The sequence below is a fragment of the Lepidochelys kempii genome, chromosome 13, assembly GCF_965140285.1.
Source record: "Lepidochelys kempii isolate rLepKem1 chromosome 13, rLepKem1.hap1, whole genome shotgun sequence".
In the NCBI taxonomy this organism is placed as follows: Eukaryota; Metazoa; Chordata; order Testudines; family Cheloniidae; genus Lepidochelys; species Lepidochelys kempii.
This window is the reverse complement of record NC_136392.1, coordinates 4754492-4867976: the sequence shown is the minus strand read 5'-3', so window position 1 is coordinate 4867976 and position 113485 is coordinate 4754492. Positions and strand designations below refer to the sequence as shown.

General features: G+C 48.7%; 1 protein-coding gene across 3 annotated transcripts; it reads left to right on the top strand.

Annotated features, from left to right (window-relative positions):
• The first annotated feature begins 26804 nt into the window (after positions 1-26804).
• On the top strand, positions 26805-92045 carry ZNF512B (zinc finger protein 512B). Of its 3 annotated transcripts, XM_073308967.1 has the most exons (17): positions 26805-27003; positions 38150-38275; positions 48242-48321; positions 49971-50099; positions 53896-54068; positions 54258-54511; positions 55288-55359; positions 57578-57712; positions 62628-62752; positions 66014-66106; positions 67062-67160; positions 68415-68585; positions 69638-69829; positions 78311-78412; positions 79727-79789; positions 84790-84888; positions 86029-92045. In XM_073308967.1, exons 2-17 carry the CDS (start codon positions 38152-38154, stop codon positions 86320-86322), a joined length of 2205 nt encoding a protein of 734 aa, XP_073165068.1. In that variant the 5' UTR covers positions 26805-27003; positions 38150-38151; the 3' UTR covers positions 86323-92045. The 3 variants fall into 3 exon arrangements, with proteins under 3 accessions (XP_073165068.1, XP_073165069.1, XP_073165070.1); XM_073308968.1 differs by lacking the exon at positions 67062-67160; XM_073308969.2 differs by lacking the exons at positions 78311-78412; positions 79727-79789; positions 84790-84888; positions 86029-92045 and adding an exon at positions 74676-75059.
• Positions 92046-113485: the final 21440 nt, after the last annotated feature.

Sequence of the window (113485 nt, the reverse complement as noted above, 5' to 3'; positions counted from 1 at the left end):
AAGGGGTTCGGCAGAGCTCCCAGCCCCAGCACCCAGTGACTGGATGGTACGCTGGGCTTGCTCACCTCCCGGTGACGTGCAGCGCCCTGGGAACACCAGCCTGGCTAGCCAGCCATGAAGAAATGCTTCTAATGAGCTCTCCGGCAATCCTTGTACAGCAGCTTCGTCTTCCACAATAACTATCCATTTCAAGCGTCCACAGTGGTTTCCCTTCTCCCCTAAATCTCCCTAGGATTCCATATCAGCAATAGGGCAGCTTAAGAGAGGACAGCAGAGCCCCCTGGGAGGCTAGCCACCTTCATTAATCGGCCTTGTCGCGCATGCCACCAAGAAGGGGGATTAGATCTGCACAGGGGGCTCTCCCAGGCACCCAGATCCTGTTACGCTCGCCAACAGCTTTGCTACATGCTTTTCTGGCGTGGGCCAGTTTGGTTCTTCCAACGTGGTGTTTTAATGAGGACACCGGTTTTGCAAGAGTCACTGAGTCCTGCAGGACTTTTGAAGGAAAGCTGTGTCCTTTGGTGTGATTGGCCAGCAAAAGGCTTTTACCCAAGTCTAACCGCATTTTCCTCTTCGTCATCAGTGTCTGGTCTATCAGGAGGAAGAGGCAGAAGTCAAGGAGTCAACGGCACTGGCAGCAAAGGGCCAAAACCCCAGTGCTTCTGCAGTAAGTTGTGCCTATTGTGGCACCTCCCAGCCTGCTATGGTATTTCAAACTCGACAAGGGAACTAACTGCCCATCCCTGCGCCCATGGAAGTCACTGGGGAGTTCTGCCATTGACTTCCAAGGGAGATGGGGCATATCCTAAAAGAATAAAAGTTACGGGGAGACCTCTTGGGCTTTCCTATTTGAATGCCATTTCCCACTCTGTAAGTGAATGGAGGAGGCCTCCTGCTGCAGTTTGAGTCCAACATCACAGGGACAAGAGAGGTTCACACTGAGAGAGCCAGATGTAGGGAGTGCATCTCTCATGTGACCTTTGTCCTGCCGCATGGCCCTACTCTTGCTGTCTCCTAAGCAATGCTGCACGTGATGTAATGGCAATCATGGTCTTGGCTGAATGTACTTAAGAGAATGTGATGAGAAGCAAGGTGTCTGCGAGTTTTCTCTCTTGCTTTGTGGTACCCAATCCTTTTCCTGGGCTTTGAATGTTGTGTGTAGGGTTTGTTAATTTGGTTTTGGTTTCAGCAGGGTGTTGGATTAAGAGATGGACAATAGCTGGAATGCTTCTTTTTATACCTGACACAGAGATCAGGAATAAAAACTGGTTCTTACATTGAACAGCTTTGGTTTGGTTAATTGCTTTGCCAGATGGTGCTTCGATCTCAGAGGCCAAATTCTGCTCTCAGTTCCTCCAGGGTGACTCCAGTGATTTCTGTGTTACTCTGCTGTCACCAAGAGGCGTTTATCATCCTTCAGCTTGGAGTCGAAGGTCTGATGCTGCTCTGGAGGCAACTCAAGGCTCAGATCAAACACTGCTCTGCCAATGCGGGGAAATTTGGATGCTGGTCCAAACCAAAACACCACATCCAGGCTCCCCTCTTTCTCAAACGTTGGTTGGGTCCTGATCCCACCCCAGGGGCTCAGTTAATTTCTATTTGTGTTTGATCACCTGCAGCGGGTTGATTGGAAGAAAACCGCCAGCCTCCATTTGTAGAGAGTGGCTTTTCTGCTTAGTTGCTGGCAAAAACAATCTGCAATCTGAATTTCCTTCTCTGCTTACTTTTGACCTTTTCAGAAATGCAGCTGATATTGGCTCCTGCCACCTCTCTAGCACTCCCCAAGGCAACAAGGCTGACTGGGTTGTATTTATTTATTTATTTATTGGTATTCAGCTTCACTCTGTGCAGCCTGAAGATCTCAGCAGGACTTCTCACAGCTGCGGAAACTGAGTTTATTAACAAGCTGCTGGGCAGACACCACCTGAACAGCCCACATGTTGCTCTGAAGTGCGTCAGGACCTAGCAGTCAGCAGCCAGCAACATGCCCTTAGTCATCCCAAGAGACGTCAGTATTTCCTCACCGTGATCCTCATTTTACAGAGATGAAATTGAGGTGCCTTGGTTCATGCAGGGAGTCAGTTCCCTGTTGCCTCTCTTTCTTCCCACACTGTAATTTATAAAAACCCAATGAAGCTTTTAAACTGAAGATCAAAGCTAAATAAAAACCAAAGCACTGAAATTCTGTGGACAAATGCCCCGGCTCCATTCCCTGTCCACTGGCTTTTTCTCATTCTAAATTTAGCCTTCAGCCCCCCAGAAAGCCTCTGGCGGAGGGGGCAGTTCTTTCCTCAAAGCACAGACTCAGAGAGAGTGGGTTTCTAAGCTGCTCCAAAACAGACCGTGGCCAAGCCAGCATCTGAAAGAGAGAAGCATAAAATTGCAGCTTCAGTGTGTGGATAAAGAGCTAACAAAACAAGCTAGAGCTCTGTGAAGTTAGAAAAACACCTCTGTGCTGGGTGCAATAAGCTGCAATGGAAGGTGCGGAGAGGAAGAGTGTGAAAACTTTTCAGCTAAAGAAGTGCAGGGTGGGTGGTGGCAGCCCAGGGAGAGTTCAGAATGCAATTCCTTCTTGAGAACAGAATGGTTTTCCAGACAGAGAGCGTGAGTGATGGAGTTCATGGGGGAGATAAGTGCATAAAAGATTTCAAGTACGTAAAAGGGTGTTACAAGGAGGAGGGAGAAGAATTGTTCTTCTTAACCTCTGAGGACAGGACAAGAAGCAATGGGCTTAAATTGCAGCAAGGGAGGTTTAGGTTGGACATTAGGAAAAACTTCCTAACTGTCAGAGTGGTTAAGCACTGGAATAAATTGCCTAGAGAGATTGTGGAATCTCCATCATTGGAGATTTTTAAGAGCAGGGTAGACAAACACCTGTAAGGGATGGTCTAGATCAGGGGCAGGCAAACTTTTTGGCCTGAGGGCCACATCAGGTTTCAGAAATTGTATGGAGGGCCGGTTAGGGAGGCTGTGCCTCCCCAAACAGCCAGGCGTGGCCTGGCCCCTGCCCCCTATCTCCTCCCCCCACTTCTCGCCCCCTGACGCCCCCCCCCCAGACTATTGCCCCATCCAACCCCCCCTGTTCCCTGACGGCCCCACCGGGACCCCTACCCCATCCACACACCCTGTCCCCTGACTGCCCCCAATCAACCCCCCTGTTCCCCGCCCTCTGACTGCTGACCCCTATCCACACTTCCACCCCCTGACCACCACCCCAAACTCCCCTGTCCTCTATTCAACGCTCCCTGCCCCCTTACCGCGCTGCCTGGAGCACTGGCGGCTGGCGGCACAGACAGGCCAGGCTGTGCAGCTGCACTGCCCAGGAGCTCGCTGCCCACAGCATTGCGTACGGTGAGCTGCGGCTGCGGGGGAGGGGGAACAGCAGGGGAGGGGCGGGGGGCTAGCCTCCTGGGCCAGGAGCTCAGGGCCGGGCAGGAGGGTCCCGCAAGCCATAGTTTGCCCACCTCTGGTCTAGATAATACTTGGTCCTGCCATGAGTGCAGGGGACTGGACGAGATGACCTCTCGAGGTCCCGTCCAGTCCTATGATTCTGTGATAACTGCCGTTCTTGGGCATGCAAGTAGATTTGCTGGACGATGGCCCGCATTCTGGAAGAGAGGCCGTCGAGGTCAATGTCGGGTGCTGTGTCTGTGCATCTGTGCATGTTTGCATGCACGCGCCTGGGCAGCAATCAGCAAAAGCAAAGCAAGCAGCTTCCTGGGCTCCTAATCTTTGGGAAAACCTGACTCCATGTGAAAGCTCCGCAACACACAGGTAGTCTTATTTCTGTGCCTGGTTGCCACGGTGATGGGCAACTTTATATCAATACCTAAAATAGATGGATTGATCAGATCTCCCTCTCCAGCAGCGGAAGCAGATAAAAGGAAGCAACTTGCCAGCAGAGCACAAACACATACATACACAGAGCAAAGGAGTGGAAGCAGGAAACAATTCATGGGCTGAGTTTTCAATCCTGCTGGTATTTAAGGAACTTTGAACATTGTAAGGCTGACTGTATACACATGGGCACACAGGTATGTATCCTCACAGTCCAGGCACCCTGAACTCCACGCAGATCCATGTTTTCCCCATGGTATTTAGCAGAAAAGTTCCCTGGGAAAACAATCACATTCCCCAACTGCAAAGTGAATTAAATATACACGTTGAATAAAGAAACAGGCCTGCTCTGTCAGGGGTCCGAGTGATTTCTGATCCCTTCCACAGCATCTCACTCATTCATTTTGAACTCTCTTGCACCCCATGTGTGCGCATGTACACCCATACCCAGCCAGCCTACTGTCATCTAGCCCCGCACCCCCCTCTGGGTATTGCAGACAGACACTGGGAGCCTGGATTTGTCTTAGACACAGTAAACTCAGACACTTCTACACAAGCACCATTTTCTAAGTCACATCACTTGAGCAATGTGACCATTATCCTTGTTTGTTTGATGGCTAACGCTACGCTTAGTGCTGTATGAGACAAAAATAAAAAGGATGTCTGCCCAAAGAGGCTACGCCAGGAAATCCAGAGCGTAAGTGACTTCAGGTTCTTTTCTTTTTGTGACCGTTACTGTTATTATGAACATGCAACTGGTGGGCGTGGCAGAAGAAATGAGTTATTAACAGGGACCTGAATAAGAAGAGGGTGGCGTTTTTGTGAACCAGGCCTGGGAGGTCATTCTCTACCTTGGGGACAACATGGAGAGGGGAATGGAAGAGGGAAGTCCAGGCTGGCATCGTTGGAAGAGCGTGGTGGGAAGGCAAATTGAAAAAAACCATACAACAGGAGGATAGCATGAGTGGATAGAATCATAAGACTATAAGGGACCTCGAGAGGTCATCTCATCCGGTCCCCTGCACTCATGGCAGGACTAAGTATCTTCACAGCTGGAGCTGTGAACATCAGTCGTGGCTCAGTATTTCCAGCAGCCTGAGGGACGTAGATCTAGGGGTTTGGGCTCATTACAGAGGTCGCTGGCCTATCAGAACACCGCTCCATTCCTGAAATGGAGTAGGGCTGCTCGGCGGGCTGGGGGCTGGGATCTTGCACTGAGAGAACAACCAAACATTCCGGCAGAGGGAATGGCCAGGGTAGCCTCATGGGGCCTTCCCACACCCACCTGGGGAGTCCCCCGGTTCTGCAGACAGAAACAGCAGTTGCGACCAGGTAGTTGTAGTGCTCGGGTCAGCCTGCACTGTTTCTGTGATCTCTTGTAACTCTGGCTCAGACTCTTACCTACCCTCCTCCCCAGGGTAACTCCGCTGTGTTTTAATGCCCTGGGTCTCCCCGTGACCGCTGCCCTGGGTTTTTGGACAGTGACATTACCGCTGTGTCTGGCCCGTCTCTCGCTGTCGGTGAGCATTGCATCATTAGCGGGAGATGCTGCGCCTTGATTTGAGAGCCCCGCCGACAGAAAGAGGAGTGACTGCATCGTTGCTGGGTTTGGCTTCAGGCCGCGCTACCAGCTAATCTCAGTCGGTTACCCTCCAAACACAACCTGGACAGGTGGCTGCTTGTTTCAAAATGATGCTTTCCCCGTGCGGCCTCTGTGCCTGTGTTGTTTCAGTTTGTGACCCTGGGACAAAGAGCCCGTGGTCAGCACCAGCCAGCCGGAAACTGGTAGGGAGCAGCAGGGAGACCAGCATGCCCTCCGCTTCACGGCACATTGAAAGCTAAGGGCCCAGCCCCACTAGGGGTCATTTGGAGACCAGCGTGTCTGTTCTATCCCGTAGGTGGCAGCAGTGCGCTTCTATTCCAGCCGTCAGCCTCCGCACCCGCTGCCCGGTGCCGCGTATTGCCCCGTGGCAAAGTAGGGTGACTAGATAGCAAGTGTGAAAACCAGGGATTGGGGGGTAATAGGGTCCTATGTAAGACAAAGCCCCTAATGTCGGGACTCACCCTATGGCAAAGGGCTAGGGGCTTTCACTTCCCCAATCAGTGAACACGGGGGGGTGTGAGGGAGTTCGTTTTATCTGCTCTTCTCTTGCCTGTAATTTCTTCCCATCCCACACCTGGCTGGGTGCTTGGTGAGCGCTGTCTGCGTGTGCAGGGGGCGGGCCAGGAGTGCGACACTGGAAGCCACGCTGGGGCGGGTAGACGCTCACCACGCCCTTAACATGTTCAGCCCTGCTGCACCTGGCGGAAAGGTCCCAGCACTGAGGATCCAGGAGGAGCGCGCGGGAGCTAGTGTCTGGGACAGGGCAACTCTTCCCTGGGGCCAGGGGAAGCCAGGCTGCCTCCAAACAAACATTGAATCCACTCTGCTGTCCAGGCAGATCGCAGCTGGATCAGCCTGGCTGGGGATGTGGGGACAGCTGGCTGGGTTGTTGTGGGTCCATGCTGGCGTATAGTGGCCTGGGTCACCCCGGGTCACTGATCCAGCCAAAAACCAGAGAGATGCAAGGTGGACCTAACATGACCCAGTCACTGCTGAGGGGCAGGCATGTGGCCTTGCAGGACACAGCACTTCCTGACAGGCAGAGAGCCTGACACCAGCCATTTCCCTGCCCTTTCTGGCCTTGATCTTCTAGCGCTGGTGCCCTCAGGGCTGGGGTCCCCCCAGTGGAAATAAATCCCAGGGGTTTATGCTGGGTCAGCTTCCAAGCTGGCAAACGGTGGCCCTGAGGGAGTGCGGGCGTAGCAGGCCCTGTAGGCTCTGCCTCCCGCCATGGCCAGCCTGCAAAGGGGCTGATACCCTTCCCCAGCTGGCCAGCTCAGGCCATTGCCCCGGGACCCGCTCTGCTGTCCGGAATTAAAACACGCTGCCCCCAGGCCCTTTGAAGGCCGTGGCCAGGTTATAAAGCTGTGTCCCAACAAGCCAGCCGATTACCGGTCCCAAGCAATGAAATGCCATTGCAGGTAAAGCACGGGCCGAGCCTCTACCTGAGCCCTCGTCGGGCTCTCTCTGCTCCTAAGGAAGAGTCTCAATACCGGCCCGCCCCAAAGGAGTAGCTGGCAGGTCCCCAGTGAGGAAATCCTGCCTCAGTGCTGGGGGCAGGCACCCCCATTAGCAGCCAGGCTCCTTCCTTTTCTGGAGAAGGTGATTGTGGTTGGAACAGCTCTGGCGCCATCTAGAGTCCCCTGGTTTCTATGGCCCCTTGCCGGCTGCTTTCAGGCGTGGATACGGTGAATGGCTCCTCTGGTCCCTCTGGCGGACCATTTTCTAGCAACTGCCGGAGGTCGGGGGCCCATCATGACCCTATAGCACTACCAGCCACCTTTGAAACTGCTGACCACGAGGTGTGGGTCAGTTGACAGCAGATGCTGGCAGGGTGCCACCCAGTGGCTTCATTCTTGGCTCTCTGGGGACCGCAATGGGTGATGCTGGGCGATTGCCTGGCCACCGCATGAGGTCGGCGCGTGGAGCCCTGCAGGGTTCTGATCTGTCCCACTCCCCATGCCCCCCAGGCACCGTGTGTGCGTGGCCATGCAGGGAGACTGCCAGGTATTCTGCCAGGCCCAACGGTATGTCTTCTCTTCGGGCACAGTCTGTGCCACCTTGCTTCTGCCCCAGTGCCTGACTGAGAAGTGGAGATGAGCCTCTGGAGGATTTGCTAGGGGCTGTGTCTGTCTGTCCTCTCTACTGAGGGTATTTGACCATCCTTGTTAAAGAAGGTCTCCAGTTAGGGCGCCTCTGTGTCCACACTTGTGGCTGGATTCCCAGGTGGAATCCGCACCCAGACATCTTTTTCTCTGTCTGTCTGGCCCAGAGCTTGTGACCTTCCCTCTCAGACGTGGATTGAAGCAGTTACTCATGGCTGTCACCTCAACATTGAAGCGCTGCTCTGCCCTGTGCCTGATGCTACTAGAGATCTTGCATCAGGACTGCTCAACCCACACCCTAGATCCTCCCAGAAAACCTCTCCCCCTCTCTTATCTCCTGAGGGGGTAACAAGTCAGCAGAGCCCTCCTAATCCTCTCCCAGTAGGGATCAATGCCTGATAACACAGTGGGCTGTTTCAGGCAAACACTGCCCACCTTGATGCCTGTTTCAAAGCTTCAGAGATACCACCATAGGGTCCTAAGGAGCAATTAGAAATATAACCCCTCACCAGCTATGGCAACTACTGTAACAGCATCATGAACTCACATTTGTAGAGACACATTTTGCCCTGTTGAATGGCAAGTATATCAGCACAGCCCCAGGCATAGACATGTATTCCCAAGGTCATGAATCCCCTTTGTGCAAATACTATGTGAATGGAGAGCATGTGCGCACTCACACACCCTCCTTCCTCCCACCCCCAACTCCTCAAACCCTTCTATATTCTTTTATTTTATATTTTTGGCATGATGCCTCTGCCATTGCTCAGCTTTCCCAGAGCAATAATAATGACTTATATTTATCTAGCGCTTATCTGCCAATAGCATTACAGGCCCTGCACCAAAACCAACACACAAGCCAATGAAAGGCAGATTAATAGGGCTCGAATTCATGCAAGATTAAAAACAGACAACAATTAAAATAAACATAAAGCACCAAAAATCAAATCAAATCAATGCCGTGCGAAGAAAGACTTTGGCAACAGAAAGGCTTTTTTGAAAACAGAACATTTAAAGCTTAGCCTAAAACAAACAGAACTGGAAATGGTAGATATTGGGGGCTGTTTGACTTTGCATTATATCTGATTGACTTTTTCTGCTTTCGGCTATTTTTTGTAATAAGCTGAAAAATGCACCATTGCATCAAATATAACGGCTATCATTTTCTTTTCCCTAAACAATAACAGTCTCGGTGACAACGCTCAGTTATAAATTGTAAAGCTATCATGCTGGGTTTTTGAGCAAGTAAAGCAGTGCAATTACATGTGCAAAATAAATGCCTAATTTGCACACATAGTTACCAAGATTGCCTGGGCAAATTGGGTATCTGCATGCCTTACTTGCCTGCAGATCTGGTTGATTATGTTTCAAATTCAGCAAACACTCACTCGCCAGCAAAACACTTAAGTACCTGCTTAACTTTAGGCACGTGCTTTGGTTCCAGTCACTTCAGTGGAGTTTAAGCATGCTGAACGATTTGCTGAATAGGGATGGACATAAGTGTGTACTTAAGGGCTTTGTTGGATCAAGGTCTGTTGGTACCTGGAAGACATTCCCCAGCAGATTAGACACCAGATCAAATTTAAGGTTTGAATACCTAGACTTAAATTAAACAGGTCTCCACAGGAAATGACAATTCCATACTTTACCTAAACAAAACCACTTTCTTTTCATCTGTATTATCCTTCTTGTAAAGGAATTTGTACACATGCAAAAGCAGTGGGGAATGCAAGGCAGCAGGAAATAATATAACAAACTGACAGGTAAGAAACAATAAAGTCAATATTACAGTATCACATGACAGAACAGGAGAGCCCTCCAATCCCCGCAATGCATAGCATGCATCTGTACCAGACAGGTAATTCTCTTTGGTGGTAAACATTTATATATAAGGAGAATCTCCTCTGGGGAAAAAGCCAATCCCTACTCGCAATCATTTTAAGGTATTTCTTATCAGATGGTGCACACACTGGAAAACCCAAAAGGCAGAAGCACGCATGAAGCATGTGCAAATCCACCGTCACCAACAAAAATACTAAATGCAGATCCTAAATGCAGATATTGATTTTCTTTAGAGTTCTTGAATACAAGGACAGCTGCAGTTGTGTATCTAAATAACCAGAGCGTGGGGCAGGCTTTAATGCTTTTCACCCATAAGCAGATCTCAAAGCCCTTTACAAAGTGAGTGAGCAACATTCTCACCATCTCACAGATGGGGGAACTGACAGGCCAGAGCTAGAGTTTGTGTGGAAAAGCTCCAGCTGCACTTTAATGATCCGATCCAAGTTACACCGTGAAGCACTCATTCCCCTGAAAGACAAAATGTATTCACAGAAGGGCAGCGGAAGGGCTGGCTTCCCCCACATCACTTGCCAACCGATCTGAAACACAGGAGTATCCTCTACACTGATGACTGAAAATGAACATGTGCAGGGTCAACCAAATTCACCAGCCATCGTAGCAGAGCGTAGTCAAGTGGAGAGTCGAACACATTTTGCTACCATACAGCCAAACCTCAGTGGCGCCAGCCATAACAATGACAGAACCATATTAAAACATGAGCTTGGAGACAGTCCCCTGAGAACCCTGGGCTCAGGTCTTCAGAATTGCTCATGCCCCTTTCATGCACACCACATCTGAGACATGTGAGCAACTGTGGGGGTTGTGCTCCAATAACCACCCATGAGCTGTCAGCAAGGTCGGAATGTGGAATTTACTGCTTGAGCTAAAGGAATAATTCTGTTACCCAGTAGCAGTAGTAGGCTGTCATCCTCCAGTACTGTAGCCACTGGAGAGAGAAGTAGCACACATTTTGCTAATGCAATACACACTCACTCTTAAGCATGTGCATGCAGAAACTTTGGCTTTGATGTGCCTGGCATCCAGTGCTCCTGGGCACGTCGGGTGCACACAGAAGTGCCTATTCATGCTTTCATGCACATTATTTTTATTTTATTTATCTATTTGCATCATGGTAGCACTGAGTGGCCTCAGTCCGGGAGTGGGTCTCACTGTGTGAGGTCTCCACATACAGATACCTAGAGGGCTTGCAGTCACTTTCTGATGGCCAACACAGCCATTTCTGTAATGCAGCCACAGCCTGACAGTGAATCCACTGAATGATTCCGATGAAGTGAGCTGTAGTTCACGAAAGCTTATGCTCAAATAAATTTGTTAGTCTCTAAGGTGCCACAAGTCCTCCTGTTCTTTTTAGTGAGTCTCAGTCTCTCTTTTCTCTTCTTTCAGGGCTGTGACTCTGGTGGTTCCATCCTAGTCCTGAGTAGGCTTTTCTCCACATCACAGAACTGCAACCCGATTCTGCATACCCGGGGCCCTTCCCCTAGATCCAGACTGGAGCATTACAACACTGGAGTGAGGGCATTGCTGCTGGAACTGCGGCAGGGCACCTCGCATGGCTGCAGCTCACGCTGTGCTGGGATCCTGTCAGTTGCATCTGTTCATCAGCAACAACCTTCCAAAGGATCAAGCTGCACCATCCTCCACTTCAGCAATGGGAGCAGTCACGCCGGTTCAGTGCTGATAGGATGGCTCCATTCTCCTTTACTCACGGCACAATGGAAAGAGGCTTGATAGACATCCATAATGGAGACTAGCCTCCCCAGGGGATTTTACTGGCCTATCTGTCTTAGGGACATGAAACTCCTTGGAATGGATTTCACCGGAAGCCTTACAAGTTATAATGTCCTTGCTGGTATTTCCAGGCCTAATCAATCTCGATTCCTTGCTAATGAACTCAGAATGGTGCCGGGATGGATCAGATGCCATTCAGGACGAGATTGATAATATCATTAAGACTTCCTCAAAGGTCCTTTCTTTTTTACCTTGTTAATGAAGCTGGTGCAGGGGAGTCCACCACGCAGAATGCATAATGAGGCTTGGCCTGCTGAAGAGGGACCCTGCTGTTAATGGGACACAGAGTGGTTTCAGACTCATCAACCTGTCTGCGTGGCAGGGATAACGGGCAAGCCTTGCCCGGGTGGCTGAACGGAATAGTTTTTTCACAGGGGTGGAGTGGAGCAGGATCTGAAAGGGGAAGTGGCTGAATCTTTTGCTCTGTACACAATACAGCAACATGAAGCAGCCACACGACACAGAACTGCATTTACTAAACAGATACAAACCTGGAAGGCCAGGTTAGGTACGCACTGTTCTCTGGCTGCTTTCTGGAGGCCTCTAAAACCACAGAACCTGGTGAACTCCACTGGATGGCTCACAAACTATTTAAAACAATACTACCCTATTCCTAGTCGCTACAGAGGCACCCATAGGCATCTTACTGTTCTGCTTACAGACCTTAGGCCAGGAGGAATCTTGCTTATCAATGGGGATTTCTCTCAGCCAGGATTAAATTATGCCTCACCCTGTGTGGTGGTGTAAGGATGGAAGTGGGTAAAGAAAGTTTGGCTCTTTGCTTTGCAGCGTTCTGGTTGGACCCTACAGAATCTTGGCTCTTGCACTCCTGATGCACAAAACCACAGGGAATGAGGCCCTGATCCTGCGACGGGATGCAGGCAGCCAGAGCCCTGTGGCAAAGCAGGACCCCCTGAATCATGATGACAGCCAGCGAAGAATGCAGTGTTGACTGCCCCTCACATGGCAGAGAGAGGACTGTCTGTAATAAACAAAAAGAGGATTCTTTATTGAGGTCACTGACCATGGGCAGGGCCCTCTAGTTCCTTCTAGCTAGATTCCCCAAAGAGAAGGGTGGGAGCAGGGACAAAGTGTTCACCCCCCCTCCAACTCCCATGCACACCTTCACCAGCCAGTGTGGAAGGGTGGGCAATGGACTGCTAGCCCCTCAAGTCTTCCTTGGCTGCCATGCCTCTGGGAGCAGCAGCCAGCATACAGAGTAGCCTGATCCCCAACATGAACAAGTCCTAAACCCAGAGGTCTGAATCCTCTGTTGTACTGAGCCAATGCACAGTGCAATTTAGTGGGTGAGAAATGGTGGTTTTGCTTCCTGTGCAGGCTACAAAACAGCCCACGCAAATCAGAGCTGCCTCAGGGCTGCTCCAGCTAAAGCCAGCAGGAACAATCCCTAGGATTGTTTTGCTGGTCCAGGATCACTGGAGCTACACAATGGCTCCACCTCCTCCCATCCCGATGCACTTCCTTCCCACCCTCCCAACATGTGCCTACGGGAGTGCGGAGAGGACGTGACATGAAATATTCCAAATTAGGATTCTCCCCCCCACCAGTAGAATCTCAGCCACCTATTTAAGAATCTCTTTGCACTGCTCAAGTAGCCAAGGAACCAGCCCACAGTCTTGTTTTCGGAAGGGGTGTGGGCAAAATGGAGGAGCTCATAGAAATTAGGGACCAAGTGTTTGGGAGGTTTTAAGCTATCTTGATAGTTTGGGAATAAAAATTCCAGTAGATGTGGATGGTGAATTAATGGGCACTAAGTAAGGGGGAAAGTTTCCTTAATTGGAATGCATCGAAGCAGGGATAATTGTTTCATCGAGGTTGGGAGTTTTTTTTTAAAGGAGTTCCTTCAATTTTAGACTCTCATTTTCAGCTCCTAATTGACCATGCTGAGAGATTTCTCCTTTGAACCATTCTAATGAGACTCCCAGAAAGTTAGCAGGTTTGAAGAATGAAGTCGCATGAATAGGAATGAGAGGGGGTCAGGACCGGGAGAGCTCAGCATTCTAGCTAGAGATTTCCATCCAGGTAAACTATAATCAATACACACAGATCAAAACAGGCATCTTTGGGGAGATCTTGATTTTACTGGGACTGCTCTCAGGGCAACATAGGACTTACAGTGAGTCCGGGGGAAACTGAGGGGAATCTGGCATTTCATCTTTACCACCTGCCCTGAGAAATTTCACAGTCACTTAAAAAATGTAAAATAGGATCTGGAAGTCCAGTGGGAAGTATTTGAAATAAGTAATTCAACTGGGTGGCCATTTATGGGGAGCGTGGTCTCAGCCCCGCCTGTGACATGCCTAATTTGCCTTCCCAGATGGGGAAAATGGGTCATGTAGCTCTATCAGACATCTGGGATAACTGCTCGAGAAAGCTGTCAGAAGCAGAAGGCTCCTGCAGGACACCCCTGAGACCCTGGGGGAGCAAAGACTTCAGCAGGTAGGACTGGCAGTAGCTTGAAAGACTCCAGGCAGGAGGTCATGGGAGGGGCTTGGTGAAGAGTGGGATGGGATGAATATATAAACTTTGAGGACTTTATTATGAATGGTCTGTGATAATAAACCAGGGTATTATTGGCCAAGGGAAAAGCCTGTGTGGAGTTCTTAAGGAGGCCTGGGGAGAGGGAAACTGAGGCAGGGATGCCTCAGGCTACAAGGGAGTACTCTGGCAGCAGGGATCCTGTTACATCAGTCTAGGAAAGACTTTTGTTTGGGGCAAATTCACCCTGTGCAGAGGGCCAACAGAAGGCCTCTTCATCAGTTAAGTTCCAGTTAAGCCCTCATGATAGCATGTATTTTGCCTGTTAAAAGACTTAATCCTAGTTCTCCAGGAAAGAATCAAAGACATCCAGCCTCGTGAGGCTTTACTTATTTGGGGGGGAGGGGGGAGCAGAAATTTAATTCACATAATTCCTCTCATTCTGGAGACAGGAATACTCCTGAATCAGTAATCAGTGAGCCCTGGATCTGGCCCACAGGGCAGGAACAAACAGGGGCCTCTGATGATGAGAGAGAGAAAGCAACTCCATTTTACCTAGACTAATTCTAAACCTGGCTAAGAAGTCAGAGGTTCCATGTGCCCTTATGATGCCTGGCCGAGATAAGGGGACTGTGGTGAATGTGTCATCACAGTGCTGTGCTATTTCAAGAGCTATCTGTGATTTACAGTAAAACCTGAAATTTTCCTGGTGTAACTAGGTCAATGGCTCTCAAGTAAGGGTAAAGAAAAGGTAAAAGAGGGGAACCCTGTCTAGCACTTCCAACTAGCACAAGCCACTTGACTAGCACCCATTGATATTTATATTGCTTTTCGGTTTGTGATATATAATCCACTGAATAAATTGTGGGCCCAGGCTTGTATCCTTAACTGCCATAAAGAGGTATGACCACTTCATCCTGCTTCCAGAAGAGGAGCTCTTTGTGGGAGGAGCTGGTTAATCTGGATACACTAGCCCCAAGAGAGGGTAAATATTGTTCTTTAAGATGCTGGATGTAAGTGGTCTATTCTTGGAGTTCAGAGGGAATCTGAGGCCAGGGGCCGGCAGGGCCATCTTAGGCCATAAGGGGCCACACTGGGACAATAGCTGCCTACACCCACATTCTCAGAATTGTGCCCAGCTGTATGTGCAAACATACACATGAATCTGCAGGCCAATGTTTATATTCAGTTACTGATTTGCATACAACTGTAGCAAAGTTTTGCCTGAATAAATAGACACTGAGTTTAAGTCCCACTGAAAATGTGGCCCCTTTACGATTAATCTAAATGTTTTTTTGTGGAGTTCTGTGAAAAAGCAAATCCGTTGGTTGAGATGCAGCACCGTTGCCAGTGGTCCGAGAGGCTGTCGTATGCCGGAGGCATGCACTGCGGTGGTGCGATGGGTGTGTATGTGAATGTGTGTATGTACCCTGATTCATGGTGTATATACCCAGTAAATAACACCCAGAGCTGTTTCAGAAATGCAGAGAGCGGCTTCTCCCATTCAGTCCCAGTCTCTGGGGCTTACAGCCTCCCGTGAGCTCCTGCTGGCATTTTACTCTGTGAAAAAATTAGCTTTGCCTACCGGCCTGGGTGCTCCTGCTCCCTGCCCCCGTGACTAACCAGAGCTCCAGAGGAGCAGCTGCTCCCAGTGTTCGGTTGCTGGCAGGAACTCTTGGTGCATGCCACAGGACCTCCCAACTGTCACCAAAGATAATGGAGCGCTCGCCATGCAATTCCACTACGGACCTGCACCCTGCTGTTACTGCGTGGATTCATGCCAGGGCAGGGCCAAGGCAGGCAGCAGACAGAGTGACGGAACTGCCTCCAACCTGTGAACCCTCCCTTCTCTAACCTGCCTGTAAGTTGTCATTCTAGCTACATAACAGCACACATCTTCTCAGCTGAACCACCATACCTGGAAGTGATCTTTTCAGCCAAGAGTGCCAGCAGCCAGACACCGGAGGGTGAAGTCTCAGTGGGAATCCCTGGGTGTTCTACACAGTTTCCGGGGAAGGGGGGTGGGGGTGCAGCATGGGGCCACTTGCTGAAGTCAAGGGGAGATTTATTATTGGGAGGCAATGTGACCTAGTGCCTAGAGCACTGAGACTTAGAAAACCTGGGTTCTTTCTATGCCTGGGTCTGCCACTGGTCTGCTGGATGATCTTGGGCAAGTCACTTCCCTGCCCTGTGCCTCAGTTTCCCATCTGTAAAATGTGGGGGGAGATAAATAATTTTGTTCAAATGTTTCTATGACGTATTTACCTATTGTACTTGAGACAACATTTCTCGAGGAAATATTTTCAAAATATTTCATTTTATTTCAGTAGAGAAAAATAAACTCTGCTCACTTTCACTTTTTTTTAAAAACTTTCTTCCCCTGGAAAAGGGGGAAGGGAAGTCTAGAAGTGAGGTAAAGGGGGATGTTTGTTTTGTTTCCCTCACCCAAGCCAAACAATTGTTCAGGGCCAGGGAGGGGAATCCAAATTTTTCTTTTTGAAAGATTGTCCAAAATTAAAAATAACTTCAAAGTGATTTTTTGGGTGTGTGAAAATGTTCATTTTGGTCAAAAAGACATTTTCCATTGGAAGACAAAAGTTTTTTGGAGCGCTTTTGACCAGCGGTGGTAAAAACTTTCCCACCACTAAGAGAGAGAACTGCTTCCCCAGGGTAAGGGTGGAACCCTCTTGCTTGGGACCTTCATAATTCAACTGGATGAAGCACCAGGAAACATACGGGACAAACCTGGAGTATCAGGCTGCTGGACAAGGTGTGGCAGAGCAGATCAGTGCATTTCCATCTCCAAGCTCTGTGGCATGCACAGACAGAAGAGAGTTTCTGGATGCCTTTGACACAGGGCTAAGTGTATTATGCGTTTAATGAGCACCGGGCAAAGATCACTGCATCATAAATCTTGATTAAACAACCGCACTTCCACCCACCCCCCTTGGAACAGTCAGCACTTGATTTACCGAGGCTGCCGGGAAGCTGTTGAAGGAAGCTCAACAGCACGAGCTTGGCAAACATAATTTATCCTAACAGCTTTGGCTTGATTCATTTGTAGGAGAGAGACGGGGCCGTTCGTTTCCAAACAATTATCCAAGCAAAGGGCAGGACCAGCTAACCTTCCCACCAGCCCTCCATAAGTCAGCCCTCCCCGACCTGCATATCCACGCACGCTGATGCTCGGGTAGGCCAAAGACTCCTGGCCTGCAAGGTGGGCAGAACCCACTAGGTCACGAGCCCGGAGACACAGACAGACATTATGTGGCTGACCGAGAGGCCGAGTTTTGTGAGCAGAATCACAATCCTGGCTCCCCATGGTCTATGAGGATGGAGCCCCTTGCAGACATGAATTTTCTCAGGGAAGAGGTGTTTGTTGTTTTTTGGGAGGGGCAGGGAGAAGCTGAGGAAAAACGAGTAGCATCTTCAGCATCCCCTGTTGGGATGATGTTTCGTACGTGAGTGTGTAAAAGTAAAGCTTAGAGCATCTGCCCCATTTGATAGAGGTGCCTGTGTGCTAACTATAGGGAATTCCAGATCTCTGCATTCTGGCTCTGCTTCCACTGCCCACTCTCTTTATGCCTTTTGCTGCCAACTGTAGACTTCAGGTGATATTTTAAACAAGTTGTGGCGTGCACTTACCTGGCTTGTGTGGGTAACTGAGTATGCAGTCCCAGCAATTGTGCATGTCAGGTGGGTAACTGTGAGCAGAAACTCAGGAACTGCATATGCAAATCAGATAGCTGTGCATACTATCCCAGCAATGATGTGAGTAAAACTGGTGGGCAATTGCATACTATCTTATTTGGAATTCTGTCCCTTTATCGTCTTTCATGCTCCCCATAAGCATAGAGCAGCCTCTCATTTCATATTCATCAAGCTCCATCACTTCCTAGCTTTGTAAAAATGCCTCTAACCACATCTGTCCCACAAAGCATTCCAACTGTAATGCCATGTCCCCCCTTGGGTTCTGCATTGCACCTTATCATACCAGCTTTTAGACTGTAGTTTCTTCAGGGCAAGGGTCTCTATGGATGGTCTATCTCACCTATCATACAGTGCACTGATAATGCCACATAAAGAATAAATAACACGGTGTTTTGATTTCTGGGGCCTCATTTCTCTCTTCAGGGAGGAACATTCTCCATTAACCTTCCCCTCTTTTCACTTCTCTGTTTGCATCACAGCCATTTTGCCTCCTCGCTCTATCTAAAATTAAATCTGCTCGGGTTTGGGGTTGGGTTTTTTGGTTTTTTTTTTTTTTTGCTTATATTTGCTGAGTGCATGCAAGCACAGGAAAACATCAGCATAATTCATACCACACACAATCGTCTTGGCCTCGGTTTGCAATCAAAGGCACATGCTGAGATATAAGTGCCTTTCATAAGGAGGTCTGAAGATAGCCCAGGTGCTGTTTCACAAACCATTAGTGATTCTCTCTTTGTTCTGATATCGCACTGCCTCAGCCTAAACCATGAGCAACCTCAAAGGTTTCTGAGCTGCAGCTACGACATTGCCAAGCTGCACTATGTTGATTTTTTTTTTCTTAAGGGTGATAGCAAAAAGTGACTGTGGTTGCTCCATTTGATCACTTGCTACCAGTCTCTCTAATCCCTGTGAACTGGGCCGTTGTGGTGAACAAAAACTATCGTGAGGTCTGTTGCGTGCAGGAAACACAAACTCCCTATAGCAAGAAAGTCTGATGTGAGGGACGTGGCTATATGCTTTATGATTGTGACTGCGCTGCATGGGAGTCAATGCGTGGCCAATGAAATACCCCAACGTCCTGGCCTGGGGCAGGCAGCTACCATTAGCACTGGCCTTCTGGCCTGGATGACGGAGAGAGACTTGGAAGCAGCCTGACCCTGCAGCATCACACAAAATCCGTTACGCTGTTAGCGGCGCCATTCCTTGAATGACCCATTTGTGGCTGTACAGCCAGACGTTCACTGCTCTGTTACTATTCCCACAGCAGCCACCAAGTACTGACATTCCAGTGACGTGCTTTAACCTGCAGGCAGGACCTGCCCCGGTTCCCATGAGCCCAACGGGAGTTTTGTCATTGACTAAAACTGGAAGTAGGATCAGGGCCATCCTGGTACATGGGCAGCACTGGAGGAGTTGTTGCCTTGTTACGTAGCACTGAAGCAGCTAAAGGTCCCTTTGCACGGAGGAGAACAGATGGCCACCTGCCCTTATCAATGGTGTGTACGTCTGTGTGCGCTCTTCACGGCCACTTCATTGCCTGTCCAGTCCCTGCGCTCCTAGGAGTTATTGTTACTTTGTAAAGTGCCTTGAGAGTGCTGGGGTATGAAAGATGCTCTATAAATCTAAATTCTATTCGATTCCAACAGATTTAATGGGTCTGAAAGAAGCTGTTACAGCCTATTGGGTATTAACGTGTGTTTTAAAATTATTCACTGTGTAACAACCTACTTACAGGATAGTTTGGGGGAGGTGGGGGGGGGGAAGGGGGAGAGGAACCGTTCCAGTTTAATGAAGAAATAATACACGTTCCAAAACTGGCTTAACACCTACTTGTGCGTGTGAGTAGATTCTGAATTTTCAAAGATTCATCTATGTATGTTATGAAATAATTGTTCTGGGCTATTGGGGCATGTTTCAGACTCCAATATGGAAGATATTTCATTTGTTTTTAACTCTCACCCAAGTGTCTTGCCAAGTCAGTCTTGAACTAACTAGAGAAATCTGGAGTTACGGTAAAGACTTGGGGTGTTACTTTGTCCTTAATTCACCCTGTTGTGGAGGGTTGTGTCTTTCAACTGATATTGAGGGCCCAATGTTGTGAGTCATTAGAAGTGGAGGGTGCTTAGCAGCTGGCAGGAGGGGGCCCTAAGAATGGAATTTAATTTAGGGTGATATAGCTCTTACTCTTTGCACAACAAAACGATATGAATAAACCACAGTGGCACAGCTGAGTCCCAGATAACCATGTTTAGTAAGTGCACACAAACATCGGAGGCCTCGCTACATCTGTGCTGCTGCTCTGACTGATTTCTAGTGGCTTCTTGAACACAGTGAGTATCGCAAGAGGGCTCATAAACTTTTTAAAGAGCTACTACCCTAATCCAGTTGGGGAGAGGGTGGAGTGAGAGAGCTGGACAGGAGAAAACAAAGAACAGTGAAGTTCGGAGGAAGTTAGGAAGTTAGGCCATTAAATATGGAATTCATCCGATCCATGTATTGTCTACAATCTGCTATTGGGCTTGTTTTGTTGTGCGCACTTTGAGTTTAAGTAATACTAAATATTTTTTGCTATGAAAAAATAAAAATATAAATTATTTTCAAGATGCGTAAAGCACCAGCACAGAGTTCGCGACACATTTTCCAAAAGCTCCAGCAGGAATTGAGCGCACCTGTGCAAAACCACCACATTCGTGATGCTGATCTAAAACTGTGCATGCAAATTGGGTGCTTCTGGCTTTCTGCAAATTCAGCTACTTCCCTGTTGGCATGTCCAGTTCTCCAGTTTGCTTGGGCAGACACGGGCACTTATGAATTCTGCTTTCAGAGTTTGTGACCCTTTGTCCAGACCCTCACCTGCTGCACACCGGTTTCGCTCCATTTAAGTCAACACAGCGGCACCAGCTTTCTCCAACTGAGGAGCTAGAGTCTGAACCCCGAAGTTATTTGTTACTTAAACAAGCGAAATCAATCGCTCTTTACAAAATAAATAAAATAGGGCCAGATCCTCAGCTGGTGTAAATCAGCATAGCTTCTTTATTGACTCACTGGAGCTGCAAAAACAGGGTTTCAATGGTGAGTACGCCCTCTAGTGGTGCGCACTATGTTCTGTGTTTTTTTCAGACGCTGCTAGAAATCCCTTGAGGATTTGGCCCGTATTTTTATAAATAGCTTGAATCAACTGCTGGCCAAAGATGCCAGCTTGACAATCCTGGAGACTGGAGTCCTCTCTGTATCCAGAGAATAGCCGGGCAGTAGCGGGGCAAGCTTCCAGAGACTGCCCTGCCAGTGCGTCTCACTCCAGACCCAGCTTGGAGAGGGGAGTTCAGTCTCAGTGCTCCATTCAGTCCTTGGCCTCTCTGCAACTGCCAACAAGGGAGCAAATTAGTGCCAATGGCAGCGGTGTTCTTGTGAAGTGGATCTGAGACCCCCTGAGCCATCCGCACAGGCCACCAGATGGTCAATGGACAGGCCACCAGATGGGGACAGTTTGTGGTCAATGCCATGGCAGGCTGCACTGTGCCAAATCTTGCGGGTGGTTTTGTGATATGAAGCAGAAAAGGCTGGTCTGAGATCACCAAACTTCTTGACACTTGAGAGCTAGAAAGGAATCTCAACTCGTCTCCAGCGCTGGCAGAAGAGTAGGACTTGAATCAGGGAGGTACTGAGCATTTTATGGGGGGTAATGAGCACTCTCCACTCCCACTGAGTGCTCAACACCTTGCAAGACTGAGTCTGTAGGGCACTGTCCTTCTGAGCCATGGAGATCCCTCCACTGGGACAGGAGTGAGAAAAGCATTCAGAGACATGGGTGTGAAGAGGCATTTGTCCCATATGATGCCTTTTCAGGTCACATAGTTTTAGCTCTCAGCAAAATCCTCCCTTGCCAATAGTTAATAAATGATGAGCCGAATGCCCGTGGAACAGCAGGGTTACTAGCTGTCAACAAAGGCTATCTTTAATATCACTTTAATTTTCCTTTGCCTCTTGAGATGATAGTGGCTGTTTGTTTTGCCCCTCTCTGACTAATGCCCTTTTCCCTCTTCAAGATCCTCAGCATCACTTCTCCCTCCCGCCTGGAAATGCAGGAGAGCCACTGCAAGAGGAAGGGAAGGAGCCACAGATGTATTTTAGGATAGAAGAGGATGTGTAAAAATGAAAAGACTTAAACAGAGCATGGTAAGACGGTCTCTGTGCAAATATTTATCTGATCCTGGCCACGTAATTGCTTTCCTCTTTCCTCGTTGCAGGGTCTGCAAATCAATTTAATTTACATCCTTTGACTGCTTCATCCTCCACTGCCTTGCACCTTCTGTAGTCATCTCCTTCTGCCTGAAAAAATGGGTGCAAATTGCCACCATTCTAAATTGGCTGCGTTTCACACCCAATTTTCATGCAGTGTAAATGGTGATAAAGGTGCAAAGCACTGGAGAATCAGACCCTCTATGTTATGGGCCAGATTTCCCCACTCCAGTTTTATGCAAAAGTAAATCAGGCATGAACCTAGAGTAAGAGGGACTGACTTTTTCTTCTTCTTTTTCTGTAGAATAATATAAATAATAAGAAGAGGCCGAACTCTGATCTTAATCACACAGTGTAAATCCAGAGTAGCTGTTGATTTCAGTGGCGTCACCTCAAACTTACACTCATGGAATGGATCAGAATCTGGGTTGCAGCTCTCACAGCTGATCTCTAACAATGAAGCTGCAAAGCGCCTTCTCCTCCCCCTGGCTGTGCAGGGTGATTTGCCTCGATGAAATCCCCCACGCTGTGTGGCTCTGTTTTTATGTGCATAGGTTATATGCCAATACTCTTTTTTACAAATCCAAGGAGAGGGGGAAGCTAAGCAGTTCCTCGTGGCTCATTCCCCCTTGCAGACCTCTCGCGCTCCTCCAGCACCACCTAATTGCTCTATACAGGACCTCCGAGGTTTCCTTCCTTATGGCTCCTGCCGCCCCTCCTGGAAGGCTATTGCACCTGGTTACAATTCTCTGCCTGCACACAGCTTCCCGACATCTGTTCTAAATTTGCTGGGGGGATTTCCAAGTTAATTTCTTGCCCTGCTTCCCCTTGTCCCAGCATGGTCTGAAAATAGTATAATATAAAGTCCATCAGGGTTACTATTTAAGAGTTAGGTGCCTCAGTCAAACCTGCTGTTCGCTGCTATCATGCTGTTCTAGGTGGTTGGGCTACCTTGTGCTTATCGCTCAGACGTAGAAAATGCGGAGAGCAAACTTCACAGCACTGAGCAAGGGCTCCCCTACATCATGTCTGTAAGGCAATGACAAGGAAGGAGAGCCCATTCCAGGTGGGAGGGTACATTCTGTTTCCCTTAGACCTCCAGGCTCCTGCTCTGCAGGCCAGTCGGCGGGTGCGTATTTCTCAGGACGGGTGCGCATGGTAGGCCTAGCCAGCAGTGGAGGAACGGGTGGCATAGGAGCGTTTAAGGAGGCAATCTGCACTCGGTTTGCGACCTTGTCCTGAGGAGGAGTCTTTGAACGTGCTCAAGATGATCCACAGTCCCACTGGGAGCATGAAACTGTCTGACAGTAACAGCTTTCCCGGCTTCCCTGACTGAGGCAGCTTCATGCCTCTCTTCACATCCGGCTGCTTGGCTGGGAAGTAAGCTGCCCAAGATATGCCTCATATTATAGCAAGAAGGTGAGCTGGTCCTTCACTTATCGCCCTCTGCTCTAATTATTAGGTATTATTATTATTATACACTTATATGCTCTGCACAGATGTTAATTAAGCTCTTTCATTGGGATGGAGACAAGAAGGGAACCCACTAGCAAATTCCTGACATGGGATTCCTTAGGTGGGACTCTCCTCTGCACTTTCTCCCTGAAAATGGTGGAAGCCCGCCTACTGTGGCCTTGCCCAAAATGAGAAAGAAAAATTAACAAATTAAAAGTTGTTTTGGTGCCCTTTAAGGGACTATTCACTATGCTGACATCTGTGTTTTACTGTGTTCTTGATGGCCGGCTCCAAGCCAGTTTCAATGCATTATGAGTGGGGCCCTACCAAATTCACGGCCACGAAAAACGCGTCATGGACTGTGAAATCTGGTCTTCCCCTGTGAAATTTGGTCTTTTGTGTGGTTTAACCCTATGCTATACAGATTTCAAAGGGGAGACCAGTGTTTCTCAAACTGGGGGTCCTGCCCCAAAAGGGAGTTGCAGGGAAGTCCCAAGGTTATTTTAGGGGGCGATCGCGGTATTACCACCTTTACTTCTGCGCTGCCTTCAGAGCTGGAGTGCGGCAGCTGCTGGCCAGGCACAGAGCTCGGAAGGCAGAGCCCTGCCAGCAGCAGCACAGAAGTAAGGGTGGCAATGCCACAACCCCCCCCCAAACACCTTGCAACCCCCCCACAGCTCCTTTTTGGGTCAGGACCCCTACCCCACAACACCGTGACAGTTCAGATTTAAATAGCTGAAATCATTACATTTAATGATGTTTAAACTCCTATGACCGTGAAATTGAACAAAATGGACTGTGAATTTGGTAGGGCCCTAATTATGCGAGGTTCTGTTACCTTGCTCAGAAAGTTGCAAGGGCTCGGCTCGTACATCTAATTTCCCCACTAACTGGGTTAGTAAAGCAGCTCTTGTTTTAGCATTCATGTCATTAACACCCCACTGGCCCATTTCATCTCTGCCATAACTCCACTGGCATCCGTGAAGTAGATGCTGGGGATGACTCTGGCTCTAAGTTTTAACACACAGCTGCAGAGTATCTTCTGAGATCTCAGAAGGCTCTTCCTACTCGCGGTTGTTAATTTCCACTGCCACCATCAAAAGGCAGTGTTGGGGGGGGAGTTAGATATTCATCTGCACGCCACATTGTGCCAACTTCCCCCAGCAAACGAAAATCCCTCCCTGTTCTCCCCCCCCCCCGCCCCCGCTGTAAGCTGAGCCTGAGCGATCTTGTCAGGGCCATGAACCATGCAGGAACTTTTCTGAGGCTTTTTTACTTCCAAGGCTTTTTGCAGCAGAAATTGCAAAATTTGGATCCCCTTCCCCATGTGTGCTGTTTGCAGCAAGAGGTGGTGGAAGAGTCTTTATAGAGCCCATGGCTGGGGTAGGTTAGTGTTAGGACATAGGACTCAGACACCTGGGTTCTGTTACTGGCTTTGCTAACCTGGGGTTGGGGCAGTCCTTATGAGCATGCGCACACATATGACTTTACTCACGTGAGTAGTTCCTGTAAGTATTTTCAGGATTGGGCCCTATTTTAATCACACGGCGCTGTGCCTCAGTTTCCCCATCTGTAAAACGGGGGTAATAATACTTCTCTCCCTCAGATGGGTGGCATGTGGCTTAATCCACAAATGTACCTAAATCATGTTGAGAGCCAGGCATGAAGGTTCAGGTATAAATGCAAGGTGTGTGTGGTACTACATGGACTGTGACAAAAGGTACTTAAAGGATGGGGTCTGGGACACTGAATGCCTGGGGAAAATCTACCAACCCTTCTGCCAGTCTGTGAGAGTGCTCTTGTCTTAAATGCCAGCCACGAAAGCCAATGGCATTTGTCCTAAGGAGGAACGAGACTGGAGATTCCCAACATGACAGCTCTCAGTTTCTGGGTACCGCTGTAATTTCTATTATCTTTACAGTAACAATCTTCGGCACTTATACAGCACCTGGTATTATCCTCAGTGTACAGATGGGGAAATCAAGGTACACTATACTGATGGGGAAATCAAGGTAACACATGCTCAAGGTCTGAGGTTTCTTAACTCCCCCTTCCCTGCACCCTAATCACTTGACATCCCGATATGCACAGAGGGTCATGGGCCTCACCTTCCGACCTACCTTCTGACTCCCTTCTAATTAACCCCATCTGAGGGTGACTCTCTCTTTTCAGTACTTGACACTTGGTGAGAAGGAGGACTTTTTTTTCGTCCCCGGAAAATAATCTCAGTTTTGGATGCCAACAGCTGAGCTTGATTTAGCCCTTGCGTGCATTTGCACTAGCAATAATAATCATTGATACCAGCACAGTGCTGGCTTGGTTCCACCTTCTTCTGTTCAGAGTTTCACTGCACTCTTTTCCCACCCCCGCCTCGGGTCAGCTCATGAAGATCTGCTTGCAAGTAATCTGCTCCTGGAGGGCATGATCCTGCAAAACCCTCCCTGCTGTCCTACTCCAACTGAAGTCAATGAGGCCCTTGGACTTTGAACTCTGGAAGAGTGGGCTTGATTCTCCACTGCTGAGCACCTGGCCTATTGACAGCTGGGCAAGGCGGCTGTGAAGCGTTACCCTTCTGATGTGGTGGTATCAGTGGGCACTCCCTTTCCATAGGGTTGTATGAGGCCACAAGCTACCTGATAGAGAACAATCCAGACCATTGTCTTATACGCTTGCAAAGCACTCTGCACACACAGGCCCTCCTCCTGCAAATTCTTATCCATGTGCTTAACTTCCCTCCTTGGGTGCCAGAGAAATACTTGGGACATTATGGCCAGGGGTTGTTTCTCTTTTATTCCTGATATAGAAATTGCCCTTTCATATCTTGCTTATTTAATCCAGATTCCTGGGAGCATATCCCCTGATTGCTAGGCCTACGTAACGGGTGTGTATGTACCAGGGAGTCGACTTCTGCTGAGGTGGGACCATAGGTGCTGGAACTGGGGGTGCTGTTGCACCCCCTGGCTTGAAGTGGTTTTCATTAAATACAGGGTTTACAGTTTGGTTCAGTGGCTCTCAGCACCCCTGCTATAAAAATTATTTCCGCCCCCCTGGGAGGGACATCCTTAGAATTAACCAGGGTCGGGCACAGCCCCTCTGGGTCTAGCCTCACTGAGGGAAAAACTATGGGGAGCCAGGGTCTGTTTGCAGGTTTCAGAGTAACAGCCCTGTTAGTCTGTATTCGCAAAAAGAAAAGAAGGACTTGTGGCACCTTAGAGACTAACCAATTTATTTGAGCATGAGCTTTCCTGAGCTACAGCTCACTTCATCCGATGCATCAAAAGCTTATGCTCAAATAAATTGGTCTGTTTGCACACACACAAGACACACCCCCATTGTAAATTAAACCCCGAGTCTGGGAGGACCAGCGTCCCCTTTGCTCCGGGTGAGGGCTGGACTATCCCCTTGATCCAAGGGGGCCTGGGCAGAGCCACCCTCTGCCAGCCAGCACCAGTCCCCTGCGCCCTCGGGCGCCCAGGCAGCGGGTGCCTTGCACCTCTGCCCCCACGTTTGCAAGAAGAGGGCCCCGAGCGCTGGCCACTTCCCACCTTTGGCCGTTTCCAAGCGCGCTGCTCCGGGGCGCACCTGCCTCCTGCGCCCTGGGCGCGTCGCAGGGTGCCCGCGCTCGCCTCTCCAAGCCCCCCGGTCTCCACCCAGGCGCCCGGGGTGGAGCGGCGGGGGGGGGGGGGGACGAGCCCACTGTCTCCGAGCGGAGGCTCCTTGCAGTATTAAAATAATAACGCGAGAGTTGCAAGTTGCTTCCCTCTTCCCCGACCGTAAAACTGTCAAAGGTAGCCGGGAAGGGGGGCGCGGGGGATCGCGCATGAGCCAGCGCCGCCTCGCCCGCTCCAAGCACGCGTGTGTGTGTGCGTGCGGGGCCCTGGAGAGCTCGCCACAAACACCGAGGTAAGGAGGCCCCCCCCGGCCCCCCTCCTCCGCCCTCCCCCGGCCCTTTTCCACCCTTGGCCCTGCTTTTACTCCGCCCGGTCGCCCCCTCCCCGGGCCCGATCGCCCCCTCCCGAGGATTTTGCTGCTTCCTTTCGCGGCGCGCCTGGGATGCCTCCCCCCCCACTTCTCTCTCCCTCTCCCTCTCTCCTCCTTCTACATAAAAAAGTCGCCATTTTGCTTCACTGCCTTTTCCTCCTCCCCTTAATTATTTTTCCCATGCACAAGAAATAAAAATAGTTTTTCGCCCCCTCCCTTTTGCCAAAAACAAACAAAAAAAAACAACAACCCCACCCCACCCCACCTCCCTTTTTTAATGGAGGGTAGACAATACGCCCAGGGGGCGGAGGAGGCGATCTGGAGGGGCTGGGGGGGGGACTGGGAGTTGCAAGGGGGTATTTATTTCTTTATTTATTTGCAGCGTTGGCACTTTAAGGAAGGGGTTTTGGAAGTTGCTCCTCTGCGTCTGTCTGCAGCCTCCCCCAACGGGGCTGCGCTCTCCTTGCCCCAGGCGGTGACAGGTGACATTCACATGGGGCTGCCCACACCTTTGCCTGGGGGAGGGGCCTGCGGCCAGCTAAGCTTCGAAGAATGGGGGGAGTACAGGCAGGTGAGCTCAGCTCACACCTGGGCAGGTCACGTGGCAGCCAGGTGGGCAATGGGAGGGACAGGGCAAGGACACTAAGGGCAGGTGGGCACAGCCGGGGAAAGGCAGGCAAAGGTCATGTGAGCCATGTGGCCGCTAGATGGCAGAGCCCAGGGGGATGACAGCCAGGTGGGCACTGGGAGGAGTAGGTCATGCAAAGGGCAAAGCATGCAGGCAGGTAATGACATGAACAGACAGGGACATGACAGCTAGCTGGGCTCCCATAAGGATGGAGCAGATCAGAGACCGTACATCCAGGTGGGCACTCCCATGGGCCAGACCAGGGATGTTATATTCACGTGGACATTGACATGGGCTGGGCAAGGCAGGGGCGGAGCACTCCCAGCAGGGACATGGCAGCTGGTTGGATGTTTTCATAGGACGGGCTAGGTCAGAGACATTACAGCTAAATTGTCTCTTCTATAAAGCCAGCCCAAAGACGTTCTCTCCAGGTTGTCGTGGGCAGGCTAGGTCAGATCTGGGATGTTACAGCTGCGTGAGCACTCACAGAGGCTGGGGCATAGACTTCTATGCCAGGTGGGCAGTTGGCTAGGGAGGCCAGACAGGGCTGTGAATCCCATAAATCAGTTTAGGTTAATTCTGTTTAATGTCTTTTAGGTTTCATGCTTTGCCATCAGCTTTGGTGCCAGGGGGCAGGAAGCAAATATGTTTGAAACAGAAACTTTAAACCTTCAGAAGCTTTTTGTGTGCGTGCTTGTGCACACATACTCATTGTGATGAACGATGGGCACATTTATACCCATTTTAACCTGGTTTTAGGTCTGTCCTTTCAAACTGCAGTACCGAATGGTACAAATGTAAAAACTACCAGCCCTTAATTCCAGTGCAGCTTTTGTGTGGCTGTGTTTTTCCTCCACTGCTCGAGAAAGAAGGGAATTAGTCTGTTAAGTGCCGTGTGCCTATAGAAAGCGTAGGGATGTCTGTGTAATACACAGAACGTTTCTGTAAGAAAGTTACCAAATAGCGGATCAGCACGTGATTTGGAGAGAGACTAACAGAAATTGCTGTGGAACTAGGGAACTGCTCAGTTCATTCATCAGAGTGTTGCCCTGGTTCCCGTCTAAAGTCAGAAGAAACGATAATCAATACTGAGTGAAAGTGAATTGTCAGAAACTCACAAGAACAACAAACATCAGTTTCGCCCATTGGTTTCAGCTAGCTATTGTTTCTGACTCTCTCCTCGTGCCTTTAGCTTCTATGTTCTCCAGGGCAGGGATCTGTGACCTTTTCAGCACTGTCCTACCCCTGAGCAACGCCATGAACATTTGCAGCAGTTTATAAATTATTAATAATAAGTAAAGCAAGTGGATATCAGCCTGCTGCACATCAGGCATCTTCTTTGTACCATGGTTAGCACTTTACCTGAGAAGGTTACGCTGGTATGTCAGGGGAGAGGATTTATTAAAGACCTACAGGCCATTAGCATGTGGACTTACTGGGGACTGTTAGATCGTGGCAGTTAGTAGTTAGTGGGGATCAAGCCAGGAAATGCTGGGTTAGATAGTAAGGGCCAAATTCAGGTAGCAGTGGACGTAGCTTGACCCAGCGTATTTAGTGATGAGCAGAAACTGATGGGTTTTTAGGCACGACGCTCTTTTCCCTCTTATAGTTAGTGTCAAATAAATTCAAATAGCCATAGATTTCCAGGGAGCAACATGCCAACTTCCTAATTGCTACCTTAAAATGCCAATATCTATGTGTCAACACTGGTCCCCCTGGACGCAGTGACCTCTACGTCCCCCTACACCAGATCATTTCACAAGACAGAGAAAAAATTGCCTGAAAAAGTTAAGTAACTGTGGGAACAGATTTACCTGTGTAAAACACGACAGACTTTAATAGGGCTTGTGCCAGCTTATGCCAGGGCTGAATATGTCCTGCATTAGAGTGAGAGATGCTCTCCAAGCCCCACTTCATGCTGTTGAGAGGGGCTATGGAAGCAATTCATGCTAGCCAGATACTTTTGCATGAAAGCAAGTTTGAAAAATATATGTAGATTTTGTCACCTTGTACGATTAGATTTTTCAGAGCCCTCTTGTCAATAGTATCTCCCTCATTTGCTTTCTCCTCACTCCCATCCTTGGTCTCTGCATTATCTGAACTCCCCATCCTGCTGAGCTTTTTGAATCTTTGCTCCCCTCTTGTTCCACCTCATCTGGCCATTTATGTTGGTGAGCGATGGTTCGGTTTTGGAGTAAAGTGCGTTGCTTTCTCCAGGGTAGAATATGCTGCTTTAAAAGCCTTGCTGGCAACTCCTGGCCCAAGCTGCTCAGGAGAGAGCTGGAAACTTGAACTCGGATTCCCTGTGTAGCAGTCCCCTGTGATATCTCTAAATCACAAAGCTGGTCCATCTCTTCTACGCTGCAGGGAGTCCGCGGGATCCATTTCTTTGCTCCAACGTCATAAACATAACTCCTAGCGCTGCTATATTTAAGATGTCGATTTTCTCCCCTTCCCCCCTCCCCCATTGTGAATCACAACAGGGTTTCAGCCAAAAGTTAAGGAAAGGATGGAAAGAGGTTGGAAGTAATTGATCACCTGGTTCCAGCATGTGTCATAAAAGAGCGAGAAGTTTGGTTAAAATATGATGGGTTGATTTCTGCTCTGTTACCCTGGTGCGACTCCACTAAATCCATCAAGTTGTACCAGATTTGGCCCCCACGAATATACAATAAATTGATTGTTATTATTGTAGGCTAAATTAAAAGGAGGAGGAAAGGTTTCAGAAAGCCATTAGGTGAAACATAAAATATGCTGGAGAGTTTCTAAGATCCCCCCCAACCCCTAAGCAAGAAAAGTTTGTTTTAAGAGAGCGTGTACATTAAATGGAGGGAACAAAGTTTCCCTGGTTTGGTGTACGGGTTAATTTTTTGTTTAAAACCTGTGATTTAATTATTGGAAGTGAAGTTTTTCGTGGCATCAATACCCAAACTTCCCCAGGCTCTCATAGTTTCCTTGATATTATTATAATTTTCAAAGGTGCCAAGGACCCACAATTCCTATTGAAGTCAATGGGAGTTTTCAGGTGCTCTTCATCTAAGACCCCCCCAATTGCCTGGGGGTTGCCCTTGTGTGTTCGTAGCTGCTTCATGTGTCTGGGGGTGAAGCGCCCACTCTGGCATTCACACCTCACATCTGCAGCCTGACAGGAGACCAGGTGGTTGCAACCTTGGTCCATCGGAGGCTGATGCCTAGAGAATCTTTCATGGGTCCTCCATTCCTTGGGTGAGTTTCACTATATGTGCATGATGGGGCAAAGGGTAGAACCAAGGGAGTTCCTGAGTCCTGGACATAGGCTCAGCCCAAATTTTCTTTACCCCTCTCTTGCGTCTGTGTCCTTACATAGCATGCGTCATTCGAGGCAACAAAGTTCACACAGTGAGAGAACAGAGAAAAGAACCCAGGAGTCCTGACTCCCAGTCTCCCAATCTAACCACCAGATCACGCTGTCTGCTTTGTAATGGTTTCAAAGGAAATGTTGCTGTCTATCAAGTAAATAATAGACTCTTCATTAAAAATTGTCTAAGTATGTACTCGATTTATGCGACAAACACAGGTATTGCATGTCTCATTAAAATACTATAAATATGCAATACTGTGGTATACCTGAGCTATCCTAGTCTGGTAAGGAATGTGCAGTTTTATGGTTTATTGTGTTAGCAGGCTGAGCATAGCCATGTCAGGTTGTCTTCTGCTGGATCTTTGTCGGTACAGTTATTAATAGTAGTATTTAGTCTTGCACCTCTGCCCCCACGTTCGCAAGAAGAGGACTCTGAGCGCTGGCCACTTAGTCGTGATCCGGGACCCCATTGTGTTAGGGGTTGTTCAAATAGAACATACTATTCTGTGTATGTGTAGCCAAATCAATTCAATCACAAAGCAGTTATATATAGACGATGTTCTGGGTTTGATCTGAACCTGCACTGGGTGAATATCTCCACATTCTCTCTTCGTATTTCAAATTTTCTTCCTTTTGGTGTTTGCGTTTCTGCGCATGAATTTACTGGAAGGAATTTTCAAGGGAATAGCAGATATTAGAAAATATTTGTGGAATGGGAACTTTTAAATTATTAACATGAGCATTTGCTCTAGAAATGGGATTCTAGCTGTTATGTTCATCGGGTCAAGGAACGGGAACAATACCATATAACCTATGGGCCCAATCAAAGCTAATCAACATGGCCTGAAAGTAGAATATTGAATGCATTGCGTGCAGGAAGTCACAGGCATACTTTGTGGATCAAATATTTAGTAAATCTCTGTGAATAATTATCTCTAATAACCAATACATTTCAGAATAGCAAGCTGCTCACAGACAAGGATGCTCTTTGGTTAAGGCACTGGACTTGGGATCTCTGGTAAATTCCCAGCTCTGCCACAGTCATTCCCCGTTCCTCAGTTTCTCCTCTGTAACATGAAGATAACAAGGCTTCCTTTCTCCCACCGTTTCAGTCCCGTCTGCTTGGACTGTAAGATCTTTGCTCCAAGGACTGCCTCAGGCTGTGTGTGCAGTGCCTAGCACCATAAGGCCCTGATGTGGGTTGGGGCCTCCGGACACTGCTGGGCTACAAATAATAACAATTAAGAAATACATCTCAAACAGACAAAGAGGCTAAGTGAGCTGAACAAATGATTCCTTCTGTTCAGCTCCAAATGCCAGAGACTTCAGAGTCAAGGCTGTAATTCCTCCTTTTATCTGGAGACTGATTAACCCTGGTGTCTGTGCTCCCGATCAAGCTTTCATCACCAAACACCACACGCTGGAGAGTCTCGGCATGTTACCACATCTCCCAGAACAAACCACATGTGCTGCCCTGACCCACACCGGGAATCCCATGAAAGTCACATCGCAGCCTCTTAAAATTCTGTATGACCCTGCACGACGTCTCTGTGCCTGGGAGTTCTTGCCTCGACTTCAACGGCAATTCCATACGTGGAGAGCTTGCAGGAGCAGGTTGCTTTGCAGTATCTTTTTGCTCCCAGCATCTTTGGAGGCAGAACTCCTGAAATGTCTCCTGCTTTCCAAAATGACACTGCAGTAGAATGTCATGCTGTATCTGGTACATTGGGCAGCGCTGCGGGAATGTTTTCTGGTATAATGCGCATGGCACAATATGATGATAATAATCCCTAGTTCTTCCATAGTGCTTTTTACTGGTAGATCTCAAAGTCCTGGATAAAGAAGGCCATTATCATTGTCATCTTTGGAGAAACAGACACACAATGAGGAAAAGTGACTTGCCCAGAGTCACCCAGCAGGCCAATAGCAGAGTTGGGAATAGACCTCGTGAATCCCAGTCTCATGCTCTTGCCATGGGGCCATGCAGCAGCAAGGTCAGGTGCCTATGCGCCAGCTGAATTCCAAATGATTCTGTTCCCTAGACTTTTGCCGTTACTTGGGATGGGACTTGGGTTGAGTCCCTACCACATGATGAGCAGTCCAATGAAAATTCTTTTTGCGTAACTGTGGGGGAGTTGTGGCACCTCAGATGGGCCAGTTGCTGAGCTGGGTGTCTATTGGTGTCTGTTTAGGGACAGTGCTGTGTAGATTCTTGTTAATTGAGTTAAGGCAAACAGATACAAAAAAAGGAATTTTGTAGGAAGTTCTAAGTGAAACATCTGATCTGTGGTTTTTAAAGTTAAATGGTTTGGGGTTTAACTGGAGAACAAACCAGAACTGATTTTGCAGTTCCTTAGCTGTGCCACTGGCCAGAATGGATGAGCATAATTAGTTGCACCTTCAACACATGCATGGTCATAGATTCATGGATCTTAAGGCCACGGGAGACCATTATGGTCATCTAGTCTGACCTCCTGCAGGCTTCAGGCCAGGCTGTTGCATCCGGGGCTCCAGGAACGACACGCTGGGGTGAAAGAGCTGTCCACGGCTTTTCAGCTCAGCGAAGCTGCAGGGTTGTCTGGGCCGAGGAGGGGAAGCGGTATCTTTTGGGGAGTCTAGTGCTGATAAAGACGTGGGATTCGGTCCTAACTCAAGGCCACGTCCTGCTCGGAGAGGAATCCTGCAGAGGATGGGAAACTGAGCATCGCTGCTACATGGGAACGCTTTGTCAGAGGGAATTATGGGGCACTTGAGTCTACCCAGCAGCCTCCCTCCCTCCCTCCCCCTCCTGCAGGTGTGTGGAGCTCCGAGGCTGTGTGGGGACATGGCTAGGTGGGCTCAGGGAGATGGCTGCTGTCCTCGGCATCTGGCCCCCTTCATAGCCAGGGGGTTTCCCCACATCAGGTAACGCTGAGCCTGTGACCTTCTCCTCCCTGCTCTGAACCTCTCCCTCCCACCAGAAGGGGGCCACTCAGAAAGGGACCCTGGGAGCCAGGCTCTGATGGGAGCCCTGCTGCTACAGAATAAGGGGGAATGTGGCACCTCCCCACAAATGCCCCACTCCTCACAGGTGCCCCAGCTTCTACAGGCTGGTTGGGGGCCAGAGCAGGCAGAAGCTAGGCATGGAGGGGTGTTGAGTATTTAGAGATGGAGGTGGAAGACTGATGTCAGGGGGCAAGACACATGGGTGCTGCGGTGTTTGGGGATCACTGAGCATTCCTTCCTCTCCTGAACATGCGCCCCATCTTTGGCTTGGCCTGTTTGGACTGTAAGCTCTGGGGGGCAGGGAGCATGTGTTCTGTAAAGGACCATGTGCATTTACAGGGCTATACAGATGTTTAATTTAACAGCAACTCAGACTTTCAGAGTATGAATAATAACTGCAAAGAGCATGTCTGAATTTTTAGGTGCTTGTAGTTAAAGGTCTCTCGGCAAGAGTGTGGCCTAGTGGATAGAACACTGGACTGAGACTCAGGAGCGATGTGCGTTCTAGTCCTGCATCTGGCCTGCTGGGTGACCTTAGGCAAATCACGTCACCCCTCTGTGCCTCAGTTTCCCCATCTGTAAAATGGGGCTAATGATGCCTCCTTTGTAAAGATCTTTGAAATCTACTGAAGATAAGAGCTAGGTGTTGTTTACAAAACTGCAGCATGCACAGTGGGTCTGATTCTGGTATCACTCCAGTGACTTCAGTGGACTCCTGATGTAGATGTGTGTAACCAAGGGCAGAGTTGGGCCCAGTAAGTACAAAGGGGCCGCTTGCCCAAATAAACCCAAGAGCAAAACAAACACCTAAGCATAAGTAAATACAAACAAGCAACCCTACAATAAACACCACAAACCAGGAAACATTTGAAGCGTGATGTCCATCCAGAGAACAAAATATTTGCCCACTAGCTGACGGCCCAGAATCACAGTGTCCATTCATTGTGCCTTGCCTCAGTGTCTGTTAATTGTTTGGCAGCATGGCTCTTATGGGCTAGCTGAGAGTGTCTGTATCTAGGTGTGTGTGTGGTGGGATAACGTTATATCTGCCTTAAAAATGGCAAAGCCGTTGTGATCCGTGCGTGTCAGCTCTGTGGGACATCAAAAGAACCCAACACGCACCCCCCGAGGGAGAAAAGTAAAAAGCTGCTGATGTTTATATTCCATTAACTTTTATGTGCACTGAAGGATCTGTGCTCATGTGAAGACCCCTGTTAGAGGCGCAGTAGCTTTTGGTAGAGGTTCCTGGACCTGGGCTATTTCTTCTCCTACTTTCAAACACACACACACACTCAAACACACACACCCCTTCATCAGAGCACTCAACAAACATTCGCTAATCAATCCTCCCCCTGCCCCTGGATAGTGGGTAAATATTATCATCCTTGTCTTGTGACTTGGGAAATTGAAAGGTTAAATTACTTTCCCGTGGCCACACAGTAAGGGTGAGTCGGCCACAGGGCCAGGCAGGTTGGTCTGTGTCCATAGGAATGTTTTGCCCCTATGTATAAATGTTCATCCTGCAGCCAAGAAAAATAACTAGCGGGGACTCTTCAGAGCCCCTCCTGCCGTTTCTGTGCTGTTCCCATTGAAGTCAATGGTGAAAACTTCCCTGTAGGGCTTAAACTGGGACACGAGGCATCCCTCGCACACTGAGTGTGCTCCCTCTGCAGTATTGTGAGCCAGGGAGCGACTGGCCCAGGACAGGGAATTGAACCAGGATCTGAGGACAATATTGGAAGATACTGCTCAAATCAGATATTTTAAACCTGGGGTTTCTGGAGTCTATCTGTATTACCCATAGCCAGCCTTTTAAAAACTCTTTGTAGCTATGAATTGTCCTGCACTGTGTATTCAAAAAGGTGACATGGGGAGGTTTATTGTACTCGGCAAATTTGGCCTTATTTTGGAGTGGAGGCCTGCAAATCTGCATCAGGGCTTCTTGAGGTGCTGGACTGCGTCTGCTTCTGCTGTTCCCTCTTGTTCATTCGCTGCACGTATTGTTAATCTTTTACCCGCAATAAAAAGTGAAAATCTGCAAGACGTTCATGCAGACTACAGAGTTGTCCTAGTAGTCAGAGAAGTGGATTGGGAACTGGATGCTAATCCCAGATCTGACTCTGATTCACTGTGGGATCAGGGCCAAGTCAATCACTTTGTGCCTCAGTTTCTCCCATTTGCAAAATGGATATAGTGACCTCCCTGGTTAATGAGTGTAGGCTCACAACTGTGCAATGTCGGTCGAGTGTGTAGCGATCCTCAAGTGACAGGACTAGGGAAATGCAAAGTGCACAATGTATATAGGTGATTTGGGTAATAGGAAGGGAGAAGGAGACAACCATACACACTGAAGTGCTCTATTGACCCTGCAAGGCATTGTGTCTGGATGCCTGTTCCTCCAGGGGTGTGAGTTACAGCAGTGGTTCTCAGCCAGGGGTACATGTACCCCAGGGGGACGCAGAGGTCTCCTAGGAGGTATATCAATTAATCTAGATATTTGCCTAGTTTTAAAACAGGCTACATAAAAAACACTAGTGAAGTCAGTACAAACTAAAATTTCATACAGACAGTGACTTGTTTATACTGCTTTATATATGATACACTGAAATGTAAGTACAATGTTTGTATTCCAGTCGATTTATTTATAATTATATGGTAAAAAAGAAAAAGTCAGCAATTGTTCACTACTAGTGTGGCTGTGACACTTTTGTATTTTTATGTCTGGTTTTGTAAGCAAGTAGTTTTAAAATGAGGTGAAACTTGGGGGTACGCAAGACAGATCAGACTCCTGGAAAGGGGACCGGAATCTGGAAAGGTTGAGAGCCCCTGAGTTACTGCACTTGGCCATGTCCGGGTGTTATGGAATTGCCGTTTCAACCCTGCACAGCCCATTTATTTGAACTGAGGACCAACCATGCAACCTTTATTCACCTGAGTAAAAGAGGTAGGGTCAAGCCCTCGGGTCCGAGAGATTAATCAGGCCTTCTCTCTTAGATCCCAATTGGAAATTGACTTGTGCCTCAGAGGAACAAACTGCCAATGTAAACAGATGAACCAAATTCATCCCTCATTCAGCCCCATTGATTTCAGCTGAATGACATCAGGGATGGGTTTGGCATAGTCTGTTTAATCATCCTTTACAAGAGAGGCCGGGCTAATGGGAAAGAGCTATGCTTCAATTGACTCCCATCTACTTTGTCTCCACAATGCAGCTAATTATAGAGACATTGCTTGCCTCTCCAGTCCAGCCTTTAGAGACACCTGCCCCATGCTGCCCTAAAATCACCAGTTACTCAACACTAGCAGATTCATTACATACCTTAAGAGGCTTCCAAGCTATAAAAGCAATAAGGACCTCTGCAGCTAATGACTTCTGGAGGACCCCGTCATCTCTGCTGCGTGGGTGGCCTAGTACACCATGCGTTCCTGCCACTTGTTTTAACCCCTCCCTCCCTCCATTTCATTTTATTGTGATGATTTTACAGTGTGTTTGAAAATGCTCCCACTCGGGCTGGAATTGTAAGAGCCAGCAATTCCAAGGACTCATCCTGCTGCCATTGAAGTTGATAGAGTTTCGCTGTCGGCTTCTATGGAAGCGAGATCGGGCTTCTCGTGATCATTTTTGATGTTCATTATTTACAGAGAAGCCAACCTGAATTATTAATCCGGGGGATCTAAATAACATTCACAATTCTCAGTTTAGACGGGTTTGCCATTCATAACAAAAATTGGAAATTTATCGTGGGATCTGTTCATTAAAATTCACCTTTTTTTCCTTTTGTTATCTTCTAATGAAAGCAGAGAAATAAAGAAGAAAAGCCGTTTGTTCGTTGTTTCTTTGTATGAATCCAGCCCGTCACTTCTAATAAAGTCTTTGCTCTTGTATGCTTAGAGGAAACAGGTTTATAATGAAAGCAGCTCCTCAACCATGTCTATAGTATCCCTCAACCATAAAACAAATATTTGCAAATGCACCCCGCTTCTTTTTTTAAATGAGAACATTTAGTCCTGTTTAATATTTTTTCCACTGTAGATGCCATTCTTGCTTGCAGTGTATGCTTTCTCTGTGGCAGAGGATTTTTGTATTTTTAACATGTGTCTTCTGCTCGTTCTAGAGATGGCGGATTCGTATTCCTTCAGAGGTGGAAGGAGAGCTGCAGGGTCCAGCAAAACCAGTGCAAGCAAAGAAGGCAGCAGGACAGAGATGAGGGTAAATCCGACCCCTGAGCCCCCCAAGCTGGGTAAGGAATTGGGTTTTCTTTTCTCAAAACTAAGGGGGTGGCGGAGACGGGGCATGCAGTAGGTCTTGGAACTGCCACTTTCCAAACCAACGGGAAGGGGACTTGCCTCTCAGCATTGCAAAACCTGCATGTGAGGCAAAGATCCAGACTGAGGGACACACATTTTATATGCAGACCTGGGAAAATGCTGGAGGATTCGGTTAGGTAGCGTGATGCTTTCTGCTGCCTCAGTTTCATTTCTATTGCTGATGTAAATGTTTTTCCACAGTAAAAGCGAGGGGTCCCTAGATCTGTATAGAACGTAGGGAAATTGGGGACGGAAGTGAATGACGTTGCTTGAAATGAGGGACAGCTGAGAGGTAGAAAAGGAGACCTCCTGCTTGTTGTCTAACTAGTCTATTGTGCCTGAGGTCTCATTTGTCACACGCACACAGCCCAGAATGCTGGGTTTGGGAATATGTGAGGCCAGTGGGATTTGTTTGCTAAAGGTTGTCATTCCAGTGAAAGCTGGTTTTTTTCTATCCAGGGATCTATAAACCTGCCATAAGTTTGAGTTACTGTCCTGCAGCTTGCCGTCTTGGGGCAAATGCCCTGGCTGTGCAAGAGCCAGTCAGGAAGCTCAGCCTCCCCATTAAGTGACCTTTCATCAGCACTGCGTGACTCACATGGCCTCTGCCATCCATCACCATAAGGGAAGTCTCTGTCATCCCCACAGTGCAGCTCATTCAGACAGCCAGGACGGTGCCCCTAGGCTGTCTGGATACAGCACTCTCGTTTATGTGAATTCTTGGTCCTGATGGCGTGTAATTCTTTTTATGATTATTTATTTATTTGTAATGAGATTTGTCACATGGATAGTTTGTGCCAGTCCACGGAAGAGCCTGAAACTCTCCTCCCGCAGCTGGCAGAATGGAGTGGTGCATTCACTGATGTCCCCGTCTCTTTCCAGGAAAGGCTATTAAAAAGTTCAGCCAACTAGGTGATCTACTGGGCTGAAGTTTGTTGGTGCTTTCACTCCTTGTTTAGAATGCAGGCACTCGAAGATAGCTTTTTTCCAAGCGGAAGTCGTTGTTGGCTAATCCAACTTTGGCCCGTGGGCCACAATTGCAATGCACAGAACGGGGACTTTGCCTATGCTGATGGCTGGTGGAGGCGACATGAATCATGTGGCTGTGATGAACAGTTACTCACTGAGGAAGTTCCCTCTGGGGCACCTGGCATTGGCCACTGTCGGAAGACAGGATGCTAGATAGACCTTTGGTCTGACCCAGGATGGCCATTTTTATATTGTAAAACTAGCTGCTTACATGGAGCTGGGTCTTTCCAGTGATTTTAGGTGCCCAATTTGAGACACTTTAAAGGGCCCTAGGATGGGTACTCAGCACATTATGAAAATCAGGCCCCTTTAAGATGTCTCAAGTTGGGCGCCCAAAATCAATGGTCACTTGGTAAAATCTCGGCCTAAGTGTTACTTTTCCTTGTAGGCAATTGCCATAGTTGCTACAGGGACGTTATTCAATCGCCGGTGGGACGGGAGGTGACTCCCCTGACTGTACACATGCAGGGGAGTGTTCGCGAGACACGCTCTGGATTAAACAGTGGTCCAGGCGCTGAAAAAGTTTGAGAACTCTTCTCAAACTGAGATGAAAGTCACCCTTGGGGTAAAGAATGAGACATTCCATTCCACAGGTCAGCATCCATCCCACCCCAAAACTAGGTGTCAGAGACGCTCCGACGGGCAGCCCAGTTGTCTGAGCACTCACAAGTGCAAGTAGCTGCAGTGAGGGAGAAAATAATTAATTGTGGACATATAATTGCTATCTGAGTGGTGTTACTCAGAGCTAAGTAGAGTGAACTAAATCTGTCTGAAGGCCTTTTTTTGGTTTTTGCTGTATCAGCTCTTGTCAATGTCTTTAAAATAAAATAAAAACACCCTCCATTTTTGATTCCTCCACTTCCTGGTTTAAATGTATGTGATGGAGTGAAAACTTGTAATTATTCCTGCTGTGGGAGAGTTCTGTGGGGTGTTAGCTCCTAACAAGGTTAACTTCACAGGTGTGAAATTAAGCTTTGTGCAGATCCAGGGAGAAGCTGCCTCCGCAGTAGCAGCTTTGCCGGCCCTCTCTGGCTTGCTGTCTTTCCAAAGCCCTGTGCCCAGCTTGTCTGTTCTGTGATCCATTTCAAGGAGAGCATGGTTTTCATGCTGTGGATTTGATCTTGACCATGAGGGGCTTTGGATACCTAGAGAATCTGCACAGAATGCCATGTGCCTTAAAGGTACAGGGTTTGACCCTGCCTTTCAACTTCTTTTAGAAGATATACACGGCATTTCTCTTCACAGCTGCGGGAATGGAAGAGCAAGGCACTTGCCACAACCCAGATCAGGCAGGCTTGTTATAGCAGCCTCCCTTGTACAGGACTATAAACAACCTGGGTTTAACACCCGCAGCGTTGTGCTGCACACTGTGTGCCAATAGAGTACCTCATCCCAGCACACTAACCACAGCTGGCTTCCCTGCAGCTGTGCTGTGGAGCTGGCAGGTGGTGCAGATGGGTAGCTGTGAGCCCAGATGTTGGCGAAATAAGCGATATATTTTCTATTCCTCTGGAATAGGCCTCCGGTTGCTCCCTCTTCTTGACGAAGAAGCAGTTTGCATCTCTGCCCGTGCTGGAAATGGATGAACAAGGATTTAAATAAATAAAATCGTTTTTAATGTCTTTAAAAGTTTTTTAAAAAATAGAGAAGATGAAGTGTCACCAGCCATTCCAAACATGCCAGGCCCCCAACTGGCGTGCTTCTTTTCTTGGGAAACTTCATAGAAAAATGGGGGGGCATGCTGTTCTAACTGCTTTGGAATATTTTGAACTGGCAGAGTGTTTTGGAAAAGTAACAGATATTTTTCAAAAAGCACTATCCCTCCTGACAGGGGAGAACAGTGAAGTTGCAGGGTTGCCAGCTCTTGCTGTTTTACAGTGAGTCTTGCAATATTGGGTGTTAGTCTTAAAGTCCCAGCTCCTGGAGTCATGTGATTATGTGAGAATCTCAGCTTTCACTTACAATAAAGTTTCTAGCCCTCATGGTTGCATAGAAAAGCTTGAAAATATTACCTGTGTGCACCTTACAGTCTCAGAATCCAGGAGGCAAAGAAAAACATGTAACCAACAAACAGAATTTCTAGTAAGTGGAAAACTCTTAACAGAACTTTGGTAAGGGTTTTGAAAGGGGACCTGCAAACCTTACTCCAGAACTAAGAGGATTTCAAAGCAACCATGCAAAATTCTATTAACCCACTTAATCAGGGCTAGTAATTGTTTTTGATGGGCAAGTGCATAACATTCATTTTTTTTTCATCATTCTCAATCATCCTGGCAGGGGAAGGGCAGGCAGAGTTTCCATCTGCATGGGTGTGTTTTCATGACAGTTTTGCGAGGCTGTTTGTAAAGTTTGGGCCTGAATGGGATGAACAGCAGCAAATACATGGTTGTGAAGTAACCTGGTTTAATGGACTCCGGTCCCTACTGTCACAGCAGCTGGCTCCTGATTGCTCTGACCACTAGACTGCATCATTCTGTTATATTGTAGCTATGGGAGCTGTGCTGGAGCAATGAGGTTACCTTATGGGAGGGGCGGGGGGTCAGATCTGTGGCTTTATAAGGCAGAGAGCTCAGCTTTCGGCAGTTATTTTATATTCTGTTATAACTGTGCCAGAGACTAAAAGCCACATATTATACACACACATCGTTAGGGATCAGCGGAACGATGGGTACATGGCTATCAATGCCAAGCAGAACAGCTGGTATGACTTTAAGGAACTAGAACTAAAATACTAAACAGTCTTATTTTCTAGATGCCTCTTTGCCCCGGGGTATTTGGGGCATACAGCATAAAACTTGAGAGTTAGCTTATTCTGGGGAAAAGTTTTGTAAACTTTTGTAAACAGGTAGCTTTTCATTTAACTTGTAACAGTTGTTCAAAAAAAGGGGAAAAAAACCCACAACCCACTGATCTAGCTTCTAAATTAGAGCCAGATTTTGAGTCGGAATCTTTGAATTCTCTGGCAGCGTAGCATGTGAGTTTGCAGAGTTTATTCTTGGGTTGTTTTCTGTAGATTTAAATTGTTCTCCACAAGCTGTTTTTGTTTACCCTTCAGATGGAGCATTTACTAGCAGGGGTTTTTTTCCCCTCCTTTAATTAAACCCTCTGCATCTAAGCCTGAATCCTCATTTTACTGCTTCTGCTGGCCTATTCTGGATATTGCAGAGGGACATCTTTTAGAATAGAAGCCCATAGAATCTCAGGGTTGGAAGGGACCTCAGGAGGTCATCTAGTCCGACCCCCTGCTCAAAGCAGGACCAATCCCCAATTTTTGGCCCAGATCCCTAAATGGCTCCCTCAAGGATTGAACTCACTACCCTGGGTTTAGCAGGCCAGTGCTCAAACCACTGAGCTATCCCTCCCCCTTTTCAACCTGCCTTTGGGTTAAATTCACTCTGTGCACCACTTAAGTTGCAATTAAGCCCTCAAGGAAGTGCTTAAATGGGACAGGCTTTGTCCTGGCCCTCTGGAGCGGGGATGGTTTCACTTCTGGGGCACGTACACTTTTTTGCACACTCCCACTAGCTGATGCAAATGATAAGATTGACATGCTCAAAACCCATTTGCGTTTGGCTTGGAGTTGGTATGCGTCAGTGTTCTTAGGTTAGCAGCAGCGTGCCAAAAATTGTGCATGCAAGTGGTTGTTCCGGCAGAGTTGCGCACGCACACAAAAAAGCCCGGTTTTGACAATTTGGTCCCAAAGTCTTTCGAAGTTTTTATATCATGATTGCAGATATTTGTACCTTTACAGTACAGCTGCAAATAAGGTCTAATTTAGTTATGGAAAGCGTTAAGAATTTGTTTCCACTCTTCATGTTTTTTCTGCTATACACTGGGGCCTGCATTTTCAAAAGTGGCTTCTAATTTTGGATGTTTCCATTGTGGTTGCCAAATTTTTAACAACCTGGTGGCTGGCTTTTCAGAAGTGCTGAGCACCCTCATCTCAGAATGAAATCCGTATATAAGCATGTGCCAAGCAATATGGATCATATCTAGTATCATATTTTTAGCACAACTCTCACAGTATTTTTCTTAGAGCCCCAGCTCCTGGAGTCATGTTATTAAATGAGAATTGCATTTAAAAATCAAAAGTAGGATTTAGACTTCATGGTTATGGACAAACATGACTCTTTAAGGCTCAGACACCAGAAAGCAAATAACCCCCACTCCCAGCCCCCAAATGTATTATTTTTAAAGTCAGTCTCATGACTTTGGGGGCCCTGACTTATGATTTTTGAATGCTTGCCTTAAACTATACCCTGAGTAGATGGAGGAAGCAGCAACAGAGGGAGAATGCTAGCAGTCAAAGAAATGGGCACATGGAAAATGTAATAAAAATCACTAAAATGTCCTTTAATATAACAGAAAAACAGGCATTTGCTATTTTTTGTCACTCTTAGTTGCTTCTGCCATCTTGCACTAGACCAGTGGTTCCCAAACTGGGGTTCGCGAACCCCTGGGGGTTTGCAGAATGTTACAGGGGGGTCGCCAGAAAAATTTCACTCATGGCAACCCGAGGACCCCGGGCATTGGAGGCAGCAGGTAGGACCCGGATGCATGGCAGACAGGCCGAGCCCCAGGGAGAGCGGGGCCGGGCAGTCGGGGCTGGCAGCCCGAGCCCCAGGGAGAGCGGGGCCGGGCAGTCGGGGCTGGCAGCCCGAGCCCCAGGGAGAGCGGGGCCGGGCAGTCGGGGCTGGCAGCCCGAGCCCCAGGGAGAGCGGGGCCGGGCAGTCGGGGCTGGCAACCCGAGGACCCCGGGCATTGGAGGCAGCAGGTAGGACCCGGATGCATGGCAGACAGGCCGAGCCCCAGGGAGAGCGGGGCCGGGCAGTCGGGGCTGGCAGCCCGAGCCCCAGGGAGAGCGGGGCCGGGCAGTCGGGGCTGGCAGCCCGAGCCCCAGGGAGAGCGGGGCCGGGCAGTCGGGGCTGGCAGCCCGAGCCCCAGGGAGAGCGGGGCCGGGCAGTCGGGGCTGGCAGCCCGAGCCCCAGGGAGAGCGGGGCCGGGCAGTCGGGGCTGGCAGCCCGAGCCCCAGGGAGAGCGGGGCCGGGCAGTCGGGGCTGGCAGCCCGAGCCCCAGGGAGAGCGGGGCCGGGCAGTCGGGGCTGGCAGCCCGAGCCCCAGGGAGAGCGGGGCCGGGCAGTCGGGGCTGGCAGCCCGAGCCCCAGGGAGAGCGGGGCCGGGCAGTCGGGGCTGGCAGCCCGAGCCCCAGGGAGAGCGGGGCCGGGCAGTCGGGGCTGGCAGCCCGAGCCCCAGGGAGAGCGGGGCCGGGCAGTCGGGGCTGGCAGCCCGAGCCCCAGGGAGAGCGGGGCCGGGCAGTCGGGGCTGGCAGCCCGAGCCCCAGGGAGAGCGGGGCCGGGCAGTCGGGGTTGGCAGCCCGAGCCCCAGGGAGAGCGGGGCCGGGCAGTCGGGGCTGGCAGCCCGAGCCCCAGGGAGAGCGGGGCCGGGCAGTCGGGGCTGGCAGCCCGAGCCCCGGCAGTCAGCGGGACCTGCAGCCCAAGCTCAGTTGACTGGAGCAGTCAACGGGGTCCAGCAGCAGGAGCCCCACGGAGTGCGGAGAAAATTTAAACTTAAATCCCTGGAAATATTCATTTTTAGGAGGGGGTTCACGAGATTTCACAATTTAGTGAAAGGGGTTCACGGACTGTTAAAGTTTGGGAACCACTGCACTGGACCATTGCTGTACCTGACGCTATATTAAATGAAAGAAAACAATGTTTTTACCTGGAGGTTCCTGAACTGGAAGTTAGAGAGATATATTGCGATACCAGACAGGCACAATCAGGACGTGTTTTGTGGTCCATTTGTACCCACTATCTCTGACACAAGGCCAAAGCCTCTAAGGTACGTATTTAAGGCCCCCTAAAACTCACTCTGCTGTGTCAGCAACTGTATTGATAACAAAACCAGCAGCCAGTGGTTTTGTGGGTGCAGTAGCTCACGGTGATTCACACAGCCTGTTCTGTGATGAAGCGAGGGAAACTCAACTGTGGCTTTCGAGTGTGACTGGAGGCTCTTCTGATTCCTTGCCAGTAAATAAATACTTCAGTCGACTCCAAAAGCTCCTGTTTGCAAAATAAGCAGCACCGTCCACAGATTGGAAGGATGTCAGCAAAACTGTCTCCCTTGCCGTCTTTCGCAGGGCCAGGCCTCTTCATCCTAGAGGAGGTTCCTGGCGTGTCCTGTGTTAGGAACCCAAAATCCTCAGAGGCAGGCAAGGAGGAGAAGGAAACTGCCCCCCTCCTCTTGCAAGGAACTCACATCTGTGCCGTTAACTGATGTGATAGGCCGGGAGAACAGCACGTGGGTAGTCTTGTCTGAGTGTTCATGAGGAATTTAAGTAATTGCCCCATCCGTGGGGTATGGAGTAGACCCCTGAAAAATCTTTGCTGCACAAAAAGAGCCCAACCGGGACACTGACAATCGGCAGTGGAGGAGGAAGGGCAGAGCTTCACCCTGCTGTGGTGATGCTGATTCTCTGCGGCACTATTCCTGTCTTATCCTAGAGTAACTCCATTGATTTCAGTGTAAAACTGGAGTAGTGCTGGGCAGGCCCCCAGGCTGCTAGCTGGAGACCATACGTTATGACCTAAGCAGTTAGATAGTGCTCAGCCCTGTGATACGTAAATACGCATTGCCATTCTCTGACCGTTCAGAAGGGTTCTGAGCTGGTTCTGGCAGGCCCATGACAATAATGAAAACTCTGCTGCTCATTAGGGTTAGGCCAAACCGGAGCTTTGTTTTTGTTTTCAAGGGGGGTTGTATGAAATTAGAAAGGAGACTGCCAGTCCTGCTTGAAATGATAGGAAGTTACATTGGGACACTCGTGCAGCAGTTGGCAGAAGAACCCAGGTCATTGAATACCAAAGGAGCTCGACCTAATGGAATTTTCAGAGGATTAGCTCTGTTGATGAAGGTTATATTTTAAGGGTCCGTTATGCTGGCTGTAATGCAGGATGCTAGTGGATCTTATGAAAATACAGCCCTGTGGGACATCAGCTTGGCAGACGGACTCTGCAAACCAGGGTCATTTGGGTAGGTACCTTGCTGCTGTTGATGCATTCAGCAAGTCTGCTAGCAGAAAAACGGTGATAATCCAATCCTAGTTCACATGGGATGAGTTCTAGAACTGGGTGAAATTTTTCGGACAAATACTTTATTTGGTAAAAAAAAAGGCAGTTTTGGGCTGACCAAAACTATTCATGAATTTGGGTCGAATGCAATGAATAGTTTTGGCTGCAAAAAATGACTTTTTCTTAATGTTGAAACATTTCATGTCGATGTTTTCAAAATGAAAATGTCAACTTTTCCGTTCAGAACGACGTTTCGTTTAGAAATGTAGCTCAACTTGTTTTTAAAAAACGAAAAAGGGGAAAATAACATAGAAAACTATCCTAAAAAAATGCAGGGGGGTGGGATTGTTTTTGGTCAACAGAACCAAACCATCAATTCTTCATTCAGCTCCAGCGCAGTTCATCCCTGGACAATGGAGCCAGAACAAGGGCTAAACATCATGATAGTCCCACTTAGGCCTGTGCTGGAACTTGCCCTGTCTGTCTGCGCGTTACTGCATTCGGGCAGTGCCCATTTGGCACACTCACAGAACATGCTCCCAGCTCCCCATGGAGAAGTGGAGCTTACACTGGCCACAGAAAGGGCGGTGTTCCCCAGGGATTGCTAGTGAGCTCCAGTAACAAGGGGAGCTCAGCCTGGGGCAGTTGCTAACCTTTTCCTTCACCCCCCTGTTTGAGGCAGACTGATCCTACAAGCTAGATGTGAGCGAAAGCCCTGGAGGGCTGCTTCCAGCAGTGACCTGGGGTGGGTCTTGGGAAGCACCGCCAGGAGCTAGAGACGAGGTCACTGTAAATAGGGCTCTGAAAAGACCCCAAGAGTGAGCTGAACTCCCGCTGGGACCAGTAGGGATTGCCCGGGAGTGAGGGCTCCTGTAGGGAACCCAGGGGCAAGAGGCTCAAAGCTGCTACGGCTTGAGACCAGGCTGAGTTTGGGCCAAGTACAAAGCCCTCAAGAAAGGATGTAAGCCGTTTACAGGCTACATGCTGGCCCCCCTGCAGAGGGGTGAACTTCGCCCCTAAACAGCCTCACGGAGGTGATATGCAGCGTGTAGTCTCTCCTAGGCCCCATCCTTTTTCTCCATCGTCTGTTCTTTCTTCCTAGCCTTACTGCCTCACCTCCAGTCTCTGCAGCTCCCCATGATCAGCTCCATAGCCACAACTCATCACTCTCCTCTACCTGTCCCATCTCCTCCTACCGCTCACCTCCTCTGCCATAACGCTTCCGTTCTAAGCACCCCTGTAATTGCCACGTTGCTGGGAGCGATTGTTGTGCAGGCAGAGTGGGAGTACACTGGAACTCAAATGCATGAAGATGGGGCTGGGCGATTCCTGTGTTTTCCAGCCTGGCTCGGGCTACTCGGTCCTCTTGTTGGATCTTTGCCCACAGTTCCCTTCACTGGGCATCAGGGTTTGGCCCCTTTTTCCAGCCCAAGTCTGTTTATTGTTGAAGACAAAAAGAAAAGGACCAGTAGGGCAGGGATTTCAGGAGCACTCCGCTTCGGCCCGGCTCTGCTCCCGCTGAAGTCAGTGGGTTAAATGGGAGCAGAGCTTGCCCAGAGCTGAGCGTTTTGAAATTCCCGCCCTGGGAGTTTGGCTGCCGGCGTGCACTGGATTAGATACAGGCTGAATCGTGGCGGTGCGAAGCTTGGACAGTCACGGCACAATCAGGAGGGAGGGTTAGGAAATGGTGGGCTATCTCTGCTGGATAATTGGCCGGAGAAGTCTAGTGCAGCAACAGAAATCAAGGTCTCGATTTGCTGGTTGGGTAGCTGTGGGCCACATGTTCTGTGTTTGTTTGCAGGAAATGCAACCAGCGACAAAACAGAAGGCAAGAAGAAAGGGAGACCTAAGGCAGAAAACCAGGTGCTGAAAGACATTCCTGTAAGAATCCAAATCCATTGGTACCCTGATTTCCCCCCTGCCCTCGTCTCTCTCTCTCGCTGTGATTCTCTCCTTCCCTTTCTCTCTTCCTCATCCTGTCCAGCTCCCTGCAAAGGAGCTAGTAAAAAGCCCAACCCCAACCCCCTACGTGTCTGAGGTGGGGCAGGGCCAGCACCAGGTACCCAGGTGGTGGTCCTGATCAGCCGGTTTTAATTCCACTGACTGTGAAAGAATCTGGGGAGATGCTGTTACAGAGCCTGTGTGTGCATCTGCCAGAAAGAAGGAGAGCGACAACCACCAGCCTAATTGAAAGCAACTCCCCCTTCCAGCATGAGGCTGCTTTGCAGTCTGGGTTAGCAGTGCAGGCAGCAGTCCGAGTCCTTACAGCAGCCCGTCGAGATAGGTGAGACATCACTAAGTGAGATGTCCCTCTTTGATCATGGACGGTGCAATGTGGGACTGACCTGCTGAGTGCCCAGTGGACTCAGGACCTCTCAGGAGCAGGACCTAGGGATGCTGCTTTTAAAAAGCAGACAGTGCAAGTCTTTGTTCATGCAGTTACCACGGTTGCACATGCAAATGGGATATCGGCAGACACAGATGTCAGCCATCTCGCTGCCCCTTGGGAAGCGTTTTTGCTTAGGCTGGCCCTGCTGTTGCATGTGCTAATGAAGCTCTGTTTGCACACACGTCTGTCTGCACGGCCGGGTGTGTCCCCTTTGAACAATTTGACGCCAAGGGTGATGTGCTTATGGGAGCGACGTGGGTGACAGGATGATGTGAGCTATGGTTTATTTATGGGGATTATATATAAAGTACGGCTTAACAACTGGCATGATCCACACTGTGGTTTCTTCAGTAGGGTTGCCAAAGAGAGGGGTGTTTGATGCATGGGTTTGGAATTACTCATTGGCATAACGTGAAAAATAGACGCAGTCCAGATTCCAAGAAGTGACTGGCAGGTTGGATGCCACGCTTGAGACACCCGTGCAGTTACTCGGCACTTTCTGGGCCTCTTCCCGGTGTCTCCAGTTGGACACTCAGCATCGCGAGTCACTTGTATAGGCTTTTGCATGTCAAGACAGTGCTTTCCATTAGGCAGGTTAGAGATCTGGCATATTCATCGTGGGGGTGTCAGAGCTGATTTAATTATTGGGTGGCACTTAGTAAAGTGTGAGTTATTCCCTGGGGAATTGTACAATTTAATTTCAGTCCTGAAGCATGGACAACATATGGAGCAGGTTGTCATTAGACTAGGGTGCAGCGTGATTTGCTGACCAGATGAAATGTGGGGTGGTTAAATCACTGAGGTGACTTTTGATGAGATTTATGGGGCTGGGCTAGAGTGTATTTTAGTCATCTGGGAAACACAGTGAGAGATGGGCTGCTTCCCTTTTGCAGGTGCAATGTGTGAGTGCACGATTGCATCCCCCGTTGAAGCAAAACTGAGTGCGTGCACCTGACTGAGGGTAGAAAGCAGGCGGTGACAGGTACAAGTAGTTCATTTTGCAGGTGCACATTTTGAGGACGCGCTGGGCCTGCACGCTCTGCCCCTGCCCTTCTGAAATGTTCGCCCCAGCCTGTGTTGTGTTCATGGGATGCTGGAAGGTGTTTATTCAGCTGCGGGCCGCCATGTCTCCCTTTCTCAGCTGCCCCTGATGAACCAGTGGAAAGATGCGTTCAAGGCCCATTCCAGGGTGAAGTGCCCCAATTCAGGCTGCTGGCTGGAGTTCCCCAGTATTTACGGCCTGAAGTACCATTATCAGCGCTGCCAAGGGGTAAGGAGGATGGAGGTTTGTGTTTCATTTTGATGATCCATGCTTGTGTGTGTAATTCTCAGCGTTCCCCTTTGCTTCCAGCACAACACTCAAGCCTGGACGATTTCTCAGCAGTAGGGCTAAATTGCCTGGGGGGTCTCAAGTTTTCGCAGGCACCTTCATATTGAGTCAATATTTTATCCCCACCCCTCCTCTAACCATCTGCCCATGTGCAGTGCCACCCTGACGTCTGGCCTTTGGCTGGAAGGGAAGGCTGAGCAGTACCTGTCTGGGCCCACTGCCCCTCTTCCCCTCCTTCATCACATGCTCTGTCAGCTATGGGAATGGGTTTCTCCAGGTTGCTTTCCATGTGGTGGCATGATGTTAGTGAGCGGCAGCCTTCTGCGTGCCAGTGGTTTCATGGCCACCAAAGCTGTGTAACTGGCTGGCTTGGATTATTGGGCAGCTCTCAAGAAGAACACAGAGTTGTCTCCATTAGGCACTTGAAGTTGTGGCTTGGGCTGGAGTGCGGGCTCTGAACGTAGGGACGAGGATGGGCTTCACAGCCTGGACTCTAGCCTGAGCTGCCACTTCAGAGCGCTGTCTGCACAGCTATTGCGAGAGCGCAAATGCAAGCCCCACTAAGCCATGTCTGTCGATCCCCCGCTCGCTGTGCAGACATAGCCTAGTGACACATCTGCCAGCAGGGCTCTAGCTAGCTTGCTCAAAGTATCGGTGAGGTGCAGCGAGGCGGGCTACACCATGAGGTAGCAATGCGAGTACGCACCCGGGGAACCTGGGGGACTTATGCAGTTAAGTTTGATCTGAACGTAACCTTTTTCCTAGTGTATGTGCAAGGTAACACCTTCAGACTGATTTACTGGCTTGAGCTATAGCTTAATCAGGGCTACCACTTGATCTGTTAAATCACACACATAGGTGCTGGGACTAGGGGTGCTGTTGCACCCCCTGGTTTGAAGTGCTTTCCATCATACGCAGGGTTTACAGTTTGGTTCAATGGCACTCAGCACCCCCACTGTACACATTGTTCCAGAGCCCCGACCTTGCATATACACTAGGAAAAAGCTCACAATTCAGGTGAGGCATAGTTAACCTGTGTTAGCTAAGCCTGACCTACACTCCACCACGTTTCCTCGTTAAGACAAAGCTCTCTTGTTCCTCAGAATATTGAGGTCTTGAATATTCCTTGAAAATCTATGGAAAGGTCGCAAAATGCCCTGGGTTGGTTCATTTCAATCATAGACGTGCAGGACGATCTCAACAGGTCGTCTAGGCCAGTCCCCTGCCCTCGAGGTTGGCAATGAATGGCAGGGGCATGACAATCGAAATGAGCTGGACCTTTTAAACCATTAAAAAATCCAAAACCTCCCCAGTGGAGCCACCCTTTGAGCTGTTGGGGGGGAAAATATGGTTGTGGTTAGTTCAAATGACTCCGCTGTTTAAAAAGGAAACGAAAAGTTCATTTAATTAGGCTCTTCCTTATCCAGGAAGATGCAAATTTTGTTTGCGGTTGTCTTTTGTGCAAGTATCTGTGCGTGTGTGTGCAGGCCCACGCCTGTCTGCGGAGCATGGTGCAGAAATCCAAGCTGAATTACCATCCTGCAAAAGGAAATTGCTCGCCTGGATTACGTGACCTCCCCTCTAAAAAGAAAACCACGTTGCCCACAGATGCCCTTTTCAAAGAGAGGGTGGCACAATCCCTGCCCTGTGCAGCTCAAAACAGGAAACAGGCTAGAGGAGGAAATATGTTGTCCTTTTCCTCCCCCCCATTTCTATTCCCTCCCCCCATTTCTATCTGAGCAGTTGGGATTGTGCGGAATTTCTGGGCAGGCTCCAAACAGGTGAATTAGTTGAGATTCGAAGGCAACAGAAACTGAGCCATGATGTGTTTGCAGAAACCTTTCAGTAATCTGCAATCTCCCCTCACTTTTCTGCCCCGCATTTATGGCACTGAGGGTTGCTGTTTATTTCAGTCTCTAATAGTTCTGTAGTTTATTAAGAGGCGGTGTGAGCTGATCACATGGGGGTAGGTTTGCTTTACCTGGCATGGCATGGGTAGCTCAAAGGACGGGCAGAGAACATTTTGAAATATGGACTACACACTCCCCGAAATGGGATTATCAAATATATTAGCCTCTCCAGCTGTCGTGTTCCCTTCAGGTCAGATTGTGCAAGTGGAGGAATTTTGCGTGATCCTGTGCAAAGCTACATTAGTACCGGCTAAGTGCAAATCAACAGGAAACTCCGCTCACTGCGGGCCCAGGCCAGTATCCAGCCCTTAGCCCAGCTGACTCGACTGTGTGCTGGGGACGTGCGAGGGAAGAAAGCCACTCTGTGGCTGGTACTCCAGCCTGAGGGCTACAGAAACCCCTTTGGCTGCTGCACTGCCTGCCTGTGGTGAGGGACGGTGGGTGGATCTGCAGTGATGTGCATTCGCTCCCTCGCCCCAATGCATTGCTGTGCTGGGGCACAGGGAGCCCTGGCATGCATTCCCCACAGGCTGCGCAGCCTTCTCCCACCCCATGCCAAAGAGCTGCGTTGGTTCTGCTGAACCTAAGGCCCCCATGGAGGTGGGCAATAGATTTTCCCCAAATGTAGGGGCCAGGCCAGAGCCTGCTATTGCCCTGTTTGAATGTACAGTGGAGGAGTCAGGGGAGGCAGTGCACAGGGTTCTGATTTCCCAGGAGGGACCTTTGCATATAAAGAGGCAGATCTAACACTGCATTTCTTGACACGTCCCAGTATAGATGTGAGGTGAAATCCTGGCCCTATTGGGGTCAGTGAGAGTTTTGCCCTTACTTTCACCAGGGCCAGGGGTTCACCCATAATCTCTTGAATGGAGACGGTGAGTTCTCGTGCTCAGTTGCTGTTTGCGTCCATTAAACTCCAACTCCTTCTACCCAGGCGGGCTGGACTAATGCTGCATCCCCTGACACTTCCCTTGTCTGCACCCGCCTCTCCGTGCCAAGGGTCAGCTCTTTTTCCTTTAACCCAACAGAGTCCTTCCGTAGGCAACCCCACCCCTGCTCCCATCCCCCTGGATTCCCATTGCCTGGGGAAAGGCTGATAGAGAACTTCAGGTTTTTCCCTAGCAAAATGATCCAAGTCCCACATGGCCTAGTCCCCGTCAGAATTGTAAAGCAAGGGCTTTGCCTAAGAATTAAATTGACGGGGAGCCCAGATTGCATGGATTGAGGGAGTGAAAAGAGAATGGGAAAGGAAATCACACTGCAGGATTCACCCTCCAGTTCAAAGCTGCAACTTGAAATAAACTGGCCCCTGTTCTCAAACAGCAGCCATCTGAATTGTGCACAAAACTCCAACTTTTTTTAGCAACCTTGCAATTGCACGTCTCTGTGCCTGTTTGCATGTGCAAATGCAGGATTTGTGCTTGCAGTTTAGGCGGCTGTTTGCATTAGGATCTCTGTTATGCTTTTATTTTAAAAACGGTATTCTCTTTTCATCCCCACGAAGGATCAGATTCCCCTTTTGATGCACCAGGGTATGTGTATCTCACCAAAGCACTCCCTGGCTCCCATTTAAAATGCTGGCTGGCATTTCCAGTGGAGCCAAAGAGAAATAACCCTCTAGTTCCCATTGAAAGTCAATGGGGGTCAGGTACCTACGGCCCTGGCACCTTTGAAAAGCTCACCGGCTGTGGCATGTTGCCGATGGCGCTCGTGGGAAGGGATTCTTCTACCTCCCAGTCTTGGCAGTGTGAGTGTGCGGGGAGGTTCTTGCACTTGCAGGGGAAGGGCTGGTCCTTTCCCTTTCCCACCTTTCTGCTCTCTTGCAGGGGGCGATCTCGGAGAAGCTGACTTACCCTTGCTCTTACTGCGAAGCTGCCTTCACATCCAAAACCCAGCTGGAAAAGCACAGGCTCTGGAACCACTTGGATAGGCCAGGACCAGCTAGCAAAGCAGAAAACAAAGTGCCGAAAGCCGTGGGCAAGGCCAGTGGCAAGAAAAGGTACTGACGCACGGCTTAGCTGCTTGCCAGTGGTTTGCGGAAGGCCGGGAAGAGAGAAAGGGGAAACTCCCAATTCTCTTCCCACTGGGCACTGTGGTGCAAGCCCGGTTGGCCGTTGGGTTGGAAGAGGTGTCAACAGCGTTGGTTTCTTGACTCCGTTTTAAATGAGCCCTCTATGCTTTGCCCTAGAGCTGCTGAGAGTTCAGATTCCCCCACCATCCGTCCCAAACAGGCAAAGGTGGAGAAGACTGTGGTCCAGGAGCTCCCCGAGAATGGAGAGTGCCTCGTGGAGAGCAGGAAGAACAAAGCATTTCAGATCACGGCAGTGGAGGCAGGAGCAGCAGCTACCCCGACGGCCAAGTCTTCGAGCTGCAAGGATCCCAAACAGCAAGGGGGCACGCAGGCTTCCCTCCAGGAGGAGGACCCAGAGAGGATGAAGCACAGTAAGATTAGAGCCCGGGGCTACACTGGTTCAGGAGGCTGGAGAGGGTGGTGTCCCAGGGCAAAGGCCGGTCTCCTGTACAGCAACGTGATGGAGGGGGACTCCGTTGAAAGCAATTGCATCGCTCTCCATTTACACTCGTGCATCTGGCCCCCAGGCAGCAGGAGGCAGTGAAGCTGCACAGCACCCCTCCCACCCCCCGTGTGGGCCCCAGCCACAGTCAGAAATCAAAGCCACGTGCACAGAGCGGTCGGTCGGAGGGGAGAGTGCATGAGACTGACATGGGTCACGGCTGCATTGGGGATGGAAAATGGTTCTGTGGAGTTCCGCTCCCAAAGCACTTAATGAGCCATGAGCTAAGGAGACCATACATGCAGAAACCGCGTAGGCGGTAGGGGAGCCATTAGTCACGCAACGCCAGGTTGTTCAACAGCCGTCAGCAGTCAGATCTGCCTTATGAAGATAGGGAATAACGTCTCGGATACTAGGGTTAGGTAGTTTTAGTTTAGGGTTAGGTAACAGACCTTTTAGCTGCCACGGGATCTGGATCTAATGCTGTATGAGGGTGTTAGACTGAGGGTCCCATCCATAGCTGCTTCATTTCAGGGCAGTAAAGCCCCTTGAGGGAGGGAGGGTAAAGTGAGGTTGGATCCCTTACTGCTCACCTCCTGATCCAGAGTTAATCCAGGTTCCTTTGCACCGTGTGTATTTAAAGCCACGCTTGCAGTGCAGTTATTTGACCAAATTTTTATCTCTGTTTTCTCTCTCTCGAGTCAGGAAGGAAACAGAAAACTCCTAAGAAATTTACCGGGGAGCAACCGTCCATCTCAGGGACGTTTGGATTGAAAGGTAACAGGCAGCCCTGTTTCAATTCCACAGCCTATAGCTTCCCCCTCTGTGTTCCCAGAATACTGCCTCACCGACCTGCTCCTGTGAAGGCAGGTATCTGTGATCTGTTCATTACCCAGGGCACCCCTAGCAGAGCCTCCAACAGAGGCATTGGTTAGACTCTGTTTCCAAGATGGGCCTAAAACTTCACCTGTGAATGGCTTATGACTGAGGGCTAGGCTACACTTATATTTTATAGCGCTCTCACTGGCTGGCTCAGGGGGGTGAAAAATCACCCCCCTGAGCGCAGCAAGTCAGAGCGCTTCAAAGCGCCCGTGTAGACAGGCTCCGAGCACTGGGAGCCGTGCACCCGGCACTCGGAGCTCATCCCCTCGTGGAGGCGGATTACCAGGAGCGCTGGGAGAGCTCTCTCCTGGCGCTCGCACGCGACCGCACTCGCACTTCAAAGGGCTGCCGCAGGAGCACTCCCGCGACAGCGCTTTGAAGTTTCCAGCGTAGCCATGCCTTGAGGTTATCCCCTCTGACCTGCCACCCGAAAAAGGAGGGATGGGGCAGCCCCAGAAGTATGGCTGCATCATACTGCCTCTGATTTAATTTTCTACCCGCAGCTCCACCCCAAGTATGCTCCAGCAGCCTCATCTCCTTCCCCATCTCAGATGTCAGCAACTGGTTACAGGATCCCTAGTGCCCTTAACAGCCAGTTGGGGCCTGGAGTTCGCCGAACATTTTTGCATCATTTCTGCATGCGCGGTTCCTGCCATTGCCTGAGCAAATCAGACGTCTGTGCTCACAAATACGCATCTGCACTTGCAAATGCTCAGTTTTCCCATGTAACTCCTCCCGTGCGGGCATGTGCAGGAAGAGCATGAAACCGATGCCTAAAAATGCACGTGGCTCTCGGGACTCGCATTCTAAAATCCCAGTCTGCAGGGGGTTGCACCAAGAAGTGATGCTGGGCAAACAGGTCTTGCTGCGACCCACATCTGCCCCTGTTGGCCAGATTTTCAAAAGTGGCCTTTAAAACTGTATCTTCCATTTCTTGCACACACCCAGGTGGGTAACCTTCCTGTTAACTGCCCATACAAGGTGGGGTTGTGCGTGTGCAGAGCGGAGGGGCATCAGACGGAGCTGTTATTATTACTATTTATTTGTTGGTCCGTCGGCTGCTTGTCTGGCACTATACAGTACATAGGGGAAGACACGATCCTGGCCCCTTTCCTCGGTGGATTGTCGCCAAAAAGAATCACCTAAGAAGTGTGTCTTGAGGGACCAGAATGAAAAGCGAGTAATCGCTTGTTCCAAGCGTGGAACAAGCTGCAAAGATGAGGTGGGAGAAAGGACACAAAGGCATGATTAAGCAGGGAAGCTGGACTGAGTGCCGTTCACTCTGTGTGTATAGAACTCTGCCTGCTAATCCCTTTTCCACCAAGAGCAAATTTGTTGGCCTTTGCAGTCAGACTTGGCAATGCAGCAGCTCACTCAGCAGCGCAGATGGCAGCAGCCTGGTGTCCCAAAGGGATTTCTGTTCCCACGTGTGCCTGGCACTCACTCTTACACTAGCCCTCCTCTCTGCTCTCCTCTTCCCCTGCAGTTTCACACAGTCTGACAACACGGCATGTTTAAGGAAGTCCCAGGATTCACGATGGCAAATTTTTAAGGCTGTGGGGAGTAAAGGTCCCATTTGAGATCCCAGAACTGTGTTATTTCATAGTAGGGACCCTGGATTCCTTTTGTGAGCAGTTCCCCAAAGCTGTACCCTGCACGCGTCTCTTAGCGGAAACAGCCCTTTAATATTGCAGTGTCTCAGAAGCGGATCCTCTTTCAAATTCCTCCATCAGGCGTCAGACAGAAATCCCTCCCAGCTTGTTCCCCTCGCCCTCCATCCCTTAGCTGAAGTGATGACCTGTGCTCTGTCTTGGCTTGGAATTTCCCACGCTGTAAACGCTTTGGGAACAGGAAAAGTGTCTCACTTTCTGTTTGCAAAATTCTACGTGCATGCGTGACTTGGCATATCATAGTCATGGGTCAAATCCTGCCATTGCTGCTTAGGCAAAACTGCCATGGACTTCAGTAGTCATTGTGCCTAAAGGACTGCAGGATTTTTGCCTAATGAATCAGTTAGATAACGTTCACCGGAAGAGCATCCATCAAATCTCTTTGTCTTAAGGCCCTGGTTTCATGGTGTATGTCTTTAATAAAGGTTGCTCTCTTTCTACAGGCCTGGCAAAAGCAGAGGACAAGGCAAAGGCCCACCGAGCCAAGAAACTGGAGGGGACCAGCAGCACGGATGAGCTGAAAAAGAAGCCACCAGGAGCCAGTGTGAAAAGGGAGGCCGTCGCGCATTTATCGTCAGGTGAGGCATGAGGATTCCCCCGGCCTGCTGAGAACTGGGTCACTTGGTGGTAACCGCCCAAGAGTGAGGGAGGAGAAACAAAGCAACAGTTTGGTTAATGGAGCTAGGATAATAAGAGACCAAAGTCATTTTGCCGGCGTGAGGAATGACTAGTGGTTAAGAAAACGTTTCGACACTTGTCTCAGTGCTTGGAGCACTCAGCCATAGCTTATTTTTGAACCTTCCCATTCACTATAGACTCGGTTCTCAATGTGGACTTTGGGGTCTGAGTGACATTGAGGCCCAGATCTCAAGCCGAGGCTGAGGAGTGCTGGGCAGAGCTCAGGAGAGGGTGGCTGAGAAGATTATGTCGCTGTTTCACCCCCGTGATCCTGGGCTGGTCTCCATTGTTCCAGTTCCCCACGACAATTTAGAGCAGCCAATAGGCTGCTCTGCGTTACCCCAGCTGTGCCTGGCTCTAAGGGGCCATTTTAGCAGCAGGCCATTCAGCAGCGGGGTGAGGTGTCCTTGCCACCACCCCTCCCAGTGATCCTGCTGCACAGGAGAGATTGCCCAGTGGCCAGGGAAGATGGCATTAGGGCAGCTCTGTGCCGGGAAAGCATCACAAAACTTCGCCAAGGCAGCCTAGAATCTGCCCTGCGGCTTCAAGTAATGACACGATAAGCAATGGGAAATGACATAGACGCAAATCTTGCCCCTCGTGCATGAAGTCGCTAGCCAAACTCCCACTGACGTCAGTGGGACCAGCGTCTGGGCTATCGGCTGGGCTTTGTGCACAGTTCTTCCGCTACTAACTGAATGAACATACCGACCATTTGATGTCTGGAGCCTGCGTTTCGGAGTTCTTCCTCAGGCGCTTGCTTTCGCTGGCAGTCTTGACAGGGAGAGGCATGCAGGAGGCGCAGAATAAACACAGCTGCAGCGCTTTTCACCGATTGCACATGCAAATAAGTGGCTCTCTGAGCTCATCACAATGCGGAGATGTTCAAATAAACAAGCTCAATGGGTCACATGCTGACCATACTTCCCCGGTGTAAAAGCAGAGTCACCCTATCTGAGTCAACGGAGAGAACTCCAGATTTACATCAGTTTGAGATCAGAATCTGGTCTCCTGTGGGGGGTTTTTAAAATCTCATTTCACACATTTAAATAAACGCACGTTGGAAACTTGGCATGCAGACAGTAGCTGCCTATGTTTGTGCAGGTGGCAGAGATACCAGTTACAGAGCTTACATGCACACAGTCGGTTCGGAAGCCTGACGCTTATGTTTCATTCCTTCTCTGAGTTTCTCTTATGGGAGATGAGTTGCTGTGGGGGAGGAAGGATCACTCTCAGCCGCTCTAGGGGCCGTCTGTCTAGTGGCCCCAGCTTTCCCCTAATGGCCCACTAAACTCTATTATACCATTCAGCCACTAGGTGGCATTGTGTGCAAAATACCTTCTTTAAATGAACCTCAGCCATACCTGGCAGAGCATTAAAGGATCTCATACACAGCAGGTGTGATCATCATAAGCAAGCTCTGAAGCCAGGCCGTATCTGGTACAGGGACATGACATGGTACCAGGAGTAAACTAAGATCAGAAACAGAGGAACAAAGCAAAAAGATTGCACAGGTTGCAGAAATAGCTTATTTTTGAACCTTCCCATTCACTATAGACTCAGTTCTCAACATGGACTTTAGGGTCTTAGTGAGCAAGAAAGGTTGCAAGATCTCATCAACATGCCACTCTTCAGTGCTCCCAGAGAACTCCAGCTTTGATAGGCCTTCCCAGTGGACAGACTGGAAGCAGTGTTTTGCAAGATTTCAAACTGCAAACAAACTCCGCAAAGAAACTGGAGATATACAGGTATCTTCTTTAATTTGTTTGCTATGGGGAAGCAGGCAGAGCATATTTTTAAACCCTTTGACTTTACTGAAGACAGTCACAAAGATGTTTATGGAAAGGTTTCTGCCTATATTTGACACAGATGTGTTCACCAGAAAATTCAAGAACCAAGGGGAAATGTTGAATGTTTTATAAGAGCTCTGCATACATTGGCTGAAAACTGTAATTTTGAGCATGCAAAACATGAGAATATCAGAGAGAGACTCGTTATTGAGTTAACAGATAAAAACCTTTCACAGCAGCTACAGTTGAAGAGAGATTTAAACAGAGCTAGAGCTATTCAGATAGTAAAGCAGTCAGAATTAGGGAAACAACAAAACAAAAGGCATGAGCAGTTCAAAAAACCTGAAACTAGCTTAGAAGCTATGAACAGACACTTGAGAGTTAAAAGTCATTATCATACAACTCCTGAAGGAAGGTGAGAGAGCTCCCAGGCTAAGAGGGACAAATTCCAGCCTACATGTACAAGGTGTGGGAAAAGTCATATCCCAGGAGATGATGCATGGCCAACCGGAGACACACGGTGTAATACATGCACAAAATATGGACATTTTGCGGCTGTTTGCTGCACCGAAGCAGTCAGGGAGTTGACTCAAATTACAGACACTCAAGAGGCATTGTTTCTGGGATCTATCACTTGTGATGACACAGAGCCTGCCTGGAAAGTGAAATTGAATATTCATGGCAGAACTATGGACTTTAAAATTGACTCAGGAGCTGATGTCACAGTCATCTCAGAAAGGACTTAGAATCACCTTCAGCTCATCCCAGGCCAGAGCTGAAGTCATCTGACTTGGCTCTGAGTAGCCCTACAGGGATTCTGAACTGCATGGGCCAGTTCATCACAGAAATAATTTACAAAGACAAAAGCTTTGCATTCAGAGCGTGTGTGATCAAAGGATCAAGGACCAACAACTTTCTCAGCTGAAAGGTGGCAGCTAAGATGGGCCTAGTAAGAAAGGTGGAAGTCAGAAGAACTCTATAGGGGATTTGTTGATACTGAACTTTTGAAAGGAGATCCAGTTCAAATCAATGTAAGAGACAATGTACAGACTCCGCTTCCTGAGAGACCTAGGAGGAGATTTGCTGCAGATTTATGCAGATTCAGAGGACATAATTACCTGGTGCTTGTGGACTCTTTCCAGTTATACCGAAATAATGTACTTGAAAGACATAACAGGTTGCAGTGTTATTGAGAAACTGAAGTGCCCTTTAGTTCACTTCAATATTTGAGAACAACTAATAACGGACAGTGGACCACAGTTCACTGCGGCAGAATTTAAGTAAGTCCAAACAACACATGATTTTGATGCTATTACTAGGAGCCCACCTTACCCACAAGCAAATGGAGAGGTGAGAGAGCTGGACAGATAGCCAGGAAAATCCTACAGCAGGGAGATCCATTCTTGCTCTTCTGAGTTACAGATCGACATCAGTAGTGGCTACTGGTTATAGTCCAGCACAACTCCTGACAGAAAGACATCACAGAAGCACTCTTCCAACTTTGGAAAAAACCCTATCTCCAAAGTGGCCAGACATGAAGAGAGGAGCCAAATCTGGTAAAAAAGTTAAGAGCTTATGAACACTTCTACAGCAGATATCACTCAGAGAATGGCCACATCGAGAACCTGGTGACCATCTTCATGTCAAATTGGATGTAGCAAAAGGATGGGCAACTCCAGCTGTCTCAAAGGAAAGCTCGATCATACATGATCAAGACCAACAGTGAAGAGTGCAACAGCAACGGCTGATATCTCCAGTTTGCTCCTCAAAGAACAGCACAGAGCAACACTACAGATGACAGATGCAGAACAAGAAGAAGAATCCAGGATTCCAAACCAACCACAGCCAGTCATTGCAACTAATGGACAGCCAGATGAACAAGTTGTTACACTTTTGGGTCATGTAATTAGAAAACCAGTATGATCCTGCAACACGTAACAGATTGATCTGTACTGAACTACAAAGGTAGCATGATAATGTAACAATGGGAAATGGTAGGCGTGTAGAACTTTAAGGGGGAGAAGGCATGGAATGCTAAACTGTATTGTACTGGTTTCAGAGTAGCAGCCATGTTCGTCTGTATCCACAAAAAGAACAGGAGGACTTGTGGCACCTTAGAGACTAACAAATTGTACCGTTCAGCCACTGGGTAGCGCTGTGTGTAAACTACCTTATTTAACCAAGTCTGAGCCATACCTGGCAGAGCATTAAAAGGATCTGATGATGATCACACCTGGTGTGTATAAGCAAGCTCTGTTGCCAGTCCATATCTATGGAACATGATACTGGTCTCCCCCTGTTCATCTCAACTTAACCTGAAATGAGTCAGTCAGCTCTGAAACTCCAGGGCTTGTAGTCTTCCTTTGTCTCCCTCTCAGTTTCTTAGAGGCAGCCTGGCACAGGGCTGTTACCCTCAGCTATCCCAGTCCTTTCGGCCTCCCCATCTTCCTCTGTTCTGCTTCCTTTATAGCTGGGCTTGTTTTCTTTATTGGTCCCAGGTGAGGGTGCATGCCTCCATGATCGGCAAGTCTGCAGCTGTGCTGAGCTGTGTTCAGTCTGGTCTCCTCTCCTTTCTGCCGGTGCTCTGTATGGGGTTTGTAAACCACATTGCAAACTAATGGCCTAGCAGCCTGACTCTGTGCATGAAACAGGAACACCCTGGTGCATGAATTACCCAAGTGCAGAAACTTCTCCGCAAGACCAGATACTGGAAATATGTATTTTTCCCCATTGCGCACAAAAATGGGCATGCAAATGAAATGACTCTGTGCACATGGCTCCGTTTGCCCAAGCTGTTACAATAATTTGAGGTGCAAATTAGGCACCCAACTGCCTTTTTGCACCCAGAATTTTGGGAATGTGGTCTGCAATGTGGGGTTTTTTTCTACGAATGATTTGTTGCATTTGACCATTTCAATGGCTTCCAACCTTTTGAACCTTGATGTTTCTCTTATTCATGAATCCTGGAAAGGGCTTTATTTTAGCACCAACGGTTTACCTGTTTTGCCGTTCTTCCCCCCTCTAGCAAACCCAGAGGATCAATGGCAGCGGGAGATCAATGAGAAAGGAGAAGTTGCCTGTCCTACGTGTGGCGTTATAACCAGGAAAACCATTGCTGGGCTCAAAAAGCACATGGAAGTCTGTCAGAAAGTAGGTGCTTGCAATCAGTGTTCAAATTTAGCTCATTTATTCTGGTGGGGAAGAAATTTGCACACCCTAGAATGAAATAATTGATAATAATAAATACCTACCTCTTATGCAGCACCCTTCCTTGGGAGACCTCAGAGTGTTTCACAGTTGTTAATGGATTTATCCTCATGACACCCCTGAGAGATAAAATAAGGGGGGAGGGATAGCTCAGTGGTTTGAGCATTGGCCTGCTAAACCCAGGGTTGTGGGTTCAATTCTTGAGGGGGCCATTTAGGGATCTGAGCCAAAAATTGGGTATTGGTCCCTGCTTTGAGCAAGGGGTTGGACTAGATGACCTCCTGAGCTTCCTTCCAACCCTGGTAGTCTATGATTCTATTGTCCCCATTGTACAGATGGGGAACTGAAGCACGGAAAAGCTCAGGGACTTGCCCAGGGTCACACACACAATCTGTGGAAGGGCAGGGAATTGAACCTGGGGCTCTCAGGTCTTCGGTAGGGGCCCTAACCACTGGGCCATCCTTGCTCTTGTTTATTAATTAATAATTAATTAATCGTCTCTAACTGATATTGGTGCTCACTAAACCTCAAGCTGTGGGACACCTACTGGTTGTCTCCAGAGAGCTGACTCTGCGCTTCAGGCTGGCTTCTCCGCCTTCATTTCCAGCTGCTAAATTAATAGATTTTTAAGACCAGACATGCCCACCGTGATCATCTAATCTGACCTCCTGCATAACACAAGGAGTTTCACCACGGGACATTCGCGCACTGAGCCCAATAACTTGTGGTTGTGGTCGTGCACATCTCTCAGAAGAACACCCTGCCTGGATTTAAATTGTATTTAAAATAAGGCAAACACACACTCAGTACCTCTATCCTAGTACTTTTCCACGTGGGCTATTGTGGCCTCCGGAGACCTTTGGCATTGTCAATGGGCGGAGGTGGTCCCTGGATAACGAATGCAAGTGGAGGCATGGATGAGATCATCTCTGTATTAAAATGTGGCCCGTTAAACTTCAGACTCTGAAAAACCAACTTACTCAAAATCCGTTTCAAACAGAAGATGGGTGCCCGATTTTCAAACAACTGTTTAGGTGTGCGACTGCACATGCAGAGTTTGTGTCTAATTTATCTGTGCAGTCACTGCCCTTGAGTGCACATGTTGGATAATGGCGGCAGTTTTTCCAGGCAGATCCCCAGTTTGGACACACAGTTGCAGTAATTGCACACATAAAGGTGCCCCAAAAGCTTTTAGGAAACTGGTCCAGTACATTTTTGCATAAGCTGCTTTTTTTTGATTGGCTGGACACAGCCGTCAGTTACAGCTGTGCGACACCCCCGGTGCATGCGTATGCATTGATACCCATTGTATGCGTGCTGCTGAGGCCAGACTTTGGGGCAACGAGGTGTGTTTAGTAAGCCTGTCAAAGTGCTGTCGGTCAGTCATGGTACCGTGAAAAACTGACTCTCCTCTGCATCGGCATCCATCAGACAAACCGATTCCATCTTCATCAGGCTCATGGTGGGTTAGAAATAAATCCATCCTAATAGAAAGACGACATAGGATCAATTCCTCCCACTTGGAACGCATGCATCGCGGCTTGGCACCTCAGCCTGGCCTCTGCATATATGCAGCAGTGGGATACTATTGTCCTATGAACTCCTGGTTCTGTTGAAGTCAATTGCAAAACTCTCAGTGGCGTCAGGATTTCATCCATTCTCTCTTACTTTTACAGTGTGCTTTGTGACGGTCTCCCTAGACTAGTGGGTAACATAAAGGGCCATGAGACCGGCCAGTCTGCTTGATGCGTGAATCCACGTGAGGGCAGTAAAACTTGCCTTTCCACATGTAAACGGGCGTGTGGGTGTGCAGATGAGGTAGCTGGGCCTCTTGCTGCCTGCTGGGTCACTCAGAGGGGCACCATGCTGTGGTGCTCGCTGCTAGCCCAAAGCTGACGCTCCCATCACTCCTGGCAGAATTTCATCTGGCCAATTTGGCCATGATTTAGCCATGGTTTATGATTTGCAGTGATGTTAGAGCCGTGTTGGTCCCGCGATATTTTAGAGACAAGGTGGAGGGGGTGGGCAATATCTTTTATTGGGCTAACTTCTGTTGCTGAAAGAGACATGCTTTGAGCTTCTTCATGGTTTCCGATGTAGGAAAATCTCCTGTGATGGAATTGTAGACCCAGAGCTCAGCTCAGGATAGGGGTGCAAAAGCAGCTTTCTACTCTCCCGATCCTAGCCAGCTATGGGCCCAGCTGGTCCCCAATGTAGATTGGGCCTGCTCCTGACTTGAACCAAGTTCCAGTCCACAAGGGCCTGCTATGGTAGTCAGAGATCTCCTGGGCACGGGAAACTCATGACCACACTCCTGGCATCCATGGAAGGGAGGTGGTTTAAGGAGCTGGTGTTTTGCTACTGGGTAATCCCCCTACACTTTATACAGTTAGATGGACCATCAGGCTAGCTGTTTGAACGACTGGAACAATGACATGCGTTGACTTCTCGTTTTGGTGGCTATTTAGACTTATTGTCTGTTGGTTCACTGCCGTGCGTATTTGCCTCTGGGGTCAATAAATCTTGATATTCCCCTCAGTGGAAGTCCATATGTGCTTAATCACTTTGTAAACTCTGCTTGTCCATCAGCAGGTTAGAAGTTGCAATGCAGAGTAGTTCATTTTCATTGCATTTTTTAACAGGCCACATGGAATGTAGAGTCAGGGGTCATATGGCAGAGTAATAGAATAGCAGGAAACTATTCTGCTGATGAAATCTCGGTGACGTTTTCAAATAGTTCTTCAGTTTTGGATAGTCCAGTAGCAGAGGGGAGTATATCACCTTCCAGGACTCATCATGATTACAGATGTCTGCAGAGTGCAGTCTCTATGAGACCAGTAGATCTACATTCTGTATCCCTCTAATGAGCTGAACTGAGACCCCAGGTCCAAGTGCACCCAAGCCTGGGGGGGTTGAAAATCCAGGCCTGAAATCAAACTTCTCCAAAGTTTGGGGCATGAGGGTTAGAAATCCATATTTGGTGGTGCATTGGAGAGAGAGGATCAAGCTGCCAGCTCAGACTGGGTCTCAGGGCTGGAGGTTCTGATCTAAAGTTCTGGTTCAGGTCCAGCGCCATTCAGTAGCCTTCAGTATCATCTTATGGGGCCTACATCAAGTGTTCCCTGTTGGGTTGAGGCAGAATGCACGCTTTGGGAAATCAAAAATGAAATGGCCGGTGTGGTGACTCTCCTTTAATCTGTTCAGCTGCAGGATGCCTTGAAATGTCAACACTGCAAAAAGCAGTTTAAGTCCAAAGCTGGGCTCAACTATCACACCATGGCTGAGCATGTCAACAAGGTAAGGGCTCCTGGAGCAGGCACTGATCTCCAGCTTTCATTCTCTCTCTCTCTCTCTCTCTCTCTCCGGGAGATGCAGGCGAAGAAGAATAAACAAACAATTCTTTTTTTTTTTAAATGGTGAATTTGTTGCTTATGCAAACAAAGGACTGGAAGCACCAGCTTTCCACCATCCCACACACAGCTCCCAACATGTACCTCAGTCCAGATCTGCAACATGCCCTGCTTTCCCTGTCCTGAGCACTGTCCGTCCTTAACACACAGCGTATATCCACATATACAGCATGGATACCCACTGGACTCCGCACATCATAGCATGACCAGAAAAGACTAACATCGAGAAGCCAAATTTTCAAAGTGCCTAAACTCTGCCTCCAAAATTGGGCTTGCAAAACCATGGGAAATGGGTAGTTACTTACAGGAATCACATAATTGGGCATTTAACCTCCCAATGGGCATGAAACAAAGTCTACCTAGGATGTGCAAATGTGTGGTTTGCACAAGAATGTATTTGAGCTCACAAAAGCTGGCAGGCACAAACTTTTTGAGGCCGCTCTTAAAAATCTGGTCCTGTATATTTCTGGGAGACCAGGGCAAGGCATACCCGTATTTTCTGTATGTCCTGAATTTACCAATTCCATCTTGCCTTTTTGTTATGAATCAGGCTCCGGTGGTCTATTGTAAAAGCAGATTTTTTCACTTATGAATTGCATATGGATTTTCAAATTAGCCGTTTGCATGTGAACACATGCTAACTGTATGGGCAAATTAAGCAAGCGGTTTCAAGGGCAGTGAAGCTCTGGAAAATCCAGCCCATGATTTTTAACCCGAGACTCTCCTCTAAGAGTTGAGAGAGAGTAATTCCTTGCGAGGGTGAAGTTTGCGACAACACTCAGGGTACAGAGGACACGAGTGAATGGCTGACTCTGTTGCTTCTGTTACTTCCTTGTTTCCAGCCTGGTCCCTTGGAAACCGCTGGAGTTGGTGAACAGGAAGAGCGGGAAAGGCTGAGGAAAGTGCTAAAGCAGATGGGGAAACTGAAATGCCCCAACGAGGTACAAGAACAATTCCTATTTATCGTTCTGCAAAAGGATGAAAGGAATTAAGAGCCCAGATACGGAGGCGGACAGAGACATAGCACAACGACACTTTGTTTGTGGGCGTTTTAAAATGAATTCCCCGCAGCTCAGTTCTCCCTGGGGTGTGTACGCTCTGTGTCAGTTCCTGGCAGGAATGGTCAAGGAAACAGGGAGGTTGAGGAATATTCACGGAAGGGGAATTCCCAAGTGGTAAACCCAAGTATCTGCCCCAGAAAGCTGAGTCTCCTCCAGCCAGGGAACAGAAACATAACACATGTGGGCCAGCATGTCCAATCGGATCTAACCCATCCAGTGGGAATTTTGAATACTTGCAACCAAGGAACTGTTCACAAGCAAGCTCCAGGGCAAGAATTATTCACTGAAGTTCTTCAGTGAATAGCTGCAAGTAACATGTACCGTGAGCTATTTGCAGGCACGTTGGGAACAGATAAAGGGGCAAAATAATTGGCTGTGAATGGTTTGCCAGGTTGATCCCACGAGCAGCAGTTCTTTCCACCCCAAGATGTACATTTACACCCTGTCTGTCATACGCGTTTCTGAGAATCCTCGCACTTGGGTCTGAAGTGCTGCAGGTGGCCAGCCCAAACTGGTCTCCTCTCTCTATTTCTCCTTGTCGGAGGTTAAATGTAATTTTTTGAGGATGTTTTGGAATGAAGGTGGCCACTGGGCAGGCCAGGGGCAGGTGCTATTGGCTGCTTTCCATTTAATTGTGCGTGCTCTAAACAAGTGGAGAGCTCGGGTTGCTCTGAACCCAAGTCTCAGAATTGTTCCTTGGGCAGGTTTGGTGGATGGTACGAAATTGTATGGGAGGTGGAGCACGCCAGCTGGCAGAGTGGCGATCTTAGGGACGTAAACTAGGACAGATTCCCCAGAAAGTGAGGAACGTCTGCTCCATTCCCAGGGCAACAAGCAGAATGGGTTTGGGGCACAACATCCTTGCACAAAATGAAGGACGTGATAAGAAACCTCCCAGACTAGTTAGAGAGAGGTTGCGGGGATGGTGCAGCTGCCCTGTAGTTCGCAGCTCCCACAGGAGTTACATGGGGAAGTCCAGGGTCCATGCCGTGGAGGTGCAGAACAGCGTGGTAGATGGTATTGATGTGTTCCTCCTTGAAATGTTGGAGTGATGGTGCTATGATCCTTTCAACCTGTTCGCATGCATGTGCAGTGAATGCACCATCTAACCCTCTCTTGTTCCCATCTCCATAGGGCTGCACAGCCAACTTCTCCAGTCTGATGGGATACCAGTACCACCAGAAATGGTGTGGGAAGCATCCCTCTGAAGTGGAGAAGCCCATATTCACCTGCCCACATTGCAGGAAGAAGTATAAATCCAAGGCGGGACATGACTACCACGTGCGGTCGGAGCACACTTCTTTGGTGAGTCTCAAGAGCAAGGCTGAATGTTAAAGCTTGTGTCTCTGTTCACTTAAGCAGATAGTGCGGTAGGTGCAGCAAACCCCCACAGCCCCCGTTATGTTCATAGGGCAGCAGGAAACTCTCATTACAATGGGACCAAACTGTCCCTGACTTCTTTAAACACTATCTTGGAGTTTTGAGACAGATGAGAAAAGTTCCTGAGTGGAACAACCAGGGTCAAATGAAGCCTCAGTTCTCTGTTGTTTACACATGTCTCACTGCCCATTTAAATGTTCAGCCGGGCATGTAATTTGAACGTGAAACTATCCTCTGATAGGGCATGAACCAATCCCATCACAAACCCAAAGAGAGTCCCCACTGGAGGCTATTCTTGTGAGTGACTGCTGCTCAGTGTGAGTAAGGCTGGTAGAACTGACTTCTGAGGGATACATCTCTCCTGGAAGTGTAACTTCCATTTTAGCTTACCATACACGTGCTATCAGTGAGCAAGCTAGTGTGCGAAAAGTAGACGTGTGACTGCAGCGGCGTGGGTTAGCTAGGGTCCTGGGCGGGATTGTGCTCACGGTGGCCAGCCCAACCCATAGTCAGCGTTTCATACGTTTTGTTGAAATCTACTGATGGAACAGTCACTCACTGCTGTAACTTGCTCAGACTGAGACATTAATATACGTGGGAACATGGCTAGGGTTAAAAGACCATCTCACAAAAGAAGTTAGCCTTCTAGCTCTGTTAAGAAGGGAGCTTCACTCCAGTTGGAGGGCCAGATTTGCAGCCTCCAGCCTCTAACTTTGCATGTTTGCGGAGAAGGCCTGGGAAAGGGCTCTTAGCGTTTTGCAAGCCCAAAACTTACCTGTGTGTGACAGTTTATTTGCAGCCTGCCGTGCAAGTAATGGTGTGTGCAAAAGCTGGTGTGCAAATACGCAGGCCCTGAAAGCTTCCAAAAGCAAGATCTGAAGTTCCCTCACCAGTGATAAGAAGACTTTCCTTTTCTCATAGGTCTTTCCTCTCACAGCTGTTAGCCTTTCTCTTTCCTAACCCTTTCCATATTTCAGCCTCCCGAAGAGCCAGAGGTGAAGCCAGAGGCCACCCCAGTAGAAGATTTTGAAAGGACTCCTAGTGGTAGAATCCGGCGCACATCAGCCCAAGTAGCGGTCTTCCACCTGCAGGAGATAGCTGAGGATGAACTGGCCAAGGACTGGACCAAACGAAGGATGAAGGACGACCTGGTACCTGAAACTAAGCGAGTAAGAACTCCTGTTTTTTCCTGCCATTACGCTAGGTGTGAATGGAGACACTGGGGTGCCGCACACCTCTACATGCCAGGGAACCAGTTGGCAGCTGGGGTGGATCATTTCTCCCTTCTTAAATGAAATAATAGTGCTCGTGTGTGGGCATCTGGGGAGCCATTGCTCTATGCAGATGCACACTTGCCGAGCCTCGTCTCACCCTCACCAGCTCCAATCCAAGGCAGGATGCATCTCCATGCTTGGCTGAGAGGGAGTGGGCCTGGAGGGAGCTGGCGATTCAGGGTGGGTCTACACAGCATGTTAAGACCGGGCTCTGACTCAGATTTGAGCTCAAGGCCCTTTTCCATCCCCACACACTTCAGTCTGACTTGGATCAGCAAGTACTCAGGACCCAGACCCTAGGACTCTGCCAGGGGGGGTGGGTCAGAGCCCAAGTCCTGCTGTGACTCGGGTCCAAGCCCTGTCATTTTGCAGTGTGGAAGCAGCTCAAGCCGCAGTCAGATGGTCTACGCAGTGCAATACGGACGTGTTGGCACGGCAGCGAGGTCCAGGTCCAGCCATTGTGAGCCCAGGTTTACGATGCAGGGCGGACGCTCAAGCATGGGCTTGGAAGCACCGAGTCCACAAGCCCGGTTCTTACAGGGTGTGTAAACGTACTCTAAGAAGGACATGGTGATTGGGGATCAGGTCTTGCAGTTCCATCCTCCTCCTCGTTGTGCTGCCAAAGGGCATGAAAGTCTCAGATACGATCCACTTCCTTCCAGTTCTCTTCCCTTGGCCACTGGGAGAAGCTTCTTTCCCAGAGTCCTTGAAGACCGAAAGGATTATATATACCCAGCTCTGAGCCAGTGCAACGCCTCTTGCAGTTTGCATGAAAAACCTGGCCACTTTCATCTCTCAGGGCCGAAGCACAGAACCCTCTCGCCGATGACAAGAATTTATCCCAGTGCTGCAGGATCTTGACAGTGCACTGGAGTTCCCGGGCTGCTTTGCAGTACTCCACAAAATTAAAAGTCACATGCAATTAAATCGAACATCCTGTCCCAGATCCCTGGGGATGCAATACCTGCGAAAGCTCCCAGATGACCCTCCCCGGGAGAGACATTTTCCTCATCCTGAGCCGCAGCAGGCAGTTACTCGAATCAAATTGTAAAGCTCATTTAAGAACAAAGAGAAGAAAAGGAGCTCTTCGGTCTTTCGGTTTGATGGCTCAGCAGTCTGAGGGGTAGTCAGCACAGCCAGTCTGCATGCCCTTCTGCCAGCGGTGAACCTGCTTCCTGAGTAAAGAACTAAGCAAGGCAGGTGTCCTTGCAGTTCGACTCTGGCCTTCCTAGCTTGCTTGATGTGCTTGCACGTTTTATCAAACGCTCTTAAATCATCCCTGTGCAGAGGCATATGTGCCATTCCAGCCCTGTTTTGAGGGCTTAGGTGGGAGTTGTTTAGGCCTGTGCTAGCCCTCTGCATCTGTGAATTCCCCGAAAGTGGGCTTCTGCTCTGAAAAGTGACTCTGAAAATGGTTCCCTCTTGTCATCCCGCTAACAATAGTGACTCGTAAGGTTTTCTTCCTGCTCAGCATTGCAGAGCTGATACAGTCACGGCAGAGTGAGTGGGATTCTGGTCATTATGATTTTGATTACAGTAGCCTCGAGGCCCCACCGTGCTCTTCACTGTACATACATATAGTGAGACACTCCCTGTCCCAAAGTCCTTATCATCTAAACAGAAAAGACGGACAAAAGACGGGGAGAAACAGACACAGAGAGCGGTGAAGTGACCGACTGAGGAATATGAGTGACACGGCTCGCAATAACAGCCAAGCTTCCTGAATCCAGTGTCATTTCAGTAGACTCTGCCTGTCTGTTCTAATCCATTCTGGCTGTCATGTTTTCAACAGAATTGTTCAGTAAGTTCTGACTGCAGAATGTATCCTCATTTGCGATGCATAAGCCCCAAAGAACCCAGCCTGACTCTCAGATCCCAGCCTGCATGGGCAGAGTGGGCAGTTAGAAAAAACATCTTCCTTCTCGCTCCCTGAGCAGGTGACATCCGGGCATCACTGAGAGGCAATGAACAATGCACCATGATGCCTTTTGTTTTCACAGTCTGTTTTAGAGCTGAGCTGTGCCGGAAGCCTGATTGCTAGAGCGGGTTGAAATCTTTTGTTATTGAAAAATTCCGTTTTGCCAACATCAAAGTGCTTTGGGAAAGCATTTTTCAACCAAAGAAAAAATTTTTGAAACAAACGTTCTGTTTTGTTTCAAATATTTTCACTGAAAAACTGATTTTTTTTTTTTTTGCTGAAATTAAAAATGGATTTTTTTTTGCCAGCTCCATTTCTGACCATTGCTTGAATTAGCTGGCGAAAGAGCCATTCAGCTCACTGTGAATCACTTGCTCACATATGGGCTTTCACGTTCTGTAAGGATCGTGTTAGCAATCACTTGTCTCTGCTGCCCAGCTGAGTTTCCCTGCTCTCCTCGTATTGCTTTGCTTTGACTCGTGATGATGATTTGTGTTGCCATAGAACCTCGGAGTCCCAGTCATGGACCAAGACTTCAGTGTGCTAGGTTCTGTACAAATAAATATTAAGAATGGGAGGAACTTCCCCTAGAAATAATGTTCCTTTTTTTTTTTTAAGACATTTTCATTTGTTTAGATTTTATTAATATTTTCCCTTGTCTGATTGTAACCAGGGACACGAGCCACAGCCCTTTGTTAAGAAACCAAACTAATTTTTCAACAAGCCTCAAAGGGGAAAGGGCATTTATTGGTACATTTAAAGCGATAGTTAGAACCTCCTCCTGTAAAACGCTGAGTATCCTCAGCTCCCTTAGACGTCAGTGGAAAGTGATGGCTCTTAGTGCCACATAGACGGTGCTCAGCCGCTAGCATGATCAGACCCCTGTTCCACAAGAAATGGGTTTGAATCTGGATTGAGGCTTTCCCAGACTTTGGGGATCAGGAGCCTTGAGGGGGTTCATCATTGCGTCCGGGGACCAGCTGTCAAATTCAGATCTGGGTTTGAATTCTGAAGGTGTTCCATTGGGCCCCGCTCCACCGTATTCCTGCCAGAGTCCCACTCCCTCTTTGGTGTTTTTTTGTTTTGTATTTTGGGGTGGGGGAGTGTGTTTTATTTTATATACAGGGCCCTGGGCCTTTTACCAGGCTGCAGCTCTGTGAAATCCTTTTCTGATTGTTCTGAATTTCAGTCTCTGAGTGCTATGATTTCTAAAAGAGAGGTCATTCCCAGGAATGCGTGAACGCTGAGTATTCCCCATAAAGAGGAGTTACATCTTCCCCCATGTTCTTAGCCCAAAACACTGATGTCAGCCTCTTGTGGGAAAGTCACTTCTAGTTAATACTTTGTCTAAAAAATATGGTTAAAGGGCCTTAATGCAGATTCTGGGCTCCAGAGAAGGGTCCTTGATCTCAAGAAGTCTGACTGCAAGCTGATGTATCCAGGGGATTGTTATGGACTTGACTTTTAGGTAGGGTCGATATCACAAAGATGAATTTTTTCTCAGAAAGCCTTGAGTGTGTTGCAAACAGGGCCTCGTTGCCTTGACAACTCATCTTTTCAAAAAGTAATTCATCATACGCCCTATTCACTGGCAAAATAAACAGCCACGAAAGAGGCAGGAGGGTCTTCGCTGAGCTGCTGATAGGAGTTTTGCTGACTTTAAAATACACTGCTAAGCTCTGCATTGCTTTGCTTGCTTTTCTTTTCTTTTCTTTTTTTTTTCCTTCTTTCTTTCAGAATTGCCTTTTCCCCCACCAAACTGGCTCACTTCTCTCAGCCCTGGTCTAAACTTAAAAGTTTTGCTGGCATTGCTAAGTCAGTCAGGAGGGTGAAAAAAGCCCTAGGGTAGGCACATTCATACCAGCAAAAAAAAGTCCTTTTGCTCATGTAGCTTATTTTGTTTGGGAAAGTGGTCTGAGCTGTCCTGGGGGATAAACTGCATCTCCACTGGGGAAGGGTTGCTGTAGCTACAACAGTAAATCCTCTGTAGTGTAGACAAGGCTGCCATTTTCAAGGGTTATAAGGGAATTAGGTGCCCCCCAATTTTCGATGCCTAAGGCCTTATGCTCTTTCCTAAAGGCCAGCACCAGATACTTGCCATCTACTTTAGAAAGTGACCCCTCAGTCCTCGGCCTCTCAGAATTCCCAGTCTATTAGCCACCACTTTCACAGCATTTGGAGGAAAAATGCCCATGAAAAAGGGAACACCTCCCATCTCTACCCCTTTCAGGGCAGCGTTGATAGTCCTGGGAACAAAGTTTAAATCCTGGGAGTAGTTTGGTACGTCACAATTGCAAAATAACTCACTGCAGCCTCTTTATCCCTTAGAGGAACAATTCAGTTCTGTCAATTCCCCCAGCTGACAATTTGTTAGCTGCAAGCCCCAGTGGAAAGTTTCTTAAATGGATGTACCTCTCTTTACATTCATAACCCAGGTCTACTGCTTGCTCAGTGTGTGCCACATTCCCTTCTAGTGACTGGACTCCCCCACAGAAGATAACAAACTTCTACAACTACCAGCTGATTGAAGTTCTCCTGTAGCTCAAGTAGTGGTGGGCTGCTATAGAGCTGAGACCCTAAATTCAGATCCTGTAGATGGGGGTTGTTATAATGGCTCTGAGACAATTTAACAAGCTCCTCATAACCCAGGCTCTACGGCATTAGAGAAAAACGATTCCTCCAAAATTAATGCACTTTAACAACATGTTCCTCTCTGTGCTAAGCAAACCCATGTTTCTAAATATCGACTGGAGCCTTGTTTTCTTGACCACAATCTTTATATGACTCTGGTTAAACTGAAACGGATGACGTGTTCCATGCTAGGTGGCTGCTGGATATGTCACGCTTTGAGGGCACGTTCTGGGAAAAGCCAAGGAAGACACTGTACAGATTTCTCCTTGAACCTCCTCTGACATTACTGGGACTTAATGAATCTAACATTTCCAGGATGGGGCATCACTCAGATCTCAGACTTCATTCACTCCAGCTCCAGGCTCTGGAGTGATGTGTGCACGTACCTCAACGCTTTGGAGGAAAGAAATCGCACAGTGCTACCCCTCTGGAGCACAAGGACACACTTCTAAAGAGGCAAGGTGACAGAAGATCTGTTTCATGGTTTGGTGCCCTCCCTCTGTGGACCGATTTTATTTGGAGAAGCAATTCTCTGTGCAGGAAGCCCAGAGCGACTCCCCTGTCCTAGATTTAATGTGCCTTATCTCAGGCAGGGACTCTGCCATCCTAGCCCTGTTTTTCTCAGGTCTCTGTTGTGGCCTTTTGGGAGCTAAACTGTGATTTGCTTTTGTGGTTTTGCTAGTTCTTTGCGCCTGCAAAGAAATGGCTGAGTGCTATGGCCTGTTCTGGTGAGCGCTCTCTGGCTGCATCAATGTCTTGATTGATTAGTTATTATAAAGATTGTGGCTTTCAGGCAGGGGTGGGTGGCCTACCAAGGGGTGCTAATTTTGGTTGGACGTATTCCTGGAGGTTTCATCCCATGACATAATTGTTAATTAACGATTCATCTTTAATTCCTGGAGACTCCCAGGCAATGCTGGAGGGTTGGCAACCCTAGGCCTAGCGTTCGGTGAACAAGCCCTGTTCACTCCTGGAACTGGAGGCTCAAATCCTAGCTGAGATCACATGTGTAATGAGTTGGTTGGTCTTGCCCTAACCTCTTGTGAGCATGTATCCGCACCATTGTCCCACTGGCATCTCTTTGGAGGACGGTGAGTGACGTTCTCACACCGATTGAGGCTGAAATTCGCTAGCAAAGCTGCTGGTGTAAAGGAGGAAACACGCCTCAAGACCCCTCCACGCATCCACTAATAGGCAGCAGCCAAGTTCCAGTTCTGGCTTTTGGCTGAACGAAGAACTATGATGAGTTTAGACCTGGGCTCAAGCTGTGAAATCCAGACCGGGATCTAGATTTCCAACACCTCCAAAATCAGGCCGGATTAGATATGGACATTTGTCTTGGCCTATTATAAAGCAAGAGAGCAAAATTAAATCTGGGTTTGGATTTTCCAACAAACCGAAGGTGGAGGCAGGAATGAGTTTAGGACACAGGATGCTGGTTCCAGCCCATCTCAAAAAACAGGGTTCTGTGCTCTGCACAAAAGCCTATTAATTGAAGATCTAGGCTGAGACTCACAAACTCATTACGCTTGTAACCCAAACTAGCTTTGAACCTACATCTCCAAAGGTGAATTGCCAAGTAACTGTCTCCTCTTCCTCCCAGAGTTTTTGCTCTAGAGAGACAGCATGTGATCAGAGAACAGTGTCTTATGCTAAGAACCTCTCTGACTCATAAAGCCAGCTTGATTTGCAATTTGCTGGCTCTAGCTTGGGCAGTAAGTGTGGTTTTGATTTGCTATGGGGTATTTTAGGGAAGGAGAGCTGTCTAGAGGGAGAGGATTGAAATATGAAAGCTAATTAAATACAACTGTCAGTCAAAACGCCTTCTCACCCCACTCCATCCTCCCACCCCCTGTTATTCTCCTGAAATGATGATGGGCCTTAGCCAAATACAGTTGTAGCTGTTTAATGATTTGGCCATGAAGATTTTTATTTACAGGCCGTTTGAGAAAATAAATGGAAAAAATAAAAATATTCCATGCCTGAGGCTCCTTCTTAATACAGACATGAAGATGATGCTGACGTCTCTAGAACCACAGTGCTCTGGGGAGACATGGGCTTAGCTAGTTATTGTGACACTGATTTCTCTCTGGAGCTGGGAAGCTGGAGTGACGAGAGATGCTGGAATCTCGGCGCCCCTTGTGAGGCTGTGGGGATGGGCAGTTGCTGGCTCCATATCCAGTTGCTATTAGCGTTCGTTTGTGTTATTTATTGATTTTTTTTTTAAGTTTTAATTAAGGGGGTGGGACCCTTTGCTGCCCAGCTGTAGGCACCAATGACTGAAAGGATTTCAAGGGCAGTGGGCATTGCTTTGTGTGCTCCTCCCCACTCAGGTCTGGCATCCCCACACAGCTCCAAGCAAAGATTCCTGTCAGGAATCTTTGTTGGCTCCATCTGGCTGCCAGTTATGGCCTTTTCAAAAGCACCATGTTTCTCCTGGACAGAGCTGAGCACGTGGAGGTTGCTCAGTGGTCTGTTCTGAGATGTGGCTCTTTCATTTTTCAGTTACATTTGATTGGCAATGAAAGCCCCGTGTTTGAGGACAGACCTCTTGGGTCATTAAAGTCATCTGACCTTGGTGGGACACTGGCATCCCCTTTCTCAGCGAGTGCCATGTTTCAGAGCAGATTGCCAGAAGGGGAGCATGTCGCCCCATCCCAGGTAGAAGAAGGCAAGAAGGCAAATTCAGCATGTTCAGAAAAGTCACAGATGGGAAAGAAATGTAGACTGTCAACTCCCAATTCTATTGGAAAATGTGATCTTGAATTCCTTTGGGGAACACTTTCAAAACAAGTCCTGTTCTTTTGCAAGCACAGTTAATTTATGCATTATCACTTGTGAGCACAGATGGTAGAATTTACACATACAAAATCCATCAGTCTAAATTTTCAGAAAACTGTCTGCAGTTCCACACACAAAAATGCATGCATAAATGCAACAGCAGTAGCTCCATATGCAGCTAGCCAGTTAGACTATGTCAGTCCCCATTTATGCGTGCAGTTACCACAACACAGCATGCAAAGTAAGCATGCAGTTGTGTGTACATTTTCCTGAAAACGTAAGCCACCAGATGCACGTGCAAGAGTACAGCACAGAAATTGCCCATGGACGTGATTGTGTGTGCAGTGCTGTGCATACAGAAATGGAGTCCACAGTGAGGTCCATTTGAAGGTTTGGTCCCTTACACGAAGCCCCAAAGTTACTAACAAAGCTGTAATTAAAAGCACTTGGAATGAGAGCCCAAGCCAAAAAAGAGAGCGGACAGAGACAGAGTCTTTCATTGTTTAATGGAATAGTCCTGTTAATCCGTGGATGGAAGCCATATAGGCTGTTGAAAGTTAGACATCACACCCTCTGCCAACAATAGAGTGTTGTTTGTTAATTGGTTAGGAAGTGCAGCAATTGCTATAGGGGCATCTTTAGCACAAAGCAGTGGAAATGTTGGGCCCAGTACTACCCCCACTGAAGTCAATGGGAGATCCGACTCCAGGTCAGCTAAGTTTCTGTCTTCAGAAAACAGCTGCTTCAGATAGCACTGGCTGGCACCAGTTGTAGTGGTGACAATTTCTCCCACGCGACTCTGTCATGTACCTTAACCAGCCTCACTTTCATTCCCAATCCCTGGCCACTCCAGACCGGAGACCGACTCTCACGCTGGATTGCGTTCTGTATGTTCCGTGCTGAGGGTGACGTAGCTATGAAGGCCTTAGCTGAAACCTCCAAACTCATTGTTCAGCCCTGATTCACCTCTTCACGGCGGGGGGGAACCCATTCAACGGCCCACAGGGCTGGTACAGCTCTGCTAATAATGTTCCATTGTTTGGCAGCTAAATTACACCCGGCCGGGGCTTCCGAAGTTAAATCCGAGGCTGTTGGAAACCTGGAAAAATGAAGTGAAGGAGAAAGGACACATCAACTGCCCCAATAACGTAAGGAGGTTCTCTGTACGTATCACGGGTGTGATTTTCAAAAGAAAACACACAGCTGGAATCTTCAGTAGAAGGAGGGAATTCTCAGTGGGAAAACCCCTGAACTGAACACGGAGATGCTTGCTCAGGTTTTTATTCAGCCCATACTTAGGTAACACTCCCAGGGAAGTTAATGGAGCTTGGCCTGAATAAAGACTTCAGGATTTGGCCCACTGATATTTCTTTGTTCTCGTTTTCCTGTTAGTTGCCTTGATGACTATTTGAAGCATGTCCAATCACTGTGCACTCCTGGGGTACTCATTATAATACTGATGGACATAATTACCAGCAAGAGGCTAGAAAGCAGAACTGGGAATCTGGGGCTCATTGTTCTAAGGGGAGAGCTCTGCTTGTTGAGCTAAACCAGCGGCTCGGAGGGACCTTCCTAAGGATTGCAGGATCTGGGTTATGGGAGCTGCTTTTTGAAGTCATGGGGAGTTTTGCCTAAATAAAGACTGCAGGTTTTGATCCAGGGAGTTTCTTTTTGTACAGGACCCACATTTCCCTAGACTGTCCCTTATTAAAGCAAGTCAAGGTCTGATTTTTACTCTGTTAGATGTGACTATAGTAACTGATTGTGCAACTCAAGTAACTGAGTGTGCAAAGAGCGAAGATTAGCTGTTTGCACGCAAAAATACCCTATTGTGCATGCATGGCCACCGTAATTTCCCCTGTAGATTAGGGGCGTGCATTTTGTGGGTGCACTTCTGCATCTAACCTCTTTTGAAACTCAGGCCTTGCCTGACCTTCCTCTGGATGTGAACTGCCCCCATTTCACTGGGCCATTGATTTATAATCTGGAACAAAGCCCTGCTAATGGGAATTTTAAAACCAGGATGTTAGCAGGGTGAGACGCGTTAGCTAATTAATGTCATATACACGCACTTTGAAAAGACGTTGCTCAGAACGTCAGCTGATTATGCTACTGCCTGGGTAATTAGCCTTTCTGCCTGGATCTTCTGCTGCTGCTGTAAGAACTCCGGGAGCTCTGCAGGGCCTTCTAACGGCTAGAAAAGGTACATTTTTCACAGAGACATTTAGGGATAAATTTTTCAGCCTTGGTGCAGAGGAACATAGCCACATGACTCCCATTAGCACTAATAGGAAATGTGTGGCTTGATCCCTGTGCATCCCACAGAAAATTAACCTCATGCTGATTATCCAGGGCTGGCAATCGAAGACAGCCTCCTGGGTACGGTGGGCGGCCGTCCATGAAATATAGAAAGACAGGAAGCAAGTTGCTAGCCCTCTCTGCCTCTTCGTTTCTTTCTGCAGAGCTGTGAAGCCATCTACTCCAGCGTTTCTGGCCTGAAAGCCCACCTGACTAACTGCAACAAGGTAAGTCCATCTGAAAATGGGTCTAGGCTTTCTGCCGCTATTTCTGTTTAGGGCAGGCGGTCTTCTCTCTCCTTCTCCTCCCGCTCGTTAGGGGGAAATGGGCCAGATGCCCCCGATAGAAAGTAATTCAGAGCGTGTTTTAAAAACTATTTATCGCATTGGGTCCTTGGGAAAGGTTGATGCCACTGGGAGGCCAAACCCTCTGCTCAGCTCCCACGCAGGCTGTGCTAATGCAAATATTTCAACGCTGCCCCACGCACTCGCTTTAACACAGCCCTCAAGGAGCCACCTCTAGGGGTGAGGAGAGGCGTGCCCGTCTCATGCTGACTGAAATCAGGGGCCTTGGTTGCCAGGTAGAGCCGGCTGGGTGAAGGTCATCCTCTGCAGTGGTCCAGCAGGAGGCCAGGCACTCCCTGTACCCTGGACGGGCCCACAGTCCTTGTACAGGGCCAGTGCAGGGGGAATTGCACCCATTCTTGGGTGCAAGGTCCTGTATTGTCACCTGCCATCTGTGAGCTGGATGGAGAGCACCAGCGCCTTTCACACAGTCCGCCTTGTGATGCTGGCCGCTTTCAGTGTCTCCCAGCCTCTGCCGGATTGGAACAGGAAGTAAAAAGCTCCACGTCTCACCAAGTCCCCTGGACCGTACCCACTGCCCAGAGATGGCAGCAGTCGATTCGTTAACCCTTTCATCCAAGTGTGCTGGGGATGGGGAGCCAAAATTCACCAGCTGAGTTGGGACAGAGTGTGGGACCGGCATAGCCTACTCCCGCCTCGGGGATGTACTCACAGCCGCAGCGCAGGGTCTGGTCTGCCGCTTTCCCCCGGCATTCCTGCCTGGCCACTGAATTCATGCCGTCACGATCCCTCCCCTAGCCTGCTACTACGTCATCGTCATCATGGCAAGTCCCAAAGGGGCGTGGCCTCCTTGGAGATTGAGCCCCACCCCGCTTGATCTCTGGCAAGGGGCTTAAGGCGGTCGGGTTGTATATTCAGTTTGTGTGCATCACTAGCCATCTTGTCACGCCACCAAAGCCTTGGACGCCCATATGATCACCGGCCACATAGCAGCATCCCTTGGTGTGCACGCTTTGGAATTGGTTGGTCTTCCATTTTAATAATACGTCCATACCAGGCGAGCTGCCGAAACCAAGCCAGTGCTGATGGAGGCAGTTGCTGGGTTCACCTTTCTGATCTTGTCCTGCCACTTAATATGAAGCAGCTGACAAAGCGGACGAAAATTGAAAACATCAGTCTGGTGTTCATCAGCTTCCCTCCGCACCCACGTTTCACTTCACTGCAACGGAGTTGGTGTCACTGTGTTCTGTAGAGCAGCGGCTGTGTAGCAAACATGATGTCATGACGCCCCCACAGAGGCTGCCGAAGGACCTGAAAGCCGGCAGCAGCGGCTGCTGGAAACATATCCGCATCTTTTGAGCATCTTCCAGCACGGCCTACAAGGCTGCCCAAGTATTTGACAGCTGCCACCAGTTCAATACACCGGCCGCACAGGTTAATACTGAGCTGGTTGCAATCTGGAGTTGGACGCTGCTTGATGGTAGTGGCCTGGAACTTATCTGGCTTAATAACCAGACCAGCACGTGTTGCTTCTTGCCCAGTTAGACCAGCCCTCAGCTGCAGCGACTCACCAACCTGAGCCAATAAGACAATGTCCTTGGCCTACTGAAGATCTCAAAGCAGAACAGGGTTCAGCTCCACAACAGCTGCCTTCACAAGCTTATCCATCAACCAGTCAGTGCAGTGCTGATGCCGAACAGCCGTGGTGACAGCCCTGCCACACACCCATGGAGATGGGGAACCCTGCTGTGTATCTGCCATGTATCGAGCCTGATACAGCACATCCTCAATGCCATCCGCCATGCCACCTTATTCAGGCAGGTACAGACCCCACCCTCATGGTCAGCAGGGCGTAGAGAGAAACGCCTTAACGTGCCAGCTAGTTTGTCAAGCACTGGGCTTAAATGCCTCTGGTGTCCTCACTTCGGCCCCTCCTTAGACAGCGTGATTCTCATCCTAACCGTCTAGCAGGATTCTGACACTTAACACACAGTACAGTAAATACAAAATAACCCGTCGTTCAGTGCTAAAGAGGAAGGTGCTAAAGGAATTAGACACCTAACTCCTATTGACTTGGGCGCCTAACTCCACTCATCCACTTTGGAAATCCCAGCCTATAGAAATACGGTGTGTCATATAAAGAACAGAACCAAGGGCAGGAAAATGGCCACATAGTCACATTATCTATCTAGGTAAGTATCTGACCTCCACTGGAGTGAAACATGAGAGCTATTACACCCGATAGATATAGCAATAGTGCTTCCAGTTTAAATTAACTCCAGGAACATTGGCCCACAGCAAGAAAGGGCGACTCAGTGCAGAACCATGGAATTGGAACCGAGAAAGAACTTGTAAAACTTTTTATCTCCTGAAATCCTTCCAGCTCTAAATCACAGTGTATGTAGTAGATTCCAGAAGGCAACTCTTCAGTTCCTGTGGGCCAAATTCATACCTGCTGATTATTGAAAACATACACAGCCCTCTCCCCTCTAGCCTTAACTAGAACACTAATGAGAGAATTTAGAAAATCATATGCAGAAATCCTGCACAAAAAGCAGAGTTTTCACAAAATAAAATAGCATATGCATGAGATTTTAACTGTTGTTTGGATCAATTACAAAATCACCCTGCTTGCCAGAAAAAGAGGCCCCTTCACAGCAAAGCCAACAGACTGCTCCAAACCATGCAGGCGTGCATTTGCAAAAAATATGTCTGCAGTTGCACCCTTAATTGTAGGTTGAATTACCATGGCAGTGCACAGGCAACAAATGCACAAATGATCTCTCACATCCTTAGCTGGTCATTTCAGTGCACAGCTGTGGTAACCACCCTCACAAATCAACCGAGCAACTGCCCATGTATTTTTCTAAATGCACAAATTCTTGTGCCTTATTCTGCAATCTACAGGCTTGCCTCTAGCATCCTGGGTACACATCAAATCATGTAGTCCTGAGTCAGGAGCCACCCCTGGTCTCCAACTTGTGCAGGGAAGGACACAGACTCAGTGCAGTTCCCTGGCATGGGGAAAGCATGGGGAATTCCTGTGCAATCAGCCTGCAGGTGTCCTCTACCACTGTGTGGAGATGTAGTTTGGTAGCTGAATGTGGGACAGGCAGGGCAGGGGACGTGTGGCTCCCACACACAGACTGGAGGCCATAGGACAGCTCTGGAGGATAGTTGGAGGATACTATGCCCCATGGCTGCTATAGAACTCAAAACACACAAGGCAGCACTAGTGTGAGGAACTGGGTCTCAGCTCTTACTGTAGCATTGACTTCAGAGGGAGTTTTGCTGGAAAAAAGACTGCAGGATTTAAACCTCCAATAATCCTCTCTACTAATCAGTGGGGCGGGTGAGGGGGGGTGTCTGGCAGACACCAACAGTAATTCTTATGAAACCCAAGGAGCTGGACTGAATTACATCTTTCATGCAATCCCAGTGGAGTGTTTAGAATATATTTATGGCTCATTCAGAAGGGTCAAATTGACGCAGAATCATTGCACTAGGGTCAATATGGATCAATGATCTGTGATTTTTGCATGCTCACTTCTGGGTTAAGTGCTAAGTGGGAGTCTGGGCTGACCAGGCCTGCCTGTCTGCAGACACAGCTAGGAAATGAAAGACCTGTCTGCCATAACATTTACAACATGAACCCAATTATGAAGAAATTCCCACAGAGCCCATACATTGCCCAGAGGGCCTAATATATAATTCCCTGGCCAATGGAGAACGTATTATCTCCTCTGTGCCAGTGGACTGAGGCAGAGTCAAAAAATCATTAATTTTCACAAGGACTCTTAATAATGAAAATCCAGCAAATTAATGGCCTGTTCAAGAGTATGAAGGCAAAATTAGGAAAGACCCGATGATCATAAATTAGAAGTTTCTCTCCCAGTAGGTGTTCTTAATGATCCCTGAATTTGCTGACAGTAAAGAAATGGTGTAGCTAGCGATATTAAATGAAAAAATAAAGGTCTGTTAATGTAATATTACAGTCGAGATTTTAAATGCGCGAACACCCGGAAATTCACATTTTCGCTTCCACAGAAACCATCATTCATTCCCCGTGGGGTGCATATGTGGTATTTTGTATTATTGTAGAAGGAGTTACTTTTATGCCTTGATACACAGGTACAATTACAGTTGCCGTGGGAACCATAGCTTTGAATTTCCTGGCTTTCAGGCAATTAAAATCCACACCGTTATGGAGGAAAATGTGCCTCTGTTTCTGTGTGAAAGCTCCCCTCTCTCCTTTGCTTCCCCAGGGAACGAGTCTTATGCATCATGTTCCCTGATGTTTTTCATGGGTGTTCCAGGGCGTAGGCCCAGGTTTTCAGGTACATGTGCAAAGCAGGTGCACAGATGCACACGTGTGGTGTGGGTAATTGCATGCACAAATGTCTCATTGAGCAGGATAATGTTTGCAGCTTTACCATGGTTGCATGCACTCTTGCAGTAATTGCCCACACAAGTGAGATACGCGAATATGCATGCATCTGCACCCATGCCCAAAATTTGTCCTCCATTTGTATCAAAGGAAACTTCTCTTCCTTTTGGATCCTTCTGAGGAGAAGGAGCCCCCTCACTGTAACAGATAAAGGGCCGGATTACATGGTAAGCTCCTGGCCTACAGCTCCAGGAGCAATGGCGTGTCCACATAACCGTGGATGCAGTATTTTAGGAATACATCTACTCCTTTACCTTGAAGACAAAGTCTTTGAGCTCTGGATGCTGAGGGGGCATTTGTGGCCTTCGAGTGGCCCTGGACCCATCATCATGGGCCCAAACATCAGGACATTTTCTGCAGACAATGCCTAGAGATTTCCAAGGGGCTTCTGGGTTGTGAGGAGAGAGGGAGGCTGTAGTCTCACCTGAAGTTTGAACGTGCTTTGGCATACAGGAGGCTGCTCTTTGCCTTTCAGGGAGACCACTCTGTTGGGAAGTACCGGTGCCTTCTCTGCCAGAAGGAGTTTAGCTCAGAAAGTGGAGTCAAGTACCATATCATCAAGACTCACTCAGAGGTAAGGAAGTGGGCGGGGTGCAGTGGGGCTCTGGGGCATGGTTGAGGCTGTTTCCTGCTAAGGTTCACCTGTATCCACTAGAAGCTCCCGTTGGAGCTCGCAAAGTTTAGGCAGAGATGGGGGATGAGCTTATGTCTCTTTGCTTTTCTGGCCGTCCCTCCCTGTCCCACCTGTTTCACCTTCATCTGAGGCCCCAGGGCACCCAGTCTAGTATCTGGCACGTCCAGAAACACGGCACTCCTATGGCCTTGTTTTGCACACTTGGTATTCAGGGTGGGCATTGGCAACCTCATTCAGTCTCACTTCCAACCCCACCCCCAGGCTGAAAAGCTTGACTCTGATTTGAAGGTTGTTGGATTCCCGTTCTGCTTAGGGGAGACTGAGAGAAAGGGAAGAGAGAGAACTGAAAACAGAGGCGGGGGGAAAGTGGAGTGGAGCCTGGGAGGTGAGGAAAAGTAGAGAGAAACTGGGGGGATGCTGGGGGAGAAGAGGAGAGAAATGTTAAAGTGAAGAGAGATCCAATCCACACCTGTATAGCACACACAGAGGGCACCATTCCTTCTGTCCTTAATACCCTGGACAGATTTTTTTTCCCCTTTCGACGGAAAAATGGTTTGAGCTATAGGAGGAAAAGCTTTGCCTCTCAGGGCCCTGTTATGAGAGGCAGTGTGGTCTAGTGGGTAGGCACCGGGCTGAGTCAGGACACACAAAACTAATTTGTGGCAGTTGCAAAACTTAAGCTTCCACAAAGATTTCCCCCCTTCCCTGTTTCCCCTTCCCGCGCGTCCATCATTACACGTCAATGCCTCTGTGGACAGAAGCTAAGAGAAGCATTCAGGCTATGGCAGGAGATGTACTTTGCACAGCACCCCATTGGCAAGTTGAAACTGGAGGAACAGGGGCAGGAGGGTGGAATAAGGGGGATTTCCCAGTGAGAGGTAAGAGAGGGAAATCTGGGGGGGTTTCCCGGGTGTGTAGGGAATACAGGCGTTTTCCCCGGTGAGAGTGAGGCCAGGAGGGAAAACAGGAGTTCTCTATAACAAGGAAAGGGGGAAGGTGTAAATGCGGTGGCTGGGACAGTGCTCGCCGGCCTGGGAGGGTCGCTAACCACCAGTCCTGTTCTTTTCCCTTTGGACACAGAACTGGTTCCGAACCTCTTCAGAGGCTGCCCGGAAAAAAAAGAACAGGGACCAGATTTCCTCCAGCCAGGAGGAGAAAACGAAAAGCACAAGTGGGAAGAAAAGGGGGAGAAAACCCAAGGAAAGGCCCCCGGAAACGTCTCTGAAAGGCAAAGAGAGCACGGCAGCAAAGACTAATCTTAAGAAAGCCACAGAGAACTGGGAAAGGTCCAACTGCAGCCCCGAAGGGAGAGAGAGAGGCACCAAGCTGCCCGCCAACAGGAAAGGGGGAGCCAGTAAGATGCCCGAGAAATAAGAGGTTCAGAGACTCTCTGAGGATTAGTTTACAGCCCAGGGTAATGGGGTGAGGCCCCCCCAGTTTTCTCTCCCCCACCCCCTGCTCATCCGTTTTGTTTTAAAAACAAAAACCACTTTAAGCAAAATCACGGACCGTGTTTCACACTGGAAAAAAGGAAAAGACTGCAGTTGTCCATCCATCACCCGCGTGCACACGCCCATACCCCTGGACTCCCCTACACACACACACACACACGTGCACACTTGTGCGTTCACTCGGGCTGCACAGCTCTTCCGCTGACATGTCACATAATGCAGCCAAACCTCTGCGAAGCAGGAACCCCTCCCCGCCCCCGCTGACCGTTTCCTTCAGATTCTGTGCGCTGAACCGGTGATGCTTGAGCAAGAGGAAAGTGCAATAGAGGCAGGGTGTAAAGGCTTTTTATTTGGGATTGCTTGTCGGATTGCAATGCCAGCATAGGAACCGGATTGGTTTCTTTTTGGGTGGGGCCGGGGAGGGAAGAAAATGATCTTTTAGACGCTGTCCGTACCACGCCCACAAACGGTGCTTCAGCCTGTGGCTTGTTAGTTGTGATGAACTAGGGGTGGGGTTGAAGAGGTGTCTCCAGTGAATAGGCTTTGGCTACCTGTTGCAGTAGCTGGTGAGGCTTAGAAAATGGCAATCCCGAAGCCAGATGCAGAACATGGTTATAGCCAGGATCCAAAGCATCGTGCCCTTAGGAAAGATTTGGGGTTTGTAAGGCAAGCTGGTGCCCCGTGGCACCCACCCGGAAGAGCTGCAGTTAAGTCCACTTTGTTTCTATGAATGATGCTACTGCTGGATTCCCAAAGGGAGAGCTGTAGCTCGGAAGCCCACCTGTTGCTTTCAAAAGATGTCATGGATCCGAGCATTTAACTCATGTTCTGTTGGTTTCATGGCCTGGCCAGTGTATTGGGCGTGGTTTCTTCTCCACCATTAGGATAGGCAGGTGTGGTGACCATAGGTAGTGGGGCGTTTGCCGTAGCACAAGGCGTTTGTCTGGTTTGGCCGTTGTCGTTCACAAGTAGCAAAGAACGCGCAGCGAGGCAAGAAACATGCCTGTGGGGCATGAGGAAAAGATCATGACTGTCAGAGGTGCAGCGCACTTGTGATTCCAGCAAGCGTCCGCTGGAGCGCAGGTGCCCAGCACCTCTGGAAATCAGGCTCAGTGAAACCAGTCCCAGGGAAGAGTTTTTATATGGGGGGAGGAGGGGCATTTGTTTTATTTTTTTTAATTGAAGGCCGGGCAGTTGCAAAATTATCTGAGCTCCATTGCCAGATTGAAGGGGAGAAAAACCCTCTGGATTTTGAGAACTTTTCCAGACTTTTTTTTTAAAATGTACATCAATATAAAATACTGTATCAAATTGATACTGAGCTATTGGTTCAAATAGCCCGTTAGCAACAGAGCTGGGTGACTGCTGCAGAAAATATGCATGGACATTTCTTTGAATTCCCCCTTTCTGTGCTCGCTTTCTGCTGGCAGGAATATTCACTACAAGAGCAAACGCTGTGGAGGATTGGTGGAAAGAGACTTTCAAATTCGCCATCATGAGCCTTCACCCCGGACAGCTGATTCTAAGAGTGAGGCTGATTCAGTCATGGGTCAGAAACAAACCGCATGACCTATCTGTCCGATCAAACCAGCTCCACTTTTGAATATTGAAGACTTGCAAAGACACAAGAGGGTGAAGAACTTCCAATAACTAATCCATTTGAGAACATTGCAAGATGTTCACGAACAGAGAAAGAGGCAAAATTCATCCAAGTGCTCTATGAATTAGTCACCCAGTTCTGTTCACTAGGCCAATGAGATCTCTCCAGCCTGAATTTGGTGCACTGGATTGGCACCAAGTGACAATCACAGGTCATGCTTTATAGTCACACCTCCGTGGCTTGATGGATGCACTCCTCTCTTGGCTTGTTCTCAGCTCCCTCCCTTTGGGAGGAACATGCCGCAGCCCAGGGGAGCAGCCTCTGATCCCCTGAAACTCATACTGACCTCAGTTCATCTTCCCAATTTGTCATTACTGGGAGTCCCTTTTAAACAAACGCACTTGTTTTGCGTTCATATTTCCCTGAGCTGAAATTCTCATAACACCTCGCTCTGGGCTGGAGGAGAAACTTCCCCAGACCAAAGTCCATCGGCTTCGAGACAAAAACCAGGCTACCTCGCTCCTTGATAAATACATGGGGCTCGCTGCAGTTCATATCACAAGGAGGCTTACCAGAGCATTTTTGTAACACGTTTTTCACTTACCAGTGGAACAAAGCCCAAGTAGCTTTTCCCTCATTTGTTCCCAATTGCGGATTTTGGAAGGTTACGTTCAGGGGGAAAAAATTCTGCTTATTTAGTCAATTAAAACCTTGACCTTCACTTTGCTTCACTGCATTTCACAGCCTGTCCTCCATCCCCTCGATTCTTAGTATTTTTTCATGCTCTGAGGAGCCATTCAGTAATAATTAACGTCCTTCTCCGGTGACACATTATTACTGCCGCAGAGATAGAGCCGTCTACTCCTGATGTCATGTCAACTCCGCTGCGGAATCCTTGCTTAAGTGCCCACCATATATCTTGGCAGCTGAATTAAAATGTGTGCATTTCCCCTGGTAGCACTACTAAGGAAGTGTGGCTAAAGCCTCCGCTACTTGCCCCTGAAAACTGTGGCCTAAAGATAAAATCCCTCCCTTGCATTTGGCCATTGTTTACGGAACACTGTTAGGCCACATTTTAAAGCAATTAGTGAACAAATTTAATTAACCGGCACATCTGGTCCTGTTTGCCTTTTGGGTGTCATCTGTTCTGTTGTTTATCTTGTTGTCAGTAGCGCAAAGTACAGACCTTATCCCCCAGAGGAAGAGAATGCTTCTTAGTAGCCAGAAGGCCTGCGACTCCCTAGCCTTTGCTACAGGACAAACTGGAGTAACTTTCCTCACAACTTTTCAGTGCATTACAAAGAAAGTAGGAAAAAGATGAGCAGTTGAAATTTTGCAGTCATTTTGGTGATATTCTAGCCAGACAGAGCTCAACGGTAGGGCTGCCTGTTTCAAACGGAGTCATCAAAGCAGTAATTACCAGAAAGCCATTTGCACTGACGGTTATTATTCCCAGGGTGGCGAAACGCTGTTAAACTGTATCCCACAGGGAGGCGCTGTCCTGTCATTGTTCCGTGCTCCTATTGCCACTTGCTAAAAGGTCCTGGAGCAACAGTCGCATTCTGCCGTGCCCTTGCAGGAATGGAACGCAGCGCAAGAAGGGCTGTGAGAAATAACAGGGCCTCGGATTTTCAAAAAGAGCACATCCAGTTATGCTTCTAAATCAGTACATAGGCTCCTAAATAAAGTGACCTGATTTCTCAACCGTGCTGAGCACCCAGCTCCCATTGACATCAGTGGACGCTGCTGGATACTCAGCACGTTTGAGAAATCGGGTCACTTTATTTCGGAGCCTAAATCTGGACTTTAGCAACTTGATTTCAGGCACCTGCTTTTCATAATCTCAGTGAGAATTGTTTGAATAGTTACAGATTAAACACCAGCTGGAAGATGTTCAGATAAGGATGCTGACACAGCAGAAAGCATGGCTGAAAGGAACAGAGGAAAGGCTGGGGAAAGAGACGAGGAGAACGCCTACCGCATCATGGCACATACAGTACAAATAGCAAGATTACACTTAAATGCAGTTGATATTGTGTAGGCCCAGGCCTTGAAAAACATGGATCCCAATGCACACTTGCTGCACCCTCAAACCCCGCAGGTCTGATTGTGCACATTGGCTGTCACACAGCATGATTGCGTGTCTTGTGCATGCTTCTGTACACATGCTTTTGCAGGGGCACCCACAGCCACCTCCTTTAAAGAACTGAGCCCGTAGGCCCAAAATCTTCCCCTCAGCCCAAGTAAACGGGCCAGGCTCCGAGGACTCTCCAAGGAGGAGTCCTCTTCTCATGGCACCTGAGCAGCTACTCAAGGCTAATGGCTCCTGGCTCCAAATCTACAGTGTCGTGCTCTCCTAGGAGACCTCACCGATCTGGGCTGTGCAGCATGTCTGGGGTTCCAGCGGTTGGGCTTCCGTTTGCACGGGGTTCTGTGCACCCCGCAGAAGAGGAGGCAGGACTGGCTCCTTAGTACTGGAAACACCTTGACCTTAATTTTCAATGACAGCCACACGTTTTTCATTAATAGAATTGCAGGAGGACACTTCGGTTTTGTGACGTCCCAGATGTACAGACTAAAGCAGCTTTTGTCAGATACTCTCAGCACTTTGGGGGTCTCGCCCAGCTCTGTGCAATTCAAAATGGGATCTTCTGTATAGCCACTAACTAGGGAGCTCCTCTCATATGGTCCGGTACAGTCTCACCTGAGGTCTTTCTCGAGTGTGGAATGGGTTGTGATTAGACAGGGGGCATTGCAGTTGTTTATATCTATTACATGGGCATGTCTGAAATAGGCCTGAGCCACAGAATCTGGATCTGAAGCCAGGTCTCCAAGGCTCCTGTATCTGGGGGTTCCATTTGCATCTGGGGGGTTCCATTTGGTCTGTTAGAGAGAGGGAGTGGAAATTTAGAGCCGGGTTCCAACTGGGAACTTTCCTAAAGTTTGGGGGCTGTTTGGATCTAAGTTTTGGCTTGTGGCCCGTTTCTGATTGCACGGTATATGTAAGTGACATACATCCGCCGCAGCTGTGTGAGCCTCACCCAGCTAAGGCCTGAAAACGTAGGTCAGCGCTGTTCTCCGTGACAGCTGATGGGGGAGGGGAGGTTTCTCCTTAAGCTCAAATGGTAGAGCAGCTGCTACTGCTGCTTTTAGATCTCCTGTTCCTCGGTTCAAGTCCCAGAAGGGATGGATTCCACTCAGTGGCAACCCGTTCGTGGTTCAGTCCTGCTGGTGGCGCATTGTCTGATGCTGGTTCGTGTGTGAACAGCAGTGGGCCAGGTTCATGCTGCTGAGGGAAGAGCTGGGTGCTAGATCTCGGGCATTTGAGGGTCTTGTCCTCTGTGGCTGGGGGCTTGAAAAGTGACACGAGTCTGTGTTGATAGTGGGGCTTCTCCCTTAACAGAAGTGGTTGTGCTGCTTCCCTGGGCTCTCTGCTTCTCCGGTTCAGCTCCCCGTGGAGCACCGGTGGCCTCCCCCAGTGGTTAGCACATGGGCTGGGATTTGAGCGTTCAAACGTGCACAGCAGTGGCTTGAATCAGACAGGAGTTGATAGCACCTCAGTACGGGCAGAGGAGGGGAACATCCGGAGGCAGAATGGGCCTGTAGGAGGTGATGTTTATCAGTACTACACAGCTCTCTCTCCCCCATGCAGCTGGCCGGTTCGGGGTGGAGTCCTGGGCCGGCCCTGTGGGGCACCCTGAGGCGTAAAAGGTGAGAACAGGCCTCCTGCTTCGAGTGCTTGCTCATGTCAATTCCATTCTAGGCATGTGCGCACCCAGGTGCACAGTTATAAGAATTTTTTGCCTTAGCGGTATCCATAGGGCCAGCCTCCAGAGTGCCGCGCTCATGCGCTGGTATCCAGGGCCACCGGGGGGGGGCAAGTGGGGCAATTTGCCCCTGGCCCCGCAGGGGCCCCCACAAGAGTTTTCAGGGGCGGGTCCTTCAGTGCCGCCGAACACACCTGGAGGGAAGGACCAGCCGCCAAAGACCTGTCTCCACTTCTTCAGCTCCGGGTCTTCAGCGGCAATTTGGCGGCGGGGGGTCCTTCCACTCCATATCTTCGGCGAAGCGCCCAGAAGAACCGGAGCGGAAGGACCCCCGCCGCCGAAGACCCCAGGCCCCCTGAATCCTCTGGGCGGCCCTGCCTGCCCTATGCTCTCTCCGTTTCTTCTTGCTGCCGTGACAGTTTGTCAGAGCGCCTTCCTCTTGCCTCGCAAGTGGACAATCATTTTTCCTACTATCTACTTGGTCTATAGTTGCTTACAGTAGCTTCATACCAGCCAGGACATGTACTTACCGGTCTTCTTCCCGAAACCTCCTAAATCAGATGAGGAGCGAGATTACACTCTCTGGACATCAGGAGGGTGCCAGCTTTCTCCATAGAACGGCTCTTCGTTGCGGTGGCAGACAGGATGAAAGGCCTTCCTGTGCCCACTCAGAGAATCTCCTCTTGGATCACCGCCTGCATCAGGTTTTGCTATGAACAGGGGAAAATGCCACCGTCAGCGATTGTACCCGCCCATTCAACCAGGGTGCAAGCCTCATCGGCAGCCTTCCCGGCCCAGGTGCCGATTCAAGATGCCTGCAGGGCTGCGACCTGGTCGTCCATCCACCCATTCACATCCCATTGCGCACTGACCCAGCAAGCCTGGGATGATGCTGGCTTCGGCAGAGCCGTATTGCAAGCCGCACGACCGTGAACGCCGAGCCTCCATGAATGCCGCCTGTGAGTCACCTGGAATGGAATCGACATGAGCAAGCACGCGCAGAAGAAAAAATGGCCACCTGCCTTTCGTAACTGTTGTTCTCAGAGACGTGTTGCTCACGTCCTTTCCATTACCCGCTTCCCTGCCCCTCCTTGCCAGTGAGAAGGAACTGAGAGGTCGTGAGGCCAGCAGCGCCTCATCTACCAGCATGCGAGCGCGGCACTCCAGGGGGCACCACGGCCGGCCCTACGGATCCCGCGTAGGCAAAAAATTCCGACAACAGTACGCACCTTGAATGGAATGGACACGAGCAACACATCTCAAAGAACAACAGTCACGAAAGGCAGGCAACTGTGTCTATGCCCCTCCCCTGAGCTCAAGGCCTGCAGTTCTGTCTGCAGCTCCTGCAGAAAATCTCCCCACCCCCATCCTCCTGCCACGCACCTGTGTGCGGGCTAGGCAGTAACAGCCCCCTCGTAAGGGAATACAGTGCACTCAGGATCCCGGGTGGGGGGGCGTCTTTACTATTCACCTTTTCCACAAATCTGCCCCACCAGTGGCCTGCTTTTCAGGGGCTCTGATCGCATGGCAGTTACTGGGACCTGCAGCTGCCCACCCTTCTGAAAAGCAATCGGTTATGCAGCACAGCGGAGTGCATGGGTCAGTTTGTACCCACACACTGGGGCTGGGACTTAGTCCCACAGACATAGTTTCCATGCTGCTGTTAAATAGTATTTGTTTTACAGTAGCCGCCAGATGCCTCCATCTGGATCAGGAGCCCAATCAGGATCAGGGCCCCTCTGCACCAGGCACCGTAGGAGACGTATAAGAAGGCACAGCCCTTGCCCTGATCAGAGGCCCATTGCACTTGTCATGTACAAAGCACATAGGACCCTGCCCTGAAGAGCTTACATTAGAGCTGCTCAAAGAGGGTTTCATCTGAAGCACAAATCCATAGTGCACGTCTGAGCATTGCCTTCCTCTTGAGCCTTACAGGCTAGATGCATGCAAGTGGGGCGGGTGCAAAAGTGCGCTCCCAAAGATTGGGGTCTGAAGGACTTGGTGCTCCTACTCTGTGGGGTTCTGTGGTATGAACCCAGTTCCGAGCACTCAGCAATGTTAAACTTCCTGCCAATGTTGATGATGCTGGTGGGTGTGTATGTGTGTGTTCATATCTAGGACCAACTAGAGGGGAATTCTGGGGTTACCCTGTGCATGGAGGATTAGCAAAACAGCCTCATTTCATTTTGGCTACTTCATTTCATTCCTGGTCACAGCTGCGTAGATTACAGTTGGTGGCCTTTGACCTCCATCATCTCTATCCAAAATCTCATGTGTTACATTTGGGCTGCCTGATCAGACCACTTGAAGCATCATCTGCCCACCCTTAAAAAAAAAAAATCTTATTAATCTCCCTTCCCAAACCAGGACACTTCCATTTGCCCTTCTCTTTATTATGCCGCAGTTTCACCTCCAGTCCTGAGAAAGGAAAGGAAAGTCCCAAATATTTCCTGTCCCAGGTGTGGGAAGGCTGTGGCTGTAGAGAATGGAAAGGCTACAAATCAGTGGAGTGTCCTTAGCCCACCAGTGGGGAAGGTGTGTGGTAAACAGAGATTGCTGAAGTACTTGATTCCCTTCCTTTATAAATCCCGCTTCCCAAGAGGAATGCGGCTTAGGAATAATTTCCCAGGCCTCGCTCCAACTTGCAGAATGCCTAAGCAGCTGCAGCTCTATTCTTCTCAGCAGTGCAAACAGTGTTGAGACTTGCCTTAAGAATAGCTTTTCATTGCCCTTCACCCTTTCTGGTTTCACAGCACAAACAGCTGCAGAGCAAAGGAAGCAGCCCGAGACAAAGCCTAGGAAAATGCACATCAGCAAAATGAATGTGAGCACAAGATTCAGTGCAGAGTTTCAAATGTGTTAGGTGTGTGCACCTGCATGTCTAATTTGCATGCACTGGTCCCGCAGTTGTGTGCGCACACTGAGTAACTGCACGTGCAAATTCACCTGATTGGCGACTTGTGCACACAGGTTCCACGATTGCACATGCAGCAGCAGTCACTGTGCATGCAAGTTAGGCCCTCATTTGCACACTGGGCCATGTAACCTCCAGAGTCATCAATACATTGGGGAGAAGAACATCAGAAATTTCTGGAAGAGAAAAAGACCCTCTGGCCCAATGTGGCAGCCATGTTAACAGTTCTCGTTCTGCCCCAGTCTCAAGTTTCCATTCCTTTTCTCTCTCCGGAAGCAAAGCTTGGCGTCTCTTGAGCTCATTTCTGCTGTCATTGCTGTTCCCTACAGTTTGCTCTATGTGTTCGTCACACCCACGTCTGATAGTCCTGCCAGGGTTCCACATATACTCCCAGTTTCCCACTTTCTAGATTCTTGGTAATGAACTGAAGCCCGATGGCCAAGAATTCCCAGGACTGCCCTTCCCCCGGACACAATGATAGCCAAGCGCTAGGCCTCTGATCTGATTGATAGTTTAATGGTCAGTGACGTATTTTTCATAGTAGTTCGTTCCCTTCTTTCACTTTCCATTTCTGTTCCGTGCTGACTCTTTCTCTCTCTCTCTCTTCTGATTTTCAGCTCTCAATCTCTGGCCAAGGAGGGCTGGAGAGAATTTCCTCCAGAGCCCGTCAGTGTCATTCAGTCCATGGGAGCTTTCTGTATAGCAACGTGAGGCTTATGTTCCCTGCCCCTTCTGCCCTACTCAGTTCTCAGGGATCTAAGTGCGGTCCAAGTGCCTGGCCACCGTGCTCGTTACTGAAATATCCATCTGTCCATCTGAGACGTTTTGAATGCCTTAGTATCCAGGTACCAATGTCTCTGGTAGCTGGAGACCGAGGGCCATGTGCTGGCCACCGCTACAGCCCTTTTGCATTGCTCTGACTTGGCAAAGGGGCCATAAAACTGCCCTGACTGGGCAGCTTCAGATTGCTCGGATATGGGGGAATCTTTGGGTGGTAGAGATCCAACATAGTCCCCCTAACAGATCTCCTGCCTCGGTTCCTACACTGAGAGCTTGGCTGGACCCAATTGATTGGGACCCAAACACTGCAAATGCAATTAGCTCCTTGCTGGTAGCCAAAAGCCATGAAATATATTCCTAAGTCATTTTATATTTGCAATTGGTAGCTTCAGTGACTGTTAGAAAACATTTGGCCCTTCTGCATGCATGTGGGGCTGTGTGAGTATTACACACCAGACTCTTATCAGGGCCTGATCTGTTCCTGCTAGGCAAGCACTATGCCAGTCGACTGCAATGGGAGTTTTTCCTAACTAAAAACGTGCCAGACTGGAATCTCCAGTGGGAGCGCAGGTCAGTGTGGGGGTGGTGGTTAAGAAACAAACAGAAGAAAGACATTTTCCGTAGCACTGCATCAAATCCATTAAATACAAAGGTAGAGATCCTCAGCTGGTGGAAATCGGTGTAGTTCCATAGTTGTGAACAGCTGCACTGATCTACATCAGGAAGATCACAGTAGCACTTATTCTCTGTACGGTTAGATACCAGGGTTACTGCAAGATCCCTCATATGGGGAATGTGCGTGTAATGGCATCCACTGTGTGCAGAGTGGGTTTGATTGGGTGTTGCTCATTTTAGATTGTTTTGTATGTGTTTTTCTGTTTTATGGCACTTTGATACACATATTCTATTCGACATTGGTGAGGCCTCATCTGGAGTACTGTGTCCAGTTTTGGGCCCCACACTACAAGAAGGATGTGGATAAATTGGAGAGAGTCCAGCAAAGGGCAACAAAAATGATTAGGGGTCTGGAACACATGACTTATGAGGAGAGGCTGAGGGAACTGGGATTGTTTAGTCTGCAGAAGAGAAGAATGAGGGGGGATTTGATAGCTGCTTTCAACTACCTGAGAGGTGGTTCCAGAGAGGATGGTTCTAGACTATTCTCAGTGGTGGAAGAGGACAGGACAAGGAGTAATGGTCTCAAGTTGCAGTGGGGGAGGTTTAGGTTGGATATTAGGAAAAACTTTTTCACTAGGAGGGTGGTGAAACACTGGAATGCGTTACCTAGGGAGGTGTTAGAATCTCCTTCCTTAGAAGTTTTTAAGGTCAGGCTTGACAAAGCCCTGGCTGGGATGATTTAATTGGGGATTGGCCCTGCTTTGAGCAGGGGGTTGGACTAGATGACCTTCTGGGGTCCCTTCCAACCCTGAGATTCTATGATATGGAGCAGGTAATCTGTGCATTTGCCTATCCAAACTGGGTAACTGTGCCCACAAATGACTGCTGGTGCATGCAATTACCTGTGCATGTGTATGAACTCGTGTGTTCCCAGTGGTTGATTTTGTGTGCACGCACCAGAGTATACATGACCTAAGCCACGTGGAAAGTTTGCCTCCAAGTCCACTGTCTCCCTGTGGGAGTAAAACATTTTGGCCCTGATGCTCATTATCACAAAGGCCCCTTTACCCCACTCTGGCAGTGTAAAAAGGGGCCTTTAGTGCAAATGACATCAGGCCCTTTGAGATCAGCAACCCCCTATGATCCGAAGTGCTGTCTGCAGCTCCAGGTTGGTAGCTATGCCAGCAGGGTGTTGGCCACTTCTCCAGGTACAGCAGCTTTGCAGCACATCTATTTAATTCCAGGAAGCTTTTGAAATTGACATTTTGGCCCAGATTCAGTGAGTAGGAGATGCAGACAACTCCTACTCACTGAATCTTGCCTTTGTGACACGCCTTTTGATTGGATATCTGGTTTTGCTCCTTGGCTGCTTCCGTTAAAACCCGAAGTGTTAACTGCAAAAGCCGTTTTAAAAATATTACCTTTACCTCACGACTCGGTAATAATCAAAGGCTGAAACACTTACCGCAGAGTTCTGGGGCGGGGGGACAAGGGATGTGTCCTTTCTATTTATCAGTCATTTCTATATTTCATGTGCAGTTTCCATGCAGAAGACAAGGCAGCAGGGTGTCGTTGTGACCTTTATCTTCATGAGCAAGGGGAGTGACAGCTTGTATCTGTTCGGTAGCTATGATTAGTTCATGGAAAGAGTTATAGAAAGAGAGGTCAGGAGCAGAAACTGGAAATAACCCAAACAAAGGTCCAGATCCTCAGCTGATGTCAATCCCTGGAGCTCCATTGAAGTCAATGCCAGTATACGCTGACTGAAGATCTGAATGAGTTGTGTTCGGAGTTCTTTAGGGGTCATCTCTCCTCTCCCCTCCTTCCCATGCCCAGGGCCTTCATTAAAGAGTTCCCATCTCTCCTCTGAGTGGGAGTCAGCTGATACCTGCAAACTGTATTGGGGATACATATTCCCAGTTAGATGTTGCCGCCCTTTGTGTCTTGCACATCTGATGGGAGAAGGCCTCAGAAACTTGCATGAGCTGCCACAGAATAGTCAGCCCAGGAGCAGCCAGAAAACAGGAAAAATCGGTTATAAAATTGTGGGCCAGAACCTCAGCTGGTGTACATGAACCTACCTCCATTAGCTTCAAAGGAGCTGCACTGATTTACCCCTGCTGAGGATCTAGTCCTGTATCACTGGCAGCTGTTTCAACACCTGCGTTGCAGGGATGAGAGTGGAGATGCTGTAAGGCTAGTTATAAAACTTGGCCAGGAGAGGAGGATATTCTTATTCAGAGAGTTAATGTGGCCAAATGGGTAATGCACTGAACTGGGACTTGGGAGACCTGGAGTTCTAGGCCTGGCTTTACTGCTGGGTGGCACTTGGGCCAGTCGTGTCCCTGCTCTGTGCCTCAGTTTTCCCATCTGTAAAAGGGGGGTGATGGTACTAACTCCTTTTGTAAAGTGCTTTGAGATCTACAGATGAAAAGAGCTAGTTATAATAGGAGTTCTCACTGTAGCTTTTATCACTGCTGTTTTTTTCAGAGCTTCACTGACTGCAATAGATGATATGAATTTTGATATTTACCATCCTGGTGTATGTGTCTTTGCTATCTGTGAAATTTCCAGTTGCTAGTTGTGACTAGTGGTGGCATATTTTATACCCTGATTATCCTCTTTATTGTCATAAATACTGACGCTCTGGCGGTAAGATTTTCCATCAGGGTTAGAGTTTTGGATTTAAATCTCTTTGAGCCTTTAATTGAGCAGAAAGGTTTTCAAGTTGGTTGCAAGAGGGTTGGTTTATTGTTCTTGCTGGGGGGTTTTTCCCTGGGGCTGAAGTCTGCGTTGGTCCCTCCACCATCTTGGTTTCATTCTCAGCAAGGAAGTGTTTTATTGTTGGAAGAAGTTCAGAAAGTAGATGGAAGAACATACTGTAAACATTGAGCGAGTATATAAATCTGGATCCCATCCTGCTTCTGTTGAAGCCGATGGCAGCACTGCCATTGGCTTTACTGGGATGAGGAAAATCATATCCAGGTTCCACTCGTTAAAAGTCAATTCTCATGAAAAAGGAAACAAAAGGGAGCTTGTTCTGCAGCTAGGGGGGCCCCATTGATTTCAAAGGGAGGGTCATTCATGGAGTGACTTTGGGTTAGCAATGACACTGGGTTATATTATTCCTCTTGCAGCCAGCCGTGGTTATCCATGTATCAACAGAAACAGTGTCATCACTTGGGTTTTAACTGCTTTTCTGCTTAGTTCTTGCTAGATCGTCGGCTGGACCTAGCTTCCAGGATTGCTGTATCTGTACTGGATGCACAGGGCAATGTGGGGCAATGCACAGGGCATATGTACTGCTTTCACGACCCGGATATATTAGAGTCCGATCCAGTTCCATTAAAGTTAATAGATGTTAGATCATGTCCTCAGCCAGCATGGAAGCTGGGGAAAAAAACCCACTTCTTAGGAGATGGTTACACTGGAAACTTCAAAGCACTGTCGTGGGAACACTCCCACGGCAGCGCTTTGAAGTGTGAGTGTGGGGTTGCGCACGAGCGCCGGGAGAGAGCTCTCCCAGCACTCCTGGTACTCCACCTCCACGAGGGGATGAGCTCCGAGCGCTCGGAGCCTGTCTACACGAGCGCTTTAAAGCACTCAGACTTGCTGCGCTCAGGGGGGTGATTTTTTACACCCCTGAGCCAGCAAGTTAGAGCGCTATAAAATGTAAGCATAGCCAAGCACTTAGAAACTTTGGTTTCAATGGGAGCTAGGTGCCTAAATATCTTTGAGGATCTGAGCCATCAGGCCGCCCCCCATAGTCTGTCCTCTGTAATCATGCCTATTTATAACGGCACAGGTGTTATAACAGCACAGTGAGGGTGGCATGGTACTTCAGAGTGGGAACAGCTAGGGCCTTTTGAGACGTCCCATCAGATTCACATACTAAAATCCTAATACCTGAATCCCTACTCTGTGGAGACGTTCATGAGTAGGGCCCCACCAAATTCACGGCCATGAAAAACGTGTCACGGACCATGAAAGCTGGTCTCCCACATTGAAATCTGGCGATTGTAGGGGAGGGCAGATTTCACAGAGCGGAGTGGCCTGCGGGCGGCGGCGGCTGGCCGGGAGCCCAGCTCTGAAGGCAGCGCCGCCATCAGCAGCGGCGCAGAAGTGAGGGCGGCCTGGTCTGGTATTGACACCCTGACTTCTTCTGCGCTGCTGCTGGCGGCGGCGCTGCCTTCAGAGCTGGGTGCCCGGCCCGCCGCCGCCCTCAGGCCACCCAGCTCTGAAGGCAGCAGCGCAGAAGGAATGGTGGGGAGACTGCGACCCGGTCACCACACTGTGAAATGTGTGATTTAAATACCTGGCACCATGAAATTTACAACTTTTAAAATAAGAGGATCGTGAAATTGACCAAAATGGACCGTGAATTTGGTTGGGTCCTATACATGAGCCTGCAGCTATGTACAATGTGAGCATGTAGGTATAGGCATAGAACAACAGATGGCTGCAGAGGATAGCAGGGAAATAATTTAATTAGGAGGGCCCTGGGGCGGTTGTAACCGGGTCAGAACTCTAATACTTCGGGCCCCAGAATCCCCCAGATTTGGGGGCCCCATTTGAAGTTCTTCGTCTAGCCTGGAGCTGATTCCAAATTTGTAATCAAAACTTTTTTTAAAGGGGAAAATTTTAATGAAAGGAAAAATGTTGTGAGAAAATGTCTGGTTTCATCAGCATTTTTTGTATCTTCACAAAAAAACAAACAGGGGAGGGGAAGTTGATCTTCAGCTGTCATAAATCGGCGGGGGGGGTGCTTTGGGGAGGTTGCTTTGTTTTTTTTTTTAACAAAAACTCAAAATTCCATGAAAAACAATGGAAGAAAAAAAATTAACTTTTTTCAAAACACTTTAGTGGAAAATCGATGGCATTTTCCAGCCCGGTCTGCTCTGTGGGTACAGATCACATTCTCATTGAAGCCAAAGGGGACTTGGCGTCACTCAGGACAGGACCCCTGTTAGCTGCACATCTCCCAGAGCCAGAGAGAGAGGAGAGGAGAAGCCCCCATCTGGCTACGGCTGGAGGTGCTGAACCTGACGTGACTTTCGAGGGACTGGCTTGTCCCATCCTGCCCCTGTAAGACAGAAGGAGGCAGAATGACTATGGGAAGCTGGTTGAAGTGGGCTCCGAGCAGCAAGTACTGTGCCCATCACCCCCTTCAGCACTGGCCTCCCCTCAGGTACATGGAAGCAAGCCCTCCTCCCCTCCTCGCATGCGCCCGTAGGATGTTCCTTGCCGGCAGTGCCTCTAGACCTGTGCTCAGCTGCAGCATTGTAGCTGCCTCATTCTTCGGTGGCATGCTGTGGAGGGGCTCCCCTGCTACTTCCCCTGCTGACGACGCTGGGCCTAGCAGCTTCTCTCAAGGGCGAGTCCTCCATCCCCTGCATCCTCCCAAGTCTCTTTGAAGGCCCTCCTTTCCCCAAGGCTGTGTCAGGGACCTGCCCTAAAGGCGGCTCTCTTTCAGGCTCTGAAATCCACAGGCCGTCACAGCTCAGGGGCCATGCCTTCAGCCAGGTTTGCAACTGCGTGGGTCAGGCTAAGCATTGTGGCTCTTGCTCAGAATGAGACTGAGCTGAAGTGGGGGATGGGGACGGGGTGATAGTGGGGAACCTCTAGCCAGAATGCAAGGAAGGGGTAGGGGTGGGTCATTCTCTGTTGTTTATTTCCCAGAGCCGTCCCTCCCATGCCCCACCAATCTTCACCAGGGAGCTGACCAAATAACCCAGCCTGGCATCAGACAGGTGTTGCTGATGTGCAGGACACGTGCTTCCTTCCATATTCTCTCTAGGCTTGATGATAAGATGCTGAAAGGCTGTTTGAGGCATTTGCTTTCAGTCACTCATGGATGTGAGGATGTGCAATGGCTCCCCTTCCTGGAAAGGCCAGTCCTATAGCCAGCCTCGAGAACAATCAGGAATTCTTGTTAAACAGCAGCTGGACCACCTGACAATTCCTCCCCCCAACACAGGCTAAGCCAATACAAACCCCTACCCCACAAAGAAGTGTTTCTGATCATAGTGGAGAATAGTGCCTTTAGGGGCAGCCTGCAAACCTGTTCTTTCTTGCTAGGTCATTTCTACTTTGGGCTTCTCAGATGAGAAACCCCAACCCTGGATACTCAAAAATGGGCTTAAGTGAGTCTCTGCCTTTTTGAGAAATGCTGATGGAGGTAAAAAGCTAGATACAAGTCCCAAATGGAAGGTTCAAAGCCAGACTTCCCCAAAGCTGGGGCGTGTTTGGATCCAGGGGTTTGGTTTGGGGAGTTCTCTTTGTTGTGCTTCTTGCTATCTTAAGCAGCAGAAAAATAGTAGCAAGGCAGAGTAAATGCCATCTTTACTCAATATGAGAAACCAGCAGAACTCGGTTAAGGATTAAAACCAGTATGCAGACCTCTCTGAACCTAGCAGTCAGTTACACCTTGCAGCCTGGAGCAATTACAGCAGCAGAATGGGAAGCAGAGAGAGAGAGGGAGTTATTTTCTTAGCACATCATGGAAAAGAATAAAGGTCAGTACCTGAGACCCAAGAGGCGTCGAGTCAAGTTCACTTCTTCCCTGGACATGGCAGGGAGTAGGGCAGTCATCATCTGCATAGCTTGTTATCATAGCACCTTGATTGCAGTAACTTGCATTGTCTTTAGCTGTGACGCTTCTTTGAAAGTAATGAAATTCACCGTTTTTCTGGGATAGTCAGAATAGCCACCAAGACCCGGCTCCTTTCGAGCCCTTTTAATTCTTTGCTGGAATTGCATAACCAGCTCAGGGGTTTAAAGGAAAATGGCTAATTTATTTGCAGTGCAAAGGAGTCAGATACTGGTCAGTTTCACTTGTGTAAGTCCTGAGTGGCTGTGAGCAGGAATTCAGCCCAAGGGTTTGCTGAGCTGCCAGATTTTAAGTGGGGAGAAAGTTCAGAAGACTCTTTTTTAATCACCTGAAAAATAATAACTGCATAATAAATCTTTATGTAAGAAAGTATTATCTACCATGGCTCACGTTTTCAACAGGCACCTGAGCAGACCTCTTACTACCCGATTTGTGCATGCAAATCTCCATTTGCGTGCACAATTGCAGCTAGTTAAATAGACAACTAGAGTTTGTGGAGGCCAGCTGAAAATTTGAGCCAATTTCTTTCCATCCAGCACAGCCCTCCCCATATGTAGGTAGCCCTAGAAAACAATTGACAGGGTATGAAATAAGTAAGGACCACATTTTCAGAATTTGGCCCCCACAACATAGGTGGATTGGTGGGAGCATCCATTTGTGCATTCAAATGAGATAAATGCACTGCACGGATGACTAATTAGATGCACAGGTACTCAGCCTGCATACATCTATAAGTGCATCGTTTTGTAGGCCGCTTTTGAAATCGTGCCCCTCAATGTCAGTGCTGGATACACCGGTCCTAGTGTCTGGTGTTGTCGTTAGCTTCCTGTGGTTGTTACTTTAGCACTTTACTCTGCTTCAGGAAGGGGATCTGCTTGGATCAAATAGCACCTCCAGGCTGGGGGATTAAGTTTAACATGGGGGGGGATTAAAATAACCTAAAATGCATCCCAAATGAAGATCAGGGCTTAGATGTAGAATGAGAGTTTCAATATAAAACAACCTGAAATTATTTCAGAGGCATGGTCTTTTGGCCAAAGTAAAATACAGTATCAGTTTACTCTCTAATACCTCTTCTATCGGGAAACTGTGGGCCAAATGCTGATCTCATTTACATTGGCACAAATCTGAAGTAACTCCAGTTCCTTTTCAGTGTATGAGATTTACTCCAGATTTAGGCTGGTGCAGATCTGGTTTACCTCTCACCATGGCAATGGGACAAATTCACTAGGACAGGTCCTAACCCCTACTCTGGCTTCTTTGTGCTGTACTAGTGTTGCAAAGAGTCTGTAACGCTTCCATAACATGGCAGCTGAGGATTCCCCCAGCATGGGGGGAATTCCTGGCTGGCAGAGAGTCGGTTTTACCCATCTCTGTGCCAGCCCTAACTTGCCCCCTCTCATCTTCAGCTAAGGGAGGGAGCAAGACTGCATTCCAACAATGTCTGCCAGTATAGCAGTCTTTGGACAGCTCTTACAAGCTGGTGCAAGTTAGAACAACCTTGTGGCAGCTCTAAATTGTGCTGGGAAGTAAATCAGCCCCAAGGATCAGGGGAGCACAAAGGTGGTATACAGGCCCTATACCTCCCCGCCTCCTTTGGGTTCTGCTCCAAGCACTGGACCCAAGAATGAGTTAATGGGTCTTTTCCAACTCCGATACCTGTGATCTGTTAGATCCTGTGATCTGTTTGAACTCCTGGCTACCCAGGTACGCAAGAGGTGCAAAAAAGAACATCAAAAAATTGCCAATTGCAGTGGTTTTATGTTGGAATTCCAGTTTTGCCAAAGAAAGCCTGCTTCCTCCACCCGGGCACTGGACAAAAGGTTCTGCTCATTCACCTTGCCCTCCCATAGGGACCTTTATATCATCAACTTCAGAGTAGATCAAAAGGAAAAGTCAGCACATAACTAGAGAGCTGGAATGATTGTCATGGGACTCTGAGCTCTTAAACAAACATAACGCCCCCAAAAGTTAAAGGGAGTATTACGCATATAGAGGTTGTGGGAGTGGGACCTTAGATGCCAAAATGTGTGAGTTGAGTCCCAGACAAGATGCTGAATGGCTGGCAGGCTGAGTTCTGGTGAGACATACACAGGAAACCACGACCGACCTCGCAAAGGGCACCACAGTCAATGGCCTCTCTGGAGTTGATCCCAAATACATTGAGGGAGAGACGTGCCAAAGCATTCTGTGGGTTTTTTGCATTCTTTTTTTTTTTTAACCATTAACTTCACCAGGAGCAAGGTTCGATGATTGCTGGCTGCTTTTCAAAATCCAGCCCTGACGTTTCACAGACTGTAGGCGAGATCCGTCCATGTCCTATCACCTTAGGGAAATTCCTTCCAGAAACTCAACTGAGCACGTTTTAATCTGATCTGTGTTTAATCCCCAATAAAACTGACACTCATCAGGTTTTGTAGGTATTAATAGGTTTTCCTTCACAATAAGGCATGACACACACAACACACTTGCAAGGCTCCCTCTTGCATTTTGATTTCCTTTTCAGGCCTCTGTGCTCAGCAATTTTGACACATTTTGTTATATTTTCTAACACAGAAGAGCTCTGTACATGGAGAGGCAAGAAATCCAGGATCTGGGTTAGAGCAGTGGATGGCAAGCAAGGGCCCAATTCAGTAGGATTTGTGGAGACCTTACAAAAAATCCAATAGATGGGAACGTTGAAGATGAACAGGGCTCTTTCACCCAAACTGAGGGAATTAAGATGATCTGGGGTGCAAGTCAAGCTCTTGACATCTTTATTTGGCTTATTTTCCAAAGGAAGCTGAGGCAGGGAAGCTGTGGCCATCCAAGAGGTCCATCTCAAAAGCCATGCTAGAAATATCTGTCTATCACCTCTGGTCCAGTCCACAGAATAGCATGTTGTAATAGCTACATTGTTCTGAAAACAGAGTTGGGAGCAGGGTTTCGGAGGGAGACTGCCCCCATGCCTTTAGACATTGCTGGAAATATCCTGGCTTGCTCATGTTGTGGTTCGTCCATCGTAAAGGGATGCTTGGCGGAGATTTTTGGATGGGCTGGGGTGGCTGGACTTTATAGGAAACCTGCCGTTCAAAGGAAAATATTTGCCATCATTCAGGCTGGCAAGGGAATCCATGCATTGATCCCTGTGGATAGGGTGGGATCCCACCCACGAAGCGCCAGCCCCCTGTATTAATACTAGGTGATGGCTAATCAGATGTCCTTTTCCTCCTCCTCTTCCATTTCATTCCACCCATGTACCTGTGTATATGAGGCATGAGCATAAAACAATTTCAGTTTGGTTTAAAAGGAGGATGAGATCCGGGAACTCGTTTCTCTGACTTTATCAGCTTCAGATCTAGTTGAGCTGGGTTAAGGGTCGATCAGTGGTTCTGAAGGTGGTTTTAAGGTCAGGCTTGACAAAGCCCTGGCTGGGATGATTTAGTTGGGGTTGGTCCTGCTTTGAGCAGGGGGTTGGACTAGATGACCTCCTGAGGTCCCTTCCAACCCTGATATTCTATGATTCTAAGGTCCTGGAGCATGCTGTGTTCGGGGTCCATACATACCTCGGACTTTGGTTTTATTGTATATCCCATAGGCAGAGGAATTTAATTGTAGCCCAATTCTTCACTCCCGACATGTGTAAATCCCACTGAAGCCAATGGGAGTTCTACAGGGAGAAGAAATTCATGACTGGGGCCACTGTTTCGTCAGGCTGTAGCTCTGGTGGTATTTGGTCTCATTTCTCATGCAGTCACAGAAGCTGATGACATGTCTATCACTTACTCACATGCTGATCCTGTCGAGCTCTCTGTGAGCCCTTTGCCCATAGTACCTCTCTCCTAAGGATTTGGCCTAGCTTGGGCTGCCTAAGGAAATTAATCCAGGTGCAGACCACGGCTACTTCCTGCAGCTACCACCTGCCTCTTCTGTATTTTTGAATTAAGGAATTTCTCCCCTCTCCCCACCATGGATTGATTGCTGGGAGCTCCCTTGTCCCTGTGGGAAATGCTGATTCCTAATCAGCGCAGGGAATGCAGCGTGTGACTTTTGCGTCCGTGCTGTTCATTTGCAAATGGGGTATCCTCCATGGCTGTAGTGCCTCTTAGTCTAGCCTGTGCAATAACTACACCCTAAACACCTAAGCCATAGGGTCACCCCAAAGGAGACGCCGCAAAGCCTTTGGGTCCATTATCGAAGCCAACCCTCCTTGAATGAAACTGACGAATCTGGAGTTCAGACTCTCGTCAGGGACCCGTCTTCTAAAATGGCTTGACATAAGCAGAGCGATTCAAACGACGTTTGTTCAGCCGTGCGGGTTGGCCCGTTTGTGCTGCACGGTTCAATAGACCCACTCCATTCAGCTGAAGTTGACAAAGGCCTGTTGCAAGCAAAGAAAGGGATAATAAGAAGGGTCTGAAAAACCAAACTGATTGTGAATATCTAGCTAGTTTATAAATGCAGGAAGGTATTGCAACTGGGCAGTCATGCTGAGCACCCATGTTTCAGGAGGGGCTGAAGGCATCTGTACATGCTCTTTGCGTTATTGTTTTCTGTGCATAACACCATAATGGTTTAAATGAAGGCTTCCAAATACCCATTTAACTTAGATTTAATAAGGCAGCTATTGCATGGTAAGTAAATCCCAGAAACTTCTCGGAGTTTAATAACTGTGTTGTAGGGGAGAGTCTGTTCCAGACTTTATTGTCTTCTTTAATCTAAATGAAGGGCCAGGGTTTCAGAACTGCAATGACCCTGACTGCGCACACAAATCAGGTAATGTCACCGATTCTTTTGCACACCATCACGGTTACTGCACACACAAATTTCACACACATTTTTGCACATGCAATAGTGCATCTCCAGTGGGTGAAAATCTGGCCCTAAATGTGCGTCTGCAAATCATAAATTGAAGGGCTAACATTTCAAAAACGACACAATTCAATCATACATACAAAGTGTGGCTTTGCACTCGAGTTCCATAACCACACACTTCACAGCATGTGGTGAAAATCTAGCCCAAACTGTTACCTGAAACACCAACTCCAGCCTTGATCTCAAATTTTCTCTTCCTTTTGGGAAACTTTGAAGTGAAAATGAGAGTGCAATATATCAGGAAAACCTTTGTACCCAATGACAGCAAATATCATGGTTCAATACGGGGAGAAAATCAATCTCTGGTCAGATTCTTGTTACTGTAGTTCTACATGGTGACTGATTCCTGACTGGAGTCACCTCTGAGGATGATCCAGCCAAAATGGGCACAGGAATTGCTTTCATCCCAGTAGACTCGCGCACATCAGCGCAAATCGTTTGGGATTTTTTTTTCTTTCCGTTCTCTTTGCGGCACCCATTCCATGACATGTCCGAATGTTTCTTGTCAATGCCAGTTATAAGTGCATAAGTGCATTTTGGAAAAAAAGATTTTCAATTTATCACTTGTAACCATATATATAAATATAAATATATATATATATAAAAGTGTTTATTTGCAAAAAATAAAAAAAAATGTTTTAACAGTAAACTATCTTATAATAAACTCCCAATTTGTGACGATCTGTTCTTTTGTTAATCATAGACAAAGCCTCTGCTTGAGAGTACTGTAATAAATAAATATTAACAACAGCGCCACTGAACACCTAGAAGGGATACATCTATGTACTGTATATATTTAAAAAAAAAAAAAAAACTGTATCAAATAAATGTTTATTGATTTTTTTTGTAGTTTGGTGTAAGTGAGTTTGTTCACTGAAAGACAAGGGTTATCCTCCAATCAGCATCTTGTGTCCTCTCTCATTTGGCTTGAGTCTCTTGCAGGAACATTGACTGGGTGCTGAAAAGGAACTCTTCCCCCCAGCAGAGAAAATTCTTGTTATTGGGATGAGGTGGTCTGGTTGGGCGTGAGACTGAGCCCATTTGGCTTAAGAGGTGATGTGGCCGAAGGCAAAGTACCCTGGACGGGGACTCACAAGACCCACTTCTGTTCCCACTCTGCCACTGGCTGGTAAGGTGACCTCAGGCAAGTCACTTCACCGTGCAGTGCCTCAGTTTCCCCATCCATAAAATGTGGACAATGCTACTGACTGCCTTTGTAACATGCCTGGAGCTCTGCTGAGGCCAAGTGCTGGTATTATTAAGCAGTTGATTCTGCAAAGTGTTGAGCAGCCTCGGCTCCCCCTATCATCCCCGGGTAGGCACTCAGGTTAAATCTTAATGCTTAAACAGTGGCTAGCTTTTCCTTTGGAATCTTCACCTGCTGGCCTCATGGCTTCTCCTCCCAGCCTGGTGCATGAGTCACGAGTGACTCCCCCCCACGCTAGGAGCTAGATTCCAAACAAGCCGAGAAGGTAGGGCCTGGAGATGATGCATTCACTCTTCTACAGGACAGGCGCTATCTCCAACCGCACCCTGCCTCTGCAAGCCCACCAGAGGTAGGACAGCTTCCCCTTAGCAGATCAGCTGGAGATGCCACCAGACCAGGCCACCTCCTCAGCTTGTTGGGGAATGCAGAAGGTCCTGCGTTTCCCCCATCAGAAGCTTCATACGGGTTCTGTGTCTCTACTAGCTGGAGGGTTATTCATCTGTCGTGCAACATAGGCTCAGCGTGCCTACAATACCACGGGGGCAAAACAAGTTTTCACATGGAGCCTCTCAATATTCCTTGAACTCAAGTCTCCACATGGATGGAACCCACATGCTAAAGCGCCAGTCCAGCTCCCCATAGGGCCCACGCCTTCCTAGCATGAATGGAGCTCTATTAATAGAATATGAAAGTCCAAGTACGGGGGCTATAGACTTTGGAGGTGCTACTATGCTCCTCCATGCATCAAGATCTCGTAGAGAAATTCACAAGGCAGCCTGAGAAGATTTCCTATCTGAGTACTTGAGGGGAGTCCTTTAGAGTTCACAGGTTGCATTACAAAGAGGTAAGCAGATGCGTCCTTCTCTGCACTTATACAAATGGGCCAGGACCCGGTAAGCCTAGATAACTAAACCAGCTTGGGGCAAGCTGCATCTGGTAGTTTCCCAGCCAGGGATGCAGGCAGTAAGAGGCATTGCGGCTGGCAGCGGGCACCACACGCTGTCTACATCCTCGGTTTTGTTCTTTTTTAAACACCCTTTCTGTGTTCACAGTACGGGTAGAATAATGAATGGCTCTAGAGAGACCAAGTGACAAGCATTTTCCAGCTGTTCCAAGCCTGCCTGCAAAGCCCACAGCTTGACAGCTGCCCCAGCCTCTCGAGTGTTCAAACAAAAAGCTGTTCTTGGTGAATGAACCTCATTCATCAGCAACTGGGTCATCTGGGCTGAGCCGACGGTTCAAGTTGGTGGCCCTGCATCAGGTGAACAGAACCTGAATGCTGCCCCTCAGGAGGCAGATCAGAGGGATGTGCTCTTGGCAGGCGGGGGGTCGTTTCTTTGCTTGGCCAGGGTGGGGATGTGGATAATGAACACATCTCTCTCTAGCCCAGCGCTGGCTGCCAGCTCCTCAGCTGGGACAAGTGCCAATGAGGCAAGAACTCCTGTCGTTCTTTCAGGAATAATAGAGTCGTGCTGATCACTGCACAGCAAAAAACAAAAGGCCACACTACTCTGTGAGGCCCATTGGTTTAACCCGCTCGGCACTGAAGCGAGAGGTTTCTAGGAACTCGGGCCAGTTCAGCCAGACCATCAGGCACAGCCAGCTGGTCCCTGTATTAGACCTGGATGTTCTCCAGCTGCAGGTCCCATCCCCAGCAACCCCCACCGGACTAAATTTCCCCCCCTGGCCTTGAGAACAAGCCTCTGCACCAGTCCTGGTGCATCACTGCTGTCCATGCCCCAGGCCAGGGGTGGCCAACCTGGGGCTCCAGAGCCACAGGCAGCTCTTCAGAAGTTAACGTGCGGCTCCTTGTCTAGGCACCGACTCCAGGGCTGGGGCTACAGGCGCCTACTTTCCAATGGGCCGGGGGGTGCTCACTGCTCAACCCCTGGCTCTGCCATGGGCCCTGCCCCCACTCCACCCCTTCCTGCCCCCTCCCCTGAGCCTGCCGTGCCCTCACTCCCCCGCCTCCGAGCCATGAAACAGCTGATCAGGAGGTGCGGAGAGGGAGGGGGAGGCACTGATTGGCGGGGCTGCCGGTGGGCGGGAGGCGCTGGGAACAGGGTGGGGGAGCTGATGGGGGGCTGCTGACGTATTACTGTGGCTCTTTGGCCATGTACATTGGTAAATTCTGGCTCCTTCTCAGGCTCCGGTTGGCCACCCCTGCCCCAGGTAACCAGGCCCCCTGAACAGTGCAAGGCCTAGGCTGTGGGTTAATGCACCCGTAACGGACAGGTTTAGGGGAGGTCTTAGGCCTAGTCTTGCTTCCATTGAAATCAATGGGAGCTTGGCCATTGATGTCAATGAGAGCCGGATTAGGGCCGCAATGCGGCACACGGGTACGCTGACAACATGAGGAACTGCTGCCCTGTGGAAGGCTGCTCCCAAGACGTGGGCCGAAAGGATCAGCGAATCCCTCTGGTAACTGGGAGATTTATGATCTCTGGCTACTAGGGGAAGAGGAAAGAGCTCAGGTCTCCTGAATTTTGACCCCCCTGACTCAGCTCCTTCTCTGAGGGAACTATTCTCTCTGGGGAGATGAGGGGAGGGGGCATGGAGTAGGAATCACCATAGAAACCCATCCTCTTTCCACTAGAAGGAAGGTCAGTGTTAAACCGGGGTCAGTTTAGTGATCAGCAGAGTCACCTCCCTCAGTGCAGACATACATTTCCACCCATCACCTTGATTTAGCTGGTTGAGGTTAAGTCTGGGGGAGACGCATCTGATCTTGACACGCCGGTCCCTATGTCAGGCTTCCGCCTGCTGTATTTCAGTCAGAGCCCCCAAAGGTTTTCATTCATGAAAATCTCCTGGGAATATGCACGTGCAATTCCTTTCCAGCCACTGGATGGAGCTGTTGTTATTCGAAACCTCTCCTGGTTCCGTTAGCCCCCCGCCCCCTGGCTCTGGGTGATGCTCCCAGGCGGCTCTGATCCAGCACAAAAATAGAAAGTTGAGACCTCGGGCAATGTTCTTCCCCACCTGAGAGGGAAAATGGGGATCACTAAAATAAGACATGGGAATGTGGCCATGTGTTTCCATGGACAACGCCTCCCACTCTGCCAGAGAGCAGCGGATAGTTTCCATAACCAGGCAGCTTTCCTTCAGTCCCTTGTGACTGGGCCAGAGCTGTGAATATAAACAGCAGAGGAACTTTCAACCAGCTGCAGGAGGAAAGGCAGGCTCATGACTGTTAAATCCCCAGTTCATCTGGGAGACTCAAACGTGCTCAGATGGCAAAACTCCCCGTTTGGCCCTCTCATGAGTAAAACTGAAAAGCCCTCAGTCTCCTTTCAGGGAGCATTTGCCTGGCTAGATGATTGCTAATCCCAGATTCACTTTGGTTTCTCGCCATACTAGAGCTACTTAATGTTAGGCCCCGATCACTCCCCTGCACCTGCCCAAAGCCTCATTAAAGTCAACTATGGGGTGCAAGGGTCCCCTGTCCACAGACCAATTGCAGGAGATGCACCCATGTTTGCATGAGCTTGTTTAGCAATAGGCATAGCAAGGGCAGGCTCTGGATAAACTTCCTCCATATAGTTCTGCTCACGCACCTTAACTCTGGCTTGCAGCATCATTTGCTTTACACTAGCAGGTCATGGCCTCTCTAACGCAGACATTGCCAGCTGGGTTTAACGGTGTGGTGTTTTGGTGATGTGCACAACTGGGAGCCAGGATGAGACTCAAATGCATTAGTACTTGTCTTCTGTGGGAAGAGCTGAACTCAGATCGCTAGAGATGACAGGATATTGCACCAGACGACTGCACCAGCTACTCCACCAAGGTCAAGACAATTGGTCAGAGGGGCAAATCGTGACCCCTGCTGCTTCTGAATTTTGTGAGCTGGACCCATCTCTGGCATGAACTGTAAATATATATATGTGGTAGTCAGTCTAAAGCAATGCTCCACCACCCCCATTTCACTTCCAGGTGTATGGTGTTACCTGGCCCTTGCAAAGTCCTTGCTTAAGTGTTCACAGCAGCTGGGGACACCAAAGATGTAAGAATGAGACCTGCCTGTAGGATCAGGTTTAGATTGCCAATAAAGTCCTCGTCACTTTCTAATGCCTTTTTTGGCAGATCACCAAACAGGCAGCAGAGTTAGTCAAATCTCCCTTAACGCAGCAGTTTGCCAACAAATCTGTGAGTTGGACCAATGAAATGAGGCTAAGGCCTTCTTTGACAGGGAGATTAGGAACGTGTAAAGCAAGCTGAAGGATTTTCTGCATCGGCCCTTTCCCTTACACCCTCCAAAACACAAGCCATCCTGAATTACACCCCGTGCAGCCCACAAATTCAATGGGGATGTAACTCAGTGCAGATCTGGATCTAATAATATCTATATTGTGCCAGGTTCCATTGCACCATGTGGCATTCACCTTGGTGAGTATGAGGCCAGGCAGCCCTCCAGTGAAGAAGGGAGATGGCACTTTTGCCTTCTCAAGTGTCTACAAAGGGTCAATAATTCACTTAAGTCTCAGGCAGTTCAAGAATGCAAAAGGCCAAGAATGTGCACAATGCCATGGGTAAGCAAGTGCAGCAGATCTGCAGCTCCCCTCCCTGTGAAATTTGCATTGTTGAGCCAGTTCCTTTCTGAACTTAGCATTGTTTGCACACATCTCTCCTTTAGCCTTCTCTGCCACTAATGCTATTAATGACTCAGCCAACAGCTGCACCTCGTGCTGGAGAGAAGGAGAGAAAGCAAGTGCTCTTGTCTGTTCTCTCAGCCTTGG

Excerpts from the sequence above, each read along its gene's own strand:
- ZNF512B (XM_073308967.1), top strand. The coding sequence starts at position 38,152 with ATGGCGGATTCGTATTCCTTCAGAGGTGGAAGGAGAGCTGCAGGGTCC. Across the intron at positions 38,276-48,241 it reads CCCTGAGCCCCCCAAGCTGG|GAAATGCAACCAGCGACAAA; the intron begins GTAAGGAATTGG and ends GTTTGTTTGCAG. Across the intron at positions 55,360-57,577 it reads AGGGACGTTTGGATTGAAAG|GCCTGGCAAAAGCAGAGGAC; the intron begins GTAACAGGCAGC and ends CTCTTTCTACAG.